Source organism: Acanthochromis polyacanthus, chromosome 11 (assembly GCF_021347895.1).
Source record: "Acanthochromis polyacanthus isolate Apoly-LR-REF ecotype Palm Island chromosome 11, KAUST_Apoly_ChrSc, whole genome shotgun sequence".
NCBI lineage: Eukaryota > Metazoa > Chordata > Actinopteri > Pomacentridae > Acanthochromis > Acanthochromis polyacanthus.
Genome location: NC_067123.1, coordinates 23957832 through 24059105, shown reverse-complemented (window position 1 = coordinate 24059105; position 101274 = coordinate 23957832). Strand labels below are relative to the sequence as shown.

General features: G+C 40.6%; 3 protein-coding genes and 2 long non-coding RNA genes across 5 annotated transcripts; 2 read left to right on the top strand and 3 right to left on the bottom strand.

The window, feature by feature from the left end:
• Positions 1-12343: 12343 nt before the first annotated feature.
• LOC110958722 (uncharacterized) lies at positions 12344-22150 on the bottom strand. The gene is made up of 3 exons (XR_002596190.2): positions 22021-22150; positions 18920-19045; positions 12344-12958 (listed from the first exon to the last, which is right to left on the bottom strand). It is a non-coding gene; the product is annotated as an uncharacterized LOC110958722 (long non-coding RNA).
• A 13224-nt stretch (positions 22151-35374) lies between these two features.
• LOC110958708 (abhydrolase domain containing 5, lysophosphatidic acid acyltransferase) lies at positions 35375-40544 on the top strand. The gene is made up of 7 exons (XM_022205372.2): positions 35375-35453; positions 36214-36296; positions 36504-36912; positions 37950-38101; positions 38607-38718; positions 38798-38978; positions 40181-40544. The coding sequence occupies exons 1-7, from the start codon at positions 35410-35412 to the stop codon at positions 40283-40285; spliced, it is 1086 nt and encodes a 361-aa protein (XP_022061064.1). The 5' UTR covers positions 35375-35409; the 3' UTR covers positions 40286-40544.
• Positions 40545-49179: 8635 nt separating this feature from the next.
• On the bottom strand, positions 49180-73528 carry LOC110958709 (SNF-related serine/threonine-protein kinase-like). Its single transcript, XM_022205373.2, is given in 9 exon segments — positions 49180-51931; positions 54454-54588; positions 54924-55136; positions 57052-57193; positions 65070-65099; positions 65102-65315; positions 66815-67033; positions 68179-68473; positions 73295-73528. Coding segments are annotated over 8 exon segments (2379 nt in total). The 5' UTR covers positions 68302-68473; positions 73295-73528; the 3' UTR covers positions 49180-50628.
• A 5491-nt stretch (positions 73529-79019) lies between these two features.
• On the bottom strand, positions 79020-83183 carry rpl14 (ribosomal protein L14). The gene is made up of 6 exons (XM_022205374.2): positions 83079-83183; positions 81902-82003; positions 81722-81816; positions 80514-80613; positions 79704-79757; positions 79020-79114 (listed from the first exon to the last, which is right to left on the bottom strand). Exons 1-6 carry the CDS (start codon positions 83079-83081, stop codon positions 79055-79057), a joined length of 414 nt encoding a protein of 137 aa, XP_022061066.1. The 5' UTR covers positions 83082-83183; the 3' UTR covers positions 79020-79054.
• A 181-nt stretch (positions 83184-83364) lies between these two features.
• Positions 83365-91146, top strand: LOC127536118 (uncharacterized). Its single transcript, XR_007945099.1, has 7 exons — positions 83365-83636; positions 85967-86022; positions 86110-86481; positions 86585-86715; positions 86842-86942; positions 87035-89021; positions 89130-91146. It is a non-coding gene; the product is annotated as an uncharacterized LOC127536118 (long non-coding RNA).
• Positions 91147-101274: the final 10128 nt, after the last annotated feature.

Genomic DNA, 101274 nt, shown 5'->3' with positions numbered 1-101274 from the left:
TACAAATTTAAGGACTTGTAAAGATAAAATGCAGGCTGTTTACACATAACAGATAGTATACCAGTTCAGAAACCAAATAAAAATCTAAATAGTAAACAACTACAGTATGGATAAGAACTTTTAAAAAACGGTAACAAATATGGGCACTTGGAAAAATGAAGTACAAATTGATTATTTTGCTTTTCTTTTTTTTAAATGTGTAAAATAATCAAAGAAAATTCTGTTTCTTTTATGGAAATATATGGGATGATAACTTTGTTGTACTGCACAAAATACATGTTAGACTTCTGTCTTTCCAGCTTTGGCTATGTTCATTCTATGAAGGGGCAAAACTTTATATTGTGGAGTAAAATGGTGAGTAAAGATGGGACAGTAGCAAAAAAAATAAACAAAACAAAGAACACCCAGGAACTGTTTGACATTCACAGGGTTACCAGATAGCTGATAGCCACACTGACCACTATGTTGTGGGCCAGGCTGACTCTGAGGACTGAGAGGACATCAGACACCATGCAAGCTTTGAGCAGAGCCCAGAGAAGGGTGAGAAACACTGGCTTTGAGAAATACACTCCTGGTGTGTTGCTCTGGTAGTATCCTGTAAACACAGCTCCTGTACAAAAACGCAGAGAAACAATGCAAACCACTGATACGGCAGAATGATAGAGAAGGACAATCAGTTCAAGGGCTAAAAAGTAAGGACAGTCATGCAGAGTTACCTTGTTTTAGAACCTGACTTGCAGCATTGAGGTGGGGAGGTGGAACACTAACATTTAACCTTACATTAACCCTCCTGTTGTCCTCATTTACGGGCACAAAAAAATATATTGCTTCCTTGTCTGAAATTGTTTTTAAAAATTGCAAAAAACATTCCCCAAATTTTTTGAAAAACCTCCAATAATTCCTTAAAAGTACTTTAAAAAAAATCCCCAAATTTTGCAAGAAAATTCATGTAAATATTTTCAAAAAATTAGTAAAAATCTTCTAAAAAAATCCTAAAAATATCTAAAGTGATTACATATATAAACTTCTAATATTTTCTTTAAGAACATTCACAAAACAAATCAACCAAAATTCAGCAAATTCCACTGGATTTTGGTTGATTTTTTTGTTAATGTTCTTAAGAAGCATTTTTAACATTTAATATTTTTTCCACCAAAAAATTTTTAAAAAATCTCCCAAAAATATTGAAAATGTGAACATCAGAAGTTTCACTGTGAAAATAATTTTTATTTTCCACATTTTCAAACTTTAAAACAGGTCAATTTTGACCCGTAGGACAACACAAGGGTAAACTGAACCACAAAAACTGTAGGAATTGTGACAGTTTAATAGATGTGAGGAAGACACACCTGAATAATAATAATAAAAAAAAGACTTACTTGCTTTCTGGAGACACTTTGGATTTTTCACAAACCTTGCCACAGTATCAACACAGAACTACCAGAGACAAAAATGAATAGCAGTGATCAGTGGTGTGGAAGTGTGCAGCTACAGCTATGGCACAGCAGAGGGTGATGTTGCTTTTGTGATCAACAACCATCTGAAAGCTTCGCCACCAATCCAGTCTCCTAATTCAAGCACAAGTTGTATGAGATTCACAATTCTATACTAAAGGACTAAACTTTACTGGTATATTCAAAAACTTCTCAGACAGATACTAGACTTCTAAAGTGAAACAGTGTCTCCATAGTTTGGTGGGCAGTTTGCAAGTAAAGTATGAATAATTTCCTACCTTCTCATCCCCCTCCACAGGCAGATGTTGGAAGCGACACAACTTGAACCCGCAGGACGGCGAATCACTGAAGTACTGTCTGCAGTACTGAGGGTTTAGAGAGGATTTGCTGCATTATACAGATGCACCCATGGCAAAATTACCATGTCTGTGATACAGACAACAAAAGAGGTATGAAAGTTCATGAATTAAAGCAATTTATAATCAGTACTAAATACTCAGCAGCAGAGCTGACCTGCATACTGTATGGTCCTGCAACAATTTCATATCCAACAGAACAGAATGATACCTGGTATTAAAATATATTAGGCAGACTGTGCTGTTCTATGTCTGTCCATATTAGACCTGGCACTCAATCTTTTAAACAATAATTCATCCACACCATTAAACACCACATTTCTTTTGAAATATAGCTTGCCTAGTCCTAATTCTTTTCAGTCAGATTCTTTGAAAGAACTAGAATCCATGCAAAAGCCAACCAGATGAGCCCTCAGTAGAGGGCAGAACCACGCCCTCTGCTGGCGAAAACCCTGTCCTCCTTATACAACTGATGCAATGTGTATCAATTTTGATCATCGTACGCATCTCCCTCCCTACTTGATCTGCTGACCTGTAACTCCACAACTGAGCAGGGGACCTTAGACTGATCTTTAGTGCCAAGTTTGATTATCCTGACTTCAGCGGTTGCAGAGATATCGGACCGGACATAGCCACATAGATACTTACCCAGCCAGCTACCGCACCGAATGCAATAACCTCGCCGACGTACCCGTCGGGCGTGGTTAATAAACAAGCATCAGAGACGTATTTGTTCTGAGGGAGGATGGTGACCGTTCTGCATGGAATGGAATACTTACTGAATTTGACTTCTTGCGAAGAAAATCTGTGAGGTTTGTTGAAGGTGTTATCCATGACCCTATGCAGGGAGCAGAGGAGCAGTCAAATCAGTTCAGGGTTTATTCTACCAAAGGAACACTTGACTGAACATTCACAAAATGAGGACTTATCAGTGAAAACAAGATACAAGTGACAACAATTAAAACTTCACTGTCTGAGACATTTTTCATTTTCTTCTCACCAGTTCCTACACTCATAAGTGGGGGGATGAGCTGGAGAGTGTGAGAGGAGCTCACTGTCTGGATGGGTTGGCTCCTGTTAGAGAATATAAACAGTCTGATTATCTTAACACTGAAAGACTGACCAGTCATGAGAAATATTTAATCATGTGAAATGTGCAAACACGTACCTTTCCAGGCCACAATTTACATGATTGCTGTTGGCATTGGACTGACCCTGGTGAAAAACACAAAACAGATTCAACTTACATTGCACTTCTTACAGCACTATAACTGCAGCTGTTCGACCAATATTATGCACTAAACACTATTATCATGTATTATTTTATACATGAACTCTAAATTTTCTGCAGCCTTACATTATGAAACCTGACTCCTTCATGCATTAAGCACACTTCTATTTAGAAATGTGCATGCTAGCATCTCTTGTTCCACATTTTATGATTATTTTTGTTATCATTTTGTTATTTGGCGGTTGTCAAAGCACTTTTCTTCTGTCTTTTCAGACCTTACTTTTAGTAGGAAAGGCACAGAGAGCATTTATGCAGGAGGAACCCTGTTAATGCTTTGTTTCTTTGAAACTGCAGGGAAATTATGCTGTCTGGTGCCTTCCAGTGAAATGCTGAAAAACTTCCTGGGAAACAAGGTCCTTGTCCGCTGCATGACAATGCAAAGTTACTGTAGACCCATTACATTACCACATTTCTGGTTTTCTTGTTTATGGCAGGACATGTGTTATCTTGGGTTTCTGTAGGGTTGGTGCTGCACTGGGGTCTCCATGGCCTGCTGACATGCTCCTCTGTAAAAAAACAAAAAAACAAAACACACACACAAAAATAACTTCACAGGAGAAAATACATGACAATAAGGCAAATTCCACAGTAGATGGACATCATTACTCAACAGGACACATCAGATTGCTACACAAGAAAATAAGGAAGTGCTTGCACATCAGCTGTGAAAGTGATGACCTCAGTCTGAAAACAGAATTTGAAGTAATTTGTTCCAAGCAACCCCCTGTGCATTGGTCATACCTGTGATATCAGGACTGACGCAGCAAAAATCTCCAATAACTGGTGTCAATCTGAAACACAATAACATTGTACTTGTATTTATAAAAGGCAACACTGTTCGATTATGACTGTAAGGAGGTAATATCAAATACGAAACCTGACCTTTGCTTAAACTCTGGTGTGGCTCCACCCATCCTTGACGACAGCATTTTAACCACTGCAGGAGGCGTTCTTTTAGGGGTTTCAGTAACTCTGGTAGGACCCAGTTTCAGTAAACTTTGCTTGGGCAGGTTGTCAAACAGCGCTGGGTCATCCTGGATCACGTCGACGAGCAGGATATCCTGTTCATAAGCTGTGAACTCATCCAAAATGCTGGGCTGACAATCACCAGCCGCCTCTGCTTTAGTTTTTTCCCTTTCACTGGCTGCTATTTCAGAGCAACTTGATCCATTCTCGCTCCCTGGACGCTGCCATCCCTCATTGCTGAAACCTGCACTGTCGACCTCTTCACTGCTGGGAGAAGAGCGGGGCTCTGTCAGAAAACCTAAGCTGAGGGCTGTCTTTACTTGAGGATCTAAGGCAACTTGTTCAGAGCTTCTGCTACCCAGTTCTTCATTATCTTCGCAATCAGTTTCATCTTGGCTTTCCTCTTCTTTATTGTCAAACACATCTTTACTACCATCAACCCCATTTTCACTGCTATCATCCACACTGTCATTACGGCTGGGAGAAGAATGAGATCCCCTTGGAGGACTGTCAGTAAGAGTTCTGAAGCTTGCTCTGACTCCCTCCAATCCTTCAGTACTGTGTTCAAGATAATCCTTGGAGCCTTCCATACTTCCATTAACAATTGGTGGCATGTGACGTGCGCGCATCATGCTTATTTCTTCCTCCTTTTCTTCATCTGAACAGACTGAGCTTTGTTGTGAGAAGCTTCTCCTCCAGAAGGACCCTTGTGGTGAAGTGACAGGAGACAGCACTGGTGGAAGCATAAACTCATTTGAGTCAAACTCAACACAATATTCCTTAAGATTGTCAGACAATTGTGAACTCTCTTTAGCACAACTAAGTGCAACATCCTGCTTATAGGGGCTTGTATGACAATATGGCTCCAATATTGGTGGGCTTCTGCCTTCGAGATGTTCTTCATCACTCTTGCCATCGTCTTGAGGGAGGAGGAGGGAGGACTCACAGGAATGACAGGAGTCAGAGTTGAGTGGAGGAGCAGAGGAAACAGGTACACATGAAGTCATTTGGGCTTCTTCACAGTGCACCAGTGTTTTTTCTACAGCTTCCAAATCAACATCTTTGACTTTCTTAAGTAGAGAGGATGAAAGGTGGAGGGAAGATGGTGTGGCTGAGAGGTTGCTTGAACCACCCGGTGTGAATGGAGATGACATGGGGGAGACAGTAGTGGCAGATTCCCAGTCACTCAGACCAAATGTGGAGGGGGAAGGGGAAGATATGGAGCTGTTGGTTTCTGGTCCATTAAGTAGCAGAGATGACTCTGAGACAGTGCCAGGCTTTCTTCCATGCTGTCGTGGGGTGGAAAATGAAGCTGTATCTGAGTGAAGACTGGCTGGTGATTCTTCAGCCTGCACTAAATGCTGCGAAATCTTGGTGTGTTTTCTATCCGAGCACGAAGACACATTACCGTATCTTTTTAAATTTCTCTCTGCTAAAATGCTTGCTCTGTCCTCCTCTTGCATCTCTGTAGGTGCACTTGAGAGCATGTCCTTGACTCGGTTGTTGGATGAACCTGGCGGATTTTTATTCACCGTTACAGAGTCACTGTTATCTCTTGCTGATGGATCAATAGGCTGTGTTGAACAGGCTGTGGTGGCAGTGTGTGTTCTAAGATTCAGGCCACTGTTTAAGAAGGGCCAGGGCATGTATGTGCGTGCACATGAAAAATGCATTTTCCTGACATAGGGTCTCACTCTTTGGCAAGTGAATGACTCTGGTTCATCCATGCCCGCCTCATTCTCATGACAGAACAGTTCTGATGTCACCTGGGGTCCATGTTTTTTTCTGTTAGTGCCTCTCTGATCACTGGGTATCTTGGTCATGGAGTTATCTGAGCCAAAGGTGTTGCTACACCCAACACCGTTTCCAAGCTTTTGTCTTCTTTTGTCTCTGCATATCTGTCCTCCTCTCGGGTCACACCTGGACTCATGGTCCTCCTCAGCACCTTTGTCCCACATGTCAGTCCTGCACAACCCCTTGTTTGTCTGTTTACCTACAAAGACAGAAGCAGAAAGAGTTGCACAGTCTTCCCCTGTCAAACTCTCATGGAAGCGACATGCAATGTGACTGGATAATGTCTGTGCATCTGTACCGTCGTCCGAGTGGTTCCGGTGTTCAGTCAGACTTTGACACTGACAGATGCTCTTTCCACAGTGTGGACAACACGCACCATTTTCAACTAGAGAACTTTCTCCACTTTTGTGTTTGTCATCTCCTAAGCAACTCGGTCCACACCGAAAACCATCTCTCATGTCTTGTTTGAAGCAATGCACAACGTTGCTCTTGAGAAAATCTGGTAACACATAGCCATAGTTGTAACAGCCAAAATCACATTTTTTGGCTATGTCACAAAGAGTCACTTTTGGATACTGGTTTAGCCATACAATAACCTTCTTAGAGGCCTTGTTGGCTGCGTTTTCTTTCTTGATGATAAACTCTGCTGCAGATGGATCTGATCCAGAGTTAGAGCTTTTCGGCCTTTGCTTATCCGCTGTCTTCAATCGAGGAGAAGCGCTGTTAAAGTCCCCACAGTGATCCCAGTGGGAGACTCCAACAGATCTTTTCAAACACGCTTCTGTGCCTGAATCTCTATCGAAGTCTGCAAATGGAAACAAAAGGCTGTCAAATGGCGCAAAACGGAAATATTCACTAGGATGGCGTGCAGCCTTGAAAGTGACGTCACACCTAGCACCCAGGCAGCAGGTCAGACAGTCAGAGGAGTGTCATCTTGGAAAATAGGGCAGCGACGTACCGGAGAGAAGGTAGACTCACTAGCTTAAGATAACTCATAATAAATTCGACAAGTTAAACAGACATTCACAAAATATTGATGGCCAGCTAACGTTATGTAGCATATCGGTAGCTGAAGTTAATTGGGCCTGGTGCCAAGTCAGTGTCATTAACGTGAGTAAACTATTGATAACATTAAGCTAATATCTATGCAATGATGTAACTGCTGACTGCTCTCGCATGAACTTGTTTAAATATCCCTCTAAGAAGAGAAAGACACCTGATGGAGATGACACAGGTCAGGTATCATTAGCTTTTTACTGACTCAAATGATGACGATTCGGTAAAAAATTATGTTCACACTTGTAATCAGATGTAATGTGAGTGTAAATTATCTAACATCAGTGTTTTACGTAATCATATAAGACAAGTAACAGTAGACAGGGAGGAGCAGTGGAACAAAGCGAAGGAGAGCAAAGTGATGAGAGTAGAGGAGAAAAACCGAAAGGGAAGCTCAGGCTTTCAGGCTGTGAATTTCCGTACAACAGAGCTCTTCTATAAAAAAAAAAAAAAAAAAAAATTAAAAAATTGTTCTGAGCCTGGGTGCAAATTTTGCCACTGATTCTACAGCCCATCAAGAAATTATTATTTATTGCTTTAATTTTTAATTATTTAATTTTATAGTTTAGTTTTTATTTTTACATTCAGCCATTTTAAAAAAACATTTTCAACAGGCCATTCAACAAATATGTAATAAAAGCAAAATCTGCAGTCAAATGTCATCTGTTTACGTCGCCACAGTTCCCCAGAAAACCTGCCCCCGCTGCTGAAATAAAGTCCTAGAGGAAACACTTTTAACCAGACATGCATTTGTCAAAGAAACCAGTGAGCATTCATTCTTTACATCTTCTTTAAATAAAAAAAAAACAATTGTGTCACTTGTCAAAACAGATTTTCCATAGCAGTGTCTTCCTATTAAGTCAAAATGGGCTCTACACTGTCTGTTTTTCTTTATTCCCTAAGCAGCCACAAAGGGCAGCAATGAGGCGATTTCACACCTCAAAACACATACAGGTGAAGCTTATGCTTTGTTGGAGGTGTTGTTAAAAGTGGTCTGGTTTTACAAGAGAGAAAGTTTCAGAGGACCAACTGTTTGATTTGGCAAATGTACATCTGGTTAACTTTCCTACTTCCAATAAAGAGGAGATGCTTCACCAAGTTTTTCAATTGGAGCCATCTGGGACCTTCCCCCACGTTGTGGATAAAGACAGTCCTCCAGCTGAGGTCCACCAAAGCATACCTTAAACAAGTACACTGAGTTTTATCGCTTCAACTGAACACTGATGAATGGAGAAGATTACATAGCCCCAATGGGAATATGCAAATTTTGCCAACAAATCCACTTTATTCAGCTAGTCAAACCTGCTCAGTCATAATGAGCCACATCCAGCCAACAGTTTGGCACAGTGGCCGCCCAAAATCAAACCAGAGGTCGCTGCAAACATTCTGCAAAACATGGCAGCTGGTGTGAGTTCACCTGAATGGTTACCTGACTGCTAACTAGCAGCCAGCTAGTTTGTGCTGAACTAAAAACATTTCATAACATCTAGACATGCTTGCTGCTACTTAACATCTCCTTGAGCTTCAACGTAAACCTCATCTGCACCATAATGACTAATAGAAAAACAATTTGGCTAGCATAGTGAACCACAGACTAAACGTTTAGCCGCACCATTAGCTTAGCAACAGACACGATAACACAAACTGCGAAAAAGCAGCAAGTTAGCAAACAGTTAGTTGAAAGATTGCACAAATAGCTGACTGAAAATGCTAGTTTGAGTCCAATTCTACCTGTGGTATATAAATACCGACGTTAAAGAAACTTAAAACTTTTATAGATACAGCAGCTACAGTCCATCTTACTTGATAGCCTGCCGGGGACTGACGGTGGTCCGGTTCCTACTAGTCCAGGATCACACGCAGCGGGCTTGGCTGAGCTCTGTCCCGCTCTGCAACTGGCCCTGACACTTTGGGAGACGTGGGTCAAACTACTGGTACGATTAATAAGCCCTAGTGTACGTTTATGTTTTCTTTTAGCCTTGGACTGTTCAACTCTGCGGTGGACTTCTTCGAGTAAAGCGCGGTTTGAATGAGCGCAAACGACACACCCGGGACTGAAGAGCTTTCTGAGCTGCTCCAGCCGGCTCCTGGTCCTGGTGTTGGGTTTGCTTTTGTGATACTTGCCTCTAGTGATCGGCCCGTCCTGTTTAACTTCCATATCATCTCCTCTGCATGGCGGGAGATAACTTCTTCTCTGTACTACGTGCGTCTCTGCGCAGTTCTCCTCCGGCTCTGCCTCACAGGTGCTACTGGCCGCACCTGTCGAAATTTCCGGGCCCTTTCGGGGGGTTAAAGAAACACGCCCGAGTTTGCTGCTGCTAGGAACCGAGGCAGCGTCTTTCTCTGATTCAAGCTCAGACGTGGAGTCTCGCTTTTTGGAGTCAGCTGTGACTTTGGGGAGTATTCTACGCCGCGGCACCAGGTTTACATCTTTTAACGCGACTCGGTTGAGTTTGACCCTGTTGTTAGACGAAGGAAACATGTTGACAGTTCCCGTTAAATACTAAATACTCGAGCAGGTTGGTGTAAAAGTGTGTCTGAAACAGAGCTGAGTGTTAACTTCATGAGATTAAACCCAAATATCGTCGTCAGGGATGGTCTCGGCCTATCCTCGGTGTCCCTACCGCTAACATGTTGTCAAGTACAGAGGACGAGGGCGTGCCGCAGACACTGCGCATGCGCGGCGACGAAACCTACTTTACATTACAGTGTTGTACTAAAATATATTCTTGTATTTTTAGAGCCACATAATGTTGAATAAAGTAGCCACGCTTTCATATATGTGTGTTTATTAGTGGTGAAAAGTTACCAAATACACTACCAGTCAAAAGTTTGGACACCCATTCTCATTCAGTGGTTTCTGTAGTTCCTGAGCCCTGTTTGTGAGGCGGGGCTGTAGGGACTAAGGGGTTAATTATTTTGTACATTGTAGATTAATACTGAAGACATCAAAACTATAAAGGAATACATGTGGAATTGTGTTGTAAACAAAAAGTGTCAATCTTCAGTATTAATCTACAATGTAGAAAATAGTACAAATAAATAAAAAGCATTGAATGAGAGGGTGTGTCCAATTAGTAGTGTATATTTACCATACTTAAAGGCATTAGAAGAGATTTAATTTCCTACGACTTTGAACGTAGCATGCGCATGCGCACATACAACCTCTCCCTCACCCCCTCTAACCTCCCCCCTCTTAACGTTTACGAAGAAACGCCCCCCTCCAGAAACTTGCGTAGCACTCGTGAAGTTGTCTTTTATGGCTGGGTCCCCCTGGATCTTTATCTGCCATTATGTAAAAAAAGATGAGCAAAACAAGTCGCCAGCTAACTACGAAGCTGTACCAAAGCAACACATACAGAAAACACGTAAGTCCAAGGCGTACGTAATCTACATAACTAAATCTGAGCCGGAAGATTTTTGATTAACAGGAAAGGGAGCAAACCAAAGGCCTCGGTCCGAGCGCATTGATTGGCTGATGTTTTTCAGGTCCTGCCATGTCCACAGTTTTTTTTCTTTTTTTTTTATTCTTTTAGAGACCATACATACAAGTCCACTAAAGGTCAGTATATTCATTTTATGCGAATCAGACAAATTAAACTAAAAAACCAAACATCCTCCATAATGCCTTTAAGAATATTTTTCAGGTGCATGTTGAGTATTTCAATTTTATGCTACTTTTTCCACCACTTCACCGCCTTTCAGTATGAAAAAATCTACTCATTTTGTAGTTTCAGTAATGTAAAAATGTAACGATCTTTTAAAATTACAACACGTTGTTAGAGATTAAAATGTTGTTTTTTCAACCTTTTTGGCTTCTTACAAAATACAGTATGTTGTCAGAATCATATTTCAGATGTCTATGAGTTGTTAGCAGTTCCACCAAAGGTTTTTTGGCCCCTTTCTCTTTAATCTTCTCAGATGGTTTCATTTCAGCATATTATCAAATGATCCAATCTCTCACGAAAAATTAAAGATGAGAGAAAAATTCCAAAAAAATGAAAACAGGCTTGCGGATCAGAACTTATATGTTTCTTCTTTCCTCTCTCATTAGTCATCTGACGACCTTCCTAATTCATCTGTTGGCCCTGGATATAAAAGAGGATGTCATAGGTATAAACCTGCAGCAGCTACAACAGTAACGTGCTGAAGACACACTGATGCTTCATTAATAATAACCCAATGAGGTCAGACATAATCATTTTTTAGTCAAAGGCTTTAAAACCAGTACTCTTACTTATACACTTTTTCTACATTTTGCAGCTAAAATTTGCGTGATTTTACTTACTTGGGCTTTTCATACACGACTTTTTCTTGAAATGTGTCTTTTACACTCTGTATCAGTACTTTTACTTAAGCAAAGGATCAGGAAACATCTTGCGATATGTTTTTTTCAATGTTCATATGTCATATATGCAACACATTTCTTTAGCTACACATTCTCATTCATGGCTTTAATCCCTCGTGAGGCTGCTTACCACTAATCCCTTAACAAAATGAATGAAATGAAAAAAAGAAGAATTAAAGATGAACTAATTAAACAAATTAATGGTAAACAAGGCATAAAGGCAGAATCAAACAAGTATGAAAGCTGTACAATTGAAAATTACAACCACTTTGTCTGAAAAAAAGAAAAACTAACATTAAATTGTTGTTCCTTTCTCACACTGAACATATACATTAGTACACACTTGTACACACCTGGTCACGTAAATGTTTAAAACATATTTGTGTTTATATGCATATTTTTCAGGTAGATTATTGCCTTTACCTTAATAATACTCCAATGTCATAGATGCCTAAAATGTAACATAACTGAAGTTTTCATTTTGTTCTGTTTTATGTCCACAAACAAAACTTTTCTTTCTTGGTTGCTCAAATTTTGTAGGGACAGAGCCAATCACCAATACGTTCATGCAATTCAATTGAAATTCAAGTTTAGCATCTCAGGAGAGGAAATGCAGTTGAAAAAAAAGAATCAAAAAAGGATCAAGGATAATATACAAGTGGCATTTAAAATGCTGCATTTTTAACAACTGCTGTCCTAAATGTACACTGCTGTGTGTGTTTAATGTGTGTGCTTCAGCCAGTTTATGCTGAATTTATGGGTTCTGACGGTACTGACAGGGCAGGAGAATGTCCCCTGCTTATGAGTATGAATGAAGCTATGACTGTCCAGTAGTATAAACCTAAATACTGGATTTTACCATAAGAGGTACATTTAAATATTTCAGGATGCCATTGAAGGAGAGCAATAAATGAACAATCAGACAAATAAAGGCCCAAAAATGGAGCCTTGTGGGATCCCACTCTGTGCATAATGTAACTGTACAACTACATGTGTGTGTATTCGGTCAACTGATTTTTTAAATGTAATTTATTGGGTGGAAAACAGTCTGTGATGGATCAATAAAAACCTTTTCAAACACATTTTTGCAAACTTTATTTAACTTCCATGTGATTTATTGACATTTTGCAAGTCTTTAGCAGAATAGCACCATTAATACAATTTGGAAGCCACACATTTTATTTATTTAGTCTGAAAAATACAGTGTAACCATTTAACTATTTTGCTTGTTACATCCACTGGAACACAAAGTAAAATAAAAACACAGTCTGTACATTTCTGTTACGCATTTTCTGATTCATATTTAAGAGGAACATAAGGCAGAAACATACACTCCATTAATTAGACTTTGCATTACAAAAAAGGATATTTATAAATAATTGTGAGAGTTACATATACCAGTTTAAGATTTCAGCAGATGAATTATAGAGGAGAAAGAACAGTGAGATGAGAGGAGTGGCAGTGAGACCCTGGTGTTGGGAAGTAGCCGGTCCCTGGACTGTGGCGGCCTGATTCACAACACCAGCTGTCCCGCCCCACCGAGTCAGCAGATGGCGCTCTGATGGTGGAAGTGATTTTTTTTTTTTCCGTGGGGAAGCAGAGAAGTGGTTCCACCTCATTGCATCCTCCCCGGGGGTACAGAGTCAGCTCAGCCTCTTCCTCTCTCGCCTAATCTTCGCTACATCTGTGGCAGCTGTGAAAAGAGAACATGCAAATTAGAATCTGAAGAAACCGTTGGAGGTGAGCAGAGAGACACTGAGACACCAGGGAACTTTCTCTGGGTTCCTCTTGCTGAGTTCTCATCATAAATCCAGACATGAGAGATTGTGGGAGTCTCTGCCCCACCTCACTACACCTGCCAGGCATTAGACTACCCACAACCCCCTGCTTCAGCTCTGGTGCTTCTGCTCTCCAACAGCTCCAAAAAACATCCTCTATGCAAATTTTATAATCACACCACAGCAATGAAGTATGTGTGTGTACGTACAGTGAAGAGGGATATAAGCTTTTACTTAGCATATGAAATGAGTTGGGATTAGAATGAGATAAAGAGCAGAGTGAAGAGCAGAGGGAGTGTTACGAGAGAGGTCAGTCATAATTTTGCTTCTATGAAGCACTTTAAATCTTCCTACTGCTCTCACAGGCACTGGAATGGCACACTGGGCTGAACTGAGTGATAAAAGAACACCGGCAGTTTCACCAATTATTGTTCACTTCAAATTAAAATGTTGTAGAATATCGGCATGATAAAAGGACATTTATAGGAGAGAAGAATCACCTATCAACCCAGCGAGGCCGGACCAGTGAGGTTGATCACTAAATGTTTTCACTTTACACATTTAGCTAAAGCTAAATAAAGCATTAAAGTGGACCTCCAGCTAACTGACATCTTCAGTATCAATTCATCTTCCAGTGACTTTCTCAAGTTTAGCCTATAAAACAAAATGGCAGAAAAACTTCACAAAAAATGCCAACAATTGAGAAGCTGGAATGTAGTGAAGTCTGGACCTTTTGCTTGATTAAAAAAAAAGTATAAAACAGCTTAATTGTTGACCCTGTCATAGGTTCTTTGCATTATTTCTGCTAACCTTTGCTCATAACAGCTTCCTTTAGATAGTTATTCGGTGTGAAGCTGAGATGAACAAGCATTTCAGTGTATATCAAAAGCTATAGAATGGAAATGAATCCCTGCCTATCTGTTAAATGTTGAGGCTACGCTAAAATACAGCAATTCTCTCAGTACGAGATGAGAAGTAAATGTCAACTTTCCCTCATGTGTACATTTTCTAACAATAAACAATAAGGACAGTGGAAGTAGTGTATGAAGTGTGTGTTCAAGAACTGTCCTTTGTTTGCGCTCTCTGCTTCCCTGTCTGTGTTTGGCATGCAAGACACTGTAGGTGCACAGCAGTTGTTCTTCGTCTCGCACTTGTTTCCTCGTGCTGCTCTCCACCGAGAAATACCTCTCTGGAGAAATACCATGTGTTTTTTTTTTGTCCTGAATATGTTGAGAAATTACACAGTCCAGTGAACCCTTCTGCAGCGGATTCAAGCATAATCCATATCGCCATAAACAAAATCTACTATTGTGGGGCAAGCTTCAGCTATATGTTGTATTTTGTGCATCACTTCTCATTCAGGTTTTTTTTTTTTTTTTTTGGTGTGGCAGGAAAGTGTGTGCGTTCATGTAAATTTTATGTGAATAGATTTAAAATGTGTGCAGTGTATTGCCACTAAAATAACCAGACATTACACTGACATATTTAGCTGGAAATGCTGCAATTAAATCCCATTTATTCAGTTGACAATTCAGGATAAAGAGGTTTTACTTTAAGAATAAATACGAATGAGAGGCAGACAAAAAACTAACTACGATTTTTAGAGGTAGGAGATTCAGAATTATGAGTTAAAACTATTACAATATTTTTCATTCGTGTAAAGTAAGTAACCATACATTTAGACCCTCACTATAGCATTTGTTGCACTTTCTCCATTTATTGACCGAGCCTTAATACCAGCGATTAGATTGTTGGGTTGGAACGACAAGGATCTATATTCGTCTCGCATTCACATCTATTTCTTTGTCTTTCACTGGACCGGTGTTGAAGCTGACGGGAACGCGAGCAGCAGCTGAATTCCTTTAAATAGCCCTGCCTGCCTCATCATATGGTTGCTATGGCAGCCAGCCCCTCGTTTCAAGATAACGTCCACATGCTTCGGAGAGACCCCCTCCACCTGAGCGCTATAGATTTACGCCGCTGCTCGGTGAGAAAAGAGGTTTGCTGAAGAGATGCAGCCACTTAACGGCACATATGAATAATGTTCTGTGTGTCCACATGTCCACCCTGTGAGAAATATTTGAGCTATGGATTCACGTCAGATCAATCCGCTGTCGCTTTTCTTAGTAGGGGACGTAAGAAAAGTGGCTACTGGGAAAATTGCGCATTTGAAGGATATAGGAGGGGGAAAATATGTGAAGGAGGTAGTGAAGGAATGGGATGGAAAAATCAGATGTTGGAGGAAAGGAGATCAAAAGTGAAACAGATGAGTGAACAGCTGGTACAAGAAATGTGGTGATACTGAGAGAAATGAAGGGTGAAAAAGAGGATGAATGATCTGTGACATTTTTGAGAGAATGAAGGAATTGAAAATTAGCTATAGCATAATAGTGGAATCCCTTTTTTTTTTCCCAAAGAAGTCTATTTCTTTTTTTTTACTAGCGCCTTTTTCTATCTGTGTTCTTTTTCACCACCTCTTTCCCATCTCCTCCTCTCATTTCTGCCTTTCCCAGCCCCCATCCTTTGTCTGGCGTCCTGCTTCTCTCTCTTCGGTTTGTACCCGAGCTCTCAATTAGTCATATGTTTAGCTGAGGGTCAACCAGGACATTAACAGTGCAGGATTGTGGGCAGCTTTTGTGCGCGAGTGGAACTACATGGCTGTACCTCTCAGGCTGACTTTGTCCTGAATCTCTCCCCTAAGTGCACTCAGAAAACTATTGTGAGGCTCAAAGGTGTGAAATCAATTACAGGGAGAGAGAGGGAGCGGCAGACTTTCAGGTTATCAGCAGGTTTCACAAAGACAAATTTAAAGAGCCTTTTAATGCTACCACAAACTGAATTTAAGATCAGTCTGACTAACTAAAATACAGAACAAAAAACTGTTACACTGGGTTACTTCTACTTTTTTAAAAAAAAGCAATGAATGTAAAACAAAAATCAATACTCTATCAGTCTACGCTTATATGTGTTTAAATCACAATTATTATTTGCAATAACATTTAAAGTAAGACATGTTCTGGGGTAAAAATGCACTAACAATTGCATTCAGATTACTCTTTTTTATTTTAACTTGTGGTAAATTATCCCACTAATTCATTTCAAATGACGGCTTTTGTAAATATGTTGGAACATAATGAATCTGTAAATGTAGATGCAGCTTAAAAACATGATGTAATATAAAACAAATGCGTGATGGGTTAAAAATACAGTATGCATTTTGTTTTAGAAAATATGAGGCCTTAAATATAATTGCACTGCAGACACTGCAGAAAAATTGCTCACATTGACTTCTGTGCATTCCGTACAACTTTTTTGTTGTTTTTTGCATCCACATCAATAAAAAAAAATGAACAGAAAATGCTCAGTAATATCAGCATTGACCGGGTGAAAATAGACAAATGTCATTTTTCTATGGAGAACTAAAGACAGTGTGTGTAGGCAGTTATAATTTCAACTTACCTTAAAAAAAAACATGAATCTAAAGCTTTATGAGATTATTTTCAACTGTCCTTACAAACATTCTCTGTTTGATTTTTATGTAGCCTGAAAAGGAGACAAATCACTAAAAGGTAGCCATAAAAAAATCCATATGCAGCTGTTAATGTTTTGAGATTATTCCTGTGGAAAAACACAGTCTACAGAAGAGGAGAAGTCAAAAAGAAGTCGATAGAGATGGCACCCTCAATTTCCTCTTAAAACACACAGGCAGGCTGATTGCATTTGAGAGAGTTGGGCGCGTCTCAGCATCTCCTAATGCGTCTGTAAATTGAGTTGGAGAATGACGATGTCTGTTGTCTGCACTTGGGATGGAAGCCAGGGAGGCGAAAAGCTTTGCTGTGGAGGAAATCTTTCCCTCTCTGCGTTTTAGACCCACACTATTAAACAGACCTCCGCTCGTGTCAAACACTATCCTTTTTTATCCTCCATCACCCCATGTCAGAAAACACAGCTCCTTGCAATACTGATTTCTTCTATGCACTTCTTTTTTTCATTTTGTGTGTTGCGCCTCGCCTTTTTTTCCTCCTCTTCTGCTATCTTTAAATGACAGCGTTCAGAAATGAGCAGTACCATGAACGATGGTACATTATTTTGTGAGGCTGCGAGGTGTTAGTGAGTGCATAAATAGAAATGACTCTGTGTTTTGTGTCCATTATTAAGGAGCTGTGGTGGTCAGCCCTGAGAGCAGCAGCGATAAAGATGCTGGCTGAGCATTTGCCAAGCATCCATTTCCTTTTTACTCAGGTCTAAGAGGCCCTTTGCCAAACACAGTTACATGCACGCGCACGTGCACGGACTGATGTCCTCATGTTCCCTTTTACTCAAAAGTGAACATCCATATCATTCCAATTAAATGGGTTAAAAAAACAAGATTAAGTCTTTACCCTGGCCTGTCTGACTTTATCTCTTTTATGGTCTTTTGTAAAATTGTCGTTAGCATAGCAATGAATACAAGTAGCTCTTTAAATGAGACCCACTGCTCTATAAATGGGACTCTGGTCGCTCTACTTTTACTGCTGTCTAATAGTACGTATGATAATTATCTGACATTATGACTGATAAAATACTCTTAAATCTGCATATTTCTCTTATTTAGAAAACAGTGATCTTTGTGATGACTGTTGAGTACCATGTAAGTGTCCATATTAAAAAAATTATTTTAAAAAAATCTGTTTTCTTATATTTTTAACATGTTTTTTCAAAGGTAATTATTGCTTCTTACGATGTGATTTTTAATTGTAAACAAAAAAAAAAATCAGCCTTTAGCTCCCCTTAAGCCCTTGTCTATTGTATTTATAGGTATTAAGGTAACGGCTCCATTATATGGATGTAGGAATAGTTGACAATTATTCACTCAATCAATAGTAAATAGCTGAGGTATCTCACATTCACATGCACACACACGCGCATATGGACACATCCATAGACACACCCTGTTACTGGCTCTGTTGTCTGTGAATGTACATCGGCGTATTCCCTCATCGCCGTCGTTCCTCCACCGTTTAACTGAACGCTGTGACAACTCCATCGCTCGACAAATGCATTAGAAACAGCGGCAGAGATTTTAACGTGTAAGCCCGACCCTCGGCTGTCACATTCAAGACTCGGTGCACGCATATTCACACACACTCTGTTTCCCTCTTACACACCAGCCGCACACCCACACAGTTGCGATAAGGCCTGAGCGCTGGTAGTCATTTAGTTCAGCTTTGTCTTTTTTACAGCGTCTCCCTGATGAACTGCAGAAAATGCAAGCACTTGCAGTATTTGGATTATTAGCAAAACGGCACAGCTTTAACTTAATCCAGTGATGCTTATAATCTGTGCTCTGTGTATGTGTGTGTTTGTGTGTGCGTGCGTGTGTAGGCTAATAAGAGTGGAAGGAAAAATGGATATGTAAATGAAAGAATGCTGCTTATCTGGCTACAAAAGTGTGCGGCTACGTGTGCGTGTTTACGTAAGAAGGTAACCACCTCTAGAAGCTGCTCTTTCTTAGTTGTATTATATTGAACTACTGTCACAAGAGAATTGATGTGACAAGTCATTGCGCTCTTTGTGTCAAAGCATGAGGAGATTTGAGCATAAATCAACAAACGAAATGACCATCACTCAATATCTCCTCTAAGATTACAATGAAACATTGTTTTTTTGCTGCAATAAAACCAGAGCACGTCTCTTGACTTGTCCAATTGAGTGTTATAAATCAGGAAGCAGTCGCAATGTTTTATGGATGGCTCTTACTCTCTTACCCACTTCTCTCTTTTTCTTGTGCAAGAATATTATTCGAGTGTCTGGCCTTTGGTTTAAGTGCAGATCTATAAATTTACAAGTTTCTGCCTGATGCTTGCAGATGATCTTGGTGCCAAAGGAGCACTAACCCTGATGACTCCTTCAGGTTGCCAGTTCTGGGCAGGGCTGGCCTTGCTGGCTGGGCGGATGGACGGGTAGATAGCTGGATAGCTGGCTGGGTGGATGACTGGGTGCTGGGCTGGCAAGGCAGAGAGCTGTAAAGGAAAAAAAAAAAAACAAGGTCAGCTCTTTGACAGAACGCATTCAGCACCTTAATGCTGGTCTGTGAAAATGCCGATGGTGGTCGTGAAACTGAGAGACGTCAGTATCTAAAGCGAGGACGTCGTCGTCTGAAGCGGGGAGCCGAGTTTTGTTCTCAAAGCCAAACGACGACTCTTTCTATAGGCACCAGAGAACATAATCAACTGTTACAGTAAGGCGGTTTGACATAATGGCTCCTACAGTCTAGGTATATTCAGGTGGGTAATTATGGATTAGCAGAGATCTCAAGTGAGTGGAGATTTCCCCTGACACAAAGCAGTCAGTAAAAAGGCAAACACAGGATTACTCTAACATAGACTTAACATTATCACACAGGCAGAACACATACACACATATACAAACAGACGTACGCACAGACACATGCATACAGACATGCGCAGCTATACACGCCTCAGACCTACACGCTCTTGTCGGCCATCACAGACAGCATGCCGGCTCGGCAGCCATTTTGCAGGACTGCTCTGGAATGTTCAATTAGGGTAATTGTTGCTTACGCCATCATTTCTCAGCATTACAGTCATCATATACGCAACAAAGTCCCATTTCAGCGGCCGTGCCATTACACCCACCTCACGGTCTCCAAAAAATTTAAAGAGGGGTCCTTAATTGTGCCTCTTTGATGTGATTTCGCAGGGGGCCCCATAGTGCAAACCAGGACATGTATGATGGCCGGCGTGTCAGTTATTGTGCAGCCGTGTGTGAAGTGATCTCCACATGTTGTGAGTGTATGTACACCGCCGTGTCGTTGTAACGTATGTGGAGGGGAGGTGTGTGTGTGGGGAGGGGGGGGGGGGGCACGCCCTACAGCTTGTCAGTGCTCACATATGGAGGAGGGGGCGAATGTGTGCGTACGAGCTCAGAAAAAAGAGAGGGGAAATGGGAAGGGTGAGAAATGGAATAAATTGTAAGGGGAGAGAGACAGAGACAGAGAGAGAGGGAGAGAAGAAAAGGACAGTGAAAGAGAAATGTACAGCCTGTTCTTGTCGCCACCATTTTTGCTCACAGACTATGCAGTTTGGTCACAGTTAATTCAGAAAAGCTATGGACTAAGAATATAAATTACTCGGCTCTTGTGATGTTTACATTAATCGTAGAATACAGGTCAATGAAAGCCTGAACATGTCACACAGTAATGTCCTGACAATGGAAAACATTAATGAACAAGCAATACTAGTTTGTCTTAACACTGAATTCATCTTTTCCTGGGTGCTGTACACTCAATGACCGTGTGTCTCTGTAGGTGTGCGACCTGTGCACTTACATGTCATGAGTTTAAGCCCAGTTCTCCACCCATGTATACCCTCTCCTACCTAACTTTTTTGTCTCGCCCACTCTGTGTTAACCAGTAAACGCCACAAACAGTCAGAAAAAGATGGAATCGTCACTTCTTACATAAGAGATATTTTTGTCCAAAAAACAAATTGGGTCTTTCTGAATGAAATAAATTGTCGTCTCTGAATATAGAATACTGGAATTTAAAACTTAACCTATCTGATACAATGCATTTTAAAACAAAAAGCTATTAGTAGTTCTAAAATGGTAATCTACAGTACTACAAACTACACTCGGCTGTACCTCCTCTAAAAAGAACTGCAATCACATGTGCAGGATTTAACAAAGGCCATCTAAGGATAAGAGCACATCTTTTACAGTAGTTGACACAAAGAGGGGATTGATAATTCAGTGTCATATGAATGGGGTTGAGCCAGTCCACAGCCTTATGAGAAGGAGGCTGAATGAGGCTCGGCGCAAGACGGCAGAGAGTCAGGGTGGGATGAAGACCAGCTGTCAAACGGGACAGGTTGAATAAGGGCGTCAGGGACTGAGAGGGAGCAAAGACCGAGAATACAGCAGCGCAATGCGCACATGTGATCTTCTGGAGACGAATGACACCTTACAGGACGTGCTCAGACGTGATGATCAGACATACTGTACGCACATGCTTACGGAGGCAGCCTGCACATACCACTCAACATACAAGCCCTCCCCCTGCTTCCCCCACCCACATACACACTCACTCACACTGTGACAGGAGACTGCACATATGATCCAACGCCCCTTTGTCTGGGTTCATCGGTCAGCGATGGCCGGCAGTTCGACACATTCTGCTCTCGTTCTCATTCTTTTCCTCTCACACACAAACTCTCTCTCTCGCACACACACACACGCGCGCACACACACACACACACACAGGCGTGAGCATGGAAGATGACCCCTCCTTGGACACGTGACTTAGCCTCCTTCTGTATGACATGTCTATCACAAATTACAGTAGTGTCATGACCGCCAACTACCCCCCCACCACCTCCTCTCAGCCTCCGTGTCCTCAGAACGCACCCCCACCCCCACCCCCACCCCAACCCCCACCAACCGGGTGATCTTCTGCTGTGACCGTGTCCTCCTATCACCGTGAGTCAGGAGTGTTCGACAGGGATGGGTGAGGGGGTGGGGGTGGTGGGGGCAACCTATTTGACTTCTTTTCTTTTTTCGATCAGATATGACTGCTGACAGAGAGAACTTTCCCACCCATCAGCGGCACTGTGAGCGGTGCTACAGCACCAGACAGAGGGGACCCTTTGTCTCCCACCACCACACAGGGAGGGATGGCGTACATACACACACGTATACTGTACATTCTGGGGTGGCTGCAAACATGCACACACATGCGCTGACAGGATCTACACGCACACACTACACGGCTAGACTGTTAGTGCAGCGTTCATAGATATTCAAAAGTGACAATGCAGACATCCTGGAGCACGTAAGTAGGTGCACACCTGTGCATGTAGATCTGTCAATTCCACACATCCCTGTGTGAAAGCAATGTGTAGCCACTTCATTGTGTGCACGTACAGCATGTGTGTCAAAGTGTGCATGTGTCAGTGTGCATGCGTGTCCTCAGACTCACCTGGTGGCACCCCTGGAGCTGGTTGTCGTGGTAATGCAGCCTCAACAGGGGCTGCAGAGCTGTGACACCTGATGTCCCTCCTCCCTTTCACTCTCACTCTCTCTGCTGTAGTATAGGATCAGTTGCTACACCCTAGCACTGACAGAAGAGGGGGAGACAGAGAGGGGGGGTTCTTATTGAGACTGGCGGATCGTACCACCAGCCGCAATGAGACAAGGGGACGCCGGGGGGCAGAACTGGTAGGCAGGGCCCTGATAACGCTTGGTCGAACTGCCTCCAAACCACCCTGTCGTCTGCGCTGAGATGGTCTCTCCCTGCTGCCGCTGCTCTGATTGGACGACATGCTTCCTCCTTCATCAAAATGTAAAATTCCAAGACAGAGAGAGTAGTGCATCGTTTGTGTGTGTGTATGTGTGAGAAAAAGCGAGTGTGTGTGTCTGAGAGAAAGACAGACAATGCAAGAGGAAAAAAAATGTGTGTACCTAGTGTGTGCTTGAGAAATACTTGCCATGCAGACTAGTATGACTGTATGCGTGAATATTAAGAGTGTGCCTGTGTCAGTGTGTGTTTGCCTGAGTGCTCATGTAAATGTGTGTGTTTGCGCCTTTGCGTCAGGGAGACAATATACAGGATGCCATTGTCTGTGTGGGCGTGTGATAGAGGAAGAGGTAGTCGAGGGAGAGACACAAGACAAAGAGAGCGCGAGATAGGAAGACACGGTGAGTGTGCGTGTGCGCGCGCGCGTGTGTGTGTGTGTGTGTGTATGTGTGTGTGATAGAGAGAGAGAGAAAAAGAAAGCAGTGTGTATGGCCTGAGAGCTGTCATCATTAGTCTCTCTGCAGCGGCTGGTGTTGAGCTGCAAAAGGGCTTGTCAGTCAGTTTCTGTCACAACATGTCACTGAATGGACACACACACAAACACACACATACACTCTTTCCCAGAGGGAGATCATGTCAAGATGGGGGCCAGTCTGCTCTGACAAGCTGATCCAACACCCCCATAACCTTTCACCCCGCTCCTCCGACTCCTGGATCTGTGCCCTGATTCGTCAGTTTCCCTGTATGAACTGCAAATGTTCCATAAAGAAGGGCAGGTAGAATAAGACTAAAAGCACAAAAAGACAGTAAAAAGGTCGAGAAAGTGACAAGAGGCAGATGGCAACCAGCGCTCACATACAGCAGAGTCTCCTGAGAAGTAACCGCTGAAATACTGCTGACTCACTGTGCTCATAGCAGGCCCTAAAACACACACGGTTCAACTGGAACATCTAGCACGTTCACTAAGATCTATTCAAAAACCAAGAAAGCTGTTCCTGACAATGTTAGTGCAGGGGTGAGCAAAAAAAAGACCCCACCACAAATATTTCGTTCGTTGTCGCTTTTGTTCCCGTCCAATCGATCCCCAGCAGTCCACTGCAGAGGGGAGTTTTAACCTCAAACATAAAACAGACCTTCCTTTTTTCCTGGCTTTTCTCTGTCTCTCTCCTGCTGCCGATTTAATTACCTTCTATATTTATCGGAGCTCAAGATGCTATTTTGGTTTCGAGACTCTTGTCACTGATATCGGGAGGCTACATTATTCAGAGTGAGAGCACTGGGGGCCGTCAGACACAGAACAAGAGCACTGTTGTTAACCCCATGGAGAAGGACGGAGGATGTGTCACATTTACAGTGTAACATGTACATATATAGTCCTGATTTTATCCCCTGTGAAGCTGCACAAAGTGTATCGAAGCACCAGTCTACGATAAGGTGTGGTCCGTCTTTCTCGTGTCTCCATTTTGTGACTGCTTCATCTCAAATCTTTGCTCCAGAGCGTCGAGATAAAGAAGAAGACTATTTCAGATGGGCACACTGGTACGATACAAACGAGTTAACACAGACAAAAACAAAGAGGTGCATCTATCCTTGTGCACTGCATGCCCGTGCACAAAGCAACACACACTGTGGGTATAGATCGGTGTCCTCCATATTTGGTTGTGATTTATGATTGCTCTTCAGTAGAGGCCACAGTCATCTGGGAGATGATGGCCATATTGATCTGATAAACAGTTTCATTTACGGCCAAAGCCTGCCATTCTTACTCACACACATACGTACACACACGCGCACAAACACACAACACACACACAACACAGCAAAGACATAGATTCACAGCAGGAATAACCCAGCTTTCTGCTTCATCAATTCCCCACCTCCTCCACGTCTGCTTTTCTGTTTCTCTGCTCTTTCTCTTCTCCTCCCCCCAGGCCACCTCACCCGCTCCTCTGCTCTCAGCACGCTTTAACCCGTTCCTCTTCAGCCCTCATTCTCATTCTTGCAATTGTCTCTTGGTCACCTGGTTCTCGACCAACATCCTCCTGCACACACCGTGGCCTCATTGTTTCTCTGATAAGCTCAGCATGGCTTCAAGCTAACATTATATCTCAATTTGCCAATATTTCACAGCAATCTTTTGGAATCCACACGCAGGAGGTGATTTTAACATTACTTGACACTATTTGCACAGCCTGATGTTGTGTCTCGTTCAGATTAAAGCATAGGTTTCATGCCTATCTTGCTGTCATGCTCAGATGGCACCCGCATAGTGTGTCTAGTGGTAGCTGTAGCTATTGTCCATTCTTGCTAAGACTGACAGAATGTCATGCAGGAAAAGGATGGGTAACATCAAGAAATGTCGCCAATATGAGGAAGGTGAAACAAATCAAAAAGGTAAGTTCATCCCAGTTACAAGCAGATCCTGAAAACAAAACGCTGTACCTGCAAACATCCATACAAACATAAGGAAGGAGTGTTGTTTTTATAGGACTGTAACTTTGGCAGATATCCTCTTGAACTGACTAAACCAGACTGCCAGTGCCACATAGTACCTTCAGCTAACCTTTATTTTTATAAAGAAAAAACAGCCCATTCATGGTGTACATCAGTGGAGCCCAAACTACGGCCCGCCTCCACATTTGGCCCAGCCCCCTGAACAACACCAGAGACGTATTATGATTTTTTTTTCCAGTCTGGCCACGCAATCGAGACTAATACACGCATAGAACGTGACATTCTACTGGAACCTACAAAAGGATTCAGTATTTCCTCTAGGATTTTTTTTCTGTAGGCGGCAGGCTCCCCATTCGCCCCCCTGCACGTGCATGCGCGCGCACACACACACGCAAACACACACGCACACACACACACACACACACACAAAGAGTAGATACTGAGAGCACCACAGTTATCTGGAGTTTAATTTAGTACTCGCGAGTACACGACACGGTGCAAGACTGCTGTGAAGGTGGAGACAAGCGGCGGTGGAGTATTTGCGACGATTAAAAAAAAAATTAAAGGAGTGGCGCTGGAAGTTTAGTAGCACCAGACTGCCGCTGCAGAATGAATGTAGCGGAAACCCTGGGATTAAAAGGAAGGAACACACAACCTTTGAGACACTGCTCATATGAGTCATTTAAGTCAGAGATTCTGCTCTGGGAACTAAGCTGAACTTTTACCTGTTAAGATTGTACATGGCACAACAGAAAATTAATGTTCCACGGACTTTTTTTCTGTGAAGAACCCAGAGAGGGTAATTTGGTTATTATTTATTTCATAAATAATGTTATTTATGTCATTAATAGTGTTATTATTTATTTCCTGACTTTTCTTCTGTGAAGATCCCGGAAAGGGTTATTAATATTTGGTTATGTGTGGCTTTCTGGAGAACAATGTTTACGTTTAGGCACCCCTGCGATCGTCACACTTTTTCTGTTACAAACTGACCCTGGCCCCCCACCAGAGAAGGGAAAAGTTATGTGGCCCTCACAGGAAAAAGTTTGGGGACCCCTGGTGTACATGAATGTGTCAAGTCTGTTTTTTTCATGGCAAGTATTGAGAGAAGGACAGCCAATAAAGTTTTCACTGCAAAGACACAAGTGCTCATAAAATGTATCAGCAATGTCCAACCTTGGCTATTATCCAATTTTCAATTTCAATTCTATACTTGGACAAGCTCTCAGAGCAGCAGTCAAATGGTCTACCTCCATCTGAAACCCTCCTCCCATCCTCCCAAACTTACACCAACATCAATAACTTCCGTAGCTTAAAACAATAAAGTAAAATTTATGCTTAGTGTAATAGCGACTGGCCAAATGTGTGGAGGTGAGACAGTTTCTTTCTTTACACAACTATTTTGCAGCTAGATAATTCACAGTAATCAACATGACTGTCAATACTTTAGCCAGCTACAAATTGCCTTTGTTTGTTTGGAGAAGCATTTGTAAAAAAAAAAAAAAAAAAAAAAGGTACTGCTATCCTAATTTTCAACAATTATCCAGTTTTATTAGTTACTCTGCGAGGCCTGGCTTTACAGTGATGTTTGGAACAGCAATAAACACCATTACTTTACAAAATGGTCACACAATAATTGATACAAACTATGTCTTTTCAGGCACAACACAGTCTAAGATGTTTGTCTTTTACTGCATTTGCATGTGTGCACAGCAGCATACAGCTGCTATTAGTAACTGATATTACTAAAGCACTGCAAAACAGTGAACTATGCATATTTCATGTATTAAACACTACACTTCCAGTCAGTGTTGTCAACTGCAGTAATGCTACTTTGAACTGTAGCCCATCATGAAATGAAATAAAGACTGGTCCGTTATGTTTTGAATTAATTTTTTTAATACTGATGTCAGGAATTAATCCGACTTTAGAAGGACAAATGTTTTCCGGAGTTTCTCTGCTATTTAATTGGTGTGATGGGTCAGACTGCTTTAATTAGCCCTTCTGCTAACTCTGAAATTAGTAAGAGTTTCAGTGTCTGATGCCACTCTAAACGTTAATGCAAAGGCTTTTACACTCTGAAAAGAATAAAACTGCGGCATTTACGCTTTGCATAGTTGTGCCTCTGTGGAATGAAAATGGGAAAAGGTAAACATATACTGCATATCAATCGTCAAAATTGGTTAGACCACTTCACATGCATCTTTGTGTCTTTCTGTGTGTGCCTGCATCATTTGTCAGTAAACAGATAACGCCAGAGGAGTGGAATTGGGGAAAAACACACACAAGTGAGTGCACAACATATTCACACCCACCTACACACACACACACACACACACACACACACACACACACACACACACACACACACACACACACACACACACACACACACACACACACACACACACACACACACACACACACACACACACACACACACTAGAAGGCTTTCAGTTTCTAAATCAATCCCACATCCGTAGCTAATGCAGTGCTGGGCCCTCTTCAGGAAGCATTAGGCCTATTAGTCAAAGTGCGTACGCATTCCTGTATGTGTGTGTGTGTGTGTGTGTGTGCGTGTGAATGTGTGTGTGTCTGAGGGTGTGTAGAAGCCGCACACTCAGCAGTAGCCGATCTCAGTGGATCCTGTGGGGTCAGCAGGTGCAACAGGGAATGAGGGACCATCTCACTGTGTATGTGTGTGTGCACGTTCCCTCTCCTCGATATCCTCTGGGCTCTTTATCGCTCTAAAATTATCCTCCATTTACTGGAAGACACTGGACAGACTGAGAGCGAAAGAGAAGTATGGACACTCCAGTTTGAATGTCTTCCTGGATCACTTATGGGTGCAGAACGAAGAGACAAACAGACTTCTTGCTTCGTCAAACATGCTAATTTAATAAGTGCAGATAAGTTAAGAAGTCAAATAGCTAGAGAGAGTCGTGATGCCTCAGCAAAACAGATGAGACCTTTAAGCTTTGGAGAGCAACACAAAACATCTGTGAGGCTCATGTGATATACAGCTGAACTGAAATGAAAAAAATCTTCCCGTTATTATAGAGAATCTGTTTGACTGTTTTCTGACACTTCTTCTTCTGAAGAAAGTAGTTCTGTTGAAAGGTGTTCAATAAGATTACTGGATTATCTAGTGTATATGTGACACTGCAAGTGAAAAAACATGCAGCTGTCGAACTTTTAACATTTTTAAACATGTTCTTCACGATGAGGTCCATGAAGCGACATCTGTAGCGGGTTATTTATATGTGTATGTATGATAAATGGTGTAATCAGAGGTAATGTCAGGAATCTAATAACTTCAGCAGACAAAATCTGTGTGAAAATCAATTATCAGTCAGTCACTGTCAACTGTCTTGGATTTAAAATCACAGCAAAGTCTGTCAGTAAAATCCACATTACAACTTGTGTCACTAAAATCTCAAGATGGTCTCAATACTGTTCTGAGACAAACCTCCATGCAGACACATTCTCAGGGAATCCTTACTGTTTTTACCATAAGAAATCTATTTCACAAGCTGGTATTAGCCGACTCATCCTTATCTAATGCTAAAGAGTGCATCTCTACATCCTTGTGTGACATACTTTGATCTTACATTTGGACCTCCATTTCCCTTTAGTCGCCCTCTCTCACATGGGATCACAACCCCACCTCCTCACAACATTTACCCCTGAGCGTTTCAAATGCTGAGGTCAATCAAGTCTCACCAGATCAATATCATTCATTTACGTGCTTGCAGTTCACGCCTGATCATGTAAATATGTGCACTCACGGACACAGAAGTTGTCACATCTATATGATTACAATAAACAACTGACAAGACCAAAAAGAGGTGGACTCAAAATTATTTTTTGCCTTATAGCCAAATCAATATAAGTTGCTTGGAATCATCTTTGTGCTCTTGTGATGGACACAAAAGACAACATCAGGAAGACTCATACTAGCCCTTATTAAAGCCAGCAGTAAGGACTCAGATCAGTCTGACAGCGCCAGTTAATAGACCTGTAGAGATGCTGAGGATAGAAATGAGGGTAGAGAATGGAGAGAGTCAGTGGAAAAGTGAGAGGGAGGAGAGGAAGGAGGAAACTAGCGGAGAAAGCGAGACAGTGAGACTGGCCATTATAAATCATATCCGCTGTTGGCGCCGGTCATGTATCCTAGCAACCAGACAGACCCTCCGCCTTTCTTCCATCCCTTTTTCTATCTTCTGCTAACAGCCTGGTCACTCATATTACCCATACTGCACTGGGCTATGCCCCAAAAACTCCTGACAGAGTTTGGTTTGTGCTTAGAGCTTCCTGACTGATCTGTGGAGGGTTCATATTAAACTGTATTAAACTCAGAGCTGACCACAGAGCAGGGCACTGTGAATGGGCGATGAACATACTGTTGACCCTGATCTCTCTGCCTCTCTCACACACACCAACAATACAATATAACAGTGCTATCCCTCTCCGTTTGCTTTTATGTTGTTATTCATTCATCGACTCACATACTAATTCATGGACACAAAGTATAAATGAAATAAATGTAGCCAAATTACACCCCAAAAGCACATTTAGTAAGCCACAATGTCCTACAAATGGATGTGTCAGACATTATCTGTGTCATGTTGAATAATCATACGTGATGCAATCAAGAAGTTCAGACATGGCAGCTATAAAAAGCAAAAAATGGATCTGATTCAAATTTGGCCACTGTGCCCTTTAAGGTCGTCTTCTTGTAAACTGGTCCCAGCTCTCCCGACACATTTAAAACACTCCCTTGGTGGTCATATTCTGTGAGGACATCAAACATCAGCAGCAGCACACAATGAATTGCCATTACTGTGTCAAAACAGCAACCTTTTAAATTGAATTCATTTTGGGGAACAAATCCCAGGACACCAAATGTTTGCACCAAACTTCAGGTCATTTGTGCCAAATGTTCTTCTTCAGAGGCCTCATGGCGTTAATATAGACCTTAGTATTGAAGCTCTGACCATGTGGGATAAGTTCACAGTGAACAACCCCATGAAGGTTGAACAAAACAAGTCCTGCTCTTGGTTGCATTGCTGACCTGATGCATCTTTCTCAGCCTTGTAGCCTGCAGGCTTTTCCGCTGCAGACTGCTGCTTGTTTCTTGGGTCATCACCAGCGATGATCCTCGATGTGAAGGTTGGAACAGTTTGACAAAAATGCAGAGCTTGCTCTCCATGCAATCACAAAATGAACCTGTAAGACTTGCAAGGAGTGTTCCTAATGTGGCCGGAGCGCTGGGAACGGTGTACCGCTGCACAAGAACATTGCTTTGAAAGCCAAATTTAAATTAGTTTAGAAATTTGCTTTAGGCACTTTGTATAAGCACCATATCCCGCTAACCTCATCATGTCATCATGAATTTAGGTTCTGTACATACCCATAGGTGTTTTCAGTTCATCCTGTATAGACTGGAGTTGGGTGCAGCTGTACTGAGATCTACCAAACCTCATGTACTAATAAGAACGATGAACGATTAAACTGCTACACTACAACACCAGCAATGAAACTAAGAGAGAATGGCGTCAATCAAAGCCAGTCTATACACTTACATATGGCTATAACCACATTTTTTCAGATACATGTGAAACACTTGTGTCATGCATCATGGGTGTACAAAATTAACATGAATAAATCGAAAAGATTTTTCTGAAATGTGCAATATATTAGAAAGTTAGTTCAATTTATGATCGTAAAAAAAAAGGTTCCCATCCTGTCTTCTCATTATTGTGAATGGACAAGCTGAACTTTCACCCTGTCGTCCTAATTCCACTGCTGCTGCTACACGTTAACTGTATCTAGTATATGCCAGCGTGTTGTGGGCTCAGTATACACAAAATTCATTGGCTTTCTTTCCCTGAAGAGACTGTAGCACGTTACTGATGTCTGCATTTGCTGATTTGGTTTCTGGTCCTGGTATTGTGGCTGCTGGTTCACTGTCGCATTGCTGTGACTTATTCAGATGTTGTTGAGCCATTTTGTTACTTGTATCACCAGTATATTTCTTACTATGACAAGTCAAAACGTCAGATTCAAAAAGGGCCTTTCAGCTTCCCCATTTTGAAATGACAGAATAAATCATAGATAAAGTTCTGTTCAAAATGGAAATTATGCCATTCCTGCAGAGACGTTTGACTGTAAAATGTACCTGGCAGTTAAACAGGGAAAACGTGTTTACATACTATGTATTTAAATATATTGCAGCCATTAGGAGCTCTTTAATTTACATCAATTTAGTTTCTGTGCATTGCAGAAAGACAATAGAAGACATCAGCAGCACACATATTTTGTTTTAGGTCTGTATTTTCTGTAATTTCATTTAAACTATATTTATGTTTTCTTTAGAGTATAATTACCTGTGGCTACAAATTGGTGTGTTAGCTCAGAATTAGCCCTTCACATCTACATTACGGTCGCAAATAACTATTTTCTCAATCAATAGTTTCACTGTTTAGTCTATCAAGAATCAGAGAATGGTGAAAAATGTTGATCAGTTTTCCAAATCCCAAAATGATGTGCTCAAATGTGTTGCTCTGTTCACAGTGCAATGACAGTCAGGTTACTGTCAGACTAAAGCAAATGATTGTCAGAATATTTGGCGATTAATTTGTTGATTAATCGATGAATTATTACAGCTGTAATACACATAGGGAGTGCACAGTCCACCAAAACTTCTGCTACACACTTGGAAAAGCGTGAGAAAATCAGTTGCAATCTTCAACCTGACTGCTCGATGACACTAATTCCAACACACTGGATAACAGCCTAAAACTGCAGTGTGATAATTTTCAAACTGTGCCACAATTTAAGGATGCAGGACCACTACACGCCACATGTGTTGACATTATAGTACACAACCTCCAGGCACAATCAGTTAGACTACACAAGCAATCTGATATTTAGAGTAAAGCGGGCTGACTTTGTCTGCTTAGTAAAAATTTCCTCCTGATTGTCGCAGGACTGATGAGACTGAACAGACTCTTTGTTTAAGTCAATTTGCTGCCAGATCATGGGTTACTGATGTTTATCACCCGATTTAACAAGAGGAAGAGGATATGTATAACCTCTAGGTAGCATGAGTAGCATTGAGTTGTGAGACAAAATGAGCAGGCCGACTCTAGGCTGCAGCTTTGTGCTGTCTCCTCACTAAAAGCTTCACCCAGTTACGGGTCTCCAGACAGCTACAGTCTTATACTACCTCTGCTCCTCCACGGGCTTGGCTACAGCCTCATTGTCTACTCGCTTATGAAATTTTGAGTACTCAGCAGAGTGAATAGACAGTAACACACACAGAGTATGAGTGTGTGCATCTATGGAAGCAAAGGAAATGAAGCACTCAGGAACCACTCAGTCAAGCCATAGTCTGAGAGCTACCAGAAGTGGGTGGTATGAGAGGAAAATTGTGTTTGAGGAATGAAGGACAAAGTAGCCAGAGTGTGTGTGTGTGTGTTGTGTGTGTGTGTGTGTGTGTGTGTGTGAGTGTTTATACTAATGGAACACAACTACGCCATCTTGTGGAGCAGAACTGGGCTCAAAACAGGACAGGGCTCTCCTCCATCTGTCCTTTATGTGTTTAAAAAATAATTTATGAAGAAGATTCACTGTAAGTCATCGCTGTGTCTGGAAAATAGTCGCCACTTTGTTGCGTACACCGTTTGGAATCTGATTGAATACAATACAAATGCTCTGCCATGTATTTTACTTTAACAAAGCCTCCACATTTTCAGTTTTTACTGGGGATATTAAAAAGATGAGGACCCCTTGTAGTTCGCATGATGAAGCATGCGCACACTGTCATTCAATTCCATTTTAATCCAGGTCGTTCTCTGTTTCTTCCTCCTCTGCTAGGACTCTTCTGTTGCCACTGCATAAAAGGCTTATTTTTTAAAGACACAGTTTCTACTTTGTGTTTCTTATTGAGCTCACAGTAGGCTGTGGTGGTACTGAGTGCTGATTACATATAAGTGTTCCTAACATATATAACAGGGGTAAATAATTCATAGTACTTTTGAAGTTACTGCAGCCCTGTACACCACCACCACTCAATGAACATCAAGTTAAATCACCCTGTTTCGACAATATCAGCAAAAACTGAAAATGTAAAAGCAGATTTTATGGCAGAGCTGTTGTATTGAACTGCTTTAGATCCCACAGGTGTTCCTAATAAAGTGACTGATTAGTGTCTGTAAAGGATTAGAACCATTTTGGTGCAATGAAAACATGAGTAAATGTACAGTGTATACCATATGTATGTTGTTTTGTACTCCAATTTAAATCACATACCATCCTGCTGAATTGATCAGGTGACTCCCAGTTCCTGAGGGCTCTAAAAGACACAAATAACTCTTAATTCTGTAGTCAGCACACACTGACTACGGAATAATTTCTTGAAGGATATGTGGAGCTTTTCAAGGATAACACGTCTATACATCTATAAGATAAACCCCTTTTAAGATTTAATGAGATTCACAGCAAGAGTAGAAGTTAAAAAAGGAAGAAAAAAAACTAAGGACAGCAAAGGTGCTATTCCTACAGCAACATGATCATACCCTACACTCAAATCCCTGAGGATAATGAAGTAAATTAACTTTTTCTTTAATCTCTGCCTTATCTTAAATTATAGGAGGAAAAAGATAAGAGGTTTAAGCTCTAAGTGAGCAACTGTGTTTTTTCCTGTCTATTATTAGCCTTTTACTTTATATTAGTTTGAAGAATATTCTTCCTTGGTTTGTCATTGCGCATGACCCAGAAAACATGGAATGATTTATTTTTTCAAGAACTCATGACAGTTACTTGTCGGCAAAGTGCCAGTCAATGCATGCAATTCTGTTTAACCCCCAGGATTACTTTTACCTCGGTATCAATAAAACAAATAGGTCAGTCTGTGTCATTTCAGAAAGCGGTGTTACTTCTTTGTTATTGGGGACCCAAAAATACCTTCTGTAAAATATTATGGCTGAATTTTGAGAATACCATGTGTCTTCAGACCTGGATATTTTTCTGATTTCACCTTCACAAAATGATTTATCCATTGGCATTTACGGGGTCAGTATCTCCAGAAAGATAACATCTAGAGCTGTAATATTCAGTAAGGGCACAGACAAAATAGTTTCAAGCAGATCCAAATGATTGAATGGCTCCAGCAGAGGCCAGACTTTTACTTATCGGCCATTGAAAAAAAAAATCATTAAGACCAACAGAGACATTGAAATAGCTTTTGAGAACTGCCTTCCTCCAAACAAATGAAATGTGTGTCAATCAACCTGAGATTTATTGTGATGTGTGTCAAGTTATCGTCATTCTCTGTTCAGTGTTCATTTCAAGTTTACTGTATATATAGAAATATTCAATAGGGCTAAATAGGCTTCATATGTTGTTCAATTTTAACATGAAAAAACATGGATGCAACTTTTAACTTCACACTTATAATGACAATATGTAGACCCCATACACACCAGTTATGTGGTCCTACGAATGAGTCTGCATTGCCATTTTGGAAAAATTAACCTTGCTTATAATACTTTCCACACATCAAATTCTTCAGCTGTTAGAGGCCTCAAATGTTTGTAAGACATTTGACGAAAGACGGTATTTTTAGTTGGAAATATACTTACATCCACATATATGCACTTACAGGAAATTTCTAGGTTCCCAACACAAATTGCCACTTTTTTCCATTTTAAGAGCAAATAATTTAAAATTCTATCATTTAGATCTCATCCTTTTGACAATGTTGTTAGAAAAATGTCAACTATGGAAATTAGATTCCTGGAGATACTGAACCCTTAAATGGCTTCCCAGAGTACATGCTTTTTGTTGTTACAGTTTGTTTTCTGAGACTGAAATTACAAAAAGTCTGAAATAGTGTGAAGTTTCAAAGGTCAGTTAGTGAAAAGTAAAATTTAAAAATAAAAATGCATCACTGTGCTTATGTTAACTTATGTTTAGTTGGCATGTGTATCAATCACATTAATGCACAAGTACAAAAATCCATAGCTAAACAGCTAATTTTGTGTATTTATTTCAGTTTATGAACCAGAACGTCTGATGCCGCCTCAGTGATGCTGCAACGAAAAATTATGCTAATTATTAGCATGCTAACGACAGCGACAACAAAACTTTAGTTCGATTTATGCGTACTATATCGATGTTAACTAACATAATTATTGCTCATTTGATTCTAGAAACGTTTATTTTAATATTTTGTGCGTCGACATTGTATAAAACGGTACATTACCTCTGTTAGCTGTGTAATGGCAGCCCGCTGAATATTAGTCCACCTTTACTGGGAGGTTCAGACCGTGCTGCTGCCTTCATGCACAGTCGGAAAAACATTCAAATGCACTGAAAACCCTCCAACTCCACAATTATTTATTGAACTAACGGAGCCCTAAACATTTAGGAGAGTTTAGTTTTCATCAACACCTCTATTTGTCATATTATAAGTTACTCACAAGCTGCATTCACGTAGTTTGTGTGCGTTTCATCTCTTCGCGTTTTCGTTATGTACATGAACGCATCATAACTATTTCTCCACTTTTTGGTAAAGTTGTCACTCGCGAGAGGCGAGACCATCAGTCCAGGATGAGGAGGATGGCGGAGGAAATCCCCCCCGTCAGGGAGCAGAGGTGAGCGCTGTCTACACTTATTGTCGAGCTTTTAGTTTACGACAAGTAAGTTTGTTTGTTTTGTTTCCCCTTCACCGTAAATTCTGTCGGTTTTGTTACGGCATTAGCCAGCGACACTGTTTTCACGAGCTCGCGCTGACCCTTCAGGAGTAGCTTCAGCAAACTCGCCAGAGTCAGAACCAAACCTGAATATTTTAAACAGTGTCGTTCTAGTAAATCCTCGGTTTTCTGTAAATTAGCTAATGTCGTTAAACACATGCGCTGATCTGCCGTTGTTTACTCGTTAATTCGGGATACTACGTGACCCCCTGTACAGAAGTTTATTCTGTAAAACCCAACTTTATTCAACTGTGTTGTGCTTTTATGTTCCAAATAGTGGATTTGTGTGTTGATGTGACTTTTTAATGCTTTTGGTGTGAGAAGAATTTAACTGCTACATGGGGGATTTCTTTAAACCCTCAAGTCAACATTTAACTGTCAAATGTGTCAGCTGAAAAGCAAGTTAGTATTAAAATTGGTAGAATTTATTAATGACAGAACATAACGGTCCCAAAACACGCAGAGCAAACGCAGTGTTTGGGCTTTGTTCTAGGGCGTTGTTTGTATATTGTTGTCCTTCTTTTCTCGAAAGAAGATTACATACCAGCAGTGCTGATAACAGAAGTGTCATATGGTCAAAGGTCCATTTATAGTTTGTTTTGCATGTACTTTATGTGTCTTGTCTGCCTGCTTGGTTGCATGTTTGCTGTCTGAACCGCAGCTCCTGGATATTAAGTTGGCTTCCCTCTTGGTGCCCCACTTCTCCTTCTGAGCTGAAAGATGCAGAAGAAAAAATGCTCAAGTGTAAGTGCGACTTAAAGAGCTGTTAAACTACTTAGAAAATGACTGATTTTTAGTCAGTAATTAGTGTTGCGTAAAAATAGTCAAAAACACCAGATCTGGTTATTAAAATAAAATAGAAACTGTTCTGATGAATCGGTTTGGGATGAGTCCCATTCCCCCTACTCAGTCTCCCTCCTTTCTACATCTTGTTTTCTCCCTGTTCTGCAGCTGTGAAGCAGCCTTTCTCCAGGCAGCACGTCCGGATATCCAACGACAACCATTTGTGGACCTTAGCCTTTTCTACTCAGCCACAGCCATGCTCTCCGTACCCATCGCAGCCCCCTGCCCATCCCAGAACCCCTCTGGTTTTGCTGCACGGCTTTGGAGGTGGAGTTGCCCTCTGGGCCCAGAACCTGGACTCTTTCTCTAGCAGCGGCCCGGTCTACGCTCTAGACCTGCTGGGCTTCGGCAGGAGCAGCCGTCCCCAGTTCAGCACCGACCCCGAGGTGGCTGAGGACGAGTTCGTGACGGCCCTGGAGGAGTGGAGGGAGAAGGTGGGACTGGAGGAGATAGTGCTGCTGGGACACAACCTTGGAGGATACCTGTCTGCGGCGTACACACTCAAATACCCACACAGGTGCTTTGGTGTGTGTGTCTGAGAGGATGCATACAAGTAGTTTACAGTTTTAAAGAGGTCTTCACAGAAACTTCATTCAATACAAAAGAGTGGCTCGAGATTAATTTTCCCCATATTGCCACAAATCCAGCTTTTGTTTGTTGATACCAGTCTGAAGTACACAAGAAAAGTAATTCACAAAGGCAATGTGTTGCTCAAGTGCAGCAAACATAAAGAAGAACAGATTTGGATCAAGTATGAAGTTTGAAACTTTTCTCAAGCAATGTGAAACATTTGTAGATTTTTGCTTAATAAATGTGATGATTTGCAAATTTTATGGCCATATAAGGTCACAAATCAAAGATATGAGAGATAATCTATAAAATGGAATACTTTAACGTGCCACCTTTTGTTGGGCATTTTTGAAGACTCCCTGATATTTTATAAACCAAACAACTGACTAGCAAATTTGAAAAAAAATGTTGTGATTTTTGGGTCTTCTACATGTCTTCCTGTCAGTTTCCCCCAGTTTCTAAATGCCTTTTGATGGTGAAGAAAACTGTACTCCCCAACACTTTGACTTTCTTCCCAATTTCTCTTTGGAAAAGACCTACATAAGACCACAAGTGTTATTATGGTCTGTCTCGCTTCTGTTGTTAATTGCCTTTTCCTCTCCATTTTTATAGCAACACACTACTTTTTCCAGTACAATAGTGTTCAAATAATGCTCTCGAGGGCTTGGTGCCACAACGTGTTCCAACACTACTTTTTTGCAGACAGAGGGGGTTGTAAGTAATCAAGAACTGTAGGAACTCTCAATGCCTGATCAACCTCTATTTCTGCAGAACAGCTTTAAGTTGTTAACCCATTTCTTGTTCCCTGAAAAAGGCCTTTTTGTATAACTCTGAAACGTAGTTATTTTTCAGTTTTGAGTAACTTTTTTTTTTTTTTACCTTTGGCAATTCAGCAGTTACCTTTGTACCATTTCAAGCTTTTCATTGGACTTATTTGACATTTTAGTGTGTGCATTTATGAAATAACTGTGTATTTGTGTCCAGGGTAAAGCATCTGCTGCTAGTGGAGCCGTGGGGATTCCCGGCACGTCCAGACAATCCCAGCCACTACTCCATCCCAGTCTGGATCAGAGCCATCGGGGCTTTCATGAGCCCCTTCAACCCTCTAGCTGGACTCAGACTGGCTGGGCCTCTAGGTCAACACACACACACACACACACACCCACACACACACACCCACACACACCACATACTGACACACACTTAGATGTAGTCTTCCTTCTGTTACATATCCAATATACAGATGTTTATGTTTTGGTTGGTGTAGATGATGCTGAACTTCAAAGTCGTGTAAAGCAACACCACTCTGGTTTACTTGGAGTAAAAAAATTTGAAGAAGAGGCCTTCATTAATATATCTAAGCCCCTCATGACACTGATGTTTTCTTTTAAAATGTGTTTTCACACTAAAAAGTGAATTCCTATTAAACCTCCTGCATCTGAACACAAAAAGGATATTTCTACTTGTCTTGCTGCACCTTCTTAAGTACTGATTGTTTAGTCACTCACTTGACTGAAAAAGATATTGAGGGTAAATCTGTCTACGCTGGGAAGTTCGCCCCGAGTCCACAGTGTGCATCGGTCTGACTGGTTTTGCAGTTGAAAGTAAATGTCCTTGTTTTGTAATTCTCTCCTCTCTCAGGTCCAATGCTGGTCCAGATGATCAGGTCAGACTTCAAGCAGAAGTACTCCTCTGTGTTCAGCGACAACACTGTGTCTAACTACATCTACCATCTGAACGCTCAGACTCCGAGGTGAGGAACTTTCTACACCGGCACACACAGATTTCCCGACATAATGTGCAAACTCGTGCATCGTCTCTTTCTGTTTCAGCGGAGAGACGGCCTTCAAGAACATGACCATTCCCTACGGCTGGGCTAAGAGGCCCATGCTGGACAGGATTGACCAGGTCCGAGCTGACATTCCCATTTCCTTCATTTACGGGTCGCGCTCCAGCATTGACAGCGACTCTGGATACGCCTTCAAGAAAACCCGACCAGATGTGGAAATTGAGGCAAGTTTTATATTTTCCTGTTCCAGTTTGTTGTCAGTAACATCGGTGGCATCAGGAGACCTTAGATCACTTTGTGTAGTTCCAGAACCAACAATGGGAAGGTTTGTTTTTCAGATACATTAAAGTCCCAATTGCGTGCGCTCCAGTTTTAGGATCTTTTCAGATATAAATGATCATTCATAGATACATTTTTCTCTGTATTGTAAATTTTTTGCAACTCAGTTTTTTGTCACACTTTTTGGATTATTGCTAGTGACTTTTTTTAAGCTGGTCCCTCTGTGGACATTTGGAACTTCTGACCTGTTTTTCCTCCAACGATGCTGTTGTTGTTGACAAGCAAAGCAACAACAGACATCTCCAGAGAAATCAGAGGGGAATCTGCTGAGATTTGGATCCAGACAACAGACACTGATGGCAAAAAGAAGCCATATTATCTATCATCATGTCCACGTTGTCCACTGTACTAATGGCAACTCTGGCAGTCTGATCCGTGGCCTCTCCAAGTGGTAAAGTGTCGCTGGGCAAAAAGCTAAACTCTCAGTTGCTCCTCATGGCAGGCTAGTGCCTCACATGGCAACTGAATGGATGAGTGGGAAGCACATTGTAAAGCACTTTGGACCCTAAGATTAAAAAGCAGCATGTAAATGTGGACCAATTAAATTTAGCGTCATGGGCAATGTGGGATTTCTGGACAACAACACAAGCAAGCTGATGGCCGTGGTAAGGAATCAAGGGAACTTTGTGAGTCCAGTGATGTGTTTCAGAGTCGTGGCTGCAGGAATCACTCCGGATCCCATAGATGTCTTTAACATGGTTCAGAAAGACAGAAATAAACATAAGAGAGGCTTCTATGTACAATAAATAGCGCCACTCTGCTCAGATTACTTTGAAAGAGCTCCGATATTGAACTGTTAGCAGTGGGGCTACGATCATACCAAAGGACTTTCCACAAGCCATGTGTGATCTCATCTGCTTCAGTTTTTAACTCGGTGCTTTCTCGTGATCTTCAATTTCTAGTGTTCTTGTTTAATTTAACTTCCACGTGTTTGAGCGACGTTAATTGCCCTGAAGGGATTATGAAAATGATTGTGATTCTGATTTATTTGTAAATTACAATGGGGTTTTTCTACATGTGAAGTCATTTGTGACCACCAGAGTTGTATCTGACTGTTTCTGTTCAACTGTGCGTTTGTGCTCGTCAGGTGATCAGAGGAGCAGGCCATTATGTTTTTGCCGACCAGCCGGAAGACTTCAACCAGATAGTCCTTCGAATTCTCACTAGGATGGAGGGGGCAACAAAACAGTGACAGTTCCCTCATTCAGAAAACACACAGGAGAGCACAAGGATTAACCACCGCAAGCCCATTACACAACCACAGCAGTTCAACTGTAAGCCTCTTTATCATGCACTTTACTCTTAAGAGAGACCATCACTGACTGAGGACACTGGACTCATCATTCCACAGTCTAATTCTCCCTAAGGCCCGGGGGTCTAAGGCCATGGGTTTCTTGATCCAGCCTTATGTAAAAACATTTTGTAAATAAATGTGAGATCCAACCTGTGTAGCTCTGCTCAGTGTTTTGTCCTCATGTGATAAGAGAAGTTTGGTTTAATCTGATTCTTGGAAAGTATTGAGCAACTGTTGCAAAGAAAGTGAAATTCCCTGAAGGGAATATATTGTTTTGGGTGGAGGTCTTAATAAAGTGCACATACTGTTCCTTGTGTGACCCCTCACCCACTCTGTGAGTGATATGAGGGAGACGTGAGTGGGGCAAAGGGCTGCTGTGTTTTTCAGGAAATTTCCTCACTTCTCCAGAAACACTGACTGAAAGTGGCCAGCAGGTGGCAGCACAGCTTCACTGCTCCTCTGGCTGGCTGAAGGGTAGCTCATGCAAAGCTTCCTTGCATGCATATTGACTTGAGTGACCCACTCAGGAGACCTGGACAGTGATGTTCTAAGAGCAGTACGACTCTCGGCTCACTGCTAAGTCACAACTGCAGTGACAGAATAGGGTCAGAGACATGTGTTGGACTAAAAATAGGCCTTCTGTTTGAAGAGGCTTCACTGTGACTTTAACAACTTACTGGGAGACATTTTTGTCAATGTGTGTGTCTGCAACAATGTATGAACCAAGAAAAATGCATGTTTTAATTGATAAGTGTGAATTTAAATGTAAGATTTTTTTATTTTACATTTTACAGTAAAATAGACTAAACGGGGCAGTGAAAGCTTCATGTGTTTCATCAATTTGAACATTACAAATATTTGATGCTTGCTACAAAAAAACAGCAGCGGTGAAGGAAACTTTCATATTTGTAATTAAAAAATAGTAATTAGACAATGAAAAAATTTTAGTCCATGTCGAGTTTTCAGAACAATCACGTGAAAGTCCTTCATTTGAATAGCAGATTTACTTAAAATATCACAAAAATTTACTTAAAGTATTAAAAGAACTCTGAAAAAATGTCTCTTGCATTAGAATATTATTATCACTAATACATTAACCTAAAGCAAGATTTTTACAGTGTAACTCATTTCGCTTCATAATGCAACTGATGCTTATCATTATGAATAAATCTGCTAATTATTCTCTACAATAATTAATTGATTGGTTAGTTAAACTAACGTATTCCAACCAATTATCAGAAGCAAACCTTTAAAAGTTCTGTATATGTTTTGTGTGCAAAAATCTTCTTTGTAACGTATCTAAAGCTGTTAGATGAAGGTTGTAAAGTAAAAAGGTGTAGATGCTGAAAGTGGCATCAAAAGAAAAGACACAAATTACTTCAAATTTGTGCTTGGGTACAGTATTTAAGTAAAAACACTCAGTTACTTTCCACCACTGGGAAGTTATCGTATTCAGCGTGTTGTTGCAATGACAAACCCAATTTTATTACTGCTTCAGCTTAAGTATACACACGGAGCAGTTTGGTGAGAAACACTGAATGTAAACATCACTTGTTTACAAGAAAACTTAACAGAGTACTTCGAATAGGGTGACCTTTATCTCCGGTGTCTGTCTCCAGCAGCAGGATGCCGGCAGAAGAAGCTGGTGTTAAAGGTTGCAGTCGAGCAAACTAATCAGGGTAAACTAAGCAGGATATGTGAGCGCTGTGGCCTTTACCAGTGCAGCCCCTCTGTTACCTCTGCCCATCTCTGTCACTTCTGAGACATCAACCCGGCCCACCCGAACCGTCTCCTGGCAACAGTGTAGCCACGGAGACAGAATCTTTCGGATTGCCGACCTCCAGGAAGTGATGCTGCGGTTGGAAGGGGTAATTATGGGTTGTTTTCTTAGAGACGACGGCTGGCAGTTTGTCAAGGCAGCGCGATACAGGAGCTCGATGTGCACGGCCGCTTGTGGCTGAAAACGTGCACAAACAATGTGCCCCGGCCTCTGTCCATAATACTCACTTAATAAGCTTGCAGGCTTATTCATCGTGTCTCTGCCTCTCTCTCTGTCACCCACTCAGTCACATGGGCACAAAATCATTTCATTACGAAAAGGGAAACAAGCGAGAGAAGTGACAGAAGCTTTCATACTGGGTTTGGATATAATTGAAAGCCTACGGGCCTGAAATAACTGCACATAAAAGGTGCGCGCACACAGAAACTCAGTGTTGCACTGCTGCTGGAAGTCTATCAGCTCTTTAATCAACACAAATACATACAGGTTTGGGCATCCGAAATAATAGGAGCTCAAATTTAGGAGTTAACTCTGTTATCTCTTTCTAATTTGTGATGTCTGACTATTTCTGTTTCACTTCAGATCCTAATCCATACATTTAAAATAAAAACTAAATGCTTGAACTGACTTCTTTTGTACAACTGGACATGGAGTCAGTCCTTTAGAAAGCTGTCCCGGATGAGCACCAATCACCCACAAAACTAAACGTGTCCATCATCTCAGCACAGAAGCACCAAACAATTAAGTTCATTTTTCATGTGACAATCAACCAGTGTAACGAGATGCATGCATCACGCACAAGCAGCTCCACTCCCCTCTTGTCTGATCCAAACAATTATAGTTCGCCTATGAGTGACTGATGATATTTACAGTCTGGAGATTTATTTTTACCCACAAAGGTAGCAGCCAGACTGACATCTGCACAATAAAAACCAGAGACAAAGATTGTGTGAAGCCTGTGCAATCGATGTTAAATGGAAGGAGTATCTTTCTTTCTTTCTGTGAATCTATCTTGGAAGCTAATTCACTATCATATGAAAGATCTGAAGAATACGGTAATTTTCCTTGAAGTTCAAACTGATCTTGAGTCTTTATGCAGCGAGAGCACTTCACAGCACCTCGCAGCTATCAAATTACGCTGAAAGTGACAGTCTAATGATCACAGCATTTAAATTCTGACTGAGTGCATCAGGAAAGACTAACAGAACCAGGGGCTGGGATTGCCAGCTGGTTGGTTATTCTCTGCAGACACAGCACAGGAAAAGCTGTTGACGTGACGACTTCTCTTCATCTGGCAAAAGGAAGGAACAGAATCTGCAGAGGCATTGAGAGTTTTGCGTGAAGGATCACGGGAATGCATCTCAGCAGTGACATCAGTGGGACTGATTCATAAAATCCTGTAAAGCTTTTAATTTCTCTCTTTTCAGTCAAAGTATTGATCCTGCAGAACTAAATCGGGCTTCTGAGATACTTCTTGACACCAAGCAAGTTTCCATTCTGCTACTATACGTAGATTTTAAAGTACAGCTAGGCCTTTGATTAGTCTATAGATATTCCTTGATCTTTCATATGTATTTTGGTGACTAATTTATCAGTGATTCATCATGAGCCCATAATAAAGCTCTAAACACGTGTTTGCACAGTATTCAGTGCCTATAAGAAGCACTCACCCCTTTGTGGAAGTTTTCCCCTTTTATTACATTTTAACATTTAATCATGGTCAGTTACAAGAAGTTCACAAAAAGGATTCACTTCATGTCAAAAGTGAAAACAGATTTCTACAAAGTAACACCAGTTAGTTAAAAATATAGCATTAGTGACTGCATAAGTGTTCACTCCCTTTCAAGTCAGTATGTAGAAGATTAAACTTTGGCCACCACTGACCCTGTGTTAAGGTCTCAGTCAGCCTTGCACAACTAGATGCTGCAGTTTTACCCCATTCTTCTTCGCAAAACTGCTCGAGCTTTGTCCAGTTGCACATGGATAGAGACAGAACATCCCTTTTCAAAGTCAGCCATTGCTAAGGTCTGCGTTCTGACTTCACTATTCCAGAACATTCACCTTGTTGTCTTTAAACCATTTCTGTGTAGCTTTGGCTGTATTGTTTGGGTCATGGTCTTGCTGGAAAACAAATCTTTTCCCAAGTCACAGTTCTCTTGCGGACTGCATCAGGTTGTCCTCCAAAATTTCCCTCTACCTTGTGGCGTTCATTTTACCCTCCAGGGCTTCACAGTAGCTCGGTCGTTAGTGCTGATGTCTTGCAGCTAGAAGTTCCTATTCTTCCAGTTGATTTTAGAGCCTCCTACATTCCTCATGGTAAGCTCTAGTCAAGACTTAAAATAAGCTTTTTCCATTAGTGGCATTCTCTTTGCCACTCTCTCATAAAGCTTTGTCTGACGAAGAACCAAGGAAACAGTTATTGTATGTGCAGTTTCGTCTATCTCAGCCACTGAAGTTTTAAGTTCTTCAGAGGAGTCATAAGTGTCTTGGTGGCCTCCATTATTACTGCACAGTCAGTCAGTTGCTGCAGAGAGTCTGTTGAACAAAATTATGAATAGAAATAAAAGGAATATTCTGCAATGTCAAATATGGCGGCTGCATGACAAATGTCCCATCCCCAGTCCCAAAAGCCCAATTATCTGCTTTGTAACAGTCCAACCTGGGAAACATCCAGGCCATGTTGTTACACCGACCCCAGTGTGGTGTTGTGAAAAATGTTGTTTTAACCTTAGTTTTATGGCATCTTTTAAGGTGTTTTTTTTAAATCACAAATGACTGATTAATGCAGTTTTTATGTCCCAATGACTACTGAAGTCACAGTTTTGGTTCTCTCCATTTATGTGTGAGCTGGTCACTATTGCTTAAAATAAGTGTTGCAAAGATGACTGCCGAGTAATGAGACATGCCTTTTAGAATTTTGCCCTAGTTCAGACACCTAAGTCATGTTTCTTAAGTCATTTTCTGTTTGACAAAGCTACTCCTGGATTACAGAAGATGTTATGCAACTGCACTGATACAGTGCCACTATAAAGCGAAACAATCAATGTTTATTGTCCCCCTGTAAGCTCCTTTTATCATGTGTGGGAACAATACCAGCAGCTACAATTGTTAATTACTTCAGAAACAAAGAGTTTTCTTGGCAGAATTTCTACCTCCAGGTTGAAAAGGTTCTTACAAAGACAAGTTTGGGCACAATATCATTCTCATATTTAGGATAATTTAAAGCCACCCTTATGTCTGCATTGTCCATCCATGGAGGCTTCCCTGGATTATAATTTGTGTCATTTTGCCAGTGAATTTGATTTGATCCCTGTCTGTCTTTTCAATATGTGAGGAATACTTACACATCCATCTCTGTTATTTTTTGCCTGAAGACTGTTAATCCCTCAGTCCATGGCTATTTGGTTTGAGTTTAGCAGGTTTAAATTTCTATGGCCCATGGTGTCTTCTGTGTAATGTCAGCAATAATGGTTCTTTTTCAATACCGTTCCTCTCCTGTTTGCTTCTTTTCCAGGCTGTCACAGCTAATGAAATTTGCCTTTAATTGACTTTAATTGAATTTTCCCTCTCTCTCTCTTGCCTGTGCTCTCTGGCAGTCCTTGATTTCACATTGTGTGGCGTGAGCAAACACAATGTTTCTGTAAAACTATGAATAAGTCAAATGCACACACACACACATACACACACACACACACACTTACATACTTCTCAATGTCAGATAAAAAAAAGCTCCATCTGATGGCCAAACATTGTCTGTGTACTCAGAGATCAACTACGTGTGTGTGTGTGTGTGTGTGTGTGTGTAGGTGTGTGTGTGTGTGTGTGTGTGTCTGTGTTGGGCACTGCCACAAGGAAATGAAGTTTTAAAATAACAGAGGAGTGCAGAGTCTCTGCAGGCTGTATTTAGTCAAAGAAGTGTCCGTCTGGCTTGCAGACATGCCGTGTTGTGCCATGTTGTGTTGTGTGCGCGTGTGTGCGCGTGTGTGCGCGTGTGTGCGCGTGTGTGCGCGTGTGTGTGTGTGCATGTGTGTGTGTGCGTGTGTGTGTGTTGAGGGACTTTGTTGCCTGCAGCAGTTTTATCAGCGACTCCACTGACAGCCTGGTGGCAGGAGTTCAGCCTCAACATTCAGCTCCACTGACAGCCAGATAAAATGTTCTGCTGACAGATACATCCTTCAGTCTGCAGCTTCAACCACACAGAGACCATACATCGTAAATACAGGCCCACACATACAGTGAACACAAGCAGTAAAGTGTAATAGTACTGATGGCCGTCTGATGTTCTTAACATCTCCTATTTCACAAAAACTATTGTTCTGTTGTTACCTAAATCAATAGATCTGCAAATGTTTGACAGTTTGTACTGAATTCAAAACCAGTTCCTGTCAGATGATTCTGCCACTGAGGCCATTACAAAGCACCAGTACTTGTGATTCGCTGTTGAAACACCAGGCATGAAAGATTAAGTCACGATGGAATCAAGATACAGAGATTCTGCGATGTGCTATGCATTGTTGAGTCAAGTCAAGTCACTGCTATTTAGGCAGTAAATCTAAAGTTGAAAGGCTGCATGGTGTTAGTACTTTCACTTTGCAGGTAAAAGATCCCCGGTTTGAGTCCCCGCCTTCCTGGGATCTTTCTCCATGGAGTGTGCATGTTCTCCCTGTGCATGCGTGGGTTCTCCCCTAGTACTCTGGCTTCCTCCCACAGTCCAAAAACATGCTGAGGTGAATTGGTAACTCTAAATGATGTGATTGTTTGTCTGCATATGTAGCCCTGTGATAGACTGATGACCTGTCCAGGGTGTCCTCTGCCTTCACCCATAAGTCTGCTGGGATAGACTAAACTAATTTAACTTAACCTAACTAGATTCATTTTCTAGGAAAGAAAGCGTCTTTTGTGGTCCAGCAGCCGATAACTATCCTCTAAACTCAGAAGTGTGGCGGGCGGTGCGTGTGGGGTGGAATTCATCTGATTCATCCCCTTTCATATTGTTATTTTGCTGTCCCTTGATAGTGATCAACGTGGTCAGTATAATTTTATCAGGGCCAATACAGATACCAGTCATTAATTTTTTTTAAAAAGTGACTGAAAGCTGATATTTTCAACCAATATACAGTATTTGTACAGTAAAAAGGAAACTCTTACAGTCAAAATTTAGAATAGCAAACTTCAAGACACAACTTTGATGAAAGAGCCGTGTTTATTTATGGCTTGCATATGTGTAAAAACTTTTCAATCTTTGTACTCCAATGGTGAAAGGTTTTTACTGGTGAGCTGTGATAGGGACAAAAGGTGGCTGCATCACAGCCTAAATGGCACATTAATGTATTTTATCTTCTCCGGTAATTCATGTTATCAAAAATCTGTGAAAAAAACAACAAAACAGATGATTAGAAAAATGCTTTTTATCCGATCCGATAATCCACCAGGCTGATAATCAGTGACTCTTGTTCGATGCATTATGATAAAAATTTGTACTGTTTTGTTTCAGTGCAAATGCCAGTTAAAGACTTAACCGAGTGCTGCTGTTAATGCACACTGTCCTGCCAGAAGTAGATAATCTGTCTGCTGCTATTACTGTACATGGTGTCTCCCTGCCAGTCTGCCACGCTGATCCCCTGGAAATCACACAGCATCTACTGTAAGCACTACAAACTCTAATTCAGGGGTTACCCACATCTTGCCTTATGGTCTAGATATTTGCTGTTTTTGTAGGAATTGTGAAAGAAATTAAACCGCTAAATGAACTAAGGCAGTGAGGGCTGACAGAGATCAGTGTTGTAGGGAGGCGATAGGATCTGATTCCAGCACGTGGCTCGGCGCGCACGTGACATCCTCTCCCAGAAACACTATCTTCAATCATCCATTCATTGTTTGAAGCCCACATGAGAACGTTGTCGCCTAATCATGTGTGTGTTTCATCCTACATGGTTTCTGTGCTCCTTCTTGTTGTGTGGAGCTCTGGCTGTACTTGGCATCGTGTGTCTGTGTGCGAGCGTGTGCATGTGTGCGTATGTCTAAGCCTTCAGGGTCACGCGGGTTCACGTGTCGACCCGGGAGCTTATCTGGTCTGATCTGATTTCCTCCCAGCCGGCTGATGTGGAACAGTAGCCCAGATGTTGCAGAGATTACAACTCCCTGCAGTGTCGAGACCATTCAGGAAAATAAACACAATGGGTGAATATGTAGTGCACACAGACCCGCTCTGCTCAATCAAGTCTCCTCCATACAGACAATCTCTGGCATTCCTGCTTATATCGAAACAAAAACTGATCTCAAATGTTACCTGTCTTCATCTGTGGCACTTCATGGTATACCCTCTTATGTGTATTTTAGCTTTAGCTACAGCAGTTATGAGTTAAAACAGGAACACCTGAGTTAAATTAAAATTTAAAAGACACTTTTCTGACAGTTTTAAGGGCATCTATCCATCTATGTAGTTTCTTTTGCTTATCTGGGGTTGGGTTATGGAGGTCTTTCCAGAAAATTCCTTGCAACATTTTTCAGTTCCTCCTAGAGATCCCAAGGCGTCCATAGGCCAGATGAGATATGTAATCCCTCCAGCGCATTCTGGGTCAATGTCAGGGTCTCCTCCTACTTAGACATACCCAGATAACCTCTAAAGGAAGTCGCCCAGGAGGCATCAAATGCCTGCACCACCTCAACCGGCTCCTTTAGACATGAGGGAACAGTCACTGTACTCCAAGGTCTCTCTGGTTTTGAGGGCAAAAGTCCTTCCATTTAAGTAATGCATAAGTCAAAAACCTCAGGATCCTCAGTGGTCCCTACAGCATAGATGAGACAAAGCATTATTGATGAAGAAGTAGGATTTTTGGCTCAGTTTTTGCTTAGATTTTTAACTTAAGCAATACAGAAGCACAACAGATGTAATTAAATGCTTCGATCTACAGTCTCTAAACCTGGCTCAAGATCTTCAGAAGGGACTAATTATACAAACTCTTAAGGTGCACATCATCTCGTACTCAAACAAAGTCAACAGACTTCTAGGTTCATTCACATCGTTTTATTTTAATAGATCTCTATCATATACATACAGTACAATATGCTCAAGACAGATTTTATGGCACATCCATTATTGTTGTACATTTTGCAGTCGCTGGTATTGCTGTGAGGTTACAGTAAAGTGACCATTTGAATCTCTTACGTAGGTAGATACAACGGGTGGCTTGACCTCGGTGGGTTAGGAGTAAGGTTGCTACAGCAAAACACATGCACTGTCAAGTTATATATTCCACTAGGGGTGGGTCACACATCCAGTTACACAGACCAACACTTGAAGGGGCGGTGTTGTTATGTTCTGTTCAAACCCCTTGTTGTTGTTGTTGTTGTTGTCTTGGAATACGCTACAACAGTGGCTACTGTGATCCTGGAAAGATACTGGATATACACGGCTTGGGTTCAACCCAGCACTCGACTTTACTTCCAGTCAACATGAACTTAGGGCCAATTTGATTTTTTTTTAATTTTATGTTTAATAGTTGTTTTGTGTGTCAGATTTTAATTCTTTTTCAACCATTAAAGACATTCCAGCCCTGGGTTTAGCCAAAGCCTTGCATATCCAGTAGAAATGAAGAATAATGGTGGATAAGGATCTAGTATTCAGGTTTCTACTGCAATACAACTTTACCTTTAATACTACGGGTACAGAGTACTGCTAGGTTATTCACATATGTACACAATCTGCCGTTCAGCTGCAGAGGCCTGACAAGTGAGTGTGCGTTTTCTTTCTGCAGAGCATGTTCGAGATACAAAAATAAAACAGTGATAGACTATAAAATATTGTGTGCCACCATCATCCTTCAGTGCTGCTGTCCTTTGTCTCCCTGTATTTGTCCTCATTTCAATGAAAACACAGTCACAACTTAACTCTTTCAGTCGGAATGTAAAAAAAAAGATAAAATGATTATTTAAAAAATAATAATTTATAAATTATGATATTAAAAACAGCATCAAAGTACAACAAAAAACACAACATGTAACATGATATTAAAAACTCAACTTTCCCTTCTATCAGCTTCTCAAAGTGATGTAGGAGTGAGAATTGTGTACATACAGTATACTGTATATAACTGTAAAAGCAGGGTTGTGAGCACTGCCTGTATCCGTTTCCATTGTGAATGTCTCTTATTTAAATACACCAGCAGGCTAAAATGTCCCCTCAGTGTTCTGTTTGATCTGCTGAAAGTGCTTCACAGACTTGGCATTGCACCCAATCTCCTCTATGGAGATTTTCTGTGTCTCTAAATGTGCAATTTTGGCATTTGGCCTTCTCCCAGTTATCCACTGTTAAGCATTAAACAAAAGAAAAACGGGAAAAAATAATGAATTCATGAGCCAGTGGTGACATAACCGAAATGAAAGCAGGATAATAAGGGATGTATGAATGTGAGTGGAGGATTGTGAAGGAGCAGCAGCCGATGGAGCTGCTGCCTCCGCTTTAAATGACCTGGCAGCAGCTGTGTGGGGTGGGGGTGCACAGCAGACCCTCTTTGGGGCTCCGGTGAATGTTGACCGACAGAGTTTTGTCGCTCAGAGGCATCTGCAGCACACGGTTCTTCATGTTCCTGTGGTTTTCCCGGGCCAGGTCCAGCTCTCCCAGCCTCAGGGTGCCTGAGCAGGGCCCCTCCAGCAGCGGGTCTGCCAGGGCGTCTCCCAGCGGGGGCTGCTGGTAAAGGTTCCCTCTGGGTGAAGGGCCACCCAGGAGCGAGACCTTATCCAAGCTGCCGGTGGAGCCTCCCATGCACATCCTCCACATGGGGCGGTCCTGGGACTCCCCCCCAACACCGCCGCTGCCTCCACCACCACCTCCGCCTCCTCCTCCTGTCAGGTTGTGGAACTGAGAGCTCAGACACAGGCTCATCAGCTTTAGGCTCTCCACCAGACCGCTGGCAGCTTTGGCGGTGCCTTTACCTTGGCCTGACCCTGATCCAGGACTGGCACAGTTGGAGGGACTGCCCTGTCCTGCCCCCCTTTTCTCTCTGTCCTCTTTCCTCCCTTCTCTTTCCTCCCCTTGTCCATCTACAATTACGGTATCTGGTTTAAAGTGACTTTCTGTGTCATCATCACTAGTCTCTGAGCTCGGAGTGAAAGTGGCAACCGGAGCTGTTACACCGACGGTATTGGGTGATGAAATGAGCGTTGAAGGTGATGGTATCCTAGAGTTCAGATTGAGGCTGAGGCTCGGTTTGGGCGGACCGAGTCCATACAGCTCCCTCCTCTCCTCCTCTTCCTCCTCCTCTTTATCCTCCTCGTGGATCTGGTTGAGAACGGGAGCACTCATACGCGATGTCAGCCGATTACCGGAAGAAGATGTGGATGACGATGAGGAGGAGGTTTTGGAACGAAGCACCACCTGAGCAGGCAGTGTGGAGGAGGAGAAGCATTTGTCTTCTCCCCCCTCCTCTTCCTCATCCTCTTCCACACTGAAAAGACTGGGGCTGCGAGGTTTGCAAGGGCCCACCGAGGCCAGAGAGCTTAGCCTGAGGGGGTTGGAGAGGGGCTTTGGCAGAGACCTGAGCCTCTCCTGGTTCTGTCTGCCAGGCTGCTGCTGGCCGGATGCTGGAGTGTGGTTCTCCTGCCGCTGGGTGATGTCCAGCAGAGCGGTTTTGGGCCTCGGGCCTTTGTGGAGACTCTCAGCACTTCGAGCAGGGGACTGGGGCCCCCCGGGGTGGGACATAGCTGGACCTCCCAACCCATCACTGACATCTTGGTGAACATCCACTCTGGTGGGCCAAGACTGCCTGTGAACGGATAAACACAGCGTTTAGTGGTTTGAACGGAATTAGCAAAATGGTATACGTACAGAAAATTTGTGTTTGCATGTTACATGTTCATGAAATTATATAGTGAAATGGTGACAAAGAAAGCACTTCAACATTGTGGGGTTTACTGTCCTCCCAAGAGAAATGATTGATACCATTTTTAGAAAACTAAGTAAAAAAAAAAAAGCTGCATTCAGACACTAGTTAACTTAGTATTAAGACTAGAAGCAGGAAGAAACAGCTAGAATGTCTCTGTACACAGCTGAAAGCTATAGCTAACTCTACTTAAAACCACAAAGTTGAGCCAGATTAGCATGTCCACCCATTTGTGGTCTATAAACAAAGCTAAACTAACTATTTAATCTGTACAAACTCAAAATGCAAAAACTATAAATTAGTGAGCTTCAGGTGCTTGCCGGTGACATTTTATCCACGGGGCAGATCCAGGCCTGCCGTTCCCAACTGTTTTCACTCTTTACACTAAGCAAAGCTAACTGCCTGCTAACTTCATATTTGCTATTAAAACAGGAGATATCAATTTTCTCAATTCTCAGAAAGAATAAACAAACTTATTTCCCAGAATGTTGAATGATTCCTTTCACTGCCAGTAACAGACCCATATAATACACACTATTAAAATAAATCCTACTTTCGAATAAGAATGTTAAATAAAAACACTGTGAATATTTATTTCCATTTCAGTGGTTGAATTTAGGAGCAATGCTTTTTTTTGCAAGGAATTTATGAGGACTGCCAGATTTCTGAGCACATGAGGACACTAACATTGTAGGATATTAAACAACAGAGAGCTTCTGTGCTGTTTTATGGTCCACTGTGTCACAAAGTACAGAACATAAAACTGAATACTTACCAGCCACAATAGTGTAGTTAGTGACCTACTGTTTCTATCTTGTGAGACTGTGTCATGACAGCAAAATATTGTTCTAGAATAAATACTGTTAGCAGAAACTATCACAATGGAGGTTTTGAGTGCTTTAGCAGGTGTTGTAAGTATTCGTTGTATAGAAATATTGTCACAATAGCTAATTCACAGCGAACCTGGGCTAAATAATAAGCTTTCTATTGTAAAGTTTTGATTTTGACTATGGATTTGGACGCTGTGTTTCTGAAGCACTGCATCTTAACACCCACATTTATTTAGAATAGTGCAATTTGCACCGGAAAATGGACACTCATTAGAATAGCCTAATCCGTACATAAGTTGCTGCTGAGAAATCAGTCAGAGTTTCGTATTAAAAGATTATTGTCATTTTGCTATAAGGGGAAAAAGGTCTGGCTTGTTCGTTTGTCCTTAAACCAATCACAATCATTGTGAGCCCAGGATGCAGTGATGGTGTCCCTGCAAAAGAGGCATTGAGGTGTGCAGAGAATAGCTAACAAAAAAACAAGCAAGGCTGTCTCACATCATTTTCAGTGTGTTAAGTTGCTACTCGGAGGTTGCTGTTTCCCACAGCGCAGGAGATTTTAAAAATGCTAACATGCAATAGTGAAAGTGGAGAAGAAAGCTGTGTAAAAAGCACAGTGGAAATGGCAAGTTTAGACCTGAAGGTCATATCTGGTTAGTCAGATTACACTTCCTTAAATAGTGATCAGGTTATTTATTTACCTGAACTGCAGAACAAGCCTCGATTTGAAGCAGGCTTGTATTAGAGGGAAGCCTTTACTTCCATTTCTCTCCATTTCATCAGAAGAACTGATCATATTGTAGTACAAAGCTTCATTTTAAACAGCTTCTGTTCACCACGTTAAAGCCACTGCATTGTGCTGTTGAAGCAAACTTCTTCTAACTGCTTCAAACTTGAAGACCACTAGTGTTTCAGCTGACAGAAACCCAGGAACCAGGCGGCAATAAAGTGGAACAGAATGAATTAAACAAAAATATTAAGCCACTTTCAATCCTGTCATACATACTGGGTGCATTTACTGGAAATATTTTGGTAAAACAGCGTGTTTAACGGTAGATTGATTGAATTCTGCACATTTTATGATAAGAACCAGCAGTTTAACTACTCCTCTTTGTTTCCAGCCTATACATGGAGGCTTTTACTTGTTTGTGTCAAGCATCACTGTATCTGAAAACAAAACCTTGAATGAAATCCTCTTTTATTCTCTGTAGAAGTAAATTAACCTGCCGCTGCAGTGACATAACTTCATATATTTATAGTCAGCCTGCTTTAGAAATATTCTCACATCTCCTCATTTTTCCTCACTCTCACCCTCTCAGGAGAGAAAATATACAGCCAGTTGTTTGTTGCTTTTTTCAAGATATTTTTGGTAGTACATCCCTGACAGTGTTGCTGATTTGCAGCCTCTCTTCTATTCTCAGTCTGTCCTTCATTCCCTGCAGGAAAAAAAAAGGGCTCCGTCCGTCCATCTGCTGTCAAACTTGTTTTTTGGAGATTGACAGTACGCAACACTGCAGAGGCAGCACTCTGTCTGTCTCCAGAAATGTTTGTGTGCGTGCTGGCATGTGTGTGCACCTGAACTGGGCCTTGCTGGGGCTGGGAGATCGCGTCTGGCTGTGCTGCTCCTTCTCTTGTCTCTCCCTCAGCATCCTCTCAGCCAGCAGAAAGTAGGTAGCTGTAATGTGGTTGTACTGGTTGGACTCCAGAGCCCTGAAATGATAAGAGAAATGCATCGGTTTGAATTCCAAAACACACACAAGTATGCACACACAAACACCTCTATCATCACGTAGATCGGCAGCAAATCCTGAACGCGACTCAAAAGTAAGTGACGGCAGTGGAGATTTAATTTGACATGGCAACAGCTCAGGATTGACTGCCAGCTGGCTGTTAATTGCAATTAAACTGTTGACGACACTCAATTAAGCTTCAGTGGGACGACTGAACCGTGACGAATTTTTGCAGATTACACAGGAAAGAATAACTGGATGTTAATTTATGTGTGTGTGTTAGTGTGTGTTTGTGTGTGCCAGAGCGACACGTACTCAGTTATGGCGTCTCTGTCTGCGATGCCCCCCAGCACCATGCGTTGAATGATGGAGCCGTGTTCCTCCTCCGACAAGCTGCGATGGGACACCAGAGGAGTGGACAGCTTGGTGGCCGGGGAGGGGTCCACACCTTGAAGCCACTGGTGGCCCTCGATCTGCTCTAGGGTCGCTCGTTTCTTGGGGTCCCTCTGCAGCATGTGGCCTATAAGACTGGAGGGAGTCACAGCAGAGATTAGTATTATGAAGCAGCTGGAAAAAAACATCTGGTCTTTGCTGTAGGCATATTCAGAAACAATCAGTTCTTTTCGCATTTGCAGTAATGAATATTATGTGTAGGTGCTGGCAAAGTCATAACCAAGGTGTTCTATTACAGGATAATTCCAGAAACGTGAAGAGGTTTTTGCAGTTTTGGTCATCTTCGTTATCTGTAACAATAAAGTTGTAATCACGAACCTAATTTCTGACTTTCTGAACATGGCACCACTGCTAAAAACTGGATCAAGCAAAACTCCAGGTTAGGAACATTTATAAGGGAAAACAGAGCTGAAAAGTCAAATTATTAGCCAGCTGTCGACAATCCTGGTTTAACTTGGCCTAATATGCTTCTCATTGTTGTCAGTATGCAGTTTTCCTGTGAAATGAGGGGCTATAATTTACAAAATAAGGTGGCTCTTATTGTGTACAATGCTACTGTTACAAACAGAAATAGTGGCTAGAAAATGAAAAGGAAAAAGACAGCTGCAGCAAAACGGAATTATTATAATGGATGTGCTTTCCACCTACACGAACAAGACTGAGCATGTGAGCTGGTAGCCACACAGCTAATGAATGACTCAGCGATTATCAGGCTCTACCTGATGCTAATCGGCCCTGCTCTGCCTCTATAAGAGACGGCCAAAACCCATACAACAAGATCAAAGTCACAATTTTTCACCATTTTCTTTGAAATCAGGTAGTATTTAGTGCATAGTCTACATCAGTTTGCATTTTTTGTTAATGAAATAGATTTTTTTAATATAAGTCAGACACACAACAAATGTCATGTCACAGCGCTTTGCTTTGCACAGTAAGGTACAAACGTCCAGATTTTTAAACGGTCACAAGTCTTTTTGTATTCTTTTACCATCTTGAAGTCTCACAATCAGATTTTTCTGGTAATTCTTTAGTCTATCATATAGACACAGCTCATAGGTTCAAAACTGAGGACGTTCTGGTGTTCACAAGTCATTTTATAGGAAATGTTCATGCAGTTAAGCTGATTGGACATCACAGGTGTATTCAGGTTGGTTGTAGTGACCGCAGGTTTATTCATTTATTCACAGCTGCACTGTGTTTCTACATTGGTGCCTCCATTTTCAATACAGTCTTGTCTTGAATTTCCCTCGGGATTAATAAAGTATCTATCTATCTATCTTGTTCATAATGGGAAATATTCAGATTGTCAATTCAGAAAAAATGCTATTACTTAAAGGTGATGTACCTGAGATGTATTTACACTTGAGACTCATTGAGAGGTTCTACTCACCTCTTTTTTTCAGCTCTCAGTAGCACAAATCCAAAAACAATACCCACCCAGGCCTGCTACAACTCACCCCTCATTTGTTTTTTGAACTCAGGCTCAGCATGCCCTACTAACGTCACCGACTAAGTCATTCACACAAATAGGAAGAGTTACTGTTTCCTCAAGGCCACATGGCCAATAGATTGGTATGAGGGTTCAAATAAACAACCCACAAGCCAGGAAGTGTGCCAATATTTGAAGTCTCAAAGTCAACATAACCAAATGAAGCCGTGTCCGAAAACAATACGTGTTTTACGACTCTTCAAAATGTATTCAGCGACTACTTTGGCCCCGCTCTGCTTTAGCGCATTGTTAAACCCTCACCACGGTAAAAATAGAAGGCCAATTTTAAAGGGTGCATTAGATACACTCAACGCAGCATCTCTGGTGGAGCAGCTGACTGCAGCACTGAGTGAAAGCAGGACAACGAAGAGCAGCAGAAGAGAGACCGCTCAGCTCTCTCTCTCTCTGCTCTGCTTTTTTCTTCACACATCTATAAACATGAAATATGCAGCACCTGCAGAGTACTCGGCCCATCTGTGTGGGTCTGTGCATGTTACTCACTCTCTGCATGCATGGGAGATGTGTGGAGGCACTGTGTATTTGCAGTCCATGATCATGGTGAGCGTCTCGCTGTCGTTAGCCTCCTGAAAGGGAGGCTGACCGCAGACCAGCATGAACAGGATCACCCCCAGACTCCAGATATCTGCAAAGAAACAGAGAAAATGCAAAATAAAATCCCTGTCTTCATAGAAAATGACAACAAAGCGGGATTCTTTAACCCTCATGTCGTCCTGCGGGTCAAAATTTTCCCATTTTTAAGTTTGAAAATATGGGAAAAGAATCTATTTCACACAGTGAAACTTTTGATGTTCACATTTTCAACATTTTTAGGATATATTTGAACATAATACACAAATATGAGACCTTTTACTGATATATATGTAATCACTTTAAATATTTTTAGGATTTTTTTGGATGATTTTTACTCATTTTCTGATAATATTTACAAGAATTTTCTTGCCAAATTTGGGCTTTTTTTTGTTTTAAATATAAAACTTTTAAGGAAAAATTTCAAGGAATTATTGGAATTTTCTTCCTGAAGGTTTTGCAAATTTTTGGAATTTTTTTTGCTGAAATTTTGGATTTTTTTCAGACAAGGAAGCAATATTTTTGGTGGCCGTAAATGAAGACAACAGGAGGGTTAAAGGAAGATGGCCACAGGAATGAAAAAAAAAAAAAAAAAAGATGACTGTTCAACAAAGTGAAGCATGTATGTCCTCTCTGCTTAGTGACCTACATACATATATATAACAAATAAGAGCTGTCCTCCCCCCAGTTCAAATGAAGCATGAATCATATTCGATCAGAGCCATTTCCAGAAATATGTACTAGCTTAGGACACATCTGTCTAACCAAGAATGAGACTCGGCGCTGCAGCCTGCCGCCAGCATCATGCTCACACATGAACACGCCTGCATGCACTCCCACACACACGGCCGACGCAGAAAAGTGGGTTAACGTGTTCATCCGTCAGAGCTGCGCACAAATGCTAATTTTATGGAACAGTTCTCTGGGTCCGATTAGCCATTTTAAAAGACCAACTTTCTGCTCGGGGCTTTCACAGCTGCTCTGGTCAGCAGGATGGTCCACTGACACACATTCAGCAGCCATATACTCACCGCCACAGCAGCATAAACGCACACAGCCACTGTCTCAGTCAGTGTTTTGACCTCGTTTTTAGTAAAAGTCAGCCGATTCACAGTGTGGCCTTTCTACTTTAAAGATACAGTAAGATAGTAAATTCTAATTTTGAGTCCCAGTGGTGATTCTTCAGTTACCTCTTCATAAATTAACCAGTCAAATGTGATTTGGGGGGACTACATAACAGAACATCATAGCAGGGAATGCAATTAAGTTAGTAAAAGTGTTTACATTTTCGCAGAAAGTGACCAAGATTGAATTTATTCATGTGTCATTTATCTTCAACATCCTGATCCAACAATGAGCAGGATGGTGGGCGGATGCCTCTTGTAATTAAATCCCACCCACATATTCCATTTTACTCTGATACACCTCACATTACAGAAGCTAATGACGCGCTAACAACCATCTGACTGTGATTTTAAAGCTGCAGTGATGGATTTTTAGGCCGTTAGCAATAACAGAAGACACTAAACATATTATTGATGCACTATTGATGGAATATAGTTGCTGTCCAATAATCACGCTCCTTTTAGTTCTGCTTTAAAGCCTTAATTATTACTACACAACAGGCCCCTTGTCAGCTAAGTGATCCACTGTGTTCACTGAAATGGTTTCTCAGAAGGCTCTCTGGTTCTTCAAAGAATCTCTTTATTTAGGGGATGGTTCCAAATGTACTTTAATCAGAAAACTGTGAGAAATTCCCATTGTAATTGGCTCAAGCCAGCAACAAAATATTAGTACAGAATATCAAATTCAGCATAATGAAAAACCCAAAGATGTTTCACACTCTTACATTTAGAGTTCATACATTAAAGTTCCTAAAATAACTCTCTATAGCTGTTACTTTAAGTGAATGAAGAAAAAACAGAATGTTAATAAATATCCATCAAGAACTATAATGACTCATTTCTGCTTTAGAGCACCATTTATGATGACTAAACGTTCGACTGAGGGATTGGGCGTTTCTTCGAGGCACCTTAGTTTTGTTTTAAAGAACTGTTTGCTGAAATTGAGGAACTTCTGGAAACTTCTTTCCATGGCATCACTGCAAAGAATCATTTTTTGCTCTAGCTAACGCCTTTGTTTTTTCTAAATGTACTAGAACATGTTAAGTTTGTGTGTTAGTGAGTCCATGAGCCGTTTATCAGGACTTTGCTAACAGTGACTTCCTGCAGCTGGAGGTCAACGGTGAGAAACAATCGAAACAGCTGTGAGCCATAAAATAAAGACAATGAGGTGAGCGATGCTAAGAAAAGATGCAACATTCCTCCACAGACAGGAAACTACAGATTCAGATGAGAATTCTTCGTAAGTTTGTCGTCTTTTACATGTCCCACAGTCACTTGGTTCACTGTTAAAGTAAAAATCCTGGTTGGTGCAACTTTAAAGCGCTAATCTTTCAGTTCTGTATTTTTAGGCAGGCTTTTTTGCAGTTCTTTAGTTCTGTGTGGTTCTCGCTGCTGTTCCTTTACACTACACTTCACTGTTTGATCACACCAAGTAACCGTGTGTCTTCTTCCTTTTAGCTCTGCAAATAATGATGCGTGTTCTCCCGCAGAGCTGGAGGCTGCAAAGGCCAAACACCCATCTGTACCTCGAAATATCAAAAACAGAAAGACAGAGCAGCAGATGTACCAATTATTGCCCAAACAAAAAGCTGTGCTCTTCTAACTCGGATCAGCTTGAGATGTAAAATGCAGGGGAAAAAGGAGGTAAATGGAGTTTTAGTGGGTTTGTCGCCTTCGTAATTCTTCCTCTCACTTCAGTTTGCCAGGATGCGCTGTAGATTTCAATCTGGTAAATGTTCCAGTTTACTGTGGGTGGCGAGTATTTATTGCTCTGAGGCTGTGAAGGAGTGTTTCATACCGCTGATGGAGGGAACAACTGCTGCTGCAGTCCCCATCACCACCACCATCTTACCCCTAGCCAGCGTATCCTAGCAACCGCGACCCTGCTCCCTCTTCACTTGCGTCAGCGGTCCGCCAAACTTCCTTCCTCCATAACTTTATTTATAAACCAGATGGCTGACACGTCTCTGGATAAACATTGTTCACGTCGCCGCACATTAGCATCATTTGCGCTAACGACACCAGCTACTTAGTGCTGACAGCTGGAAGTGTAAACATCCCTTTCTGCAGCCTTGCATTGCATTTTAACACAGTTGTTTCCGTAAGATAACCGGTAACCAGTCCCCCGTGCACTGACACTGTGAACCCTGAGGCTGAGTGGGCTCCCAGTCCAGCATCCTGTCCTGCTCATCATTATGCAACATATCTTTCTAAAAAGAATCTTTCCATTTGGCCCTGTTCTTATTATGCACACATACACTCTGAATTATGCATGTGCCCAGGGTATGTTCTTTGTAATTGCTATTAGGTAAGTTATTTTTTTAAGCGCATCTTGTGCTTCTAGAAGAGGAAATCTAAATTTAACTTTCCATTTACTGGAGACTAAAAGGAGGGAGCCTGCACAGTGGAGAAGATCAGTAAGAAAAGACAACACTTATTAGTTCATCATCAACCGCTCAGGAAAATCTGTGGCTTCATATAAGTTGTTTCACATACTTTGGTTTTTGTTCTGTAAATGCCTTTAATTTCACACAGAGTTTGCTGTAAATCTGTCAGAGGTTGGAACCAGCACGGGGAATGACATTTACCCAAAACATCCCACAGCAGTGTTTAGTGAACTTCTAGGTGGTCCCGATTAGAGCTGAACAAAATAAAAAGAGAATTATGTAATTGTTTTTGAGAGATATTGAGGCTTTAGTCAGAATGATATTTTTTGCATTCATTGAAAGAACTTTTCAGAAATGACAACGTGACTTTTGCTGCAGGCTGTACAGTGGATGGGTGGTTAACACCGTCGCCTTGCAGCTAAAAGGTGCCCGGTTTGCATCCTGGACTTCCTGGGATCTTTCTGCATGGAGTTTGCATGTTCTCCCTGTGCATGCGAGTTCTCTGGCTTCCTCCCACAGTCCAAAAACATGCTGAGGTTAATTGGTGATTCTAAATTGTCCATACGTATGAATGTGAGTGTGATTGTTTGACTCTGTGTAGCCCTGTGACAGACTGATGACTGTCCCCCTGCCTTCACCCCAAGTCAGCTGGGATAGACTCGAACTCCAACACCCTAATGAGGATCAAGCGGTGTATAGATAATGGATGGACTTTTACTGCACTCTGTACTAAACAAGCATATTCCCTAGTGTCTGGACAACATGATTTGCAGGCCAGAGGATCTCTGCACCATCATAATACCGCAAGTACACAAAGTATCTTTATCAAAAAAAAAAAAAAATCACAGCTCTTGAAATTTGGACAATACACTTGTCCATGTTGTGATGATATTTCATTTAACTGTTATGCCCTGGTCTTGATTAGGGATGATTAATCGATTAAATGACTGAATTTGCAGCTACGATTGATTCATTGTTTCAATAAGAAATAACTTCATTGCCAACTTACACCGGGATTCATTTTTTACCCTACAGGGCCAATTTGGCAACACATTTGACTCTTTACCTGAACCTGCTCATTCTGAACAATCATGCAAACCATAGTTCTACAACACAAAAATCTCATTTGATCCCGATTAAGTGGCAGAACAGACTGATGTGTCGGAGTTCTTTGGCCTCATGCATTTAAACTCCCTCTATGGTCACTAATTAAAATCCCAAAAAGTCATCTCTGTGTTTCCATTTTACATGTTTTTAACTAATTTAATAATCCCTTTGTGCTGTAAAATTGCTCACATGTAACTATGTTTCCTCCTTTAGAGAGTGCAGATCTACGAAATTCCTGCTTCTCGACAGCCACCCCTCCTCACTTGCTGCAGCTCGAGAACGCCAGCTCACCTTCAACTGCTCAAACACTGTAAAACTAAGCTGCACAAAGACAGGTTGTAACACTGGAATAATTCAGCTAAACACGGTCCAAAGGATTCAGAAAAGTACAGGAAGTCCCACCCTTAGTGAGAGGACTGGACCATCGACACATCGAAGTATCAAGGTGGAAATATTCCAGCATGAAAAAAACACAACATGGACACGATAACAAGGGGAAATAAACTTGATTATCAACAGAAGGGATCTTAAACACTTTAAACTGTCTGTTTAGGGGTAAAAGTTGTTACTCTTCATTTAACAAGTAGTAGAGATCAGAAGGGAAACTACAATCAGCCAATTCTGAGCTTGCTCTTGCATTTTTTTAAAGATACTCTAGAGGTTGGCCAATAATCCTTGAACCAATACAGATTGGGTATATAGTTTGGTTTAGTTTTACAGACAGGCTGCTGAACCTGGAAAATCTGGCAATTAGCTGCAGAAATTCTGAGCCTGAGTCGAGAGTAAAAATACAAAAGTTCCAAAATTCAGTAATTCTCACTTTTTAAATGTGAATATTTGCTTATTTTAATACTCCTTTGTGAAAACCAATTCAATATTTCTGCTTCTCTTTGGAACTGGGGAAATTTAAAAGGGCATGTTGATTCTTTTTTGACAGTTTTTTTCCAATGATTAGTCAATAAATTAAAGTCCAGATTAATCACTAATGAAACTACTTGTTCGGCTCTAGTCTATATTCAAGTGTGAGACAAGAAAGATGAAGAAGTCATATTTGTCTGCAGGGGAGAGAACATGACACCATTAGTAAATGAAAGCAGCCTTTTTTCCGTTTCTATTTCTGAAGTTTGGAGAGCCTGCTAATTGGCTCTTTCGGCACAATCTGTAAAACTGACTCGCATGTAATCTCAAATTTATTGCAGCGCTTCCTCAAAAGAGCACCGAAATCTAAACAGGAGAGAGAGCCGGGCGAGGACAGCCTCTTTATCTCAGCAACAAACTGGGCCGGCCGCCACCTGGCACGTCACCAGAAGAACTCAGCGCCCTGCAGACTGTCAGCGGGTACCGTGGCGGCGAAGTAACGCCAGACCGGGTTACCTCAAAGCCCCGAACATCAGGGCTGCCGGCCTCCATTTAGCCGGTTCCACATCAGACCGCAGCGCTGATATTACATCCCGGCTGGGCGGATAATCCCCACAATCAAAACATCATCATCTCAGCTGACTGAACAATAACGCACAGGTGGAAGTAACACTCCAGAGAGCAGAACACACATGTGCACAGGCAGGCCTTCAGTTAGAAGCCTGACCACACGATGGAACAAACAACACACAGTCGCTCTTATTACTCCACTTTCAAAACATGGAAGATGCTTGGCAGAGCGGGAGCGAAGGCAGACAGAAGGAAGTAACCACTGCACATGCACTCAGTCAGAAAAACAGAAAATGCTCCTCTCTTGCTCCTGCATTTTTTTTCCCCCCGCTTTGGCTCTGACGCAGTGGCCTCTGGGTAAATAAGAGGGACTGCTGCTGATGCCTTTTTCTTGCTCTGTCTGTCCTCTTGTTTCTCTCAGATCATTTTTTTTTTGTCTGTGCTTCTCTTCCCCTCTTTTTTTCCCACCTCAGTCTGCACGCATCTGTTTGATTTCTTTTCCATTACAATTTAATTTAATATCTAAGCTGTGGCTCAGCGGGGATTGGCGCCGCTATCGATGGGGAGAGGGGTGACGGCGACGCTGCTTCAGGTGCTTGGATGCTCCTCCACAGAAAGAACCAATTTTAGTCGGATCTTATATCAGATTTTAATATACGCAGAGAGGCCACGACTGTGAATGAAAGTCAACTGCAGACAGAAATACACTGCAGGTGCGAGGATGATCATCTATTTTCAGCATGTTGTGAACTTTGAGCGACTCTCCTCCGTCTATCAGCTGCCTGATAATGCTGTCACTGTGCCAGGTCGTCTGCAGAGTCCATCCACAGTACTGTAGGTTCTACTGTACGGTCAGAGCTATCGTACTCTGTGATATCAGGCGACAGAGTGTGTGAAGGTGAAAGTAGGAGTTAACCGGCAGATAGAGGACAGTATGCACGACGACCTGCTGCTGGGAACACACCGGATTATGACCTGACACACAGTCCAACTGCAGTAAAAGTAAAAACTGTACCTGACTTAACCCTCGTGTAGTCCTGCGGGTTAAAATTGACCCATTTTAAAGTTTGAAAATGTGGGGAAAAATATATTTTCACAGTGAAACTTCCGATGTCCACATTTTCAACATTTTTGGGAAATCTTTGAACATTTTTTGTGGAAAAAAGAAATGTTAAAAATGTTTCTTAAGAACATTCACACAAAAAAAAATCAACCAAAATGCAGCAAATTTTGCTGGATTTTGGTTGATTTTTATGTAAATGTTATAAAATAAAATATTAGAAGTTTTACTGATATACATGTAATCACTTTATATATTTTAAGGGGTTTTTTGGAAGATGTTTACTCATTTTTGTTAAATATTTACAAGAATTTTCTTGTCAAATCTGGGGGACATTTTTTTTAAATAAAACTTTTAAGGGAAATTTTTAAGGAATTATTAGAATTTTCTTTGTGATGGTTTTGCAAATTTTCAGAAAGTAGGAGAATTTTTTTGCTGAATATTTGGATTTTTTTCAGACAAGGAAACAATAACTTTTGATGCCCGTAAATGAAGACAACAGGGGGGTTAAGGAGCCATTTTCAGGGTATTTCTTTGTGGAACCGTTTGGTTTGGTAAAGAAACATTGGTCAAATTATTCTTTGGTCCTCAAATCAAATATCTACGTGTAAGTCCAAAAACTAGCACATGACTGTAGTTGTTGGATATTTATCTTTTTTTTCTTCATTCACTTACAGACAAGTAAGGCATTAAATGTAAGTCCAATAGACTTACTGGCAAACACAAAATTATTCTCTGTAAAGGGGCACATTGACCCAAAGACCTTTGTGTTAAATCAAGGATGTCCAAATCTCACAACCCTGACCTCTGAGCCTTCAGACTTACCCACAGCAGGAGCGTCATACTCGTCCCCAGCAGTATCTCTGGAGCAGAGTAGGCCAGCGAGCCGCAGGAGGTGTTCAGTTTTTTCCCGGGCTGAAACCGGTTGCTGAAGCCGAAGTCGGTGAGCTTGACGACGCCCTGCTTCTCGAAGAAAACCACGTTTTCCGGCTTCAGGTCCCTGTGCACCACATGTAGCCGGTGACAGTAGGAGATGGCGTGGACAATCTGGGCAAAGTAGCACTTGGCCACCTTTGGAGAGGAGAGACAGAAGTGGTGGTAAAGGATTGTGTCAGTTCAGCGCTCCGCTTCACTCTCAAGGGTTTCATGGAAATGTTCCCACTTTTCACTACTCTACTACCTACTCAGCATATAAACAGCAAACACACACAGTTAGGAACAGTTTTCTGGTGAAATGAGGTTGGAGTACTGTGCAAAAAAAGCCCCATCTTTCCAGAGGAGGTAGAAACTGAAAACAGAACTAAAAGTGAGCGAACACTGGACTTCAAAAATGAAAGTGGTCCGATAACTGTGGGATATTCCAACAGCTTAAAATGGGACATGTTCCTACTTGTGTCTGCTTGTTCAAGTGCAGACGTGGAAGATGTTTTTAGATCTTTTACTAAAGTAACAGTGTCAACAGTGCAAAGTAGAAATAGTCAATTACAAGTTAAAGTACTCCACCAAGGCTACTCATTGTATGATTTCCAACAAATAAGTCCCAATAAGGCCACAGCGGTTGATTTGTTTTAGGATCGCGATCATGTGAACATCAGCAGGCAACTGATGTAGCGTTTATTTGTAGTCATAGTTAGAATGACGCTGTGCCGCTATCTCTCAATGATGTAGAAATCTTGTACAAATCCGTGAATCCACACTATGAGCTGCATCAAAATCTAATCACTTGGTCCTTGTCATTTCTGACCTTCCCTGAAAGCTTCATCCAAATCTGTTTTTCCGTTTTTGAATAATGTTGCTTACAGACAGACAGACGGACAAACTGATCATCACATAACTCCACCTCATTCCATGACGGAATAATAATGTGTTGTATTTTAAAAGCTTATTTTATTCTGCATTATGTCAGATTATCGGTCAGATTAACGCAGTAGAGTAGAAAGTATCATATTTCCCTCTGAAATGCAGTGAAGTGTAAGCATAAAATCCCATTAAATTAAACCAACACTGTCCTTCGGTGCAGTAATTGAGTATTTAGTTTGAAGTACCCGGAAAATCTGTTATTGGTCAGTGACAACATAACATAAACCAATCCAACGTATTTATAAAGAAGAACTTCAGCCTCACTGTGTGCTAGTAGGTGAACCTAAAAACTCAATAAAAAGCTCAGAACCACTGCAGAGTTTGAGTTTAACTTGTGATGTTACAACTTTCAATGTCACACAGTTGCCTCCTGGTGTCTGGAATCCATTAACTTTAAAGCATCTGTATGCGCAATGCATTGGTGAGCTTCTAACTACCTTTGAACCGTCCTTCACTGCATTCCCACACAACTTACTTCATCTTCTCCAGAAACGAGCTGAAGAAATACTCCTATATTCTGTTCCCTGGACTCTGCTCCATCCCAGGAGAATTAATACTGACATAACACTTCTATTGATCTCCTAATCAGGAGTCCAAGGTCAGGGGCAGCTATAAAAGAGTAACTTTGAGGATAGTTTTCCAACATCAAGCAGACTTCTGCAGGTAAAATGCACCATCATCTGCCTCCTGAAAGGTCTGTTCCCGCTCACCTCTTCGCTGAGGCCTCCGTCATGCTTCATGATGCAGTCGTACATGTCTCCTCCGTCGCCCAGCTCCAGGATGAGGTAGAGCTTGGTGGCCGTGTCGATGACCTCGTAGAGTCGCACCACGTTGGGGTGCTGCACCATCTTCATGCATCGTACCTCCTGGAAAAGGTGACCTCGGGCCACCGGGTCCAGCTTGGTCTTGTCAATCACCTTTACAGCGACCTGGAAGAGAGGCAGCGTTAGAGGAGCAGAAACAGCTCGCTACACGGTTATTGTGGCCAAAGGAGTTCACAATAAGCATGTAATTGTGACATTTATAGAAAAATTGAGAAGAAAAATAAGAATGCTCTCAGCCAAATTCATCTTAACAGTTGTTTATGGTGAGTTTTTTGCCTCTTTTAGTAAGTTACACTCTAAATATAAGGGTCAAGAGGTGAAGAGAGTCCGTATATATTATACTGTTTCATTCTTTAAAATCCTGGTTATCATTGATGACAACCAACCTACTGTTGAGGCTGTGCCTTCATTTGGACCGTAGATTTCTTCTGCGTTCGTGTGGTGCAGATAATAAAGATCTTCTGATGTTTATCAAACAAAAACATCACCGGTATTTAGCGGTTAATCTCGCCAAGCTGGAAACACCTTCAGAAACAATGCTAAGATGCCATTCCCATTCATTCATAAAAGCCAACATCAACACAACACGTTGCCAAATCAACCCACTCAGACCTGAGAGACATTAGTCAGATGTGTGTTTGCGGTCGCCCTTCTTTGGTATGTGTGTTTCTAAAGGCGAGGACGAAGTCTTCAGCAGTGTGGTGAAACTGCACTGCAAAAACTCAAAATCTTACCAAGTCGATTTGTCTCGTTTTAAGTCGAAACGTCTCATCCCACTTGATGTAGGATAAATTCACTTCACAAGTGACATTTCAGCGGGATGGAGGGACTTGTTTTAATATCTTGTTAAGTCAAACAATCTTGAAATTATCTTGTTTTGAGTTGTATTTTACAAGAAAACTCAAAATAAGTTTAATATATCTCAACTTAGGAAGCTACATGAAAGGAGAAACTGATTTTTGAGTGAAAAACTGCTATTTTCTTTTTTAGCATGTCTGGCTTATTTTAAGTCACCTACGCTTGACAATCGTGGTTAATAAAGCTAAAAATGAATTTTCCCAGCCAATTTTCAGACCTCAATATTCTAAATATCATATCTTATTTGAAGAAATCTTACCAAGTCGTTTTTCCACTTGTTCTATTGGCAGATTTTTTCACTTATTTCAAGGTAAAAGTTAATTGAATTTTTTTTTTTTCTTATTTTGAAAGGGGCATTTTTTCCAGTGGGGTTGTTTAGACATGAGCAGTACCTTTTCCCCAGTGAACACGTGGCGGGCCAGTTTGACCACGGCAAAGTGTCCGCGGCCCAGCGTCTTGTCCAGGTCGTACAGCCCAGCGATCTTCCCATCGTGGTGACGTTTGAGCCCTGCCATGGCTGCTGGCGGACGGGGAGGGAGGAGCTGCCTTCTGTCGCCTGCCGGTCTTCAGCCGTCAGTTCTCCATCTCCCCCTGAGTCGGCTGAGCTAGCAGTTGGTGTCTGATTCTAGATCAGCTGAGATTTGTGCTGTCAGCGCTCGGCTCAGTTCAGCCCCATCTTGTAGCGATCTGAGGGTGAGAAAGGTAAAAACACACTGAATGAAAATTCACTCATTCATGCTGAGAATGTAACACTCCAGCGAATCTGTGCAATAAACTGAATCACTGCTTTGGAAGTAACGCTGCTGCAGCCTGAACCTTTCTAATGAACCTCAAAACCACATCCTCTCTCTATTACTGTTCGTCTCGGGCACCAGCTGGAGGAAGGTCAGATGTTCAGGCCACCGTGTAAACACAGACAGCCGGCAAAAACAACATCTGGATCCTTTTTTAGTGATTAGTTCTAATTTACTTGCTACTAAAACTGGAAGCATCCACAACCAGGTGAGTGGCTCTGTGAGGTTTCACATGTTGGTGTTTAGCAGGGATACAGTTCTCCATGGTCAACATTACTGGTGACTGATGTGGTTTTATCAGGGCCTAAACCAATATTGATTATTAGTAAACCATGAGATCAATAATCTGTACTTGAAACTCATGCATTTTCTGAAAAAAATAAAAAAAAGTCTTGATGTCAGAAGTAACAGTAAAACAAATTCCAACACAAAACTTGTGGGAAAGCCCATTTATAGTATATATAAGTTTAATTATAAGATAACCTTTCCACATAGAGAGGGTCCTCGGTTTACGACGTCCTCAACCTACGGCGTTTTGTCGTTACATCAGAACTGGTTACTTGTAACTAGTTGATGAGCGGAACAGACCAATATGTCATCACTTAGTGCTGTAAGACTCCTTTGTTTGCATTCTCCGCTTGTACGCCACCTTGAATTGTGCAACAGTCGCTGAGGTTTTGCCTTTCATTATGGCTCCCAAGCAGAAGTCAGATTCTTCTGATGCCTCAAAGAAAAGGAAAGACATCTCCATTTGAAATTAGACGTAATAAAACCTCAGAACAGGGCAAAACACCGACAAACATCGGTCAAGTTGTAAAAATAGTGCAACATATTGTAGCGATCCTCTGTGATGAATGAGTGAGACTTTATCTCATTCTTCTGTCATTTATTGAACCTTCACTCAGACTACTGTGGGCCGTAGTCAACGCCTAAATAACTACAAAAACCCCATAATTTATCTCCAGAATTAGCCGCCGTTCTCAGCCAATCAGAGGTGAGCTAACTAAGCATGGCATCGATTTACATCAGACTGCAGGAACAGAACTCCGCCGTAAGTCGAGGACCCCCTGTATATCCTAAGGTGTTGATCAGCTGTTAGTAGTAAGCAGACATTGTTCAAGGCCACAGATACTGAGAAGCAACTACATCACTGCTTATTTTTAATTTCATTTATTTGATCTAGAATTGAATGTAAAAATAATGATACCATTAAGTAGAAAAATGCTTAATATCAGATTCAATAATCAATCAGGGCGATAATTTGTTGACTCCTTACCACAGTTATAGAACAGTAATGGTCATTAAAACCAAAACACAGCTCACACCAGGGATCTTTTCCTGAAGTATTAGACAAATTGCAACTTGAACCTAAATGTAAAGTCCAGAGAAACTTGTAACTATTCATCCAGAGGGCAACACAAGCGTTAGACAACCAGCCTCACTGAGCCATTTCAATTCAGGCCAGCTTCCACCGACTTATTTCAAGGGATCATTTACCAGTAAAATCAGAGATATGAAAAGTTTTCAATATTCATTTGCACATAAATCAAAATGGAACACATGCACAACCCAACATTTGACATAGTTCAACAGATACGCTGATGATGCTCCATCTTATATGGATATTTGGATACAACCACTTATATATGAGAAGGTTTCACTCAGAGTCTTATTGCACCAAATATGAACACATTTAAGAGCAGAGGAGACATTTGTTTTATTTTACAGACTTAAGTTGAAGGTTGTGTTAAGGCTAGTGTTACAATTAGGGCTCCAAATAACCATAATTTATAATATCAGTTAAACTGTTGATTATTTGAACATGAAATGTTAAAAGGTGGTTTAAAACAGGTATTCACTTTAACAACTAACAATATAAAACCACATTTTCTGCGCTTTTGTTGATTAAATTGCTCAAATGATCCATTCATTATTAAGACTTTTGCCAAATAACTGTCTGTTTTTCATCTCCAGTCAATTCACTGCATAATTTTCCCTTCTACTAGTTTCTACAGCGACTCCCTGCTACATAAAATCTGAATTTTCATTAATCACATTATGCCACTTGACACTTTCTGGCCCTCGGGGATCAATGAGCTCAGCTATTCCACACTAATTCTTCCAAATGTCGCCACGTCTGACCCTCTGCTCTGCTCACCAGAAGCTGCTCTCGTCATACAGTACGTTGCTTCACGGGCCTGGTTATGAAACAGCGCCTGCAGGGGAGGCATGCCATTCCAATTCCAGGAATCTACCTGCGTGCCAAGCACACAGCAACGGCAGAAAACACACAATGCACAGGAAAAGAACATTCCAGGGATGTGATCCTCCCCTAGGTGTGTCCCATTCACCTGAATTCACAGAGACAACACAAAACCAAATAGCTGTTGCCGGGGGAACACACCTACGAACACAAGCAGATACAGGAAGATGGGAGAAATAAAAGCTTCTCTAACCCGGCAGCAGTCTGTGGTTGCCTAAATGGAACTATGAAAGCCTTAAAAAGCTCTTTGGTGTTCTTCTGTGTGATCCTCACTTGGAGGACTGTACCTGTGAGAGAAGAGTGAGTCATTCTCCTATAATAGGAGGCTGACATCTCTATCTGTCTCTCGCTTCGTCTCGCTCTCACACACGAGGAACGTCGACTGTGCTGAACTCGTCGCCTCTTTGACGCTGACAACATGTCGGTGCTGTTTCAAGAAGTGAAGCCGCGACAGGAGACGCACAAACACACACAGCTCTGACACACTGGTCTGATGAGAGGGCAGGTCAGCTGTGATGAAGAGCCGGCCTTAGTCAAACCATCCATGAAGGTCTAAATCTGCGCCTCTTATTTACCTGCAAAGAACAAGCTTAAAGTGCAAGTAAATTAGAGAGCCAGATAAGCCTCCAGCCTCTGGGACATGCGTACATACATGTAGCAGCCATGTGCCTGCTGGGTCGGTTGTGTAACCAGCTGGAGGTGCTGGAGGCGTATTGATTTACAGGGTAGCAGCGCACACAAGTACGACGACACACATGAGGTCAACGATCTGTTCTAATAGCCGATCCACTCTAATAGCTGTGAGAGTCAAGATAAGAGAAAGAAGTACGGGAAGGAGGTGGTTGACAAATCTCTGGCTCACTGGAAAATCAGTTTCCTGGTCCGTTTGATACCAACTTTGTTCTTCCACCTTGCAGATGGTAAGATTACTGGAAATCTAACACATCAGGTACAAAGAGAACACACTGCCAAAACTCAAAGTCTTATCAATCTTGTTTTTAGTCAAAATGTCTCATCCCACTTGATTTAAGATAAATTCACTTAAGAAGTGACATTTCAGCAAGATGGATGGACTTGTTTTAAGACAATGCATCTTAAATATCTTAAGTCTAACAATCTTGACATTATCTAATTATGAGTTAAATTTTACAAGAAAACTCAAAATAAGTTTTACCCTAATGTGGTCCTGTGGGTCAAATTGACCTGTTTTAAAGTTTGAAAATGTGGGAAAAAAAAAATATTTTCACAGTGAAACGTCTGATGTCCACATTTTCAACATTTTTGGGAAATCTTTGAACATCTTTTGGTGGAAAAAAAAAGAAATGTTAAAACAGTTTCTTAAGAACATTCACATAAAAATCAATGAATGATTTTTTTGTGAATGTTTTGAAGATTTTTACTCATTTTTGAAAGTATTTACAAGAATTTTCTTGCCAAATTTGGGGGATTTTTTTAAAATAAAATTTCTAAGTGAAGCTTTTAAGGAATTATTGGAATTTTCTTCCTGAAGGTTTTGCAAATTTTCAGAAATTTGGGAATTTTTTTGCTGATTTTTTGGATTTTTTTTTTAAAACAAGGACACAATATTTTTGTTGCGAGTAAATGAAGACAGCGGCAGGGTTGATGCATCTCAAATTAGGAGGTTACATGAAAGCATAAATCTATTTTGAGTGAAAAACTGCTACTTTTTTATAGCATGTCTGGCTTATTTTAAGACACCTAAGCTTGACAATCCTGGTAAAATACAGCCTAAAATAAGTTTTCCCAGCCAATTTTAAGATCTTAATATTCTAAATATCATATCTTACTTAAAGAAATCTCACCAAGCCATTTTTCACTTGTTCTATTGGCAGATTTTTTCACTTCTTTCAAGGTAAAAGTTCCTTGAATTAAGTTTTGTTTCTTCTTTTGAGAGGAGCATTTTTTTCCATTGCAGACCCTTCATGTTCTATGTGTCGGTTTGTTTACTTGCTTGTGTGTGCCATTAGATATAACATGAGCACTGTGCGACCTTCATGACTCCCATATGCACACACAATAACACAACAGCACTGTAACACACACACACCATCTATCCTAACACCATAAAGTTGCATCAGTCTGGAGCACCTTGAGTCTCCAGCTGGATCTCACACAGCATCACGTGTGATGGATGTAGATCTCAATACACTGTCAGATAAACTGGATATCAGGGGGTTTTAGTGTTCAAGCTGTTAAATGATGGTCCACAGCCCATATGGGACCCCCACCCCCTTCCTCCTCCTCCTCCTCTGTCAACATGCCTGCTGGCTGCATCCACAATAACATGACAGCGCAGAGAGGAGACCGTCCTGCGCCAAACACGCAAACAGAGCAGCACTGGAGGATAGAGGAGAAATGAAAGCCAACTTGACACACATAGTGGTAGAGGGGCCCTCACCATCAGGATGCACGCATACACCAGCTACTTACCACTGAAGGGTCTGAAGCAGCGTCCTTTCCGTTCCCTTTAAATTAAAAAAAAAAACTGCGTGGCTCCGGACGCTGGTCTGCGGGTTTAAACAGCCTTAAATCCGCCGCCGTTCACTCAAACACTCGACCAACCGGCCACAGATTATCCCAACGAGTCCCTGTGTCAATCTGTCACACTGTCAACTCAGCCCGTCTTTCCCTCTCGCTGCTGCGCTCCGAGCTGCGTCAAGTCGGCGGAAGTTACTCAGCAATGCAGGGCGGCCACCTTCAAAATAAAGGCACAGAGCAGTTACCGCAGCTGTGTTTTAACAGCTGTGGAAAGTTAAAAGGTCACTCTACAGTGGTGGGGGAAAAAAAACACTTTTCAGACACCATTAAAATTTTACACAATCCCAAATATTATCATGAAATCTTTTTTGTGTTTCAAAAGGTGTGGCTAAGGATTTGTTTAGTATTATGGATGTGATTTTACAAAAAGAAAATGCACTTGAAGACTTAAGAGTGATTATTATTTCAATATATCACAAATTTATGGGGTGTCCAACAACTTTCTTCCACCACTGTATATAAAGTCGACTAAACCAGAAGAAAGCTCCTACTTAACCCCCTCAGAATCACATGATTTTTGTATATATATTTAATGAACCAACGTAAAATTATACCCTGACACTATTTATATGGTAAAAAGCCAATTAAAGGCCACTCTGAAAGGTGCAGTTTTGTTTTATGGGGTCTGGGGACTCAGAAAACCAGTCAGTATCTGGTGTGACCACCATTTGCCTCATGCAGTGCAACACATCTCCTTCGCATAGAGTTGATCAGGTTGTCGATTGTTGCCTGTGGAATGTTGGTCCACTCCTCTTCAATGGCTGTGCAAAGTTGCTGGATATTGGCGGGAACTGGTACACACTGTGATATACGCCGATCCAGAGCATCCCATAACATGCTCAATGGGTGACACGTCCGGTGAGTATGCTGGCCATGCAAGAACTGGGACGTCTTCAGCTTTCAAGAATTGCGTACAGATCCTTGCAGCATGGGGCCGTGCATTATCCTGCTGCAACATGAGGTGATGTTCTTGGATGTATGGCACAACAATGGACCTCAGGATCTCGTCACGGTATCTCTGTGCATTCAAAATGCCATCAATAAAATGCACCTGTGTTCTTCGTCCATAACAGACGCCTGCCCATACCATAACCCCACTGCCACCATGGGCCACTCCTTTCACAACATCGACATCAGAAAACCGCTCACCCACACGACGCCACGCACGCTGTCTGCCATCTGCCCTGAACAGTGTAAACCAGGATTCATCTGTGAAGAGAACACCTCTCCAACGTGCCAGACGTCATCAAATGTGAGCATTTGCCCACTCAAGTCGGTTACGACGACGAACTGGAGTCAGGTGGAGACCCCGATGAGGACGACGAGCATGCAGATGAGCTTCCCTGACACGGTTTCTTACAGTTTGTGCAGAAATTCTTAGGTTATGCAAACTGATTGTTTCAGCAGCTGTCCGAGTGGCTGGTCTCAGACCATCTTGGAGGTGAACATGCTGGATGTGGAGGTCCTGGGCTGGTGTGATTACACGTGGTCTGCGGTTGTGAGGCTGGTTGGATGTACTGCCAAATTCTCTGAAACACCTTTGGAGATGGCTTATGGTAGAGAAATGAACATTCAATACACGAGCAACAGCTCTGGTTGACATTCCTGCTGTCAGCATGCCAATTGCACGCGCCCTCAAATATTGCCACATCTGTGGCATTGTGCTGTGTGATAAAACTGCACCTTTCAGAGTGGCCTTTTATTGTGGGCAGTCTAAGGCACACCTGTGCACTAATCATGGTGTCTAATCAGCATCTTGATATGGCACACCTGTGAGGTGGGATGGATTATCTCAGCAAAGGAGAAGTGCTCACTATCACAGATTTAGACAGATTTGTGAACAATATTTGAGAGAAATGGTGATTATTGTGTATGTGGAAGAAGTTTTAGATCTTTGAGTTCATCTCATAAAAAATGGGAGCAAAAACAAAAGTGTTGCGTTTATATTTTTGTTGAGTGTATGATATCTTTTGGCTTTGGATTGCACTGCATGGAGTGGATGTCAACATGATTTGGTTGCTGTTTTAACTGAGCTCAAATGTGTTTATCAGCAGCAAGCACTCCATGTGCCTCTCTCCTATATTTATGAAGGTATGAGTGCTCCAAACTGCAACTTCAACCTACAGCTGTACTACATGGGCCTTTAATTAAATAAAATATTGCTCGTGTCAAGGCAGAATTGTGCATGGCTTCATTAAATATGCTAAAATTATTGCACATTATAAAAATCAACCGTTGTAAGACTGCTTTTATGGAATGATTCAATGTTGTATACCACAACAAACAGTAAACTATTAGTTCACATCATGGATCTGTTTGTTCTCTAACAATTCAGACACACAGAGAGAGAAATACAATTATTTTTTAATGTTTTTCTTTCTTCTTCTTGGCCATACCGAAAATATGCTTTTGTTGCTGGTGTTGAGAGGCAAAAATATGGAAATGAATGCCTCCAAAAACATCAATATTAAATTGTAATTTTATGGTGCCAAACCGTCTTGAAGTGACACTGTGCTCTTATTTTGAAGGATTGTTTATCACAGTACTGAGTGTTGCTGTAGCTAATTGACAACGTCATCATCACTGCGCATCGGCCCCATTCATCTCTGACGTCAGAGCTACGCTGAGTGAAAAGCGTGTTTATCAGGCCTGTGATCATAACACTACATGTACTTCATCTTATTGTCTTTGCCTGAGCTCCGTTCACATCTGGAGCTGATGTTTGAGGCAGAAGCAGAGAGAAGGTGAAGCATTAAACTGATGCTTGTTTTCTGGCTCAGGCTACAGAAGAGCAATGGCTCATTATCAGTGTTGGTGCTTCCTTTATGAACAACCAGGAGAGCAGTCTTAGGGGCCTGCTTCTCTCCTCACACATCCTCAGTCACATTTTTGCCATATATGAAGAGCAAAAAGTGCCACAATTCAACTCTGATTGCACTTGAATTACATGATTATAATAACAAAAAAGCCAAAGAGGCGCTTCTTTTTTACAGTGCTCTAATTATAACCCTGCTTAATACTCACTAGCTGTGTCACCAATGAGATGTATTTATATGTCATTTTTTACACCATGTAAACCTTGTTAGTTCCGCTGTTTTTACACCATTTTTCAAAGCTTTTGTAGCCAATCGGTGAAGAGCAAAGTCAGACTAAAGCAATGCACGATGAAAGGTTGCCACCCTTGTTAAGCCACAGACTTGTGATGTTTTTGTGGGTTGTACAGCTGTACTGGATTTAGAGGATTAATTATTAGACTTGTCTATTCTTTTTTTACAGACCAGTATTAATCACTGCTGTGTGAATACAGCCGAATTGCGTGGACACCTACGTAATAGATGGCTGTATTTCTTGTAGGTTGATTATGAATTGTAGCGTTTACAAAGACATTGATCACAACTTTTAAAAGCACCTCTGATAATCTTTTCATTTATTGATTGATTTATTGTGATGCCACTGTGCTGGTTTGTCCTCTAAGATATTTACACAGTATATATAATAGTCTGGTGGTCTGAGGTCAAAGTTTGAAACCAATGTTCACCATCACAACGTTTCCCCCACTCCTCCAGAAACATAACTTACCATACAGAAAATGCCATAAAAATCAACATAATTAATGGGTACATGACACTTTAATGCATCTTACCGGAGCAGAACTGTAATTAGAGTGCTGTAAAAAGTGGCATTGTAATTGGAGCTGTATATAAAGCAACATTTAGAACCTCACGCAAACTGAGGGTAATTATGGCACTTTTTGTATTCCATACACAATGAGGAATCCAGCGTCTGGTGGGTGGAGGTGGTGAGAGAAGAGGTGTGTTGGCATTAACTGTACATCCGTTCTCTGGACTGAACCAGCTGGGCAATGTTCAAGTGTGTCATTATGTAATATTTACAAGCCCCGCTCTGCTCTGCCATGTGAAGTGGAACCTGTTTGGCTGCTGACAGGATCTCCCACCATGGACACTGACTTCCAGCCAGGACTGGGCTGGAGGATGCATGTGCTCTTTAAAAAAAGGTGCCTTTGATGATCATCTGCGTCAAATGAACTGGTGTCAAGCAGCACTTTGTGGTGATCTGTTTAAGTGACACCAGTTTAAAGATTAATTTCCTTCCATCAGTTCAACCTTACTGCAAACAGCTTCCTGTGATATTTGCTCTGTATAGAAGCTTTGAATTCAGGAGGTTTGTCACGTTTGTCTGCATGTATCTGAAATGCGTAGCCTCCCCCTTTCATTTAGCATAGTTGAAGTCGAAGTACAGACAAAAGGTTCAGGCTCCACTATGAGGTGATATTGCCATCTAGTGGATGTAAATGTTCTAACCATTAACAGATTTCATCCTCCTTTATCTGAAGCAACTCACATTTGCTTCAGATGGTCAGATTATCTCATAGGCCAGGGGTCAAGTAGGAAAATACGATAACATTTAAGCTCGTGTGACACCTTTAAGGTCCACAAAAGAAAATTTGGTTAGATGATTGTTATATAGATGCTTATTAATATGAGAATACCTGTAAATTCTGCAGCTTTAAATCTATAAACCTTGTACATATATATATATATATATATATATATATATATACATATATATATATATATATATAAAATCATTCAAAAGTTTGGGGTCACCCAGACAATTTCATGTTTTCCATGAAAACTCACACTTTTATTCATGTGTTAACATAATAGCACAAGGGTTTTCTAATCATCAATTAGCTTTTCAACACCATTAGCTAACACCATGTAGCATTAGAACACAGGAGTGATGGTTGCTGGAAATGTTCTTCTGTACCCCATGGAGATATTTCATTAAAACCAGTTGTTTCCAGCTAGAATAGTCATTTACCACATTAACAATGTCTAGACTGTATTACTGATGCACTTAATGTTGTCCTCACTGAGAAAAAAATCCTTTTCTATCAAAAATAAGGGTATTTCTAAGTGACTCCAAACTTTTTAACGGTAGTGTATGTACATATAAACATGTATGTACGTATACACACTGAATCATTTCAGGCAAGCACATATCTTTACATCCCTCTTTTTTAAAATCACTTTTTCTCTTCTTGACTACTTTAGTATAAGACTGTATCAATCTTGAATACTACATCTGTGGGCATTGACATTCTTAAACTAAGCAACAGCATCACTTACTGCACGTGAAACAAGTTGCTCAGCAAAGATGTAATGAAACAACAGTGGATTAAGAGCTTCACTCCTAGATGACACACGTACAACATTCAGTCAGTCCAGTCAACTGTCAACACCAAGTTCAAAAGGGTTCAAGTGCAGCCAATTAGCACTCATGGACCCTGTTTACTCGGCCTCATTAAGCTTCAACTACTAATGTTAGCTTAGCGAGGGGTGTCACAATAAAACAGCCTGTCACGCAGAAGAAATCCTGAGTCACGTGTGAGTTTAGTTCCAGGCTATATTGCAGCAACATTTCACACACACATTCTGTTATGTTTTTAAACATTTAAATGTAACAGAGTGTAGATATTTGGAAGTCAATCCAGTTTAATCATAACTAATGACACCAGATCAGGAAAAATCCTCATCATGGATACAGCAAGTTCAACCAAATGCAGAAGGAAAACAAGAGAAGACGCAGAAGAACAATTGAACAGAGCATTTATTGCGTGGAAACTGTTCACTTCTTTGCTGCCTCCTTCTGGAGCTTCTTCACCTCGTGCTTGATGATCTTGTTCCTCTGCACAAACAAGAAACGAGCACATTAATAATGAAAAAATATTCAATGGCTGCTGTAGGATCACCACAATTTACCTGCAGACAATATATGTAGTGATCACAGGTGGAAGAAGCACACAGACATCAGCGTACTGATACCACAGAGTAGAAATGTGCTGATACAAGTAGTGATGTATGATTGAGGACAGAAGTATTAGCATGAACATGTAAGTCACAATGTAGCTGTTGGTTATATTTCTGTTATTGAACTAAACACACAAAGGCACCACAAATTTTAGCTGTCAGATAAATGCAGTGGGGTAAAAGGTGCAATGTCTGCCTCTGAATTGTAGTGGAAAATTTTAAAGTAACACAACATGGAAATACTTTACACAACATTGTAAATGTACTTAGATCAAACGGATCCATCAGCAACTTAATACCAGTATAACCAGGGTATAACAAGGACCAGTCAGGGTATTTAAGAGACGGTTCACTACATGGAGGGTTCTTTGTTTGTTCCACAATAGGCAGAATTAAGATTCATGTACTGATCTTGCATTAATTAAACCTGCCTGAATGAGGTGAGGTGTGTTTTCTGTTCAACTTACCATCCTCTTGGCCTTCATCACCTTGTAGCGGTCAAAGTCTGACATCTTGGCCCTCTGCGAAAATAGTGAAGAAAAAGGTCAGTGATACAGAATTATCCGACTACTTTTTTAAGCCCATTTTAGGTTCTGAACACATTTTTAATAGAAGTAATGAACGGTGGCTGGAATCCATTTGCCAGTGCGCTGCATTACTGTGAAAACCAAAAAGTGTCAAATCACAAAAGACAAGATGCCATCAAATCTGATGCTCAGGGCTCAGATCCAGAGAGTGACTGGGAGCAATTAGCTGCACACATTTATAGTAAGTTCATTATGAAAGTTACTTTGCAGTTTCAGGTTTCATGGAAGAAAAAGTGGAATCTAGTTACTGTCATGTCAGGAAATGTAACATTATGTCTTGACACAGAAACAAGTGCCAAACTGTGTGCTGGTTTGACTTGCAAATTACAATGAAAATGCCCCGCTAATAGCATCACTGGAGCAGGTCTCTCTTCCATAGTGTCAAACTGCAAACCATCAGTGTCCTAAAGACACTCGACTGCACCGTTTACTTGCTCAGATAAGAGGGGAGCCCATGATGCACTGACGATATGTGAAATACTTCCACACACAGAAAATAAAATCCATTGGTATGTATAGCTCAAACCCATTTTTAATTCTAAAGCCATATTAAAGACATTTCCAAGTTCAATTCGAGCTCTTTCTGAATTAATGGAATATTCTTTGATCTGTAATCCAAGACATTTATTAGCAAAAGAATCAAACTTCGAATTTGTTGACAATGTAAAAACTGAACACAGGAAGCTTTACCTTTTGTCTTGCCTCGATCTTCTTGGCCCAGCTGCTCTCTGACCACTTCTCGTTGACTTGGGCCTTCTCCCAGGCTCTCCTCACAAACTTCTGACGGGCACTGTGAACCAACACGTACAGTCAGCACTGATACAAGAGGTGTCTGTTCATGTTTCATCAAAAGCAAAAACTTAGTGGAATTCCTGTACCAGCAGCACAAAGCCACCAAACTCATGGTAATGTGGGCCTCTACATTAGGCGCTGTGAGCTGGACAGTTCTTCATACTAGTAGTACTGCAGGGTGGTCACATAAGATACCCTTAAAGACTTATCTGAAGTTCATCATGGACACAAATCTACAATGACAGTAGGGCTGTAGTCTATCATGTTTGGCTCAAATTGTACCTGCACTTGATTGGTCGAGTTGTTACCTTTGCATAAATTAAATCAGCCATAAGGCACTCGCCACACTCTACTTAACAGCCTTACTGTTACTCATAAATAAAACATACAAAGGTGGTATTTGCATCCTATTAAATCAGTTTAACCTACTTATGATACACTAAAATAAAAACAGTCAGAGCAGACCAGTGTGCAGCTGTCCATACTCCATGATTTCTGAAAACGGAACTAAATCCATCAGTGATCCCAGCACAAAAACTCCTGAGAAATACAACACAGACGAGCAGTTTTTAGATGATCTGTCATGTTGGTTGTTGAGCTGTGACATCTGTAGTGTTTATGCAGTAGTATTACACTCAACTGTTTGGCCATCCAACATACAGCTACACCAATGACCTTTTTTAAATGGTGTCAATTACGTTGAAGAAAACTGAGAACATTAAACAAGTTAGACCCAGAAGTCTCCATTACATTCAGACAGTAGAAAGTTCTGAAAAGGATGCGGCGTTCACAGATAGTGTGTTCCTTCTGCTACCAAAATTACTATTATATTCAGAAAGCTACTGATGAAGCATTTTTCACCTTATGATTGTCCAACCAATGAAGATTTTGTCAAATAAGAGCATAATCAACTAACTAGTCAACCTGGAGACTACAGACTTGAATAAATGACACACCACCATGTGAAATGCTGTGACTTTAGTGTGTTTTCTTTACTAAGTCTGTCAGGGCTGCACACTTGTATGTGTGTCTCTTTTCGGTGGTTTTCCTAGATGTAAAAAAAAAAAAGGAAAGACATTTTGATATCAGTGAGCACATCGACTCACCTGTGAGGTACTTTGATGACGTAGTCTGTGAGTTGCATGCACTTGAAGGGCATGGCTTGCCTCTTCACTCCTGTGCAGGGACCATCAACAAGGGCCTGGAGAGCACAAGAAACAATTGACATCAGTAAAGTCAATCGCAAGGATAACGCTGACTAATCTGCTGTATTCCAGAGCACTCACCCTGTTCTGGTCAATGACATCTACGATGGCCACCAGCTTGCCAGCATGGGGTCCAAAAGAGACGTAGGCAACACGGCCGATCTCAACAAAACGCTTGAACACCTGGAAGATGTCAAATAAATGCACATTAGAAAAAATACAGTTTGAAATGTGTTGTTTGAATAGCTGGTTACATTAGTATCTTGACTTGCTAAATCTAAAACCAAAAGGTTTAGAGGCTGAGGATCTATGAAATTTGTAGGTTAACCGTTGTGTGATGAGCTGTATCACCCAGTTTACATACAAGTATAGCTGCCGTTATCGGATCAACAGTCACAGATTCGAAACACACAACATTTCTTGAAACACAAATGGGTGACTGCAGAAACGTTGGCAGATTACAGTATAATCATGTCTGATGTCTAAGACAATTACAGGGACTACTATTGTTTTTTTGTTTACAAAGTGTTTAGACTATGTGTCTAGTATGTTTAATATTTATTTTAGCCTGTATTCAAGTTGATTTACAAATTAGCTTTTTTATATTAATAAAGTTTTTTGCAACTATCCTATAGACTACAATCTCTAAAATATAGTCCTTATTAATGAAATCAAGTCATTTTTTGCGTTACTAGTAGTTCTATTGGCAAGAGGAACGCTGCGTTATGCGACTTAAATTGACCTTTAAATAGCAATTCGACTGGTCAACGCAACTCGGCAGGTTATAATCTAAAGCACTACGTAGGGAAAGTAATGCAGAAACATGAGTGTAGTTACTCAGTTCTTGGTAGACGATCACTTTTTTTACTGGCTAGCTGCATTGCGCTGCTTACTTAGCAACAGCTAGCGGGTGTCAATGTATCGTACCCGCAACAGAACTACATAAAAATGGATTTAAATGACACAGTTTCTTGAATACATGGTTTAAATCAATGGGAAAACCAGACGAAGAGGGCTTAGTTCAGCGAGCAGCTCTAGGCCCTCTCAGCCCGACAGACCACGTTGTAGTGCGGCTCCATCCGACATCTTACACATTTAACGTTAAACCATCAAACTATGAGACGTGACTTTGTCAAACCCTTCACTATTACGCTTATGAGTACTTTACAGATACATATGGCCCCTCTTGACCTATAACAACGATATATTAACATAAAAATTCGACTTGAAATCACTAAACCTCTCAAATAGAACTCACCATGATGGCGGTCCGGGAGCAGAAAGGACGTTAGATCTTCCGCCAGACGCACATACGACTTCCGCTTACGCAGTCCGCATGCGCAGTAAGTGTTGTATATTATTAACCGAACATCTTAATAAAACCTCTTTGTGTGTATATTATCTAATAAAAATGTGAAATATCGTGCGGCGATCCCACGCACCGTGAAACTTTTCTCAAACGTCTAAACTAGCCGTTGATGAACTCATACGATGACAGATTCAGCGACCGCACAGCTTATTTTCTCGCCTCAGATACTTTCAGAAATACTTTTCGCTGAATTGTTTTCGAAATAAAAGAGAAGATTTGCGGCCGAGTCGCTGTGTTTTTCCGACCTATCTGTCGGACTGACAGGCCGAAATCGCGGTCACGTGACCATGTTGTAGCCGCTAGTGCACGTCTCCATAGGGTCAGCTTCACTGAGCTCTCCCTCGGGTCTTCCGTGTCTAGACTAGCAGCGCGAGCGCTGAGCGACAGGTCGTCTGAGCACGTCAGGGCAGAGAGGGACATCTACCTGGATCATGTGACCGACCGAAGGTAGATCTGAATTATTATTGGTTTTGTTTTATTTATTATTTTAGGCCACACAGACTTACAGACACACACACACACACACACACACACACACACACACACACGCCCGAATACAAAAATACACAATGACAAAAAACAAAAACAAACAAACAAAAAAATGAAACAACTTTGACGAAAGGGCACTTTGGGCATCAAGGGGCAACTTTTATGCTGTCTATAAACAATTGCATGGATGCAAAAGGTTTTGCAAAACAGATGAGCTCTTGTTTTACATCTACTGTTTATTTGCATCTACCTGCTACCACACCCTGCTACACAAACCTTCTGTCACACAGTAGAAAACATGGTAGAATGTGCATTTATGTTCATTCATCCTCCTATTGTACATTTTCCAATAGTTAATTTGTTCTAGATATAAAGAGATGTTCTTCTAACAAAGAAACTGACGGGTGTGTTTGCTTTCCATGTGTTTCTATGATGCACCTGCCCCATGTGGAGCAAACTGGTGATATGATATTGATGTGGGTGAGATGTGTGATGTGGGACATAAATGATCAAGAAAATATCACAGTCACGAATGTACACTACCAGTCAAAAGTTTGAACACACTTTCTCATTCAATGCATTTTATTTGTTTGTATTATTCTCTACATCAGGGGTCACCAACTATATTTGCCAGAGGGCCAGAATTTTACCGGACAGTCACTTTGGGGGCCGGACCCTCAAACAAAAATTAAATAAAAATCGAATTTTGGCATAACATTATTATTTGATGTTTATTTTTTTTATTTTTATTTTAAATATATTTTATTTTTTCCATTTCATTACAAAACTGAAGGCATTTTTAGCCTTTATGAGTCAGTGCTCCTATCACCTGTACCACAGTCAACCACTAGGAGTGATAGAGATATTTTGCCTCATCTCAAGTCAACTTTATTCACAGAGCACTTGAAAAAGAAACACCGCAGAAGTGACAGGAAAAGGCCTCTTAACACGGGTAAAATGGCACTCTCTAAGGCCACGAAACGAAAAGTTGATGTGGAAAACAGATCCTTTAATAATGACTGGACTGACTGCTTTAATAGTGTGGACCACATGATATTTTCTCTTTGATCCTCACAATTTTGGAATCCAGTCGCGGGCCGGATTGGACGGTCCGCGGGCCGCCAGTTGATGATCACTGCTCTACATGTTGAGGCTTGAGTCGTTCATCCAAAAAATACATGTTCATAGCACCACAACGATAACCACATATCAGACAGAATTGTCACATGATATTAAACAGAAGCTATCAACTCAACTCTGTAGAGTGATCAGCCATAATGGAGCAGCTGCTTCGAATGTCAACAAATCACCTGAATCCCAAATATTGGCCAGGGCGGGGATCATGATATGAACAAAATGTGTATGTGTGTAAGTTAGGAGTTCACTTCCACTTCTTCAAACTCATAACACACGATCAGTACCATGTCAGGAGAACATCTGGTAACTGCATTAAGTTCATCAGACTATATAGCAGTCTTTGTTGAGAGTATTTATGCATGTTAATGTTTTCACCAGTGTATTGGCTTTTTCCCATTCAGTACCTTAGAAGAATCTTATTGTTTGAAAGGCAGAGCCAGAGGTTTGCTTTTTGGACCGATGACGTGAGAAGCTTGCTCCAGGAAAACCTTAAACCAGTTTACAGAAAGTCATCACCAGGGCCAGAGTGGGACTCATTTTCAGCCCTAGTCTCATGCCTCAGACTAGCCCACTTTAGATCACAACCTATTACTATTAAAATCATCTAATTCTAATTAGTACACTATTGTTAAGTCTACAATAGTGCACTTCTCTGTAAAGTCTTGTAATTCAGTGTGTTTTTCTAAAATATTTCCAATTCAGTGCAAGTAAGGGTTGCTGTGGATATATTACAACATGAGTGCACATCACCAACATTATTCTTTACAGCAATATCAGAATCTATATTCTGTTCAAATAAGTGTTCACAGATATCCAAACCTTAAAATGAAATAAAAGAAGAAATAAAAATATTAAATTTTAAAAAATAAAATAAAAAGTGTTGCACTTTCTAATAACACTATCATCTCCTTTTCCTCTGCAAGGAAGCAGTTCCATCACAACTTAAATTTCACAAATATGAGAACATCAGTTAAAGGGCTGATCTCCAACACTATTCTTTACAACATCAGATATTAAATAAATTATTGCTGTCTTAAAGTATTGGTTAGCTGTGTGTTGTCATCCTGTGTTTGATCCTCTGACCTGCTCCATAACAAGAACTGAAATCTGTTTTAGTAAAGTCCATTAATATTGTCTTTTCTGTCTTTCAGTTCCACAGGTCAGCTTTTTGCTGTGTCTGATTTACCATCATGCAACGGAAAAATAGGTAAACTTCACACATCTTTTACTGACATTTTATAAAATAACTATTGATGTATTTCATCAAATTCCTCATGTCCACTTTATATTGTAGGTGCAGAATACCTGGTATCGGTGTCAGACTGGATGTCCACATTCAGACATAAGAGGTTCGTCTTACAGAATCCAGTTGGTCCCACACTGATAGTAGGTCCCCTGGAGGACACAATTTACAGGAGAATGATGATGAGGTGAACGGGTGGGAAACCTTCCAGACATAGTGAACATGCAGGTTGTAGGTGTAGTGGAGGGAACATCATGTCCATGTGACCAGCTTGTCCTGATGACATGTGAGGACAAAAAGCTGTATGCCTACGATGGAGAGGAGCTGCATCTGGTGGCTTCAAGCCTTGACCAGCTACGTTCTGATGGGATGGAGTTTCCAGCATCCAAGACCTTTTACAAGGGAGAGGCTTTCAAAGATATGGTGAGAAGTTCCAGACATTCACTGGGAATAAGCAACGGGATTATTTATGATTGATTATCCTGACAAATGGTCCTTGACAACATTTTTCTGATATTATGTGTAGACTGAGGAGGACTGGGCTGAGGTGAGGAAAGGTCCTGTGGGCAGAAAGTTGGACCAAGAGCATCAGAAATGGGTGAAAGCAAATAAGTCCACAATCCTGCAGAACCTCCTATGTGGCAGAGAGAAACAGAGGTGGGTGTTTTTAGTATTTGTTGAAGAGTTAAAGCTTTGAGTTAAACTTTGTGAAGGCAATTTTCAGTTTTGACTCTAAATTTTCCTTATGTGTGAATGTGAGTGTGGTTGTTTGTCTCTATGTAGACCTGTGATAGACTGGTGACCTGTCCAGAGTGTCCTCTGTCTTCACCTTAAGTCAGCTGGGATAGACTCCAGTCCCCCATGACCCTAATGAGGACTAAGTGGTGTGTAGATGATGGATGGAAGATTTAGTTTTGCGTTTCATGCTAGCTTGCTGAATATTGCAAGTGCAGTAATCACTCTCTCTTGTCTCCAGGTGTCATCAGTGACTTCGAGGTGACCTCCTTCCTGACAACATGCTAAGTACATTTGATCAGTCAGCTCATACAGGCTGAACTTAACAGCTGTCGTAGCTGTCATATGTGAGACAAACATCTGCCTGCAGTGCTGTACGGACAGCACTGCAGGCTGCAGGATGTGAATCCGAGTGTGATTGTTTGTCTCTGTGTGGTCCTGTGACAGACTGACAACCCTCTTTCCTGCCCTGCCTTTACCCTAAGTCAGCTGGGATAGACTCCAGCTCTCCAACTCCAACACTTTTTGTTACAATATAATCTCACATTTATTCTTTTGTTTATAGTTTAGATGTCTTCAGCATTAATCTACAATGTACAAAATAATTAAATAAAAACCATTGAATGAGAAGGTGTGTCCAAACTTTTGACTGGTAGTGTATGTATATTGTTGTCAGTCAATCAAACTTTATTTATATAGCATTTTTCATACAGTTGAAATGCAACACAAAGTGCTTTACAACAGTTAAAAACATAAAAAACAAGAAAACCCATCCTTCCCTCCCTCCATATATGCATATATGGACCATAGACTGTATATAAAGATATATACAGTCTATAATATGGAGACATCTACACATGCACACACATGCACGTCCACACAGACACACGCACACGTGAGCACAACGTTGTGTAGACAAACAAGAAGTTCAGCATCACAAAAATAGCAGCAGAAGAAGAAACGCTGAACAAAATAAAGGCGGAACAGACCACAAGGTGGCACTGCGGGACTACAATGTCTTCTTAATACATAAACAACACTGTGCAGGACAATAATAATACAGTTTATCAGACATTTACAGTCACCATTGGTTGTTGATGGCGAGTTTATAATTTGACTAGATTTATAATACTGTATACTGTGTATGTAATAACGTGTCAATAATTCTTATAGTGTGTAGTTTTAGTTTTAATAACAATGCACATACTGTTTTAGACCTTGTCTTTTTTATTCATTCTTGCTTGTCAAAGGTTTATTATATTTTAATATAGCACTATGAGCTGTGATGTTTTACGCAACGTAGAATAGGCAAAGGGGCAGTCAGGGCTGCTTCATTACAAAATTTCTGTCATATCAGAAATACTTTATTGATCCCCAAGGGAAAATTGCTTGTGTTGCAGCTGCTTCTATTCAAAAATGTTAAAATATATTCAGAAGTTCAAAATACAAGAATGAGTTAGTGTCAAATATAAACAGAGGTAAAAAAAAGAGCCAAAAGTATTAAAAATAAAATTTAACTTTCTACTAGGATATATATGTATATACAGTGTAAAAATGACAAATTATGCATTATTGCTCAGAATTAAATGTTGTACATTGCACATTATTTGCACAGTTCAAATGAATGAATTATAACAGTTTAAAAAAAATATTAACCAGGAATATGCAACAGTGGACCTGTTTAGATGTGTATCAAAACCAAGAACATCAATTCTAATCGTGTGATGACCCAAGATAGACCTTTTCATTTAAAGACAGACTGATCATTTCAATGCTTTATGATACTGAAGGTGTTTCAAAAACTAAAAAGAAATAAGGACATACAACCAGCTCAGGACAACAAACAGAACACTGCACCAATATTTCTGGGTGCCATACTGTACATACCTGGACAACATTTAGTAGTATTAAAATAGTAAGGCTCTGACATTAATCTGCCATTCTTAATCAAACATGTGAAAGTTGGTATGTAATGTTGGAGCTGTATGTGCTACTCTGTAGACTAAAGCTGTGCAAACTGAAGCTTTTATCCTCTGCAATTTCTCTGCATTGTGGACTCATCTATTTCCTAAAAGGTTGAGAAAAATTTCATCTGCATTGTATATCTTTACAGTGTTCATAAATTGTATTTCCACGTAGGTCATCTTCCCCTCTGAGAAGAGGGCTCTCTTCTTAGATTCATTTGGGGAATCCCTCACCCAAATGAAGTCATGCCAGGCAGTAACAAGGTAAATAATGCTACTTTAAAAAAAACAAACAATTATAGCACTTTGCATAGCACATATTCCAAACTGAATTTAAAACACGCTAAATATTGTTGTTTTTTGATTTTTTAGAGCATTCCTAAGAGGCAACAGATGCGATATATCCAGAGCACTCTACCCCACCCAATCCAAAAGGATTGTACATCATGTGGGATCTTCACCCTCAAGTTAAGTGTTACATTAGTTCTTGGACAATGCTCCTAAATCAGTCATTAATATTATGTGTTTTTGGGAAAGCATCCTTTAGCATGAATTATGATGATTTCAACTATTAAAATCAACCAATATTTATGCCTATGTGAACCCTCTGTACTACTACATCTTTTATGCTGTCTATAAACAATTGCATGGATGCAAAAGCTTTTGCAAAACAGATGAGCTCTTGTTTTTCATCTGCTGTTTATTTGCATGCTACCACACCCTGCTACACAAACCTTCTGTCACACAGTAGAAAACATGGTAGAATGTGCATTTATGTTCATTCATCCTCCTATTGTACATTTTCCAATAGTTAATTTGTTCTAGATATAAAGAGATGTTCTTCTAACAAAGAAACTGACGGGTGTGTTTGCTTTCCATGTGTTTCTATGATGCACCTGCCCCATGTGGAGCAAACTGGTAATATGATATTGATGTGGGTGAGATGTGTGATGTGGGACATAAATGATCAAGAAAATATCACAGTCACGAATGTACACTACCATTCAAAAGTTTGAACACACTTTCTCATTCAATGCATTTTATTTGTTTGTATTATTCTCTACATTGTACCGTGCTGAGGCTTGAGTCGTTCATCCAGAAAATACATGTTGATAGCACCACAACGATAACCACATATCAGACAGAATTGTCACATGATATTAAACAGAAGCTATCAACTCAACTCTGTAGAGTGATCAGCCATAATGGAGCAGCTGCTTCGAATGCCAACAAATCACCTGAATCCCAAATATTGGCCAGGGCGGGGATCATGATATAAACAAAATGTGTATATTCATTTTAGTGGCAAGTTAGGAGTTCACTTCCACTTCTACAAACTCATAACACACGATCAGTACCATGTCAGTAGAACATCTGGTAACTGCATTATAAGTAGTAAACGTTACACATTGCACATTATTTGCACAGTTCAAATGAATGAATTATAACTGTTTTAAAAAAAAAAATTAACCAGGAATATGCAACAGTGGACCTGTTTAGATGTGTATCAAAACCAAGAACATCAATTCTAATCGTGTGATGACCCATGTGGGCTCTTCACCCTCAAGTTAAGTGTTACATTACTTCTTGGACAATGCTCCTAAATCAGTCATTAATATTATGTGTTTTTGGGAAAGCATTCTTTAGAATGAATTATGATGATTTCAACCATTAAAATCAACCAATGTTTATGCCTATGTGAACCCTCTGTACTACTACATATTTTATGCTGTCTATAAACAATGAAAAATACATTACTTTTTAAAAATAATTTGCTAATTTCTATTTTCAGTTTGCTGGGAGCATTAATAATGGCGAGAATGAAATTAAATTCAAAATGTCAGCTGAGGACCTCATGGCCTCCCCCTTTCCTGCTCCGCGCTCTGCCTGATTAAGAGTGGCTGTGCTGGTGCACAGCTGCCTCAAATCAGTAATCAGCACAGCATAAAGGCCTGGCTCTCTCCACTGCTCCTTGCTGGGCCATTGCATGCGATCCTCCGTCAAGCATACATCACTGTTGTATTCCGTCAGTCCCTGGACTTCCTCGCCAGCTCCGTCCACCTTCCCTCACCCCGGAACCCTCATCTGCTCGTCACCCCTCCTCCGCTCTGCACCCCCCTCTCATCTGCTCCTTGTCTGCCTGATCCTCTGTCTCTGCCACATCCCCGCCACCGGCTTCCTCAGCTCGGCCACCCCACCTCGTCTCCCGATTCCCCGGACATTGTTTTAGTCACCTCTCCCCGTTTTTAGTTCAGTTTAGCCCTCACCACGGCCGTCTGGTCCGTCGCCCTCTGTTAGTTGAGTTTAGTTTCATTCCCCGTTCTGTTATTTCCTGTGCCTCCCCTGAGGAGAGTTTAGGTTGAATTATTATTAAACCATTGTTAATTTACCCTGCCTGTCTGTTGCCTGCTGCTTGGGTTCAAACACACCTCGTCCCTGACAGGACCTGGAAAGGCATCATTTTGAGATTGCTAAAACGCTGCTACTAAGGACCGATATGTTCACAGTTATTTTTGGAAATCTTCAAATTTTCATATGAATTTGTTGTGAGTGAAGTAAAATGAGAATAAAATCATAGGTAATCTCTTGAAATGTTACTAATGAAATGGTTAAATGTTTCAGTAAAATTTAACAATATTCAGTGTTACTGAGATGTGCGTGTGTGTGTGTGTGTGTGTGTGTGTGTGTGTGTGTGTGTGTGTGCGTGCGTGTGTGTGGTCAGGTGCTGGCTATACTTGTGGGGACCAAATGTCCCCACAACTGTAGGAAAACCGTAAACAATGTCACTTGTGGGGACCTCATTTTGGTCCCCACAAGTTCAAACAGTGTTTTCTTGGCCATGTTGTTGTTACTGAAAAAAGTAAAAGTGCAAAAACGTTTCTTTAGGGTTAGCCATTGTTTTGGTCTGGGTTAGGGTTTGGTTAGGGTTAGGGTAAAGGTTAGGGGTTAGATATGAATAGGAGTCAATGGTATGTCCCCACAATGATAGCAAGACACACACACACACACACACACACACACACACACACACACACACACACACACACACACACACACACACTTCAATGTAGTCACAACACACTCTGACATCTCCGACAAACCATTTTAGTTACATACATGCAAACACTTACAGACTGGAAACGGAACAATAAAAAAATTTGAAGTCATTTTCCAAATAAATTTTAATAAACAAAATTTTAAGGTTCTTTTATTAGTTCAAAAATGTTTTAATGGTCTTGGCCCTTCTTATTTATCAGACTTACTTTTAACATATCAACCCTCTCGAGCCCTGAGGTCCTCTGGCGCCTGGCGGGTCTTTTATCTATACCACAAGTTAGATCTAAAACACACGGGAAGGTGGCATTCGTTTACTATGGTCCCCGTTTTTGGAACGGCCTGCCGCAGAGCCTCAGAGCTGCAGACTGTTGATATTTTCAAAAAGAGGCTCAAGACGCATCTTTTTAACCAGGCCCTCAACTTGTTTTGATAATTCTTAACCCTTCTTCTTATGCTTTTTATTATTATTATTTTATTACTCGATTTTTGAACTTTTAGGGTTTTATGGTCTTACATATTTTAACCTTTATTTTAACTTATTTTTATATTATTTATTTTATTCTATTAATTTATTTCAGTTCTAGTGTTTTAATTTTCCAGTGTTGTCTTCCTTCTAGCCTCGGTGCCTCGCTATGGCCTGATGATGTCATGTTGTGTGGGTGTGTGAGTCTGTGTATGTGTGTGGATGTGTGCTTGCGTGGGTGTGTGCATGTGAATGGCTGTCTACATGTAGGGAGGGTGGAGAGTTGGGTTTTTTTTTAATTTTCATTTCTATATTTAATTGTATTTATTTATTGCCTTCTTTGTTTTTAATTCTTGTGAAGCACTTTGTGTTGATCTGCATGAAAAGTGCTATACAAATAAATAAAGTAAATATATATATATATATATATATATATATATATATATATATATATATATATATATATATATATATATATATATATATATATAATTAATATTAATAAATAAATAAATTACATTTGCATTTAAATTTTTTGACCTCAGAACATTTTCTACATATCTAAGTATTTTCATTTATATATGTAATGGCTGAATTGAAAAGATTCCCTGGCCTCTGGACCTAAATAATAAGATAACTAAAATTGCTGGCTATATTTGTTGGAAGTCTTTTTCAGTGTTTTCTTTTTTTTTTAGATCAAATATTCTCTATCAATAGCACATGTTTTGACATTGACAATAAAGTAGACCACACGAAAATCGGTTGAGAAATGAGCAAATTATGATTTATTTTCAGTGTACATGCATTGCTTTGAATGGGAACTTTGCCCCCTCCAAGATGGCCGCCAAGTAGGCATGTCGCTTAGCCGGCTGCTACAGAGCGCTGGTGTATCTGCTCTTCATATCTATGACTGCTATGGCCAATAGCAGTCAAATAGCAAATAGGTGCCCTTGATTTATTGCAGTGGGACGTTTCCTACAACTAGTCAATAGACATCAATAAGCGCCGCTTGCGCTGGGATGGGTGAGCAGTAAATTACACCTGAAATTCCACATGATCTTGTGATTGGCTGAAAAACTTCAAACTGGATTTACAGCGGATATCATTGACAGATGCATATTTTACAGGTTTTTTTCGATTGCTAACAAGCATTGGTCCAAACTGAAGTCACATGTTCAAAACTCTTAACACAGCCTGCATTTCCATCAAGCATCTCACCTAAACAGTTCATCTCATCCCCAAAACCGGCAAGAATTTAAAACTACTTTCACCCCTGGACATATTCTTGTCAGTGTTTCTGCTAGGATTTTTTCAGCGGTGACGGCAGGCTCTCCAGGGTCTCTGGTTTCTAGACTGGCAGCGCTGGCGCTGATCTATAGGACATGTCTGGACTCTTCAGGCAGTGAGAGACGTCTTCGTAGGTCATGTGACGACCGGGGGCCTTTCTGCCAAGTTGGAGGTTCTGCAGGAGTCTGGACTTATTTGCTTTCACCCACTCCTAATGCTCTTCGTCCAACCTCTTGCCCACAGGACCTTTTCTCACCTCAGCCCAGTCCTTCTCAGTCTACACATATATATATCAGAAAAATGTTGTCAAGGATCATTTGTCAGGAAAATCAATCATAAATAATCTTGTTGCTTGTTCCCAGTAAATGACTGAAAACTTCTCACCATATCTTTGAAAGCCTCTCCCTTGTAAAAGGTCTTGGATGCTGGAAACTCCATCCCATCAGAGCATAGCTGTTCAAGGCTTGAAGCCACCAGATGCAGCTCCTCTCCATCGTAGGCATACAGCTTTTTGTCCTCACATGTCATCAGGACAAGCTGGTCACATGGACATGATGTTCCCTCCACCACACCTACAACCTGCATGTTCACTATGTCTGGAAGGTAGAACATTCCCCACTCGTTCACCTCATCATCCTTCTCACTGTAAATTGTGTCCTCCAGGGGACCTACTCTCAGTGTGGCACCAACTGGATTCTGTAAGACCAACCTCTTGTGTCTGTGTGAGGACACCCACTTTGACACCAATACCAGGTATTCTGCACCTGTAACATATGGTGGACATGAAGATTTGATGAAAGATGGAAATTACATCAACAGTTCTTTTATAATGTGTCAGTAAAAGATGTGTGACGTCTACCATTTTTTCTATTGCATGATGGTACATCAGGCAAAGGCTGACCTGTGGAACTGAAAGATAGAAAAGGCAATATTAATGGACTTTACTAAAACAGATTTTAGCTTTTGTTACAGAGCAGGTCCGAGAATCAAACACAGGATGACAAAACATAGCTAACCAATAATTTAAGACAACAATAATTTATATACAATCTTATATTTACACAGATACACAAGGAAATGATTAAAGGTCAATAAAATATGACGATCCCTAAAGGGTAGAAACTAGACAGGAAGGGCAACAACTACTGACAAGAACTGGGAGTGGGACTGATGGGTATGACACTTCTTTATTTATGTTTGTATGTTTTACCCTCTGATCAATCTGTCTCAATGTACTAGGCTTAGTGGTTCAGTCCTCAAAAAAATTTCACACTTTCAGCAGTGCGACAAATTCCACCCATTTAATTGTACTGGGTGAGGCTACATGTTCAGTTTAGTAGAGAAATCTCAAAACTTTACAACACAATGAAACTATTCACATCACTCATACCAACGAAGGGAGTGCTGTTACATGTGATAACTTGTTTAAACCAGTCTGAGCAGAATTTAAAAAAAAGAAAAAACAGGTTCTTATGGTTTGCACTTTATTGCTCTCTTCTCCATTCTGTCTCTGTCACCTATAAAACAACATGACATTAGTTTTGTTAAAAACTGTGGAGGAAAACGTTCAGACACTTTATTGGACTGCATACTGCGCTGATACTACAATGACTTTTTCAACACAGTACACTGCATTAACAGAAACTAACCTGACAAATTATATCTGTATGGTCCATCAAGAGTGTCCTGGTGGATTGTGGGTAAAATGTGGGCTGCAGAGTTGCAGTTCAGTTCTGACAAGTTAACATTTATTACTTGTCATATTCATCTCTTTTTCCATGATTGTTTCTGTTTTGTGTAAGTAACCGCAAAAATACAATCAAATATGCTATAAAATTTCCCTTTGAACCATAGTGCATAAATATAACGCAATTTCATAAAATCTATCTAGTTTAGTAAAGTGGAACGGCAAATTGATCCCTCAAACTAGTAACACACTATCAGGACCATGTCAAGAGAACATCTGGAAACTAAATTCATCAGGCAGTAGATGGCAGTCTTTGTTGAGAGTATTTATGCATGTCAGTTTGTTCATCAATGTATTAGCTTTTCCCATTCAATATTTTATTGAATTTTGCTGTTTGAAAGGCATGACAACAGGTTTGGACTGATGAAGCCAGAACCTTGCTCCAGGGAACCTTTAAACCAGTTTACAGAGAGACGTTACCCAGGAAGTTCCTCTCCACATGCAGACTGTCACTGACTGCTGGACTTTATTGTCCAGTCAAAGGAAACGGAGCAGCATTTATTGGTACTTTGAAAATGTTCCTGTTTTGTCATCATTGACGACCGACTCAGAAAAGATTCACTTAGGGCCTTTGTTAGTAATATTATTTTCAGTGGTGTCAGGAAAAATTCTCCAGTGGAATCCTGACTTCTCCAAATAAATACTCACAGTCGTCTCTCAGGTCAAGACAAAGTTTTACTTGCGCAAGACAGAGCAGAGTCTGAACGAGTGACTGTCAATAGGTGGAAACAGTTTAGTTTTTAAGCACACACATAAACAAGTTAAACTGGTATTATCAGTTTCTGAGCAGCCAGTTTCAACTTGTTATATTTTCATAGTCAAAGTTAGATCATGGAAATTTACTGGGTACATTGGGTTATTTGAGTTCAGTCACACAGTTATACGATAGTTTGGAATTATAAAGAGCATTTAATCATAACATAATTATATTTTATACCAAGTGGACATAACATTTTGTGGCTGCGTTTTAAAAGAATACCTGAATTCCAGAAAATAATTGTTTCTGTATGAATAGCACCTTTCATGACGCTACTTGTGTATGTACCTGTCTAGCATGGCTTGTTCTGCTGTAAAATGGTATATATAAATAACATTGTTTAGAAATGAACCATTTTCTGTTGGTATCTCATCATATATGGTCTGTCTGTTCAGTAAAATCTGTCCTTACAGGAGGCTGAGCAGGTCTGTGGTCCGACTTACCATCAAAGGTGAAAGTAAAAGATGTATTTTTAAAAATTTACACAATGTCCTAAAATGCTTTTAAGTATTTACCAATAGAAGTAGTTGTCACCTTAATTAAGGAGTACCAGTGTTAGTGAATGTACATTTTATTTCTGTCAACCCTGCAGTGATAATGTTGTCTGTCTAGTATTTCAGTGAAGTGGAAGAATTTTGTAGCGGACTGGAAAAAGAGTTGAAAAAATAAAGAGGTGGTGCTCACTTCAGACACGAGTATAGTGGCATGAAATGTCAAAAATAAAATATATTTTACAAAGTTAAAAAAGTGAAATATGTGTCATTTATCAGATAGATCAGTGCTTTATCTGCTTATGCATGTTAATGTCTGTCTCTGTGTCTATCAGGAGGTAATAGATCAGAGATTTTGCTGCAGGAGTCATAGAGCTAATTTACCTTTGTGTGTTTAGCTTTTATTTACTGTTTACTGTTGTATAAAATATATATCTGCCTCTGTGTGTACTGCCTCTTTCCAACCTTTCAGACTGTCCTGTTTGAGATCTAGACACCACAAAGGCCATTACAGATGATTCCATTTCTATTTTATCTGATAATTACACAAATTGTCCAAATGCTCTCAGCAACCAACTTATGATATTGTAATGAGTACTATTGAGTGAATTAAACCTTCAAAATCTTAGGTATTATATGAAGTAGTACTTTGTATAAAACACTTGATGTGGTCCTGAAAGTTCAGCTTCTGTAGAAAAACTTACCGGGGCCAAAATAAAAGTGGAATACTCTTTGAATAAACCTTTTCAATTCCAAGTATATTCTGAGTGAAATCAGCCTTTAAAACCATAAGTTGTGCGTTTAAGTCATAAATTGTGCACTTTAGTGATCATCTATTGTGATAACTGTCTATAAAAAATGCTCTAAATGTGCAGCTCGGTGCAGCTTCCTGTTCTGCAGACACATATATACTGGAGATTTTGTCAGACGTTCAAATCAGCAAGAGAGACAGATAATCAGTCGTACACTGACAGAGATTTTTCTTGTTCATGCATGTAAAATTATGATGATTTATGCCCTCATGAGAAATTAAAAAAAAAAAAAACTAATTACACCGGCTGATCTTCAATTCAGCAAATGCATCTGCGTGTACATCAGCCTAAACCATCGACTGTCACCACAAAAAGAAAAAACAAAGAAAAACAATCTTCATTTCCCCTAATGACACCTCTGATCAATCATAACTGAAGTCGTTGTTTGAGGTTGAAGTCGATGAAGGTGGTTCTGGTAATTCATCGCTTCCCTCAACGCAACAGGAGATCATGACGCACAAAAAAATGATTTTCTGTTTCCATAGTTTATTTATACTGAAAATAATTCACTGTTGGCTTCCAAACGTGAACTCATTTGTTTCATTTTCACTTTTAATTTTGTTCAGACAGAGCTTGAACACAACAAACAGAGACAGCTGGGATACAGATGATCGACAGAGTGATTTTTATTTATGTTGACAGTTTTTTAAAAAGAGGAAATGACACAAGGAGAAAACAGAACATGCTGAGTGTACAGAAAATAGAGCTTTAACATGAAACAATTTTAAAAAAAATTAAAATCATGTTTTTATTTAACTTGTGTCTCTTTGTTAGGGAGAGAAATACAGTTGCATAAACTACATAAAGTTTTTCTATATTTTACACACTCATGTAATGGTAATGCAGTCACATAGATAAATGTATGAACTCTGAGATTTAAAAAATCATGGTAGAAAAAGTCATCAGAGCATTCAAAAACAGGAATTTCTGTGATTTACAAAAACACACATTGCTGACAGAATGGCAGGAACAAAAGAAATGTTTGTGGTGGAAACCTGAACTAAAGATCACATAGGGAAGGCTCACAATAAAGAACTTATGAGGACAGTTCTGCTTCAGTATTTATTTCAGATATAGTTGTTTTTTCTTCTTTCTTCTCTCATTAATCATGTGATGATTTATCTGCTGTCCCTGAATATCAAAGTGGATATAAAGTAGTTCAAACCTGCAGCAGCTGCAACAGGAACATGCTGCTGACACACTGATGCTTCAATATTAATTCAGTATTAATGATGAAATTTATGATAATATATCAGTAAAAATCTGTACTGTATATGCCATAGCAGTACTTTAACATTTTAACCATATTTTGCTGCAAATATTTATGGGCTTTTCCTTCAGTAAGATTTTCCAGGCAGTACTTTTACTTGTAATGAAGTATTTTTACATTACTATTTTGCCATTTTTGCTGAAGTAAATTATCAAACCTTTTCTGCCACCTCTATAGTTGTGTTCTACTGTGGCATTTAGGATTGCTATGATCAGCATCACTGACAACCTTAATGCAGATTGAAACAAAGAAAAGATCACACAAAGGCATCACAAATAGACATGGAAGTTAAAAATTCAACTTGAGACTGAAAATAAACTTGTGAAACATGAAGTGATGCAGGGTTGTTGTTTTTTTTTAGGTTTTTTTGAACTTCAGAGGCACTTTGTGAATGATTCAAAATACAGTTTTGTGACGTTTAAAAAATGTGAAATATAGTTTCTTTTGATAGATATGGAACTTAACAATTCTCAGAGTTAAATGAATTAACTTGATCTTTTCAACTGTATTCTATCATTGTAGAAAACCATGTGATTGTCAGAGATTGTACTTTTGAGGGGACTGAATTTTCACACACTGTTACTGTAATATTTTAATAGATTTATCAGATTTCAATATCCAATAAATCCCTTTTTAAGCTGTCTTACTTCTAGGGGTGTAGAATTCACCATTCCATGTATTAAACTGGATCATGTTTAACACTTTCTTAAGTTCCTGAAGAACGTGTTTTACACGTATTTTACATGTTCTGCATTCACAATTTTGACAGGCTTGTTATGTTTGCGATTAATATATTCTGGACTGTTAGTAAGTATGAGGAGATGATAAATCGTGCTCTGTTAATTCTATGATTACACGGTGCAACAGTGGACTTTTCTTGATGACAACAGATGACATTATCCTCCCTCTTCGAGACTATTCTGCTTGAGGAATGTAGAAATGACCATCCCATTTGAAGTGGATCATGTTTAACACTTTCTTAAGTTCCTTAAGAACATCTTCTCTGGCTCTCTGTATGTTCTCAGGTGTCCATGTGTGAGATGTTGGTTGTGATTGCTGTTTAACTTCTCTTTCATTTTTTAGCAAGTTGCTCAAACTCTCAGCTTCAGCACAGTTTCCATAGGGCCACTCTCTAGTTTCATCTGTGTTCAAGCCAAACAAGTTACCACATGATCTGCAAGGAGGCATTTCCTCTATATTTCCTTCTCTTTTGAATTCAAAAGCCTGACACCTGACATAGGTAGGTATTTTGATGGTTCCATCAAAGTAATTCTTCTTAGAGTATTTCTTCTTTTCCTTTGGATTGTAGGTCATCACTGCACCAGCTACATAATCATCCCAGGCACTCAAGCATGAGGCAGCAATCATGATTCTCCCTGCATTACAACCAAAAGTGGGCATGGAGACTCCATAGTACCTGATTGAATCCTTGGATTTCTGAGAGACACAGATGGCGGTGGAAACCAAATGCTTTGATCGAACACCACCCTCCACGTCAGTGATGAACTGCTGCAGTCTGCTTCTTATTTCCTCTTCATTCTCTTGTCCAACTAGGTGGATCATCTGAAAAGAGTCACAAATAATGCCAAGCTGTGACTTTATGTTCACAAATTACAATGATGTACTTTACAAGTTTATACAACTTTACAACGAAGAATTTAATCATCTTCTGACAATCTTTAACCTTACCATATCAAGAACACATGAAAATGGACTCCTCCTGGGCAGTTGGCAGGAATAGTGTTCAAATGGACGAGGGAAGTAAGACCTCAAGCCATCGAATAGGTTTTCATCTTTCAGAATACTTTCTGGGGGAAATGGTAGAGTGTGGATCTTTCCCAAAAAGAAGATGCTGTGAAGAATCTGTGTACACACACACACACACACACACACACATGAATATCATCATCTATTTTGTATCACGTGTCCTATGTTGAATTATGACTTCATCCAACGTACCTCATCCACTAACAGGAAAGTATCTTCTTGAGTCCGGGTACACAGATCAGTCATTTCAGCAATAATTAGTAGAGCTTTACTCCTGAAACGTTCTTCTCTTTGCAAATATTCTACCCTAAAATAACAAACATCAGTTAAATTAACAACACAATGACTAAAAAGCACAATACAGTGATGAATGTTTGTGTTTTAGTAATTAGTTGACTTACGTTCTGTTCTGTCTAGTATCCTGGTAAAAGTACAAATAACACAAAACTTTATTAAATTATACAATTCTCTGACAATCAAAAACTCATTTAGAAATGTAGATTAATCATCAAGATTTTTCTATCATGCATATATATATATATATATATATATATATATATATATATATATATATATATAAAACACTGACAAAGGAAAATATTGGATAGCAGCGACTTACCATTGTACGTTCTGGTGAAATGAAGCTGATGCAGACAAATGTCGTCCTTCCTCTTCATTCACTCTGTGACTTCTACCTTGGCTGGGCTCCTTGATATGATGTAACTTGATCTGTGATGTATGTTTTCTGGAGGTGTGGCAAATTTACAGCAGCAGGAAAACACCTACCGGTACTTGTACAAATGAAATAAGTTCATACAACTTCTGAATCAGTCTGCTCTTCTCTTCTGCTAATTTTTCTCAAAAAT

Bases quoted from the DNA above. Each gene is read 5' to 3' on its own strand.
- LOC110958708 (XM_022205372.2), top strand. From the start codon at position 35,410: ATGAGGAGGATGGCGGAGGAAATCCCCCCCGTCAGGGAGCAGAG. The intron at 36,297-36,503 runs GTAAGTGCGACT...CCTGTTCTGCAG, and splicing joins AGAAGAAAAAATGCTCAAGT to CTGTGAAGCAGCCTTTCTCC. The intron at 38,719-38,797 runs GTGAGGAACTTT...TTTCTGTTTCAG, and splicing joins CTGAACGCTCAGACTCCGAG to CGGAGAGACGGCCTTCAAGA.
- rpl14 (XM_022205374.2), bottom strand. The intron at 79,758-80,513 runs GTAAAGCTTCCT...CTATTTTCGCAG, and splicing joins AGATCGAGGCAAGACAAAAG to AGGGCCAAGATGTCAGACTT. The intron at 79,115-79,703 runs GTAAGTTGAACA...TTGTTTGTGCAG, and splicing joins TGATGAAGGCCAAGAGGATG to AGGAACAAGATCATCAAGCA.